Raw genomic sequence first — 115,370 nt, forward strand, 5'->3', positions numbered from 1 at the left:
TGTGGGTATTTGTAACGCGCTGTAATGAAACTTCTCTTTTAATGAAATTCTTGTTTTTCATTCATACTTGAGCTGTTCTTCCTTTGTCATGGGTGAAGTACTGAGACTGCTTTCTTCGTAATTTTATCCAACTAAATTTTGTTTTGCTTTTCCCGAGCTGGACTGACCATATTCGTGAGCTCTTGCTTTTAATCGATGAGCTGAGCTCCGGACTCACTTAGCCAACTGAGCTTTCGGTTAACTTTTTTCGAACTAGACTATCCGACCTGTGAGCTCTGTCTTTACTCGATGAGTTGGGCTTTGAGTCTCCTTAGCCAACTGAGCTCTCAAGTTATGTTTCCCAGGTTGGACTAATCGACCTGTGAGCTTTGTCTTTTATTCATGAGTTGGACTCTGAGCCCTCAGCTCTGTACAATTCCGGAGTGCCCTCATCGCTTCTTTCCGATCTCGTAGCCTTTGTAACGATAAGTCAAATCTTATAACTTTTTAAGTGGTGAGCAGGTCTGACCTTTATCATGCTCCTATCTGCTTGTATTTTTGAGCCTTTTCATGACTTTCCCCCTTTATTTCCTCGGTATTTACCATAGGGGTGGTGAAGTGGTAAATTTTTGTAAGTTAAGTTGCACTAACTGGGAAATCCGGGTAGAGCCCTGTCTTTAAGGTTCGGACGAGTTGGGCTTGTATTATGTAAACGGCGAATGGGCTTTTGAATGATGGGCTGTCATCGTGGACCTGGCTCTTGATGGATGTGGATAAGCCCAGCGATCATCTTTTTGCCCCTTTACCTTCTCACCGGTTATTATCTAACCGTTGAGAGGGGAAACTTCGAGAGTAATTAATGATCGCACCGTTCCAAGACAAAACTGTTCAGATCAACGTTCCGTCTCATTATTGCCTTTCATTTCGACTTCTTTCTGTCTTCTGAAGAAACTAGCTCTCTTCTGCTTTCTGTTGTCCTGCAACTCCTTCTGCTTTTTCACCCTATTGCATTTTCAGGTACGCTTTTTTGTTCTTCCATGGAAGGTCCAAAGCTCCCCGATGTCGTTACTCTTAGGTCGCATATTACTTCTTCCAACATAACTAAGCACATTTCCCAGAGGCTCTTAGATACTCCTCTGTATCTTATTCGAGCGCCTTTTCAAAATGAAAGGATAGTCCTTCCTAACCCTCCTCCTCCTGGTTTGATGGATCCCCAAAGAGGTCGCTGTATAGTGTTCTTTCTCAAACAGAGGGATTTCGGTCTACCGTTTCCTTTTACCCCTTTCTTTATTGAGGTTTTCGAGTACTTCGGTGTAACCCCTCGGATGTTATCCCCAAATTCTATTTTGTTTCTGTCCTGTTTTGAGCCTATCTGCCTGAGTTGGGGTTTTACCCCCACAGCGTGTCTGTTTGTCACTTTTTTCCGTCTGGTTAGGGCGGTTCAGAATTTTTATTACTTTTCCCCCCGTAGTGGGTTGTCTCTTTTCACGGGCTACAAGGATTCCATAAAGGGATGGGTAGAGAATTTCCTTGTGGCGGAGCTGAAATTAGAGTCCGCCCGATCGTGGGAGGTGGATCTAAGTTGGGAAGAGGTCCATCCGGGTTGCAACGAGCTGCCCCAATTGAGCCTTATTGAGCAGGTGGGGTTGCTTTGACTGACTTCCGTTGAAAGGAAGTATGACGTCGAGAAGTGTATGTTCGTGTCCAATCTTAGGGATATCCGGGACACGGGTATATTGCTTTGTCTAGCGATTCTGTTTCTTCTTTGTTCATGATATCGGAAAGTATGCTGACTCTTTATAATTTCGTGTGTTTTGCAGCTTCTGAGGTTAAAATGGATGAAATCAAGTTCCCCAAGAACTTTGTCCTGTCTCGGGATAATATGCACGCAGTTTTCGACGCTTTTTCGGCTGGGCGTTCGGTGTCTGAGGCTGCGGCGGAGGTGGTTCAAGCTGTTTCCTCCAAAAAGGTTAGCCAACCTCCTACCAAAACTTCTTCTCGTGCTTCTAAACCAAGCTCTCGTGGCACCAAATCATGTCGGCCATCTAGCCGTGGTGGATCGAGCTCAACTCTTAAGCCCGCTGAAGGGTCTAAATCTACTCCAGCTTCCTCGGAGGGCGCGAGGGAAACCTCCCTAGCCATTGTGGAGCAGACCCAAGTCGTTGAACAAGTGGAGTCGGGTCTTGTCCATTCTTCTGAAGGGGTGTCAGGGGGAAAATCTAAGTCCCCTGCTACTGAAGACAAGGAGGCCTCTGGGACAGGGATGGAGATCATCCTCATAGAAGACCAAATCCCAGATGTTCCTACCCAAGATGCCCCTGCCTCTGTGGGGACTGGGCCTGAGGGGTCTGAAGGCATTCCACTAAAGACCGGGGATAAGCGCCCAGCCCCTTTTGGAACATCTTCCCCATCTCCTGCTCGGAAGAAATCCAGGGCCGCCACAGGATCTTCTCCAGCTCTTCCTCCCATTGGGAAGGAGAAAGGTGTTCCTGCTGTGCCTTTGTTGTCTTCTTCTGACAACGCTCTAAACGCGTCGGCCATTACCTCTGAATCTCCGGCCAGTGCTGTTGCCGAACTTCTTAGAGAGCGAATGTTCGGCGGAATTTCCGAGGCCTCAGATCCGCGTCTTCTTGCTCTGACTGGTCTCTTAGCCAGTTCTACCAGGGAACAGGCGTCCTTTCGGTCGCGCTCTCGTGAGGAGCTCGGATCGACGATTAGGGAGATGCTTCTGATGGTAAATTACTTTTCCACTTCTCTTTTAGTTTGCTTTATTTCTTTTTCTTGACGATTGTTATTCCATACTAGGTGACGGGCCTCTTTATGGAGGTGGATGTTCGTGATCGCTCCTTTCGGGAGTCTGTAGACCGTCAGATTGAAGAGGCACGTCTGGATGAAAATTTGTCTGCAACTAGTGACGCCAGGGGTAACCTTGCAGCAGCTCGGGAGCATACCCAGTCCCTCCAGGTAGAGTTGCACTCTACGCTGGAGGTCATTAAAAAGGCTGAGGAGAAGGCGGCTGAGACAGCAGAGCACACCAAGTCTTTAGAAGCAGAGCTGTCTCACACTCGCAAGGTTCTCAAGGAGTCTGATGAGAGAGCAGCTGCCGTGGAGGCTCATTGTGCAGAAGTTTTAAAGCAGCTGTCCTCTATGACGGGGGCCCTTCGAGAGAGAGATGAGGCTGTGAGCCAGAGAACTGAGGTCCAGCGTCAATATGAGGCCTTAAAGGCTGATTCTGAAGGACTGCAGGTTCACCTGAAGGAGGTGAAAGCTCAGAAGGAAGGGGCCCTAGCTCGGGTGGAGGTCCTTGAGCGGGAGTTGAGTACGAGCTCTGATCGTATCAAAGACCTGGCTTCGTCGGCTGAAGAGTTCAACCTTCGCCACCAATAGCTCAACCATGAAGTCAGGACCTTGGAACGTAAGTGTTCAGCCCTGCTCAAGGTAGTAAAACATGTTGAAGACAGGGCTCAGCTAGAGCGTGAGCAATGTATAGCGGAGTATCAGGAGTCTGATGAACTGAAGAGGAAGATCGAGCAGGCCTGTGAGGTTCACCTTCAGGACTATAAAGATTCTTCTGAATTGAAGGCGTTTGTAGCTGAGGCTTGTGAAGCACATCTTGATGAATATAAAGCTTCCGCTGAGATGGGGTCGGCTATTTTTAAGAAAGCCTTCCGTATGTACGTAACCGGTTACAATCGTGGTTTAAGGGAAGCTAGACACGCTCCTGATATTCCTTTGGAAAAGCTTCGTAAGCCCGAAGTGGACTCGGATGGCGAGCCGGTGTTATATGGGGAAGATGATTTCCCTATGCCCAGAGGGGATTGTCGCGTTGCAGGCCGGCCATCTGTGTCTTCTTCAGAAGAATCCGAGCCGGAGGGGGAGGACGAGGAAGTTCCTGGGTCAGAGGGAGATGACCCTAATTCTAAGAAGGAGGACCCCCACCTAGGGTCAGAGATTGCCCCTGTTGTTAATGTTGAGAGGCCTGATCCAAAGGAGGCCGTGCTTCCTCCATATGTAGTTGTAAATAAAGATAGTGTAGGCGAGGATGTTCTCACAGATGTGAGTCCTTTAAGGACTATTTTTCCTTCTACTTCGTCCGAAAAATAGATTGTAACAGCTATTTTAATGAAGCTTTGATTCTTTTTTCCTTGAGCTATTCTTGTTCTTCATATTTATCTCTGCTTTTCACACTTGTAATATTTACACTACGTATTCTCATTCATAAGCTTTTTCCCCACTGAATCAGTCTTAAGTTGTGAGCTCAGTTCTTAGCTAATTGTCTGAGAGATCAAGTCTCATATCTTTTAATAGCGACTAAAATGTCTGTTTTTCTGTTTTTAACCCTTTCTTCTTGGTTGTGACTTCGGATGTCTGTTCCAGACAAGGATTTCTTCATTTATGAGCCTTTTTATAGAGGGAGCTCGGCCTTTATACTTTGAGCGTTAGGGTACAGGACTATCCGAACTGGGAGCTCGGCCTTTTCTTCTTACCCAGGCTTTAAATATTAGCAGCCATTTCGAGGTCGGCGTTTTTTAGCTGTTATGCCCCGAACCTCTTCAGGAGGTCGGAACCTCTTCGGGAGGTCAGAATCTGATTTTTCCTTGATAGCCTTGAGCCCCCTTTTTTTTTTTTTTTTTTTTTTTTTTTGTGAGGTTGGAACAGTATTTTTGTAAGTTGTCCCTGCATATGATATGAGAAATTTTCACTTCGGGAGGTTTTTGGGACCTTCACCGACCGTTCTTGTTTTGTTTTTCCGGGAGTTCTTAGGGGGTCCTGGCCTTGTTTGGTTACCTGGGAGTTCTCAGGGGATCCCGGTCTTCATGCTCCGGGAGGTCCTTTAAGGTCCTCACCGGCAATTTTTGTTCCGGGGTGACCTCGGGGCCCCGCCGGCTGCTTTTTGCTTCAGGAGATCTTACGGGATCCTGGTCGTTTTTATTCCGGGGTGACCTCGGGGCCCCGCCGGCTGTTTTTTGCTTCAGGAGATCTTACGGGATCCTGATCGTTTTTGTTCCGGGGTGACCTCGAGGCCCTGCCGGCTGCTTTTTTGCTTCAGGAGATCTTACGGGATCCTGATCGTTTTTGTTCCGGGGTGACCTCGGGGCCCCGCCGACTACTTTTTTGCTTCAGGAGATCTTACGGGATCCTGATCGTTTTTGTTCCGGGGTGACCTCGGGGCCCCGCCGGCTGCTTTTTTGCTTCAGGAGATCTTACGGGATCCTGATCGTTTTTGTTCCGGGGTGACCTCGGGGCCCCGCCGGCTGCTTTTTTGCTTCAAGAGATCTTATGGGATCCTGATCGTTTTTGTTCCGGGGTGACCTCGGGGCCCCGCCGGCTGCTTTTTTGCTTCAGGAGATCTTACGGGATCCTGGTCGTTTTTGTTCCGGGGTGACCTCGGGGCCCCGCCGGCTGCTTTTTTGCTTCAGGAGATCTTACGGGATCCTGATCGTTTTTGTTCCGGGGTGACCTCGGGGCCCCGCCGGCTGCTTTTTTGCTTCAGGAGATCTTACGGGATCCTGATCGTTTTTGTTCCGGGGTGACCTCGGGGCCCCGCCGGCTGCTTTTTTGCTTCAGGAGATCTTACGGGATCCTGGTCGTTTTTGTTCCGGGGTGACCTCGGGGCCCCGCCGGCTGCTTTTTGCTTCAGGAGATCTTACGGGATCCTGATCGTTTTTGTACCTCCTTGAGGTTTTGCACAATATTCAGGCACATTGGCCTTACTGTCGCTTCGTCATCTCAGCTGGTTTTGTGTCTAACTGAGGTCTTGTTTTTCAAGGGGCCTCTCTGAGCCCTGTTTGTTCTTTTTCACGGAGGAGTATTATTCACAAAGATAATCACATTATATAAACAATTTTATTCACTCATGTGTGTCAGAATACAATATTTTTTCTTTACAAATATATTAAGGGAAATACCTCTTTAAGTGCTGGATGTTCCAAGCGTGGGGCTCAGGGTTTCCTTGCATATCTTCGATCCGGTATACCCCTGGCTTGACCACTTTTGTCACCCTGAATGGACCCTCCCAGGTCGGTGCTAACTTGCCCACGGCCGCTCTTTTCCCTGTAGCTTCTAGGTTTCTTAAGGCCAGGTCTCCCACTTTCAAGCTTCTCTCTCTAACCTTTTGGTTGTAATATCGTGCTGCCCGTTGTTGATAAGCAGCAGTTCGGATTTGGGCTTCTTCTCTAAATTCTTCAAGAGCATCTAGGTTGCTTCTTAACTTGTCCCCATTAGTGTTCTCACTAATGAATTGGACTCGGTGAGTGGGAATCTGCAACTCAACTGGGACTACGGCCTCTGTGCCATAAGCAAGTGCAAAGGGTGTTTCTTTAGTGGGTGCTCTGGGAGTGGTTCGGAGTGCCCACAGGATACTGTTGAGTTCTTCAGCCCAATTCTCCTTTGCGCCATCTAGCCGTTTCTTTAACCCTTGGAGGATAGCTCTGTTAGTGACTTCTGTTTGGCCATTAGTTTGAGGATGGTCCACAGAGGAGAATTTGTGCCATATGCCCATGTTCGTCGTGAAGGCTCTGAAGTTACTGCAGTCAAATTGTCTGCCATTGTCTGAGATAAGCACTCTAGGTATGCCGAATCTACAGATGATATGCCCCCACACGAAATCTATCATCTTGCGAGCTGTGATTGTGGCTATTGCTTCTGCCTCTGGCCATTTTGAAAAGTATTCTACAGCCACCACTACGAATTTCCTTTGCCCCGTAGTCTTGGGGAACGGTCCCAGGATATCGATTCCCCATTGTGAGAAAGGCCATGGACTGGATATGCTTGCTTGAGGAGTGGCAGGGGTTCTGATGGTATTAGCAAATCTCTGACATACGTCGCACTTCTGGACAAACTCTTCTGCTTCTTTTTTGACAGTGGGCCAATAGTATCCTTGCCTGAATACTTTGTTGGCTAATGTTCCTGCTCCCTCGTGGGCTCCACATAGGCCTCTATGTATCTCTTCCATTACCTTTGTAGCCTCTTCCGGGCTCACACATCGGAGCCATGGGCTGGATTTTCCTTTTCTGTATAAGGTCCCCCTTATTGCTTGGTAGTTGGCGGCACGAGCTGCTATCTTTCTGGCTTCATCTTTATCTTCGGGGAGCTCGCCCTTTTCCAAGTATCTCAGGTATGGGGTCATCCAAGTTGGGTTTTATTCTACCTGCAGTATCGTGTTAGTTTTATTAAAAGCAGGTGTATGGACCTGTTGTATGTACACTTCATCGGGAAGCTGTTCCAGTTCTTCTTTGGATAATCGGCTGAGCAGATCTGCTTCCTCATTTTCCTCTCGGGGTATTCTTTGAAACCTGATGGTTACTCCTCGACTTGTGAGCTCGGCTTCTAAGGTTTTTACTTTAGCCAGGTAACTTTGCATAAGGGGATCTCTAGCCTGATACATCCCTGTTACTTGGTTGATCACCAGCTGAGAGTCGCTGTTTATCTCGAGATCGGTTACTCCCGTTTCCAGTGCCACTAACATCCCATTTATCAGGGCTTCATATTCTGCCACATTGTTCGAGGCTTTGAACTCTAGACGTAGGGCGTAACACACCTTAAAATCCTCTGGCCCCTTAAGCATTATTCCGGCACCATTGCCCTCAGTGCTTGATGCTCCGTCTACATACAGCTTCCAGTTAAATTCTGGATGAGGCTCTCCCTCACATTGCTGTCTTGCTATCCCTGAGGATGATCCTCCCCGCTCCTCGTTGAATGAGCACTCTGCTATGAAGTCAGTCAAAGCTTGAGATTTTATAGCTGTCCTGGGTCGATATTCGAGACAGTAAGGGCTGATCTCTACGGACCAAGCCAACATCCGACCTGAAGTTTCCGGCCTGCGTAGAATCTTCTTTAAGGGTTGGTCTGTCATCACAACTCCTTGGTGGCCCTCCAAGTAAACTTTGAATTTCCGAACTGCTAGCAATAGGGCGTAAGCCATTTTTTCAATGTTCGAGTATCTGACTTTGGTATCTCTGAGTACCTTGCTGATGTAAAAGACGGGTTTCTGCTCCCCCTCTTCCACCCTTACTAACACTGCGCTGACTGCTTGTTCTGAGGCCGCCAAGTATATCAGAAGTTCCTCTCCTTTTACACGGCTACTGAGTACATGGGGCGAGCTAAGATATTTCTTAAGCTCTGTGAAGGCTTTTTTGCAGTCTTCCATCCATTCGAAGTTTGGTACCTTCCTCAACTTTTTGAAGAATGGCAAGCACTTTTCTGCCGATCTTGACATGAATCGGTTGAGCGCCACTACTCTCCCAGTTAGTCTCTGGACGTCCCTTACACAGGTCGGCTCTGGCATATTCAATATGGCTTCCACCTTCTCCGGATTAGGCTCGATGCCTTTTCCGCTCACCATGAATCCCAAGAATTTTCCTCCTCGAATAAAGAAAGCACACTTTGCTGGGTTCAACTTCATTCTGTACTGGTTTAATACCCCGAATACTTCCCTCAAGTCTGCTATGTGCTGCTGGAAGTTTGAGCTTTTGACCACCATATCATCTACATAAACTTCTACATTCCTGCCAATCTGATTTTTGAAGATTTTATTCATCAGTCTTTGGTACGTTGCCCCGGCATTCCTCAATCCGAATGGCATAGCTCTATAGCAATAAGTCCCATCTTCAGTTATAAACGAGGTCTTTTCCTCATCCGACCTTTCCATTGGGATTTGATGATAACCAGACATAGCATCCAAAGAAGACATATAATCAAAACCGGCCGTAGAGTCGACCATTTTATTAATATCAGGCAGTGGATAACAATCTTTAGGGCAGGCCTTGTTTAGGTCAGTAAAATCTATGCACATCCTATATTTGCCATTGGCTTTTTTGACTAATGCAGGATTTGCTAACCACTGTGGGTACATAACTTCCCTAATAAAGCCTGCCTCCTCAAGTTTCTGCACCTCTTCCCTGGTGGCCTGCTGCTTCTCTCTTCCTACTACTCTCTTCTTCTGTTTTACTGGCTTGGCTTCGGGGAGTACATTCAGCTTGTGTGTCATTACCGTGAGGTCAATTCCAGGCATGTCGGAGGGCTTCCAGGCGAAACTAGACGCATGACCTCGGATCAGGGCCATGACTTCAGCTTTTTGTTCTTTAGTGAGGCCGGTGTTGAGACTAAAGACCTTTTCTACTTCTGCTTCTGATAAAGGGAAGGTCTCCAGCTCCCCCACCGGTTCTGTCCTGGCCTCTGTTTTCTCATCCCGAACCTCTAGTGTAATACCCGGCTAGGCTCCGGTATCGGAATTCCTACCGTCCGGTGGAATCTCGGATGTCGGAAGCCTCTAGTAGGGTAGAAACATGTTTTCATAAAATGTTTTAAAGTATTTCATGGTTTTAAATATGAAAATTTAATGAGTTTTTGCATGAAAAGTCTTTGGAGGAAAACCCAGGTTCGGCCGCCGAAAGTCAGGTTCGGCCGCCGAACATGCATGCATTTTGGAGGCACGTTAGGCCCCCGAAAGCATGAGTGAGGGCAGTCCAGGTTCGGCCGCCGAAGGTCAAGTTCGGCCGCCGAACATTGTATGGATGCGGAGGCAAGTTCGGCCCCCGAACGTGGCCTGGTCAGCCACCTATAAAAGGGGCACTTAGCCGAAATGGGTGAGTTTTCTCCCATTTCCGGCCACAGCAAGCTTCCGACCTTCTCTTTGCAAATCCAGTGTTCTTCCTCCAAATCCCCACCATTTTTCTTGAGTTTTAAGCTTGCATTGAAGGTTTTGAACTTTTGAAGCAAGTTTTGGAGCTTTGGGAACTCAGGAGCTCATTTTCGTGGATCTCCAAGTTTAGGTCGTCTCCCTCTCGATCTTCAAGAGGTAAGAGCCGATCTTAAGCTCAATGCATGTTTTAAGGAAGTTTTAAGTAATTTTATGGGGTAGAATGGCATGTATGGGGTTGTATGAGTTTTTAAGCAAATGTAGGGTTTTATGTGATTTATGAACAATGTGGCATGTTTGAAGTGTTGTAGTTGGGGTATTTGATGTTTTGAGGCCCCTAGGATCTTGTATACATGTTCTAAGTGAGGTATATGCATGATTGATGAGTTTGGAGGCAAAAATGCACAAAGGAACCGAGTTTCTGCCCTTTTGCAGAAACCAGGTTCGGCAGCCGAAGGAGCTTTCGGCCGCCGAACATGGCTGGGGAGGCAGGCCTTTCGGCTGCCGAAGTTGCCCCCGAAAAGAGACTTTCGTCTCTGTCTGGGACTTTCGGCCGCCGAAGGTGCCGCCGAACCTACCTGAGTTTCGTCTCTGTCCAGGACTTTCGGCCGCTGAAGGTGCCGCCGAAAGTGCCCTGTTCAGCCACTTCATGCATATCTCTATGTGATATTTTCAGGATGTTTTAGGGGGTTTTTGGGGAATATATTAGAGTTATGTTTATGTGTGTTGGTCCCTCATTGGAGTCCACCTGTGTAGGTTCGGACCCGAGGAACCAAGGACCCCAGCAGTGAGCCAGCTGCTACAGAGTTTGTCAGAGTCAGCCAGAGGTGAGTGGAACTAAACTTAACCTTTTAAATTAAGAAATGAAATGCTTTTATCATGCTTCATGCATCATGATCATATTATAGGTTGTTTGCATTAGAATTCACGACTATGCCGCATTGTATTGTTGTGATAGATGACAGTGGATGGACATTAGGATGATTCATTAGCCTTCTGAATACGAAGTCCTGTGGTGCCCATAATAGGGCCGGGCAATAACTCCGAGTACGAAGTCCTGTGGTGCCCATAATAGGGCCGGGCAATACGAAGTCCTGTGGTGCCCATAATAGGGCTGGGCATGGAGTTGAGGGATTTTTGAATCAGTCCATCCGTGGTGTGATTTGTTTGTGCAGTGACGCATTTCATGATAGCATGTTTTAAATATTCTTTTTATAGTTCTACTCACTGGGCATCTAGCTCACCCCTCTCCCCTAAACCCCAGGTTTGCAGGTACGGGATAGATAGAGAAGAGAAAAGAAAAATCATAAGTATGTAATAGTTAGTTTGTGGACATGACAATTGTATTATGATGAAATGTAAAAATATTCAGGATGTTATGTAATGAGGTTATTGAGGATAGAGTTGTGCTTGACCATAGTATATTGTTAATCCCTTTTGTATATACATGATCTTATGTTATGATGTTTATGTAAACTAACTCAACACAAGTTGTTTTGCCTTTAAGGCTTGATGAGATCTCACAGAGGGACTATGTTATGTATATGATCAGAGTATGCACAGGTTGAGTTAGTTGATGACAGTATGTATGAAGAAAAGTTTTAAATTTTATGCATGTTATTGATCATGTATGGGATTATACAGGTTTACAGGTTATATGTTAGGCTTGCTACGGGTCCCGGCGGCCTTAAGTCGACCCGGATCCTAGCGCCGGTAGCGGTCCGGATTTCCAGGGCGTTACATAATGGTATCAGAGCCCTAGGTTCATATGGTCGGACCTAGAGTGTCAGGCTCATAGCTGTTATAGAAGGTCAAGCACAATAGGAAGGTCATGTCCACTAGGATAGGATGTTGAGTCCTGTCTTATATGATGATGTGAAATGCCATGATAATATACATGTGCATTAATGCTATGATTTGAATGATGTATATGTGATGAGGGTTCATGTGTGCCCACATGAACCATATGATGCTAATGTTTGTATGTTGTGTACTGTTTTTCAGAAAACAGGATGAGGGGAACTCGTCGATCAGCACGATTGACTGGAGTGCCACCTGAGGATGAGGGCACGAGCGCCCGTCCTCCTACATTGCTTAGGGCAATGTCTTGTAGAGCCAACAGAGAGAGAGTGTCAAGGGACCCTAGAAGGTCTTTTGATGCTAGCAGAAGAGGGACAGATAGAGGAGGAAGTTCTTCAGATGTGAGGGAGGTTATGGAAGAGGATCAGAGGAGGGATGGGAACCTGGATGTGAGCATGCAGGAAGAAGGGACAGGGGAGTCTCAAGGAGGCGTTCAGGCCTCGGGGTATGGTTTTCCACCCCATTATCCACCCTTTCCACAGGGTTCAGGGTATCCGATGGGAAGTACATCGGATTACTCCAGCTTTAACCCCTACCCTACCTACATGCCTTATCCACCTTTCTATCCACCCTACACACAGTACCCAGCTTATCCACCCTCACCCTTCTATCCAAACCCGGCACACCCCACCTCGGGGAATGCTGCACCTCCACCTCCACCACCTACAGAACCAGCAGCCCCAGTTACTCAACCTTCTAGACCTAGCTCAGTCGATGGGAGCAAGGTAAAGATGACAGACTACCTTAAGCAGTAAAGACAATAACTGATGAGCTAGGGGCAAGTGACAGCAGAGCCATTCAGATGGCAGGGTTCACTTTAAAGTGCAAGAAGGCACGGGAATGGTTCAAGTGTTATGTGGACCCGAGAATAGACGGTATGACATGGGAAGAATTTGCGAATGAGTTCGCTGGATGGGCTTTTCCAGACAGTTCCAGAGAACTGAAGATGATTGAGTTTGAGCAACTGAGGCAGTCAGAGCACATGGGTGTAGAGGAGTTCACGGATAAATTCTTGGAGCTATTGCCTTTTTCAGGGCAAGCTCTAGATTCAGATACGAAGAAAGCCAAGAAATATGTTATGAAGCTGCATTCCAGGTACTCCTCGTTGGTTCAGTCAGCTGAGAGAGAAAGTTTCCACACTGTGGTGGATATGGCTCGAAGAATGGAGGCAAGTGCTATAGTTGAGGGGTCAGTGAAGCAGTCAGTGACCCAGTCTTCAGGGGTTAAGACCCCAAGCAGAGGAGGACCAGGTTTCTCTTCTCAGAGCTCAGGTAAGAAGAGGTGGGATAACGCCACCAAGAAGCCGAAGAAGAATAAGTTTTGGAACAAGTTGAAATCCGGTCTGGGATTTGGCGGTGGCTCGAGCTCAGGCTCAGATGGTACTGAATGCCAGAGATGTGGAAGACCGCACAGGGGAGTGTGTCGAGCTGGGACTAATGCATGTTTCAGATGTGGACAGGAGGGACACATAGCTCGGGATTGTCCTAGAGCGCCTTTTATGGGCCAGCCCCAGCAGACAGCTTCTGGTAGTGTGGCACAGCCAGCAGTTCCAGCCACAACTCAGGGCAGTGGCAGAGGTAGAGGGAGAGGGGCAGCCTCTTCTTCGGGTTCCCGAGGTGAAGGTCCATCAGCTCCAGCCAGGATCTTCACCATGACACAGCAGGAGGCTAACACATCCAACACCGTGGTGTCAGGTAATCTCGTCATTGGGTGTTCTGATGTGTATGCATTAATGGACCCGGGTGCATCTCATTCATTTATTGCTCCGAGAGCCGTTGAGAGGTTAGGTCTGATAGTCTCTGGGTTAGAGTGTCCCCTATGGGTCAGTGGACCCAAGTGTGACCCGTCAGTGGCAGTGTCAGTCTGCCAGTACAGTCCAGTTTTTATTGAGGGAAGATGCCTCTCCGCCGACCTTGTGGTTCTAGATTTGACAGACTTTGACGTCATTCTAGGGATGGATTGGCTATCTACCCATGGTGCTACCTTGGACTGCAGGGACAAGGTAGTCAGGTTCAGAGATCAGAACGGGTCAGAGGTCGTCTTCAGAGGAGACAAGAGGGGCACACCTAGAGGTCTGATATCAGCTCTTCAGGCTCGTAGGTTGCTTAGGAAGGGATGTCAGGGGTACTTAGCTCATGTGAGAGAGCTAGACAGTCAGGTCAGGGAGCCGGCCTCGGTGCCAGTTGTCAGAGAGTTTCGGGATGTCTTTCCTGATGAGCTTCCAGGTTTACCACCTGCTAGGGAGATAGAGTTCGAGATAGAGTTGGTACCTAGAGCTAGACCGATCTCTATCCCTCCCTACAGGATGGCCCCAGCAGAGTTAAAGGAGTTGAAAGAGCAATTGCAAGAGCTGGTAGAAAAGGGTTTCATCCGACAGAGTACCTCACCTTGGGGTGCTCCGGTCTTGTTTGTGAGGAAGAAGGATGGATCCCTTAGACTTTGTATCGACTACAGGCAGTTGAACAAAGTCACTACCAAGAATAGGTACCCTCTGCCAAGGATCGATGATCTATTTGACCAGCTAGCAGGAGCGGGTTGTTTCTCCAAAATAGATCTGAGATCGGGGTACCATCAGCTAAGGATAAGGGATGAAGACGTGCCGAAGACAGCCTTCAGGACCAGATATGGGCATTTTGAGTTCCTTGTAATGCCGTTCGGGTTAACCAACGCCCCTGCAGCATTCATGGATCTCATGAACAGAGTATTTAGCCAGTACCTGGATCACTTTGTTATTGTCTTCATAGATGATATCTTGGTGTATTCCAGGAATGCAGAGGAGCATGCCCATCATCTGCGGTTGGTCTTGCAGACTTTGAGGGAACATGGCTTGTATGCCAAGTTCTCTAAATGTGAGTTCTGGCTGAGGAGCATTTCGTTCTTGGGGCATGTAGTGTCAGAGAATGGTATAGAGGTAGACCCCAAGAAGACAGAAACTGTGGCTAACTGGCCAAGACCCACTTCAGTGACGGAGATCAGGAGTTTCTTGGGTTTGGCAGGTTACTACAGGAGGTTCGTTCAGGACTTCTCAAAGATAGCAGCTCCTCTGACCAGGTTGACCAGGAAGAATCAGAAGTTTCTATGGACCGACCAGTGCGAAGAGAGTTTTGAAGAGCTTAAGAAGAGGTTGACTTCAGCACCAGTGTTAGCTCTGCCATCTAGTGGAGAGGACTTTACAGTCTTTTGTGATGCGTCCCGTGTGGGACTGGGTTGTGTGCTTATGCAGAATGAGAGGGTGATTGCTTATGCTTCTAGGCAGCTAAAGAAGCATGAGTTGAATTACCCCACACATGACCTTGAGATGGCAGCAGTAATCTTTGCACTCAAGATGTGGAGGCACTACCTCTATGGGGTAAAATGTGAGATCTTCACAGATCATAAAAGCTTGCAGTACATCTTGAGTCAGAGGGATCTGAATCTGAGGCAGAGGAGATGGGTAGAGCTGCTGAGTGACTATGATTGCAAGATTCAGTACCATCCGGGTAAGGCGAATGTTGTGGCAGACGCCTTAAGCCGGAAATCACTCGGTAGTTTATCCCACATATCGGCAGAGAGGAGACCAGTGGTGAAGGAGTTTTACAAGCTCATTGAGGAAGGTCTACAGATGGAGTTGTCTGGTACAGGTGCCTTGATGGCCCAGATGAGAGTGGCACCCGTGTTTCTGGAGCAGGTGGCTCAGAAACAGCATGAGGACCCAGAGTTAGTGAAGATTGCCCGGACTGTTCAGTCAGGCAAGGGCAGTGAGTTCAGATTTGACAATAAGGGGATCCTTCGCTATGAGAGTCGATTATGTGTACCAGATGACATAGGGCTAAAAGGAGACATTATGAGAGAGGCTCATAATGCAAGATACAACATTCACTCCGGAGCCACCAAGATGTATCAAGATCTGAAGAAAGTTTACTGGTGGCCAGCTATGAAGAGAGAAGTGGCACAGTTTGTGTCAGCCTGCGAAGTATGTCAGAGGGTGAAGCTGGAACATCAGAAGCCGGCTGGAATGCTTAACCCGCTACCTATTCCAGAGTGGAAATGGGAGAATATAGCTATGGACTTCGTAGTGGGGTTACCGGCGGCGTCTAATAGAGTGGACTCCATCTGGGTGATTGTGGACAGACTCACCAAATCTGCTCACTTCATTCCTGTCAGGAGTGGCTACTCTGTGGACAAGTTGGCGCAGGTATATGTGGATGAGATCGTCAGGCTGCATGGGGTTCCTGTTTCGATAGTGTCAGATAGAGGGCCCCAGTTCACCTCCAGATTTTGGCGGAGCCTGCAGAATGCCATGGGTACTAGGTTGGACTTCAGTACTGCCTTCCACCCCCAGACTGATGGACAGTCAGAAAGGACCATCCAAACTATCGAGGATATGCTCAGAATGTGTGTGCTAGACTTTGGCGGTTCTTGGAGGCAACATCTACCTCTGGTGGAGTTTGCCTACAATAACAGTCATCATGCTAGCATCGGGATGGCCCCATATGAAGCTTTATATGGAAGGAAGTGCAGATCACCTGTTTGCTGGGAGGAGGTAGGAGAGAGGTCCTTAACAGGACCCGAGCTAGTAGAGATCACCAGCAGGGTGGTGCCCATGATCAGAGAAAGAATCAAGACAGCTGCAAGCAGACAGAAGAGTTATGCAGACATCCGCAGACGGCAAGTGGAGTTTCAGGAGGGGGATCTGGTATTACTTAAAGTGTCTCCAATGAGAGGAGTGGTTCGCTTTGGGAAGAAAGGTAAACTAGCCCCACGATACATCGGACCCTTTGAAATCTTGCAAAAGATTGGGAATGTGTCGTACAAGCTGGATTTACCTGCTTCAATGGAAAGAATCCATCCGGTTTTCCATGTTTCAATGTTGAGGAAGTTTGTGTCAGATCCAAGCAAGGTTCTTAGTGAGCCTGATGTGGAGGTCCAAGAGGATCTCACCTATGTTGAACAGCCAGTACGGATCATAGACACCCAGATCAGAAAGTTAAGAAACAAGGAAATCCCGATGGTGAAAGTCCTGTGGAACCACCACAATTTAGAGGAATGCACTTGGGAGACACGGGAGTCTATGCTCCAGCAGTACCCTCATCTCTTTTAAGGTCAGATCCCTATGTGTTTATGTGCCTTGTATGTGTGTTATGTTCTTTGCCATGCTACGTGTGCTAGTTGAGGTACATTCGGGGACGAATGTTCTTAAGGGGGGGAGAATGTAATACCCGGCTAGGCTCCGGTATCGGAATTCCTACCGTCCGGTGGAATCTCGGATGTCGGAAGCCTCTAGTAGGGTAGAAACATGTTTTCATAAAATGTTTTAAAGTATTTCATGGTTTTAAATATGAAAATTTAATGAGTTTTTGCATGAAAAGTCTTTGGAGGAAAATCCAGGTTCGGCCGCCGAAAGTCAGGTTCGGCCGCCGAACATGCATGCATTTTGGAGGCACGTTAGGCCCCCGAAAGCATGAGTGAGGGCAGTCCAGGTTCGGCCGCCGAAGGTCAAGTTCGGCCGCCGAACATTGTATGGATGCAGAGGCAAGTTCGGCCCCCGAACGTGGCCTGGCCAGCCACCTATAAAAGGGGCACTTAGCCGAAATGGGTGAGTTTTCTCCCATTTCCGGCCACAGCAAGCTTCCGACCTTCTCTTTGCAAATCCAGTGTTCTTCCTCCAAATCCCCACCATTTTTCTTGAGTTTTAAGCTTGCATTGAAGGTTTTGAACTTTTGAAGCAAGTTTTGGAGCTTTGGGAACTCAGGAGCTCATTTTCGTGGATCTCCAAGTTTAGGTCGTCTCCCTCTCGATCTTCAAGAGGTAAGAGCCGATCTTAAGCTCAATGCATGTTTTAAGGAAGTTTTAAGTAATTTTATGGGGTAGAATGGCATGTATGGGGTTGTATGAGTTTTTAAGCAAATGTAGGGTTTTATGTGATTTATGAACAATGTGGCATGTTTGAGTATGTTTGAAGTGTTGTAGTTGGGGTATTTGATGTTTTGAGGCCCCTAGGATCTTGTATACATGTTTTAAGTGAGGTATATGCATGATTGATGAGTTTGGAGGCAAAAATGCACAAAGGAACCGAGTTTCTGCCCTTTTGCAGAAACCAGGTTCGGCAGCCGAAGGAGCTTTCGGCCGCCGAACATGGCTGGGGAGGCAGGCCTTTCGGCTGCCGAAGTTGCCCCCGAAAAGAGACTTTCGTCTCTGTCTGGGACTTTCGGCCGCCGAAGGTGCCGCCGAACCTACCTGAGTTTCGTCTCTGTCCAGGACTTTCGGCCGCCGAAGGTGCCGCCAAAAGTGCCCTGTTCAGCCACTTCATGCATATCTCTATGTGATATTTTCAGGATGTTTTAGGGGGTTTTTGGGGAATATATTAGAGTTATGTTTATGTGTGTTGGTCCCTCATTGGAGTCCACCTGTGTAGGTTCGGACCCGAGGAACCAAGGACCCCAGCAGTGAGCCAGCTGCTACAGAGTTTGTCAGAGTCAGCCAGAGGTGAGTGGAACTAAACTTAACCTTTTAAATTAAGAAATGAAATGCTTTTATCATGCTTCATGCATCATGATCATATTATAGGTTGTTTGCATTAGAATTCACGACTATGCCGCATTGTATTGTTGTGATAGATGACAGTGGATGGACATTAGGATGATTCATTAGCCTTCTGAATACGAAGTCCTGTGGTGCCCATAATAGGGCCGGGCAATAACTCCGAGTACGAAGTCCTGTGGTGCCCATAATAGGGCCGGGCAATACGAAGTCCTGTGGTGCCCATAATAGGGCCGGGCATGGAGTTGAGGGATTTTTGAATCAGTCCATCCGTGGTGTGATTTGTTTGTGCAGTGACGCATTTCATGATAGCATGTTTTAAATATTCTTTTTATAGTTCTACTCACTGGGCATCTAGCTCACCCCTCTCCCCTAAACCCCAGGTTTGCAGGTACGGGATAGATAGAGAAGAGAAAAGAAAAATCATAAGTATGTAATAGTTAGTTTGTGGACATGACAATTGTATTATGATGAAATGTAAAAATATTCAGGATGTTATGTAATGAGGTTATTGAGGATAGAGTTGTGCTTGACCATAGTATATTGTTAATCCCTTTTGTATATACATGATCTTATGTTATCATGTTTATGTAAACTAACTCAACACAAGTTGTTTTGCCTTTAAGGCTTGATGAGATCCCACAGAGGGACTATGTTATGTATATGATCAGAGTATGCACAGGTTGAGTTAGTTGATGACAGTATGTATGAAGAAAAGTTTTAAATTTTATGCATGTTGTTGATCATGTATGGGATTATACAGGTTTACAGGTTATATGTCAGGCTTGCTACGGGTCCCGGCGGCCTTAAGTCGACCCGGATCCTAGCGCCGGTAGCGGTCCGGATTTCCGGGGCGTTACATCTAGGACTTCCAAGTCAAGAGCCTCTCCAATGGAGCTTGGTTCTGCTACTGTGGCTAAGTATACTGCTCTTGCCTCTTCCTGGCTGCCCCGGACTATTCCCACTCCTTCTTCTGTTGGAAATTTAAGCGCCAAATACCTGATACTGGTGACGGCTTCGAAATTGAACAGCGCAGGCCTCCCCAGGATCACATTATAGCTTAACGGAAGTTTGACCACTAAGAATACCTCGTGGTGAGTGCGAGTCCTAGGTGCTTCACCTAAGGTGAGAGCCAGCTTCACCTTCCCTTCCACGAGCACCGGTACTCCTCCGATCCCCTTGATTGGTGCTTGGTCTCGGACCAACTGTTCTTCCGGAATTCTCATCTACTGAAAAACCCGGTATGGTAGCAAGTTGACTTTGCTTCCATCATCCACTAAGACCTTCTTTACCCGATAATTGTGAATGACGGCTTCAATGACGAGCGCGTCATCATGGGGCATCTGAATACCCTGAGCATCTTCTGAAGAGAAGGTGATTGTCATGGGAGAGTGGTCAAGGATCTGCATGACCTCGGTGCTGCTGGTCTCTCCCTCCCTATTTCTCTTCTTCCCTCGGCGGCCCATCCGTCCTCCCGTTCCTCCTACAATCATATTGATGGTCCCACTGGATCCATCGTTCACTGGTCCCGCTCCTGTTCTCCTCGGTAATACCCGGCTAGAGACCGGCATCGGACTTCTACTTTTCGGTGGAGTTCGGGATGTCAGAAGTCTCTAGACGGGTAGGATTTATGTTTTCCTACAGTGTTATGATGTATTGTAAGGTTGTGAGTTGAATTGATTTGAGTTGGTTTGAGGTTGGAAGAGAAAAGGCTATGGAGACTTTTGCCAAGTTCGGCCGAAAGTGCCCAATGTTCGGCTTCCGCAGGTCAGGTTCGGCCCCCGAATGTTGCATGGTTTTGCATGCGATTCGGCAGCCGAAGCTGAGTTGGCTAGCCACCAATTGAGCCTTCCTTAGTCAGCATTTTGGATAGGTGTTGGCTCCAAACCCTGTCCAGAAGCTTGGCCACGTCTCCTATGTTGTACAGCTCCTGCATCAGTGGGTTGTTTTGTTGGTTTTCACAAGGTGGTGAAGGGTTGAAGCAAAAAGCTTAGGTGTGAGAGTTTATGAGTTTGAAGAGAAGGTGATCCATTTTCTTGGTTCAGATCGTTCATCTTCGTGTTTGCAGGAGGTAAGTGAAGATCTTGAACATGTTTTACTGTTTTACAGAAGTTTTATGAAGGTTTGAGTAGAGTGGCATGCTTAGGTGACAAAGGGTGTGTTTGTTGATGGTATAGCTTGTAAGCATGACTATGTGTTATGTTTGATGTGTTTTGTTGGGGTTTTTAGGTAGTTTTGGACCCCTTTGTACATATACATGAGTATATGTGTGTTGAGGAGTTGAAGTGTGCATGTTTTGAGAGATTGAAGGGTTGGAGGCGCTTGTTTGCCGTCGGGGCTGAGTTCTGGATGAATTCAGGTTCGGCAGCCGAAGGTTTATTCGGCCGCCGAACCTCTTGCATGGTGGCTTAGGCTGCCACAGCTTGCCCCCGCGAGTTTTGCATGTTCGGCTCTGTTTGGGGGATTCGGCCGCCGAAGGTGCCGCCGAAGGTTAGAGACTTTCGTCTCTGGAGTGCCTTTTGGCCCCCGAAACTTGCCCCCGAAAGGGTTCGGCCGCCGAAGCTTAAGATTCGGCCGCCGAAGGTGCTTGAGTTTCGTCTCTAGAGAGGACTTTTGGCCACCGAACCTGCCGCCGAAAGTGTTCTGTCCAGCTTTCTTTTGCATGCTTTGCATGGATGTTAGAGTGAGGTTAAGGGGATGCTTGGGGAGTTTAATAGAGGTATTCATAAGCTTGTTTGGTCCCTCATTTGAGTCCATCTGTATAGGTACAGATCAGAGGAACTAGAGAGAGCAGCAGTGAGTACTGCTCCAGAGTTTCAGAGCCTGCAGAGTCAGTCAGTCCAGATAGCCGGAGGTGAGTGGAACTAAACTTAATGCTTTTAATTGACTAATGGAATGTTTTAGCATATCTCATGCATCATGATTATGCCTTAGGTTGATTGCATTAGTAGCCACGAATCTGTTGCATTGCATTGTTATTTGTTGATGTGGGTAAATGCTGAATGATCCCATAGTCACAGACAGGAAGTCCAGGAGCCTTTGACTACGCCCTGGCAGGTATAGCAAGTCCAGGAGCCTTTGACTACGCCCTGGCAGGTATAGCAAAGACCAGGAGCCTTTGACTACGCCTTGGCAATGGTAAGTACAGAGGTGTTATATACACATATACATATATGACAGGAAGACCAGGTGCTCGATTCTACGCCCTGGCACAGAGCTACTGGGACTATGTGGTGACAGGTTTACTCTTGATGTGGCTTGTCTGTGTTATGACGCATTCCATGAGATCAGAGTTTACTGAGATATTTTACTGTTCTACTCACTGGGCTACAGAGCTCATCCCACTCCCTTCACCCCAGTTTTGCAGGTTCTATAGACAGTGTACAGGGACAGTCCAGCAGGATACAGAAAGAGGAAAGAGATGTGTAATAGTGTAGAGTGGACATGTTAAAGAGATGTAATAGTTATGTTTTCAGTTACAGATGTGCTTGACTTAGTAGTTTGTGATGTGTTTTGTCCATGATCTGTATATGTATATGTTTTACAGAGTATGTGAAAAACCAGGCTTAACAGGTATGAGTTAACCCATCTAGAGCAAGCTCTAGCCAGGGGTACAGAGTACAGAGTACAGAGTACAGAGTACAGAGATAGTGCATGCACAGGTTAAGCCTTGGTTCAGAAAAGAGTTTTTATTTTCACAGAAAATGTATGACATGTATGAAGTTTACAGGTACATAGAGAGTATAGCAGGCTTGCTACGGGTTCTGGCGGCCTTAAGCCGACCTGAGTCCTAGCGCCGGTGACGGTCCATTTTGGGGTCGTTACAGCGCCTGAATCGCCGGCCTTGATTGAGGCCTTTGTCCCTCTGATTTCTTTACAAAATTCTTTAGGTGCCCCCTCTTTATCAACCTCTCGATCTCTGCTATCAACTGGAAGCAGTTGTTGGTATCGTGGCCATGCGTCCGATGATATTGACAGTATTTGTCAGGATTCCGATGATCTGCTTCCGACTTCATAGGTTTGGGCCACTGAAGAAAATCCTTATCCTGGACAGCCATGAGCACCTCGGCTCTGGACGCATTTAATGGAGTCGGCTTTTCAGGGACCCAAGGGGGAGGCAACCTTGGCTCAAGGGCCCGTGGAGGGGGAGGCCTTTGATCCCTTCGCTCCCAGGCCTGCTTGTACGGCTCGGGCCTCTTGCCGTGTTTCCTTTCATGTTTCTCCGGCCTCCTTTCTTCTGGGGCCTTTTCTTTTCCTGTCATCCTTTTGGCAAATCAGCTTGTTACTAGGGCGTCATCCTGCCTTATATACTTCTCCGTTCTCTGCATCAGCTCGGCCAGGGAGGTCGGAGGCTTCCTGCTTAAGGAACCGAAGAATTCAGCAGAGGTCGTTCCCTTTTGCATTGCCTCTACCGCCCTTCCTTCATCAAGATCGGGAATCTGCAGGGCCTCCGTATTGAAACGAGCGACATACTCTCTGAGTGATTCACCCTCTCTCTGCCTTATTGTCTCCAAGTAGCTCGTCTTCCTCTCCGCTGGCACCCCGGCTATGAATCGACTGATGAAACGAATGGCTAGGTCTCCGAAACTCCTGATACTTCCGGCCTCAAGGCTGTTGAACCACGCCCGCACTGGTCCCGAGAGCGTCGTTGGGAATACTTTACACATTAAGGCATCAGATAGAGTTTGCAACTCCATGAAGGTCTTATAGTTCATGACGTGCTCCCTCGGGTTACCAGTTCCATCATAAGCTGCCATTGATGGCATCATAAACTTCTTAGGGACAGTCTCTTGCTGCACCCACTTTGAGAAAGGGGAAGAAGTAGGCAAAGAGGTTTGGCTTTGGTCTTTCTTACCTAGCTCGGCAAGGAGCTGTTCTCTCAATTTCTTCAACTTTTGGTCCACCTTCTCGTCTTCTGGGCTGAGTTTTTTCTCCAGGTGGTACTCCTCCTCCTCTGCTTCAGTTCCCGTCCACCCGGTTATTTCGGCGGAATAGTTATCCACCTCCTCATTTTCTATCATCTCCCTCGCCCTCCTCCCATGGATTCGGGCCTCCGGTCCTTCCTCTTCGCTGGCTCTTCTTCCTCTTTCTTCAGTATCGCGGCTGCTGGTTTGAAGACGGTCAGGTGCAGGTCGGGGGTCATTGGTCTGAGGTTCCTCTACAACCGGGAGTGTATTTGCTGGGGTGTTGAGGCCTCTCTGTTGCATTATCTGCCCCAACCAGTGGGTTGTATTCTGTAACTGGAAAGCCATGTTTTGAAGATCTTGGTTAGACAAAGTGACAGCGGGAGTGTTCCCTGCCAAACTTGGCGAGGGATTAAGAGGAACAGGTGTTTGGTTGTTTAATACCGTAGGACTAGAAAAGGAGAATTGTTGCCCCTCTTGGGCAGAGCTTAGGTCATTTGGGACGTTAAGGTTACTTTCTTGGTGATTAGCCATCGTGGATCTCAGTGGGTTTCTTTAAGAGTGAAAACTCCGGTGATGAAAAGATCTCCGTCGTTTCCCACAGACGGCGCCAATTGATGATCTGAGATCCAATAGAATAGGGTTTTACAAGGGTTTTGGTATTGAAGAATAAAGCTTGGTCCATCTCTCTAGAGGGGTATCCCTTTTATACTTTCTGTCTACTTGCTGATGACGTACTACGGCTCTCCTATGATAGGGCCACGCGTCTCTGCCATACAGATATGGGCGTACAAGGATATCAGGCGCCTGCTCCATGCGTAACGGCCTCTGATTCTCCCCCATGCGTACGCTCGAGCGGATCTGCCAGGCTGTATGACGAGTCTCGTTCTGGATCCTGGGCTGGGCCGAGAGCTGGGCTGGACGCGGAACCCAGGAGGAGAAAGAATCCGTAGGGAGGTTATACAGGCTGGGCCGATCTCGAGTAGGAAGAATCTGGTGGAGTCCGGCCTCAGGGGTCTGAAGATCCAGGTCTGTTTTACTTGAGGGAGCCTGCGGGCCTTCCTTTCATGGGCCATGGCCTTAATCTAGACCTAGGATTGGGGATAGGGAAATCCAGTGGTCATCAATGATATTGGCAATTAAGATAAATTTTATTGAATTTAAGATCGTGTTTAAATATTAAATATATATAATTGGGTTGGCTTTAACCACTTTGAGATGTTATTCTATTAATAAAATAATACAAACATTAAACTAATTAATTAATATATAATTTCAAAAAATAATGGGCCCACCTCGCTTAATAATTTCTCAATTCTCATGCATGGGGTGGGCCATTTCCCTGTCTGGTATCAAACAGGTTCAGACAAAAATTCAAAGAAATTTCCATCTGAACTGCTTTCTATTTCTAATTGCGGAAATCTTTGAATTTTTTTTATTCAAGTGTTGCATGCATTTGTTTATTTGTTCAAAAATTAATTGATTCCATGTGATTGCTGAAATATTAAAAGGCTAAGAGATAACTTTCCAAATTGTGAAAACTTCTATTTAAAGGGAAAAGAAATACTGAAGGATGCCAACCAACAATATGTTTTTTTTTTTTTTACTGATATATTTTCTCAAGAATTGTTTTATTTGTTAATTTATTTATTGTAACAAAGTCAATAATGGGTGTGAGATGGCATGTATGTGACAAAAATAGGTAGAATATTACTATTCATCTTTATATTGTAAATTTAAAAAAAATATATTTGCAGAAAATATTAATGTTTGTCCTTAGCAGATCTCAAATTCGAATATTATAAATGCATGATGTTATATACTCCAAACATAAGAAGTGAAAACTTCATATGACATTTCAGTATATTTTTTGATAAAACATGTGTGATTTAAAATAATAATAAAAAAATTCATTTACTATAAGAGAAAGAAATCTTGAAATAGTACTAAATATTTTAATTTTTTTTAGAGATTAAAAGAAAATATATTAATATAAATTGGAAGCAGAGGAGATATGGAGGATAAAATTAAGGTAAGCTAAACTTAACTTGTGGGTGTTGGATCCATCATATAATAATTAGCGTAAAGTGTGTACGCTTTACTAAACAGCTCATTAGTAGCAGTTAATTATATCAGTCTCACATTATTCCATTCCACCCAATCTTATTATATATCATTATCCCTTTGTAACTAATCTTCTCCAAACATTTCAAATTTCACCACAATGCATCATCTTCTTGAAGGAAAAGTAAAAATTATTAATATTTTAATTATATGATCAAAACACTAAATTCTAGGTTGATGAACAGGGCCTTGGAAAGATCATGGATATACATTTTGTGATTAAACAGGAGAATTCATCAGCCTCCACACAAGACACTATCCGATGAGATATGAAGATTCCATTGGCCGGCAAACTGTTTGGATTATATGTAGGATTATTTTATTAATGGATATATTAGTTTACATATTGTGAAGTTGTACACAGTGAATTAATAAAAGTTATGTCTTCTACTAAGAAAGTGACTCTGAACTCAGGCTTATGGCCGCTATTGGACTTCTGACGACGCGTTTACCCTCAACATCAACCCAGCTAAGGTAGCCAAAAACTACACTTTCTTCGAGCTGGCTTGGACCTTCAATGACCAATTTGTAGTTTAGCTTCTCGTTCTTGGATTTAAAATCCAACTTCTCTGGCATGACACTGACCTTTAACCCTTTCATGGGCGTTATGTTTGCAGTGTAAGTTGACATTGCCTCACCTACATTGGTCACTGTCCGGTGAAATTCTCGGACGGTGGTCGAACTCATTTCCGATGAGTTAGAGTTGAAGAAGGCCACAAAAGCAGGATAGTTAATATCCAAGGATGGGACGGAACAATCGTTAGAAGGTGACTTTGTAATGGCTTTGATTTGATTTTCTGTGAAGTTTAATGCGCAGAGGAGTTTCACGTAATCAGTTGAACTCAAGTCATAAATGAGGCCGGGGTCTAGTGCCTTGCTGGGATTCACCTGGCCAGCTCCCATGTCTAAAGAAGTGGCTGGCTTGTTGTCATTCCCAATATCTTTGATAGGCCCATGAGTGTGATCCATGGTGTCGGCTGTGGTCATCATGGCCGACCGGATAGCTGCAGGGCTCCAATCGGGATGTGCCTTCCTCAAGAGTGCTGCCACACCTGCTGCATGGGGGCAAGCCATGGATGTCCCAGATAAGATATTGAAGTTGCTGAATAGTGGCTTAGAATTGATCCTCACCACTTCAATATTTTGTGGCCATGCAGCTAAGATTAAAGAACCAGGAGCCATTATGTCGGGCTTCAAAACAAATGGGCAACTTGGGGATGGTCCTCTAGAGCTGTAGCTTGTTAGACTTGGAGCTGTTTCAATCCCGAGCTTTGTTTCCTGAAACTCCAAGCTTGCCTGCGGCTTGCTGCTACTCTTGATGAAATCCTTAATAGTTTCGCCATCTTTTGGATTCACAAATATTGCTGGAAAATCGGTTTCAATTAAAAATTCAAGGTCTGTGAAGTTTGTTATGAAGATACCTCCGGTGACATTCGCTTGTCTGACGTTATTAAATTGGCTGCCTAAGGAAGAATTCTTGTCTTCGCAGACAACGATTTTTCGCTCAACAGTATTCAACTGTTTACTGAGACATGCATCCAAGAAAACAATTGGAACTTCGGTTTCTGTATAATTCCCAGGATATAGAGATAAGCCAGTGACTGAAACTCCATTGCCAAGTCTCAAAACTCCATCATATTCACGATCTATCGTACCAGCTGCAACAGTTAGCACCCAGGGAATGCCGTTGTGTAGCGTCCCAAGGAAAGGCCCTTGGTTTCCTGCAGAAGTTGAAACGAAGATGTTCTTTTCTAAGGCTGCGAATGAGGCCAAAGCAATGGGATCTTCATACAAAGGAACCCCGTCCAGGCCCAGTGATATCGACAGTACATCAACTCCATCAATAATTGCTTGATCAATTGCAGCAATTATATCAGAAGTAGTAGCACCTTCGTCCCAGAGAGCTTTATACATAGCAACGTGGGCCCTGGGAGCCACTCCACTAGCAGTTCCCGGTGCGTAGCCAAAGAAAGAAGCACCCTCCACAAAATTCCCGGCCGCCGTACTCGAGGTGTGGGTCCCATGGCCGTCGGTGTCACGAGTTGAATTCATGGAAATGGTGATGTTCCTGGCAATTAGACCTTTGTTGAAAGATCGAGCTCCAATTAGCTTCTTGTTACATAATGAAGAGTTGAACATGGTTCCACTCTCACACTCTCCTTTCCATCTTTTTGGAATTTCATAAATTCCATTGTCGTTATAGCTCTCACTTTCCGGCCAAATACCAGTATCCACCACCCCGATAATAACATCCTCCCCATAATTCGTCGCCTGCCATGCTCCAGAATTGCCAGTGAGGCCTAGAAATTGCGGTGAATGAGTTGTATCGAGTTTAACAGGCAGGTCTTTAAAGGAAGAAATATAACCTGGAGAATTTTTCAAAGCCTCAAGCTCAGAAGGAGAGAGATGAGCACTAAAGCCATTCATAGCATGAGTATAAGTATAGATAAGCTTAGAAGAGGTGGATGTGGTGGAAGCAATGGTGCTTCTGCTTGCAGACACTGCAAAAGCCGAAGAAAGAGTCGCCAAATACCAGCTATGCTGGCTAGAGAAGGCTTTGGGCATGGCCGACAAGTCCATGTGAACTATATAATTGTCTTTTTGTGCTCTTGTGGGGATGAAAATTGAGATAGCGGCAAAGAAAAAACATGCACAAGAGATAATACTGTAATGCATTGCCATGATGAAGAAAGAGAATGAATATTTTAGTACAATACTCTGAAGGGCTGTGTGTTTATATAGGAAACTGAACCTTCAGATTCTGCTAAAAAAATTATTTTTCTAATTTTTTTTTTTTTTTTCAAAATCCAACTTGTCCCTTACGTTGGCCATATACAATAGTGTACAAAAATGAAGCTCTGTGATTCCAGGCCAGCTTGATAATTAGCTCTTGACTTGGTCTCGCCTATATCCATAAAATTTGCCATATTGCTTAACTGAGGTCGATACTTCTCAGCATTCACAACCAAATTTGAAGCTTAGAAGTCATGTTGGCCGTCAGCAATCTGGTTTCCTTGTTTGAAATTGCGGGTTTTGAATTGAATTATAGGAGATCTTCAATTTTGATTTTAATTTGATTCTCAAAAAATAATTTAATTTCAAATTCAGTCAATTTAATATTAAATTAAGAAAAATTATTATTTGATTTTATAATATAAAAACTCATTAATTAATCTCTCATTTTTTAAAATTATATTAAAATATTTTTAAAATTTTATTAATTAATTTTTTAAATATTAAAAAAATTAAATTAATTAGTAACTTACGTGGGGAGAGCTAAGATAGTGGAGAGATTTCAGAAGAGATCTGATGGATTTATTTGGGTGCATTAATTGTAAACCTTCGCGTGCAAAAAAGGTTTCAAAGTATTTTGTTGCTCATGAAGATTTTCATTTAATTGAAGTAACAACCCAATATAAATATCTATACCACTTGAGCAAGATATAAAATATTTTTTTAAAAAATAAAAACTAATCTAAACATTTCTAACGTTATCAAATTCTCATGGGCATCCATGGCTCTAAAATTTCCCACTTTTTTTTTAAACAAATTAGTTTAAAATATTATGCATACTTTAAGTCGGAGTTTCCACATTTATTTAATTTTTAAAATTTATTATTTATAGTAAGAAAAATATTTTAATACTTGATGTATCTATTAACCTAATAGAGAAGCCCATGTGTACAATTAAATAAAAAAGAAAATGGAAAAGGAAAACTCGGTTTCCGGGAAAAATGATGAGAAGATTGGAGAGAGGAAGATTGAGTTAGAGCCCACCATGTGTGGCAGAGGAAGTGTCCAAAATACATATGACTAACAAGTCACAATGATAAAGACTTGAGAAACGTGGAAGTAGCTGTTGGGCAGCCATGTGGGCAGTGCAAATTGATAAAAACTTAGTACTAAGGAACACGGCGGGCTACCCATCACTGTTGAAATGAATGAGATCCAGAATACAATTCTCACAAATTTTTATTGAGTCGATTTTGTGCGAAAAAAAAAAAAGTTAGAGATAAACATGAGAATAAAAATTCAATTCTCATAATGAACCGATTTCATATAAAAAAATGGTTATTTGAATGAATAATTTAATTTCTTTTCGATTCTTATAAAATTTAATCAGCTAATTCAATACAAATAATATTTACAATTACATACTATAAAAGGAAAAGGACATGGACTACTTTTCCTTTTTTTTTGTCAGGATATTAACTTCACACCAAAATCATTCATAAGAAACTTACTACTTGTATAGATAGATGATCAGTTACTTTGAAGAAAGATTACCAGCAAACATTAAGTAAGTTTCGAAAGAGAAGGAACAATCATAAGTACCCAAAACAGAAGCAAAAGAACAAACATGTCATCCTCGTACGTAAGAGTTTAACATTGTAATTAAGAATTGGTATTGTGTGCAGTGATGAATAATTTAAGTGGGTTGTTTGGTCGCATGTCAGCTTCAGTTGTTTCTGGTTTAAGCTGTAATTAACATTTACAAGAAAACACAAAGTTGATGGGTTCATATTATGACAGCTGAAAATCAGAGAATATTATGTAAGTTTCCTTTTTGCCCTACCTTGTTTTCTAAGGAAGAATTGGTTGAAGTTAATCATCTTTTTCATTTTTGTAAATAATTAATTTAATAAAATATATATTTTATGGATTAAATAATTTCTCGTATTGAATAGTCTCCCTATCTGTGAGCCTATTACTTATAGCTAGTGGCATGGGGCATTGCCTACTTTGTTGTTAGCTGGAAGTGGAGGACCAGGGTTCCTAGATAGCGACACATATTTACATAAGGGTATGAACTAAAATGACTTTTTTAACCTTTTTAATTTTATTTATTTTTTTTTTAATTTTACTTTTGAATGATTAGTGAGTAACAACTTAAAGACAAAATTACATCACATGATTTATTTGTTTCTACCAAAGTTGACAAAAAAATTTTACTTAAGGGATAGAAAATGGAATTATTATGACCTGGACTCATTGATTGCAATTAATGGTAACATTGAGGCAAAGAGCAATGATTGGTATCTGAGAAAATTATAAAGCAAAGAAAAGGAAAGAAAAAAAAAGAGTTAAGAGAGAATGAGTGGCTAAGCATTGTGAAGGCTTTTATGAAATTTCTTTTCATTAACAACCCATTTCAGCATACAGTTCTTCTGTTAATATTACTTTTCATCCCAATCCATCTCTGCAACCACTTGATAACTAATGAAACTAACACTTCTAACTAACAACTGATTTTAACTAACTTTTGACTTTCTTGTTCTTTACATCACCCACCCGTCAAGGAAGTATTATGGAAATTGAGCATCTAAAAAACTAATTAAAATCCTCCCAAGTGGCATTATCAGGGCTAAAGATGAACACACCGTATGCAATTTCAGCAGAACAGAGTTGCCTGTTTCCCAACTTAATTTTAAATTAAATTATTAAAATAAAATAATAAATAATATGAACAGCATTTTAAAAATAAGATAAAATTAAATAGAATTATAATATTTAATTTATTATTATTATAATGTAAACAAAATAATTTTAAAATAATAAATAAAATTATGAAAAAAATATAATTTAAGACACATTTGATGATATAGGAATAATAAGCTATAATGATTACAATTAGATGGCCAAAATTTAAATTTTAATTAATAAAATTTTATAAATTATATTTTTATCTAACAATAAATAACATTATTTTTTATAAATAATATATTTTATTATTTTAAATAATAAAAAATAAGAATTAATAAAAAAAAATTGATATCACATCTAAGTAAATCACTTTGATACATACAACCTAAAAGCTAAATTATTAATTTAAAGTTAATAGAAAGATACAAAAAGTTTTATTTTCCTCTTCAATTCTAATATTTTTTAATTTTCTTTTTTATCTTTATTTTTTAATATTTTTATTTATAAAGTATTATAGGTAGATAATTACACTTTATATAATTTAATCATTTTTTTTTTATTTTTCTTCACTTCCAGAAGTTTTTAGCATATTAAAATCTTAATTTCATAAATTTATTTTAGAGCTAATATTTATAATATATTTAAATTTGTAAAAGAATTGGGATCCAAAGGCTAATTTTTATGCCCCTAACTAGAATTTTTTTAACATAATAATATCTGAATTTGATAAAATTTATTATTATTATTTTTTTAATAAAAAGGTTAGGGAAAGAGGCCAAGCTATATGTGTCTGCCTCTGATTTAATTCCATCAGTCAAGACAAAATTTCCTAATTTTTTATTGAGAAAAAAATTTCCTCAAATTAATTTCCGATTTTAATAACTTTTACTAATTAAAAAAAAAACCTGACTGCTAAATTCAAATTATTGATTTAACATAAGAAAAAATAAAAACTGTAACTTGGCCAATTTATTATTACATATAATTTGATTTTTACTTTTTGATTTTTTTTTTTGAAATTATCTGATAGAATTTGATATTCAATGCATTTTGTTGTAATTCTTTCTTAATTGAGATACTCTGACTGAACAAGTTCATAGTTTAAAAAAGGTAAGAGATCATAAATGAACAAATATTATTTAGTGTAAAAAACTATTTTGAGCTAAGTGCTTTTAGCTGAGACGAAACCAACCTTACTAATTAAGAAATGTATACATTACAATACCCAACAAAAGAAATAAGGTATATTATGGAAATTCACTTCATGTTTCTATGCCAAAAACTGCCATGAATCACCAGCAAATCTGAGTAGTTGATGTACTTGAATTGAACCCTTTGTATTAATTCCAAAGTCCACCACGCTGGATAATCTTGCAGAGTCAGGAAAAAATAATTATCTAATATTTAAAATCATTACGCCATTAATTCAAATTTGCATTATATAATCTCAATAATCGCTGTAAATTACTTTTTTTTTTTTTAAATTTAAAGATATTTAATCGAGTTTCAAATTAGTATCGAAAATAAAATTGGGTAAAAGTGTTAAATTTACTTTATGACTATACAAGAAAAGGTAAAAACTATTAAATTTAATTTTTCATTTAAATTTATTCATAAATCATTATTAAAAAATAAATAAATTTAAATAATGTTAAATGGACGGAAGACTACATAACTCATCTTCTTAGACCTTGTTTGTTTCAAATGTATTATTACGTGGAATTCACCGCCTAAAAAGTAACTTAACTAGATTGGAATAAATTATTTCCCTCCACTAAAAAAAAAAATTCTTTGACTTTCCATGAAGTAAAAAGAAAGCCAACCAGATAAAACTAATTTTACACTTTTTGAAAATTTCAAGTTCACTAATCAAGTTACTCCAATCAAACAATGTCTTAAATAATGACAAGTGCTCATCAATTTAAATGATATTTTTTTAGATTTATTTAACGTTTTAATAATAATTTAAAAGTAAATTTATATTAAAAAATTAAATTAATATTTTTAATAACAACTATATAATTTAGAGGTAATGATAAAAAAATCCATTTTTTTTTATGTTTACAATTACTTCTATCCTTTTATAATTCGCCAATTAAATTTCATATTTTTATATTTATATTTATTCTAATTATACTATACTGTTAAATTTTCTATTAAAAACTAATGAAAGTGTTATGTCATCTGAAATGTCATTATCATGTCATTGCCACCTCAGCAAAGTTTACGGTACAATTGATTACAACTTAAAAAATCAGAATTTAATAGATAAATTTTTAAAATTTAGAGTGCAATTAATTTTTTTTTTTAAATCAGAATTTTTTTAATTTTTCTCCAAAAATTAAAATTTAGAATATTAAAAAAATTTTACATTATTATTATTATTATTATTATTTTTTAATTTTATCAATGATTTAATATATTAATTTTATTTTAATTTAATTTTAAATTAAGCTACAATAATTATTATTGTAATTTTAAAAAATATATAATTAACCATATAATTGAAATTAAAAAAAATTATATTTGAAAAATTATATTAAAAAATAATTATAACTATTTTATTATTTATATTTTTAAAAATAAATTATGCAAAATATAATTTTAAATTAATTTTATATTTCACACTAAAATTACATTTACACTCTTTTCTAATATATTGACTTCAATCGGAATGACTGTCTCGACTGTCTCATATTTCCTGTATGTAAGTCTAGGACTATACAGTTATGTATTTCGATCATATAAATTATGAAATATAATTAATATATATTATTAATCATATATTTTTTTAAATTACTATGATAATTAGTATGGATTAAAAAAAATTAAGATATAAATTAATTGGATTAAATTAAAATAAATTAATATACTAAATTATTGATAAAATTAAAAAATTTATAATAATAATACAATTATTTTTTAATATTATAAATCTTAATTTTAAGAAAAATAACAAAAAAAACTTAAATTTTAAAAATTTTTTTAATTAAACTCTAAATTTTAAAAATTTATCAATTAAATCTTAATTTTTTATATAAATTTTACTCATGTGATAAAGTGACGTGACAATTACGTGTTAAATAATATGGTACTTCTATTAAGATAGAGTGTAATTAAAATAAATATAAAAATGTGGAGTTTAATTGACGATCGATAAAATAATAAAAGAATAGGATATAATTATAAAAATGAAAAAAATATAAAATTTTTTTATCATTAACTCTATAATTTATCAGCAAATTATAGCTTTTTAAGTAAAAATTGAGAGTATAAGTTGTTGTTTATAGTAATTAAGTAGTAGCAGAAGGCACATACAAATTACGATGTAAAGGAGGTTTGAATTAGAGATCATTGCCTTTGGCACTTCCTTTGATGGGAGTAAAGACACTGAACAAGATTCAGGAAAATATGGGTTGGCATTTGAGGGAACTATCATATCATATCATACCTCTCTGGGAGCGTTTTCATTTCATCAATGATGTCAATCTCTTTTTCTAGGAAAAAAAAAATGCTAATAGCTTCCCCAATTGTATTCGATTTTTATATTTTTTTATAAAAATAAAAATTTTAATATAAATAACACATTTTAAAGCAACCTTACTAATTAAGACATGTACACATTACAATACCCAACAAACGAGATAAGGTATATTATGGAAATTCACATCATGTTTCTATGCCAAAAACTGCCGTGAATCACCAGCAAATCTGAGTAGTTGATGTACTTGAATTGAACCCTTTGTATTAATTACAAAGTCCACCACGCTGGCTAATCTTGCAGGGTAAAGAAAAATAATAATACCCACTTGTGAATACATGAGGAGCAGCTTGGTTTATATTAGGGGTGTAAATGAATCAAACTGTTCGTGAGCTATTCGAGGTTCGATTCGATAAAAGCTCGATCGAGTTTGACTCGATTTTTAAACGAGCCAAACTCGAGCTTAATTTTTAGGCTCGTTTGGTAAACGAGCCAAACTTGAACTCCATAGTATTTGGCTCGTTAAGGCTCGTGAGCTCGGTTCGTTTCTGAGTTCATGAGCAGGCTCGCGAATAGGCTCGTGAATAGTCTCGTTAAGCAAACTGAAATTACTATCATAGGAGAAATAAACTCAAACCATACATATACTTTAATGAGGCAAATCTAAATTTTTTAAAATTCAGCTCTATATAATTTAGTTACACTCTTAAACTTGCATATATTTGCATCATTGAGATTTAAAAACTCATCTTTATAAGTTTACATGCTAATTTGTAGATATACTTATTTAACTAAAATTATTTTAGTTTTAAACTTATTAGTTTTAAACTAAAACTCATTATACATGTAAATAAATTAAATTACTCGTGAACTATTCGAGATTCAGCTCAATTAAAGCTCGACTCAGCTCGATAAAAACTCGACTCGTCTAAGCTCGTTTGCTAAACGAGTCAAATTTGAGCTTCTTAATACTCGGCTCGAGTTCGATATGAGTAAAGCTTGAATTCGGCTCGAGTTCGAAAAAATTTTAACGAACTAAGTTTGAATTCTAAAAAGTTCGGCTCGGCTCGGTTCATTTACAGTCCTAGTTTATACCCTGAAGAAGGGGAATCAGTTTGTATGTTAATTTTAATTAAAATCAAATATTTATTTATTTTTAATTTAAATGATCTTTTATTATTAAGCTGATTAATTCGAATTTACCCAATAAAAATTGCAAAATACTTTCTCTCAACTTTAAAGGTGTTTTAACTAAGTTTTAAATTTAAAATCACTACTTGAGGGTGGAGAGTTCTATATTGTAATAATTCAGATTTTTTAATTTATTTTTCAATTAATCTAAAATAATTGATTAAATTATTAAAGTATATCAAATTTAATATTTTGATTCAAAATTTTTTTAACTATTATTAAAAGTTTAAATAAGTCAAATAACGCTGAGAAACGTATAACTTATATTCTTAAATTTTACAGATGTAAATGATATTTTTATAAATTTATTTAATTTTTAATAATAATTAAAAAATAAATTTAAATTGGAAGATTAAATTAATATTTTTGACACTTACGTATAATTTATAGGTAAATTTTACATTTTTAACCATAAAATAGAGAGTATAAGTGGCTGTTTATAGTAATTAATGGACATAGAAATTAAGATTTAAACGTGCTTTGAAGAAGAGATCATTGCCTTTGCCGTTTCTTCATATAGGATTGATTAGACTATAATGTTCAGGGATTAACATTATTTGGTTTAAATTAAAAAAATTAATCGCACGAAATTAATTTAAATTGAAATTTGATTTGATATTTTTTTAATTTTGGTTCAATTCAATTCAATTTTTAATTTTAAAATTTTTAATTATTTCAATTCGATTTCATTTTGATTAGAAAAAATTGAATCGAACTGATTAATAATAATAATATATTATTTTCAATAATATAGAGAGATTAAATCATATTAAAATTAAAATATTTTAATTAAATTTTAAAATACTAAAAATAAAGAGTAAAAAATAAAAAAATTTATTAAAAATTCAAATTTATCAAACTGATTCAAAATTGAAAAAATCGAACCGAACTGATTAGCGATAATAATATATTATTTTCAATACTATAGAGAAGTTAGATCATGTTAAAATTAAAATATTTCAATTAAATTTTAAAATATTAAAAATAAAGAGTAAAAAATAAAAAATTTATTAAAAATTCAAATTTATCAAACCGAACTGAATCGAATAAATCAGACCGATTCAGTTCGATTCGATTTTTAATCAAAATCGATTCAGTTTGTATAAATACTAAAATTTCGATTTTTGATTTATTCAGTGATTCAATTTTGAACCGGATCGACCGAATGCTCACCCTTAATAATGTTTGGCTAAGACGAAATAATAAAAACGAGAGATTAAAAATCGAAAAGTCTTATTAAAATTCTTGAAAGATTGAAAAGTGAGTTTTAAATAAGTAAGAAAAACCTATTTATAATAGAAAAAAATCGATTATAGAAAATTATAAAAATATCTAAAAAATAATTAAAATATAAAATTAGTTTTCTAAATGATAGAATTTTCATTTTGAACTTTATATCTAGATTTTCGATTCTAATCACACTTTTAAAAGTTGTGTTCTTAAAATTTTTTTTTAAAAAACTTATCGTGAGTCTCCATTAAAAATATAAAAGTTAAATTTGATTCAAATATGCTATAAAGCTTAAAATTAATCGCTTGTAAAAGACACTGAACAAGATTCAGGAAAATATGGGTTGGCATTTGAGGGAAATATCATATCATGCCTCTCTGGGAGCGTTTACATTTTCATCAATTAGTCTACACTATGTCAATTTCTTCTTCTAGGAAACAAAATGCTAATATTAATTGAGAAACTAAAAAAAAGAAAAAATCAATATATAAATAGAGCAATTTGGTTGGGATTTTGGGAATCTCATTTTATTGGTGTCATAAGAATAAAGGGCAATTAATTAATTAGTCAGAAAATATAAAAGGAAAGACAAAATGAAAAAGGAAGTTCTTGATTGGGATTCGGCCAAGCTTTTCTTTAATTTCTTTCCTTTCTATAGAGGGAAATAAAAAATTGATTTTCTATAAAATAAATTTAATAAAACTTTTCTATAAAATAAATTAGATATTATTATAACCATAAAAAATTTAAAATGCTAATAAAAAGTTGCATATTCAGTCTTATTTCACCTGATAAGTAGATAACGTTTAAAAAAAAATTCTTTCATACATTTAAATATATACACTTAATTCAATATAATTTTAATATAATAATTTTAAAAAAATAAATAAAAATTATAGAATAAAGGAAGTAATATATTATAAAAAAATATTAATGTGACCTTGATCAGTAGCCCCTTCTCTAAAATATGTTATGTAATTATTTTTAGTAATAAAAGTTTATTAACATTTGAAAAATATGAAATTAGAGATTTTTATTAATTAGCATGTAAATCGATATTTGCGTTCGCCCCAGAATAATTGCTTCACCCACGGTGGGAAAAATGAATTTCGCTTCTGTAGTTACTATTAATATTCCAATGTTCATCAACCCTGCTAAAGTCTTCTTACCCGTGACCCAAAGAATGAGGTTCTCCAATCTCATTTCAGACCATTTTTTGTCTTGGCTGCTGCTGTTATTGCTGCTGGAAAGCAGCAATGCAGTTTCGAGAAAAGAAGAGCTGCAGACATATATCATCCACATGGACAGCTTTCACAAGCCTGTCTCCTTCTCAACCCATGAGTCATGGCATCGGTCCATCCTAAAATCATTGCCCAGTTATGTTGATGACGAAGAAATGTTGTTGTATTCGTATAACAATGTTATGCATGGCTTTAGTGCCAGGCTCACACAATCACAACTCTCTGAACTTGAGAAATCTCCTGCTCATCTTGCCACATATAAGGAGTCGTTTGGCAAGCCATTCACCACCTACAGCCCTAAGTTTCTTGGACTAAGCCATAACTATGGCTTGTGGCCAACTGCAGCATTTGGGGAAGGTGTGATTATAGGAATCATTGATTCAGGAATTTGGCCAGAGAGTGAGAGTTTTAATGACAAGGGAATGCCCCCTGCGCCAAAGAAATGGAAAGGCCAGTGTGAGAATGGCACTGCATTTAGCCCTTCTAATTGCAACAGCAAGCTCATTGGAGCTCGATCATTCAGCAAAGGACTCATAGCAGCACATAGAAATATTTCCACTAAGATTGATTATAACTCACCAAGAGACTTCTTTGGCCACGGGACCCATACTTCATCCACAGCTGCAGGGAACCATGTTCCTGGAGTTAGTCACTTTGGATATGCAAGAGGCACAGCCACAGGTGTAGCTCCACGAGCACATATTTCCATGTACAAGGTCATCTTCGCAACAGATACAGCAGAGACTGCAGCCAGTGATGTGCTCGCTGGTATGGACCAAGCAATTGCTGATGGGGTGGACATCATGTCCTTGTCTCTTGGTTTCAATCAGACTCATTACTTCAATGATGTTATTGCCATAGCTTCTCTTTCAGCAATAGAGAAAGGGATTGTCGTCGTATGTGCAGTCGGCAATGATGGAGATTTCAACTCAACACATAATGGAGCACCTTGGATCACAACAGTAGGAGCAGGCACACTTGATCGGAGTTTCACTGCAAAAGTGACTCTGGAAAATGGGTTAACAGTGGAAGGAACATCGTACTTCCCAAAGAGCATTTACATAACTGATGCTCCTTTATACTATGGCAAAGATAATGACAGCAAAGCATATTGCCACCATGATGCATTGGTTCCTGCTGAGGTCCATGGCAAGGTAGTCTTTTGTGACACTGACACAAAAACTAATGTTTTGAAACAAAAGAAAGAGCTCGAAAGGGTAGGTGCATATGCTGGAATTCTGATAACAAATACATCAGTACTGGGTTCGTTTGCGTTCAACATTCCCTTCCTGAAAATATCAACCGCTTCTGGGGCCTTGGTTAGGGACTATGTGACTCGGGTGCCCACGCCGAAGGTAAGAACCATGGAATTCATATTCACCAAGTTGGGTACAAAAATGGCACCTCAAGTGGCCTTCTTCTCATCCAGAGGACCTGATCCGATCAGTCCAAATGTTCTAAAGCCAGATATTCTGGCTCCGGGAGTAGACGTGCTTGCAGCAATTGTACCAAACCAGCCGTACATGAAAATGGACGGATACCAAATTGTGACGGATTATGCATTATTATCAGGTACATCGATGGCAGCACCCCATGTTGCTGGAGTGGCAGCTTTGCTTAAGTGTGTCCATCCTGAGTGGAGCCCAGCAGCAATTCGATCGGCTATTATGACCACTGCATATGTCACAGACCAGAGTGGAACAATTTTGAAAGATCAACGGACAGGCCTTACAGCCACACCATTGGATTTTGGAGCTGGGCATCTCAACCCAAACAAAGCCATAGATCCTGGACTCATCTACGACATGTACTTGCAAGATTATATTGACTTCCTCTGCGGTCTTGGCTACACTGAAAAGCAGCTGAGAGCTATCATCAGGCGAAGCCAATGGAATTGCAGCCAAGAACTGGGCGAGCTAAACTATCCTTCATTCATCAGCATATTCACCAAAGAAAACTCTCCAATGGTGAAGAAATTTAGCAGGGTGGTAACAAATGTGGGAGATAACACAGCTGTTTACAATGCAACTCTAGTGATTCCTCCTGGAATGAGAGTCACTGTGGAGCCTAGTAGTTTGTCCTTCACTCAAAAATTTCAGAATCAAGGCTTTTCTGTGAGTTTGGAGATTGATACAGATTCTCCAGCTGTGGTCTATGGCTATCTTAAATGGAGTGATCAACACAATCATGTGGTTTCAAGCCCTATAGTGGCTGTTAAACTCTAATTGATCTTTTAATTAGGCCATGGATCTTCTTGGAAGATTATTCTGTTAATATTTTCATATCAATAATTCAAGATTGAATGTTTGTTTTCTGATGTATGAAATTAAGTACTCAAACTTTGACAATCTTCTTCTTCTCTCTGTCTCTCTTTTGTTAAGATATGGAGCCTATTAGGTAAACTGTGTTAATTTCTTTTCATGCTTATTTTTTTAAATTGTGTGATTATTGATTCTCAGCATCTTTCTTTCTTAATTCGAAAATGCTTTGCATTACAAGGCTTTGTGAGCATATAAGCTAGTTATAATGGATTGGATTGCAAATAAACTGCAATTTTGCAAGACAATATGCAGCTTTATAAGCTGCTTTTCTGACGAAAGGGAAGGATGAAATTTCTGAAAACTGGGCTTCTTGGTGCTTAATTGCCATAGCAGAAGCTTGAATCTTCCAAGTCACAACAATTATTGCTACCTGAATCTGTAATCGCCGAATGCAGAATAGAAGAGCTAGTCTTGACCACAATATTACTAATACCCATTCCGATTTCAATGCTTCCAACAGGGCCTTCGCTTCCCCAGCCAGCGGAGTAGGAGCCGCAACATTGCTCTCAAGACCATTCAATCATCTTCCCTGCATAATTGCGAACTACCACACTACGAAGGCTTTGGAGCTGCCCTGCTTCCTAGTGACATTACAGTCGAGTTTAAGAAAATCCAGAGGGGACGGACATCATGATTCAGGAATATCAGCACAGGAAGGCCTCCACGATGCTTCCATTCTCTCCAACAGGGCTTGGACTTTGTTCAGAGCCTTACAATCTCCTTTTCTTTTTAAAAGAAGTACTATTTTGTTGGAACAGATGTTGCTTCCGCTTCCTTAAAAAGTCATTATCACTGTTTGCTTTCGATCCGACAATGCATGCCCCAGTTTCAGTCAAAGTTGTTCTCCCCTTGAAATCTAGAAACTGCTAATGAGTCATTGTATTGTTCTTTCTCCATGTTGCTTCACTTAGTTCGTATGGTTGCTTTGGGCTACTGTAGGAGAAACTTTTTGGCCGCCGATAAAAATGGTGGTATTTGTTCTAGTCAAGGATTGGCGCTTTTGAGTTTTCATCCGGGTTGGTTGGATCAAAAATGGGTTGGGTCTTTAGGGCTTGTTTATATTCTTCAAGGGCTTTTATTAGGCCTAAAAATTCTTAGTCTATTCGTGTTTAGGGCTGGAGCCTTATCCTTACATCTTTGAGAGAAGGATAAAAAATGGATCTTGGGGCCTCAATTTTTGCTAATTTTAGCATTAGACCAAGATTCCATTGTCTAACTTCCGCCTTGAATTTAACAAATAGGACAAGCATTCAGCTCATGCCTGAGACTTTTGAGCTGTGGCCCATATTGGGTAGACTGGAAGACCACCAACAATTTCATGGATTTAAGGCCACTATACATAGAGACTCTTTTCTTTTTCTCCTTTTTCCCGAGAAAACTTGGGGAGTTCAGTCAATAAAGCGACAATGAATAAACTTAAGACCACCAAAAGTGGATATGCGGAATGTTACAATAGGTCTTAAGACAGAAGAAAGCCGAATATAGAAACAGAAGACAAAGGTTTCCACACCTTCTATATCCTTTAAGACCAGAATCAACAACACTCAACACATTGGAGGGACCCAAAGATACATATCCCTTGTTCACATCTAGCTGTTTAGGTTTCTTTTGTCATAAATGGGCCCTCGCAGCCTTAAAAAAAAAAAAAATAAAGGTAATCACAATAATTAGAGAATAATTACTAAATTAAATAAAAACAAAAGCTCACAAGGGAATGCAATAGTGCCGCATGTGAATGGTAGGACCCAAGTTTTCATAATCATCGGCAACTTAATAATATTTTATAATTAGAATTTATGTTAAAAATTCAAAGTTAAGACTTAGTTATTCTGCTTTTATGGTTCATGAACTAAACGGACCAATTATATTTGCACCCTTTTTTCGGGGGTTGACCGCCGGATACCTGCAAGTAGTTCTTTGTCGGTGAGTAAAAAAAAAAAATTGTACTTAGATTTTGCAGACGCACTGAAGTATCCTGTACTCTAACCTCCATCAAACACTCCCCCACCTCCACCACGTGAAAAATTTTACTACTGTGGTATTTAATCTGGAAATTCCTTCAGCACCAACCGACTCGGTGTACATACATATACTCAAGGAGTAATTTCTTTACATAAGGTGAGATTTCAAGAACATCAGCAACTATATGTTAAGTATACAACATATAAGAATCAAACTACGTTTTCAAGTGTATACTGTATACACTCGACCAATCCATAAATGCCATATATGCTAAAATCATGATAGGTCCTACCTCTGTGAAAATGCATACTGACAGCTTGCTATTTGCCTGAGTGTATAAATACCTTAGTGCGAGTAAGAATCTTTCTCAGGGGCTCCGAATAAGCTGAACATGAACAAAATAAGGTGAATCTGATAATCTTGTACATGAGTTCAACAAAATCTACTTACTGTTCTTCAGGCTCTTGTTTTCTCCACAATGATATATTGGTTTGAGCACCACTTTCGTAACCGCTACTGTCACCAGATTCAATTACCCGCTTATCTGTTTTCTCACCATCAAAATGAGCTCGCCCATTTTCCTTTACAGTTCTGCGGTCCTGAACCAAGAACAGCAGGCCAATAATGGATAAGGGTTTACATGGGGAATCACCCCATAGCATAAATGCTTCAAAGCTTATATTGATTTGTCTTGCATTGTCTAGAAATGAAATCCTTAATGCAATATTTCAAATAGTCAAGGATTCAAAACTAATCATAAAGAGCTATGGGCATCTGTACAGCAGCAATCATAACAAACACAAAGATATATGAAAAATGATTGAAAGGGGTAGCTTAACAATTAAGCTTGAAGACAGAAAAGCCTATAAATGAAAAATGATTAGTTGCCTAACACCAATATGAACTTACATCTCGGAAGGGAAACTCATCAGCTTCGAGCATATGTATCACATGCCCCATCTTTGGCCTTTTTTGTGCATTTGGATCCACACAGCGTAAAGCTACTAAAAGGGCACGCTTCAGTGCCCTTGAAGAAGGCTTCTCTGGCAATCTAGGATCCAAAACTCCTTCTGCATTCCGATTTGTAACCATTGTTTTAAGCCATTCAACTAGATTCACCTGAAAGTTAGATTCACAAATAAAAATCAATTAAAAGAACCTTAAGAAGATTATGTTGAACTGGTTGAGATTCATCACAAGTGGATTAGGATAAAAACCTCTCCAGGAGGGCGGCTGTAATCAACTGGGTTTCTTCCAGAAATAATTTCCATAAGAAGTATCCCAAAGCTGTATACATCACTTCTTTCATTCAGCATGCCAGTACCAGCATATTCTGGAGCCACATATCTATGGAACAGAAGGAAAAAAAAAAAAGGTTATTCCGGTTTGCTGGAACAAGATCATGGGATTGCCTATTAATTAGACGAAAAAAACACACACCCAAATGTTCCCATTACACGAGTGGTCACATAACTCCGCTCTGAGCCTAAGAGTTTCGCAAGGCCAAAATCAGATACTTTAGCATTCCACTGCTTATCAAGTAAAATGTTGCTTGATTTTATATCACGATGAACAACCTTGGGTTCAAGTCCTTCATGCAGGTAAGTCAACCTAGAATTTTTCGACATTAGTCACAACAAACACTCAGAAGGAGAAACATCAAAGAATTGAAGCTCTTGTTGTTAACCATGCTCAACACAAATCAGTACCCTTTTGCTGTTCCAAGTACTATATTCATGCGAATCTCCCATGTGAGAGGGCTGCAAGGTCCAACATCTCCATGAAGCCACTGTTCTAAGTTACCATTGTCAACATACTCGTATACAAGCATCCTAAAACAGCAGTGAAATTTCTTTAGCATGTAATACAAGACAATGAAATAAAAGGCTACAAAAACAGGTACCTCAAGAATTCTGAAATCTAACTTGCAATACTGAAAATGAAATATCAATAGTCTAAAGCAGAAAATCTAAGTACCTATGAGCTCCTTCAGCACAATAACCAAGCAACCTCGCCAAATTCTTGTGCCGCACCCGTCCTATTGCTTCAACTTCTACTTTAAACTCCTTCTCAGCTTGTCCCCTATATCAAATTCAAGAACAACAAGCTTTTAAGCCCAATCCAATCTCTGCGGCAAGATTCCTTAATAAATAACAAAACATTATCTCAAGTTATACCTGTTGTTAAGCAAGTTTTTAATGGCAACTTTAGAATTGTCCTCCATAACACCCCGGTAAACAATCCCATACCCACCTTCGCCAATCACATTCTCGTCAGCAAAACCATTAGTAGAGAACTCAAGCTCCCTGAGGGTGTACCAGTGGCCCCATCCCAAATGTGACACCTCTGGCACTGTTATTACCGTACCGCCCTGATCACCGGAACGAGGACCAGACCGGGTCTCTCCGCTTCCATAACCCGACCCATAAGATATTCTGTGGTCCTTCCTAATCTCTATGTGAATTCTGTTTCGCCCACCGACAGGACTAGTATTCTCTTCATTCTGTAGAAGCAGGACAGGATCCGATTCCGGCACTGGTTCCGGGCTCATCGGCTTAGCATCAGGGGTCGGGTGTGAAGGGTCTACACTTATCTCCTGGATTTCCTTCGAGACGCTGGGAATTGTGGGGTTGTTGAGAGACGACATGAATTTATAGTGAGCAGCATTTTTATTAGTCTTGTTGCGTTTAGAAGTGAACCAGAGAGAAATAAGGAAAAGGACAAGAACAATGGCAGCTCCTACACAGACACCAAGAACTACCCATAAACGTAAACCGAAGATTGAGGTTCTCTTGGAGAGCTGATCGTTCAAGAAAGAGTACTTAGACATTTATGGCTCTTCTTTCTTCTTCTTCCTCAACTCACAGTTGCTGTCGGTTTCCTGTGGCAGCCTATACAGAAACGTTTGTCACGTAAACAGAGAAGAACAGATAAAAAGAAAGAGATGCAGAGCAATGAGAAGAAGTTGAGAAACCCAAAAAGAAATAGAGAGTGGAGAGTACAGTGTAGGTGGGGTTAGAGACAGAGCAGGGAAGGAGCTGGCAATGATGGGACCTTGTAGAAATGGAGGAATCCCCAAATGTTTCTGTTAGTGATTGCAATTTAAGGCTAAATTATGAAGGACGCCATTAAAATAGTGGAATGGGAAGGGAAGTGTCTACCATCTACAGAGACTAGAGTCTGATTGCATTTAATTTTATTGGATTTTGTTTTTGGCGTTGGTGGGATTTTGGATGCTTCCTAACCATGAGCAGATAGTAATATTTTATTTATTCCGGTCTATATATTTATAATTATTTTATATAAATTAAAAAATTTTAATTAGTTAATATGAATAACTACGTATTTAGAAAGATAAAATAAAATATATTTTATTTAACATTTCGTTTATTTATAAAAAATAATTTATAGAAAAGAAATTTTTTCAAATAATTTAATTTTCATTGTTTAAATTTAATTTAAAAAATAAAATATATTTAATACTTTTATATAGTATGTGGGGAAGTTAGCTTTTGACTTTGCTTAACACTTTGTGCTCTCTTATTTAGGGCAAATACTATTTGGATCAAATCGAAAAATTGATCAAACTAAATTAATTTAAAAATTTAATTTGATTTTCATTTAATTCGGTTCAGTTCAGTTTTAAATTTTAGAAATTTTAGTTATTTTGGTTCGACTTGATTTTAATCAGAAAAACATTAAAAAAATTAAATCGAACTAATTAGTGATAATAATATGTTATTTTTAATAATATAGAAAAATTAAATTATATTAAAATTAAAATATTTTAATTAAATTTTAAAAAACTAAAAATAAGGTAAAAAAATAAAAAATTTATTAAAAATCGAAATCGATTAAACCAAATCGAATCGAACTGAATCAGATCGATTTAATTCGATTCAATTTTCGACCAAAATCAATTTGATTCGATTTTATTAAATACTAAAATTTTAATTTTTAATTTATTTGATTCGGTTCGACGACCAAATGTTCAGCCCTACTCTTATTAATGCAATCTTGACCCATACATTAAATTATGATTTTCACTTGACGGAGTATATTTTTAAAAAACTATTTTTTATAAAAAATAAAAAGAAAATTACATGTGGTTGCGTTGTGTTTTTCTCTATTTTTTAGCTAAAATGATTTCTGAAATTGCCTTGTGTTGGTCCTCATCTGATTTTAACCAATAAAAATAATAATAAAAAATAAATAACAGCATAATATTAAAAATTCTATAATTTAATATAAAAGCATATGATAAATAAGAGAAAATTAACAAAATTACATTAATATAGTTAAAGAAATCAAAGCAAAATATTACCATATCAAAACATTAAGTGAAAAATATATGGCGCAATTAATAAATTTAATGAAGTATGAAAGTAAACATTAAACATTAAACTGATAGTTACATCTTAGGGTGGATAATTTCTTCTAGCTTCTAAGCAATATGACCCTTTTTTTCCTTGGTAGTTGTTAAAGGGAAGACATTTTCTCTTTAATATTGGACCCACCTGACTAGATTTCATGAGTATGGCAACCTGCACCGGAGCAAATTCACTAGCAGCTAGCACTGGTCTTAAACAAGGGTCTTTCTCAAAAAAAGTACATAAAGAAGATGTTCCCTCAAGAATCAAGATAATTTATTATTCTGCAAGGTAAAGTGAAATTTTTTTTTTTTATCTAAATCACATCTATATAATTTATAACATGAAATGAGAGAATATTTATGTTGATTATTACCGAACTTTTTATATTTTGAATGAGGTTGAGTTTAAAAAAAATATAAGTCTAAAATCTATCAAGTCATTCTCAAATAAATCGATCTATTATTATAAATTTTAATCTGGACACATGAAGCAGGTCGGATAGTTTATGGGCGCGGACCCAATAAAAAATGATTCAATTCGATGATATGACGTGAAAAATAATAATTAGTTCAGTCAATTTGCAACTTCAACAACCATGCATCGAGAGAAATTAAATAAGCGCCTGATATAGAAGGTTATTTTGATATGTCTATATATATAATTGAGTAATAAAAATAAATATTCATGTAACAAAGAGACGATTAAATGTGATTAGCCGATAAAAATCGTTACAAAGACAATAAAAGACAAAATAAAAAGGAAGAAATCAAAATCTTCTCCGGCTAAGTTTATCAACATAATGTATATTTATATTGTACAATAATTTTTTTTTAATAAAGAAAATACTTTTCCAACTACATATTTAGCCACGTATGGTCCCACCAACTAGATATTTGCTTCAAAGCCATGAATTTATTGTATTAGTTAGAGCTAAAGTATTTATTGCCCGTTTTAATAGTACATAATTATTTTTATAATAATTTTTTTTAAATAAAAAATAAATATAAAAAAATAAAATTTAAAACCTTTTAAATTTATCATTTATTATTTATTATCAAACTAAATTTATGAATATAGTAATTAATTAAATATTATAAAATAAATTTATTTAATTTACTTTCTTTTATCTTTTCCTTAAATTATTTTTCAAAGTTAAAATATTAAACATTTTCATGTTTTTCAAATTCAGCCTGATGTTACCTTGTGCTAATGTTTCGTATCACGCCTATAAATTTGGATGGTACTAACTATTGACTAATTAAACAGATTTAATTAAAATTAAAATTTAATTTTGTTTTATTTAATTATTTAATTTTAAACTTTTTAAAAAATTCCATTTAAATTTATATGAACCGACCGTATAAGACAAACTGAAAGTCTGGCTGAATAATAAAAATAATAATAACGAGGAGCATTATCTTGATTTGAACTGAAAAAACAATTTTTATGCTAATAAACAAGTGAACAAAATTAATACATTGCAATTGTTTCCCATAATAAAAATTCTATAAAAGAATTAACAATCACTAATTTATTTTTATTAATATATTAACTTATTAATTTATTTTTAAAATTTTCTTTTTTACAAAAATAAAAATCATAAAAATATATACAATAATTTTTATCCATTTTATTTTTTCATACCTATTAAAAAATATAATTTTGTTATTAACTTTTTGATTATATATATTTTAAAAAATATTAAATTTTATTAAATACTAAGAGATATTTTGAGCAATTTTTTAAAAATAAAACAACATTCAATAAAATTATAATAGTTAATTTATATATTATTATAATTTAAAAAATAAATAATAATTTTAGAACAATTTTAAAAATAATAAATAAAAATTATGAGATAATGAAAATATAATTTTAACATCAATATATATTTTTATTGATATGAATAAATTTATTAAGTTTTTCAATATAAATAATTAAAAATATTGTCATGTAAAATTTTCAATTTTTAAAAATATTTAAATGTTAAATTTAACTAAATTTATTTTCATATTTATATATGCAATGATTAACTACAATACATATTTAAAATAAATATAAGAGTGAGTAATATTTGATTCAAATTAAAATAATTAATTGAATTAAATAAATTTAGAAATGCAATTCGATTTTATAAATTATTAAGTTCGGTTTAATTTTAATTTTAAAAAATTTAATTATATCAATTTGATTTGATTTTAATCAGAAAAAATTAAAAAAAAAATCAAACTAACTACTTATTAATACTATGTATTTTTTATATGTAATATAGAAAAATTAGATTTTAGACTTTAAATAAAATTCAAATAATTTAATTAAATCATATAATATTTAAAATAAAATATAAAAATAAAAATTTAACTAATAAAATTAAATCAAATCAAATTAATTTAATTTAAATCAATTTTTTATTAATTTAGTTTTATTTTTATAAATATTTAAATTTAAAATTTTAATTTATTCAATTTTTATAGAAACAACCAAAATGGTAATCTCTAATAACATATCACTTAAATATTTTTTTTTATTATTATTATACGATAGTTGCATTAAAAGAAAGGGCATAGAAGCCCAATGCCCAAGCCCATTGCATAAGAAGAGCCTAACCTGATTTAACAAACTCTAGCTTGCCTAGAGATGGGTATACTCTAGACTCGCCACATGGAGGATACTAGCACGGTCGTCAGAGTAGAAGAACCATTACCAACCGAAGCACAAAATGACCAAATAACTAGAATTCCCTCCTAAGGAGGAGCCACAAAAGTTGAACAAAAAGGGAGCATAGCAACAAAAAACTTTGTTCGCACCAAAGGAAGGAGATGCAAGGTGAGAGGTGAGAGAAAAGGAAACTCTTCAGGGAAGGAAAAAACCCATCTTTCCTTCCAAGCTCGCACAATTCAATGAAGAAAATTTTCTAATGACGCCCAAAACCAACCTTGCAAGCAAGAAAATCCAATAACACACTAAATAAAGAAGAAAAACAACAAATCAAGGAAGATCCCTCACATAAGAGTATAAATTTATACCAAAAAATATATTTATTTATTTATAATTCTACCAAAAGGTGTAGAGGAAAAAATTATTAATCATCTTCCATCTAGAATAAAAAAGGAATGACCATAATGAAATGATAAAAAATTAAAAAAAAATAAAAGAGGAAAGAGAAGATCAAGAGTTAAAAAAAAAAAAAACACCAGGATCTTATTTGAAAATCATATGCCTTAGTATAATTTACTTAAACCTTAGACTCTATAACCTCTTTATTTTGTAATCCATGTCTGAAAACGTTATGTGATATTCAAAATTTCAACTCTTTTAACTCGGTTATTAAAGAAATTCAAATATCATTATTTTATTGTATTATTAGTTTAGCACTAAATATTATTGAAAGTAAATTTAAGTAAGCCCATGTCCATAGATTAATTAATCAGCAAAGGATTCAACACACCAACTGGATTTGTTTAGAAGATAATTGAACTTCTATAGATTCTCTGATCTCTCATGCATATATTGTATGTATACACTTGATTTAATTTCTTTATGCATTTTTTCTACACACTCATGGCTCAAGTATATGTATGCAACAAGTTTATTAGATCATATTCTCTGGATGAACATAAACTATTCAACCTCCAAGTAGAGCAAGGTAATCTATTTGTTCATGTCTTCAGCAAGAGTCACCCCTTCTGCAGAAAAGGCAGATGCCTAGAGGGAAGTGATTCTTTTCAGTCGGCCGCCCGGAATCAACATGACAATAGCCATAAGTTCATCTCTCCTGCTGCTAGCTTGAATGTATCTTCCACTGACAATGCCTCTGGATACTGACCAGAACCCCAACCAGCCTGATCATTGGAGCCTCAGAGTGTCAAAAGCATTTCCATTTCAAAAGAAAACTAAAGAGATATATGGAAGTCATTTATGGGCATACAAAAGAAAGTCAATGATATGGATTGCTTAATTAGTAGCCCCCATGCCAAACAAAGAGGAAAATAAAAACTTAAGGAACCAGCAAGATTCTCACATAAGTACATCGATACTCACATGAACATGGATCATGTAAATGCTGCGAAATTGGTCTGAGGAAATATGAGCTGATACAACATCCAATTTATGCTTCTCTAGTATATAGATGATGCTGGTAAGAAATCCAGGCCTCCTGAGTGAACACACACTAATCTGTGCATCATTACCACTTATGTTCATCACAACATTTGGCGAAAACCATGTCCGGAAGCAAGATGGAGAAAGAGAGACAGGACATGAATGAGGCATATTTGTAGCCATAGAGGAACCTTTTGATGGTCCCTGAATAGCCAAAAAGGCTTCCCTGGATTCAAATACTTCTTTATGTGATGTGATAACTGATGGTTCACTCTCATCAATTGTTGCTCCATGGAGCTTTTCTTCCTTTTGTTTCTCTAGCGTTTGGAGAGTTTCTTGGAGGATCTTAATGTATTTTACTGCTTCATCAATAATGCTGGACTTGTCTGCCTGTACGAGAGCAAAATATAGATTAAGATTTTGAACTTTGAAGTTCAGAAAGTTTAACTTCTCCCATTGATATAGAAAGTAACCTGTCTATTAATTTATGAAGCAATAATGGATCCAATTCTAGTTCCATCAAAAGCTAAATAGCATGTATGTAATTGGGATGGAATAATTACATTTGAATCACGAAAACCCTAAAGTCTAAAAGCGAAGTGATGTCCTCCGGCGGCCAAAAATTCCAAAATCCAAATCAAGATTTCAAGGAATGAAAGCTACCAAGCTTTATGACCTAGATATAAAAAGAATTAACTTGGAACCCATTAATTGCATGCAAAGGAATAAACTCAGTCCTATGAAATTGACTTCCTTCCCACATCCCAACAAAAAGGAAGAAGACTCGATCGCATCATAGGAAAGCTGAGTACGCTTGCCAAAAGACTCAAACTCGGTCATATGCTTGATTTTCAAATTGGGTGGAATCGATTAAAGGAATAGACACTGGAATGGCAACGCTAGCTTAGAGAAATCAATAAAAAATTTTAAGTTTGATGGCGTTCATCAAGGCACCCAATATTGCATATGACATGATCATCAAGGAAAATGGTACTTCGTTGAGCCTATATCTTTTACAAATCATTAACAAACATTTTAACAAATACGAACAACACCTTAGCAGGGAGTTCAGGAAGCAAAGCATGAAGATTAGAGAACATGTTCCTCATCTTCTTCCTCCTTTCTCTCTCAGTCAAGATATGTACATCATGCTCTGATTCAGCAGCACTACCAGACTTAACAGTCTCTCCATTTTTTGCAACCCCTTTTCTATTTCTCTTCTGACCCACCTGAGCAACTGCTGTGATCTCCATATGGGTTAGGCTATTGAAGCTTGAATTATATGCCTCGAAGCTCAATTTGTTTCCACTGTGATAAGAGAAACTATCAGAATCGGGAAGGAGCTTGAAGGGTTTGGTTTATGGGTTTTATTTGCAGACATGGTTAGATTGCAGAGAAGAGTGCAGGGAAGAGGAGAAGGAAGAGGATTTGAGAGTTGCAAAAGAAGAGAAGAAACCAAAATATAATCATGAGACAATGCCGTTATTTAGTTTCCAAACAAGAAACGGAAGCTAAGCGCGTCATATAAAGATTTTCCAACCCGGACCCGGGTCCACTTACTGTACACTCGGTCCCCCCTCAAATTTGGATGAAACTATTTTTTCCGGTTAAATTTATCTCTAAATAATATAAATTTTCATTTTTTAATTTAAATTTAATTTTAAATTATTATTAAAAAATCGAATAAATTTAATATGAGATATATTCTATTTTTTAAATTATAAATTAATTTGTTATATAGTTTGATTGGTTCAGAAATGGGTGAAGTATGTTATATAGTTTTTTTTTGCATTTTTTTTAAAATTATAAATTCACATAATTTTTTACAAGAAAATAAATTTATTATTATTGGAATTAAAAGGGCTCTATGATTTTCATGGGATAATTGTTAAAATAATATTGTTTAAAAAAATTATTTATCAATCTAATGTAAAATCAAAATAATTTACAATTATAATGTTTGCTTTAAAAAATACTGATACTTTTCAATTTAGTATAATTACATTTCAAAAAATTATAATTAATTTTATATAACTATATAAAATTAATTTTTAAATACCGTTTCAATTTAATACGATACCGATTGAATAATTATAATTAATTTTACATAATTATATAAAATTAATTTTCAATATCATTCTAGTTTAGTTTGGAAAACTATATTAATATTATATAATTTTATGAAATTAATTTTTTTATACAATTCTAATTTAGTATATTATAGTTTGAAGAACTAACATTAATTTTATATAATTATATAAAATTAATTTTTAATACCATTCCAGTTTAGTACAATTACCGTTGGGAGAACTACATTAATTTTATATAATTTTATAAAATTAATTTTTTAGTATGATTTTAATTTAGTATAATTACAGTTTGAAGAAGTAGAATTAATTTTATATAATCATATAAAATTAATTTTTTATCTCATTATGATTAGTTTTACATAATTTTATATAATTTTATAAAATTAATTTTACATATCATTTCAGTACCATTACAGTTCAGAAATTACAATAACGAAAGAATTCAATTTTATAAAATACGAGAAATTTTGATTGAAGTTTAAAAAAATAAGGAGTATTTAAATCATTTTAATAATATATAAAAATTTAATGATAATTTTTTTTTTATAAAACCATTTTTCACGGAGCAGCTGACATTACTGCCATTTTCAGTGCCATTGAAAACGCCATTGAAGTTGGTATTTTTATAATGTTTCTAAAAAAACGCTAATTAAGTTAGCATTTTTTAGAACAAATATTACAGGCGTAAATTATTTTGATTTCACATTAAATTGATAAATAATTTTTTAAAAAAATATTATTTTAATAATTATCCCGATCTTCATACCAGTGCGCTTGAAGTTTAAACACACTAACAATGGTTGATATGGACAATTGACGTAGAAAAAAAAAATTAATTAATTTTTACCTTTTAAATTATCTAAAACTCTTCTTCCTTTTAAATCCCTAAATTCCAAAATCAGCACAAGTTATTTTTGTTTACAATCTAATCGAGCGTTGCCCAAATTCAACAGGTGGTATCCCGTGTGTTTGGCACTATGACTTGTTTTTCTTCCAAAAGGATTTTTAATTTTTAATAATTAATGTGAAAATAACAAGAGTATTTTTTATGAAAACAAAAAAAAATACTTATACCATAAAAATTGATAAAAAGAGAAGTTAATATAAAATGTTTCTAATATAGTGTAAAATTTTAAAAATATATATCTTCAGTAAATTGATAATTTAATATAATGATTTAACTGTTAATCTTATATTTATTTCTATTGTATAATTAATTAATTAATTAATTCTTATTTCCACAACGTGGCTTCACCACTGAACAAAACTTATCTTTCCTTTTGAAGATTCTCTAAGGATTGGCTGGAATAGCAATTAGTAAAGTTGGAATTTTTGTTTTTATCTGAGGACAATAATCATTATGTAACCAACTGCCTTTTTATAAAATGTGGTAAAGCTACAAAGACTATGAACTCATATAAAAATTAGTTTCACTATCATTAGATTTTTTTTTAAAAAAAAAATAAAGATATCCATCTATGAAAGAAATGGCCCAAGGTATGGGAAATATCATAGGCTGAGAAAGGATATAAATAGGCTAAGTCAAGGCCCATGACCAGAAACCCTAAGCTAATCGAGATCTAACATATGTCACCGTCGTTGCCTTCAACAAGGAAAACATGCATACTGAAGAATAAGGCCATAAGGACATATCGAAAATCCCAGATCCAATATAGACCTCCAGTAACCAAAATAAACCACAGCCAGAAGGGTCGTCAAGGCTAAGAGAGGGGGCGCATCACAGAATTCATCAACATCACTTATACACCATAAGGGTTGCCGCCAGGAGGAGACGAGAGAATTCCTTGAGATGTCGAGCGTCACTTAATTAGAAAAAAACCTCCATAAAACACAAAAATGATTCCTCTCACAAAATGCATTGGATTTTCTAGAATTCTTTGTGCGAACTAAAATGTAAAGGTGGATTGGGATTCAAAGATCTACAAAGTTTTAGTATAATATTGATTGCTAAATAAGGATGGTGAATTTTTCAGTATCCAAATTCTTTGCTAACGCATGTGTTAAAGGAAAATATTTTCACTCTATCTCTTTTCTCCGAGTTTAAGCTTGCAGTTCTTCATCATGGGGATGGCAAAACATTCTATGGGGAAGGAAAATTCTACTCGAGGGCGTTAGATGGAAAGTGATTCGGAAATTCTATTCTTGGCAAAGAAAATACTTGGATTCTGAAGTCATAACCCAGCACAGCATAACCTAAAAGCAAACATGATTCGTCCATTTGCCTTAACTATCAATTAATCAATCATTCTCAATATGTTTGAAACAAGCAAATCTTGGAGGCTAATTTTACACATGATGATATCCAACACATTCTTACTATCCGTATTCTGATGGCTCCGCAGGAGGATAACATTTTATTTTACTACAATAGGCAAGGTAAGTATACCGTTAAATCAGGTTATTTTTTGGCTTGCAAAAATCCTTTGCGTGTCTTCTTCTTGCAGGGACTTGGGATCTAGTTCCTCTATCGATATGGATGCTTTTTTGGAAAAAAAATATGCAAAATTCATTTACCAAGAAAACTTTCTATTTTCCTCTGGATGGTGCTAAAAAATCGTCTACCTTGCAATGATCTCTTACACGCTAATTTAAACCATGTTGATCCTTACTAAAATTGGTGTGGCGACCGGGAAACTCTTATGCATTTGCTATTCCATTGCCCAAGATTGGCTACTGTTTGGATTAATTCCTTTTTAAGATTCAGATCAGCTTGCTTCAACTCCTCTTCCATCCTACATTGTTGATTTTCTCTGCTTAATTATTTGGAAAAACAGAATAATTGGGTTTAATTTGCCGAACAATTAAACTTATTTGATTTTTAAATAAAAATATAATAATTAAACTTATATCCAAAGCAAAAATGCCTTAATTTTCAGGAATTTAAGCCAAGAATATAATGAGATCCTTAGGGCTGCTATCACGCATTTTGATGAATTCTTGGGTGCATTTGAGGTTAATACTAGCGATTCCTCCCATACAAATCGAGTAGAAAATGAGTTGGTCTCTTGGTTACCTCCCCTTCCACCATTTATCAAGGTCAATTTTGATGGAGCTGTTCACAAACATTGTGGAAAAGTTCCCTTGAAAAAGGAAAAACAAGAAAAGAACAAAAAACTCCTGTAAGAGAAGAATGCAAAGAAAAGAAGAGAGAGGGAGACAGAAAGAGGCGTTGAAGAGAAAGGATATTGAGATGAGATGAGAGAATACAATACAGTGTAGGAGAGAGAGATTAAAAGAGGACAGTAATCGTTAATTTACAAAATAACCTTTATTTTCATTGATTAAAAAATAATTATTATTAGTATCTTACTGATAATAACTTTATTATTTAAAATAATTTAAAATTAATAAATTATTGCGCTATAAATTGTTTTAGATATGCATATTTATTTTTTTAAGTTTAATTAATTTTATTTGGTAATTTATTAATATTTAAATATATTTTAATTACTCTTATCTTAAAATTCTAATATTCTCATATTTTTCTACATCCAAAATTTACACATTAAAAATTAATAGTTTCGATAATATTTAAATTTTAATAAATTAAAAAATAATTTTTTGAGATAAGATTATTAAAATAATAAATTTAAATATTGATTAAAATTTTTAAAATAGTAAAATAATTATCAAAATATTAAATTATTAAATAATAAGTTCAAATTTAAAGATAGAAATTATAAGATATACAAAATAATTTTCAACATATTAATAATTAAAAAAAAACTAATAGTAAAGCGATTATCATCATTTTAAAAACTATCATAATTTGAAGTCTTACTAATTTTAAGATTATTTAAATATTTTTAAAAATTAAAAAACACTAATGTGTTACTTTACGAAAATGTTTTATTCAATGAATTAACTACAGAATAATAAATTATATAATTTTTTAGAATTATTTCAAATATTATATATTTTAAATTTATCTTTATAGCATTTTATGTAATAGCTCTAAATGTGAAAATTTAATTCAATTTAGAAAAATTAATGATAAATTACAATATAATTAATAATATATGATTTAATTAATAAAATAATTCATTAATTTAAATTTTTTTATATATTTTAAAATAAATTTTCTAAGTGGAGAGGGATGGAATGTCAGATACTTCTACATGACAAAATTTTTGTATCTGCCACTAAGTGGAGAGGAATGGGGGCGCAAGAATGCCCTTCTTTCGTAAAGAGATTGCAAGCTAGACCAATTGGCAAGAGGATTCCTTCGGCCCAATCAACGACAATTATTGGGCCTTCATTGTACGGTATGTTTCCAGTTTCTACTTTCCGTTGCAGTCTGAATCAGACGTTTTCAGGCAGATTTTCGTTTACCCTTTTGAAAATTCTTGGCTATTAGCTTTCGACATGTAATTAATTTATCCTCTAAATACTGATGAATGTTAGAATAAATCGTTCCACACTCTTTCTCTTGAATGAAGTCGATGATTCATTTTTATAGATAAATATTCGTTAAAAACATTTTCTCTCTCAATAAATAAACATAATTGAAATTTCGTTCTAAAGTGTTTTTTTTATATGAAAAAATCATTAATTAACTTGTGCGACACTGTCAAATGTGTACTTCACTCGTACTAGAAGAGAAGCTAATTCATTACCACATGTTTAGCTAAAGTTGATTGTCTAAATTACGAGATCTTATATTAGTTTTCAATAATTGTTTATTCTTATTGATCATCCTTTTTTTTTTCAGTTTTAAGCTGTCGCATGTTATTTTATTCACTTCAATATTGGGAAGGCTTGCTAACAGTGATGTAGCAAATATCAGTATGCAAAATCTTTTGCTGTTGTTTTAATTCTTTGTTAGTAAAGAAAAAAAATACTAATTAAATAACAAACAGCTAAATAATGATCTCCTGTTCTAACAACCAAGTGCAGCAAAATATTGCAGGACATCATTATTCATGGTTGAAGTAGTGATGACGTATATGAAAAGGTGACATAAATGGTGCAGATAATCATACCAAGCTTAGTTTTATTATATCTACTTATAAAGTTGCTTACATTTTAAACGTGCATTGCATGGAATTGATTTGATGGTATTACTATATGCATCTCATGATAAATTTCATTTTAAAAGAAATAAAAATCTTATATAATTTTATAAAAATTTTCTTGCAAAATGAATTATACCAAACAAGTTGTTAAAATTCAAAACACAGAATTTTACTGCTATACTGGTGCATGTTGATTATATAATTCTAGCAAGGAGTGATAGTTTGGTTTTTCCTTTGAAGTTGAGTGTCGTGCTTTAGCTTCTGTGACTTGTGAAATCCATTGGCTTACGTATCTGCCTAATAATCTCCATGTTCTTTTCGAGCAACTAGCTGATTTACTTCATTGTGACAATTAATCAGCTTTGTGTATGAACTTGATTGCCACATTGTTTGCGAGAAAGTTCAATAGAGTTTGATCGGTTTGCTGCCCATTTTGTACTCCTGCCAATAATAGTTGACATTTAACGAAATCACTGTTCAACAACTGTGGTGTGGCTTATACTACGGCAAGAGAGATCCACTTTATTTACTTATGACTAAAGTCTAAGTATATAAAATATCAATTTGAGTGCTATTTGAGATTTTTGTAGTAGTGTGGCTAGCCATTCTTTCATTTTTTTCAAAGCAATTTATCTTAGATCGTTACTCAATTTGGTAAGAGTTTTATAGGAGGCAAAGAAGTTAGCTAATGGTAAATTTTAGAGTTAAGAGTTAATGAGCTGGAGTAACTTATCAAGGTCCAAATAATTCATGGAACATTAGCAGTGCACTCTAATTAAGGGAGGAATGTGGAAGCTCCAATTTGGATAAAATTGGTAATAATGTTATACGTAGCTTTGTTTGATTCCAAAAATAAAGAAAAATAGTAATAATAGCAATTGGAGCTTTGGGTTTCAAATTTAGGTTAGGCACATTTCCCTCCAAAACGCAGCGGCAAGGCTGATGGGTAGCCCCACCACAGCACTAGTTGGTAACTTTCCTTGGAAAATGCATGTCAATCACTCTCAAAAAGAAAATTTTATGTCCGCTGTTAGTTGATACGTTGCTTTATCAAAGTCTTCCATGCAGGGCATGTTTTTGTCATATTTTTTTCTTGGTATCGGTGGAAGAAGAAGACACCATCCGTTTCCCATTTGAAACTTGAAATCTCAAGGACGTATGCTTAACATTAAGAATTGTAGCTGCGTGGACTTCAGTGTCCATAGGCTACTTCCCCTTTTTTTTAAACCTAAAAGCTTTGCCTTCACAAGTTTCTCTGTTAGTCAAAGCCCAGAGGAATCGCACAACACACAGACATCCCCACACCCACCACAGATCGAATAAAGAGTGAGGTCCAAGTCAGAAATGGAGTACAAAGAGACATCTTTCTTGCCTTTCTTTTTTTTCTCGAAACAAAGCAAGAAATAAAGAAAGAAAAGCACATTAAGCAGATCATCATCACAAATGAAACAAAGTTGATGAATTAGAAATTTATCAAAACCCCTTCATCTGCCTTCCGGGTGTAATGGGAAAAGCTCCAGAGTTCTATCTCCTTCCTCTCTACATGACCTGCTTTCTTCTAATTCCAGGCACTCAAATGCCAAACTTCTGCACTTTCTCTTGTATGGACTGTCTTCATCTCTCTCAACTTCTTCCTGTGTAACATTTACACACATCTCAATCAACACCAGATTCTGTTTTCAAAGAAATATAGCACAATTTATTCGCATAACACATACCCTCGTATCCAAAGATATAGGGGTGATGGGGCCTGGGGTTCTCGGACTATGGCTTCGCCCAAGACTGTTGCGTTTCTGCTTTTGCCTTTCGCGGGCCTTGTGGTTTTGGAACCAGTAAAATACGTTCTTTCCTTCAATCTTGCCGTATCTGCCTAGCTGTGCAGTGATTTGTTCTATTTGCTGGGCATTTGGAGTTCTCATTCCGCCTCTATACAGCATCTCCAGTATCCCTATTTGTTCTTGGGTCGGATTCCATCGGGTCCCTCCTGCGTGTGTCTCCACCTACATCAATTACGGTTCATCATCAGCAACATGCAGGCCATAAGTAATATTTAGACCTAGTTCTTCTCGAATAAGACAGTAATATTCAGTCTCATTTGCTCAAATTTTATAAGTTTCTTTCTAAACTAGTCTTATAACTTGCTGTCCCTTTAGTATCTTGAAATGGGTATGTGTTTGGAGTAAAGGACATGAAAATAATAATATAGAGACAAAGGAAGTATGGGAAGTACGCAGACATATTTAGTTAAGAATGATCATCACCTGAGGTGAATCTTTCTTCTCGTCAGAGGATCCAAGTTTTCTAGGGCCACTTTCAGGTCTGATGAAGCTCTTGAGATCAAAAGAGGTGATACTATCTGTGTTGGCAAGTTTGGGAGCAAGAGGGCGAAGACGCTTGCAACCAAGCGTGAGAGAGGGTTCATGCTCCCAGAATCCACGTGACAACTGATGCACCTTCATGCTTCCCATGGTGAAGGATTGAAAGAAAGAGATCGGTAATTATATAGAGGGTGTTAAAGAAAGTGGGATATGTGGTGGTGCTTACAAGAACCCAAGACCAAATCATGAGGCGAGGTTGACTTGGGATTTCCATTTTTTAAAAAGCAAACAAAAAGACAAACTAGATCACAGTGACACAGAGAGTGAGAAAACGAGAGAAAGCAAAAAAAGAGAGATGGGAATTAAGGAGAATAGCTGTGCGAGCGTGTGGGTGTGTGAGTGAGTGAGTGAATGTGTGGGTTGGCCCGTCTCGTCGAGTCCTTTAATTTTTTTTTTTCTTGCTTTCATGATAAGGTGAGTTTGCTTTTCGGTGGCCTCTCTCAAGCTTTTTTCTCCCCCAAAAAGAAAAGTAGAGGGAAGAAGAAGAAGAAGAGTGAAGAATGAAAAAAGATTCCTCCAATCCCAAAACTTCAAAATGGAACCTGTTTTGCTTTTCAAGATACGGATATTTGTGGTGAGTGAGAAGAACAAGTAATGAATGCCGTCGTCTTTTTCATGTGGGTAGAGAATTTTTTGAAAAAACAATCAATAAAAAATCAAATATTTTCTTAGTGCTTGCCATATCCAATCCCTCTCCTTTAGGAACTGTAGCTCCAATTTCCCAAATAGTATAAACTATTTAAAACCCGAACCTTGTGTGTTTTAATGGGAAAATTACTACCCAAACCTTGTGTCTTTCAATCAAAAAATTATTATTTAATTTTTATATCATAAGAAATTTTTTAAAAAATATATTAAAATATTTTTAATATTTTAAAAATTTTATTAATTAATTTCTTTATTAATTTTAATTATTAAATATTTTAATATTTAATTTAAAAACTTATTAGTTCATCTTTCAGTTTATAAAAAATCTATTAATTATTTTTTCTGTATTAATATTATTTTAAATTTTTATATAATATTTAATAATTAAAATTAAAAAATAATTAATTAAAAATTTTTTTAAAATATTAAATATATTTTAATATATTTTTTAAAATCGAGAACTGAATTAATTGATTTTTTCAAAATATAAGAATTAAACAGCAATTTTTTCGTTTTTAAAAGACTGTGTTTGGTTCTCGGCCTCGGCCTCTTGGGTCTGGCTGGCCAACGCCATAGGCACTTATTAGCTGATAATAAGCAAGTATTATAACAGAAGGGGTGAATAATAATTCTGCTTCCTTGTAAATATATGATGAGTTATGTTGTGAAACCAGCATTGCAGAGAAGCATCTGGACTGTCTGACCTTGATGACTTCAATCACGGACAAATTTTTGGAGATTGTCAAGTGATTTCTTCTTCTGTTGCACGTGTGAGAGAGCATATAATCAAGGGAGAAGTGAAACATGTTCGATTTAGAATCATTGCCACGAGTTCTTTGTCATCAATACTCTCGTTTTAAGGCTAACTCTTTCATCATGGTTATGTTCTAACTCCGACAATTTCGCTTCTGAAACTGAACAAATAGAAACACTTCTCTGCTTTTCTTTTCTCAGTATGGAATATCTGTTTCGTTGGTGCCTTAGTAGACGGTGAAAGACCAGTCTGGTTTTGTTTTTTAAAATTATAATTATTTGGCTTCTGTAATTTTAAAGTTATAACTTTTTAATTCATGTAATTTCAAAATAATAACTATTTAGTTCCTGTAATTCAGAAAAGATAATAAACTCTTATTGATTTTTTCCTTCACACTTACTGATTTGAAAAGATAAATACTAATGTATTTTTAAAATGTAATTTTTCCAATTGCATTTTATATTTACTTGCGTTAAAGGATAATGGTTGGAATTCATGTCTGGAAGCAGTTGTAAGAATCTTGACTTAATGTCGTATGCTATATACATTCTTGCACTAAATTTCGACGGTAATAACAGGCGATGTTTTAAAATAATATATATTCTTTTTACTTGGTTTTGCGGTGGGTTTATCCATCTAAATCTGCACTGATTTTGTGGGGATGATTGTGGAATTCAGCCGAAAGGGTTGCGTTTTTTCTCACAAAACCACCTGTTTTCTAGAGGTAGTTAGAGCCTAGAAAAACATACCATCTTCACAAAGACTAATGAATTAAAGTCGTCATTTTTCCTCTTATAGCAGCTGCTATGAAAAACATTCTGGTTCCCATGTGAAACCAACAAAAATTCTTCATGCCATGAATTTAGTATAACCTTAAGGTTTTTTTACTCACCGATTTATCCCATGCTCTGTCCATTGCATGGTAAGAGAAAGATATGTTTATGTCTTCATAGTTTCCAGCAAATTAAACAAGTTTTTCAAAAGTATGAAGATTTGGTTGCCGGTTCGATGGTGACCCTTTCTCCTTGTCTCCCTCCACCTCATACTTGCCAACGCATATGCAGTACAGGACAATCCGTATATGTTTGACAAATTAAATTTGCGTGAGATTATTTGGAGTTGCTCTCAAATTTGCTTAACAGCTCATTATGCATTTTCACCTTTTCATTACATATGAAACCTGTTAAATCAATTATTTTAGATTTACAGACAGACTTAAAATTATTTCGTACTAGAATTTAAGTTGAAACTATTGATTATAGGAGAATGAACTCCTGTCATTCCATCTCACACGACATGATATTATGGTTAGAATGGCAAAAAAATAGAGGATGCAAAATGTGAAAACTATGGGCAGGTCCTTTTAGGAATTAGCCCAAGAAGCTAGCCAGAGTAGAATACGCAGTTATATTGTACTATAGAAAAGATTGATTGTGAAATGAATAAGTTGAATAGCTAAAACCCTAATCCTGTTTATTACATATAATGCTCCAAATTAGGAAGATCTTTACTTCAAAAAGAGATTTCATTTAGGTTAAATCCTATTGGCCAGGTGTCATTCCAACTTGACTACAATCCTTAGGTTAATTATATCAAATGTTGACAATATGATCACACTATATATGAGGTTGAGCCCATGTGTTTTCTTATATAATATATATATATATATATATATAATTCAAAAATTAAAAAAAACCCTAAAAAATTAATAAATCCTTCTTTTTCTTTCACATCATTGTATTTACGTATCAAATTTAAATGACTTGTTATATAGAACGATAATATTTTATAATATTTTCTTGATGATATTTTATAATATTTTTATATATATAACACTGATTATTCACGACCCATCACTCCTTCAATCACGACATCAACCTAATAAAAAAATAAATATATATATATTTTTAATTTCTCTTAAATTTCTGCCTACCAAATGGGATATGATCATAGGGAGACTATCATATACTAATGTACCTAACCTTAACTACGTGTCTAATTAAGCAGCTCTAGTTATTCCACAGCCATTCAATTCTGTTCACATAATAATTACATTTCCTTTCTTTAAAAAGAAAATTTATATATATAAATAAAAGATTTGCTTTCTAGAAAGCAAAGAGTTTTGAAACCGCAAAGCTTCTCTCAATCTTATTGGAATACATACTTTCTTCAAAAGTAATGATTCAAAAGTTAAATAATTAAAGATCAAATTTTGGAATTGATATGCATAGATCCACAAGATATCATTAATTTCATTGTGTCAGACTATGCTTAATAATCTTTCTTTAATTATAAATTAAGAAAAACCCATTAATTGAAAATGATTAGATTGTCAATTAACCTTACTATAATTATCAATTATGTATAAATAAAATACACGGTCCTAATCAAAATCTAAAAGATGTAAGAAAATATAAAAACAGATATTATACAAAGAAGTTAATTTATTTATGTTAATAGAAATTTATAATTAAAATTTTAAATTTTAATTATAAAATATTTATAAATTTAGTCTGTTGAAAAATGTATTTTGAGAGAATTCGGTTCTACATTTTAATTTTATTTAAAAAAAAAATTAATTATAAAAACCAAGAGAGTGTATAGAAATGAAGAAGAAATTGAATAAGTTAGATATAAATAAATAAAATGGGTTGGTCAAAGATAAAGAGAAGAGAAGAAATGGGTCCCACACAGTGGAAGAAACGGTGGGAATCCATCATTAGGGAAGACATTGCCATCATTTGCACGTGTTTATGGGCCACCACCCCCCTCCCCAATTTATCATCATAAAATTGCATCAACTTTCAACTACCTGGATTTTACTATCAAAAAACTAATTTTTATTTAAATAAATAAACAAACAATTTCACATTCAAAATAAAAAAAAGATATATATATGATAAACCTTTTAATTAATGGTAAAATAAATATTTATTTTTAATTACCAATTATTATATAATTTTATATATAAAGCATTTCATAGGTTTAGATATTTACCAAAGTGAATTTTTTTTTTACTATATATTTTTTATGTGAGCAAACATGTGGGTGTGTTGAAGGCAAGTGGGATGGAAAAATTAATAAAAAAGAAAATTACAAGCAGAAAAGAAAAGAAAAGAAAAGGGTCATCTTCACCCACTTTTGTTAATAACTTTAAATTTCTATACTCTTAGTTTTGGTTTTGGTTGGAAGCCTTTTCAGCTTGGAAATTGATAGAAAGGGATTGGTGTTGTTGTTGTTACTGATGAGCATACTGCTTTTTAACTTTAATGCATGGTGCCAAATAAAGTGAATGTGGGCAGTCATCATTGTTTGCATTGAAATATATTCCCAACTACATTTTTATTTACACTGACCTCACCAACTTTATAGCTCTACAGTTTAATTCTCTTTGCCTTTTTCTTTTTTCTCGAGAAAATTTAGAGAGAAACTTGGGGGATATAGATGAGGAACATGATCGCTTAGTGAGAAAATTGTCATGTCGTGTATGGAAAAGTGGGTGCATATGTGCAGGCAAAGGGATTTTGTTTTTGAGTAAATGGATGACAGTCCAAACGCAATTACTTCAATTTAATTAAGCTCATTCCACATAAAGATCCTTACTATACCAACTTTTCTTTCTTTATTTTTTTTTATCACCAACCCCTTTTCTTTTTAAATCAAATATGATTATTCTTAATCAATTAAATTCAAACTAATTTTATTTACAGCGAATCGATTTATTAAAAATTAAAATATTTTCAATAGATATTATTTTTATATATATAATTTGAACACTAAATCTTCACTTGTAAAATAAGAATAACAAACTAATTTTTCTTATTCGATTAAATTTAATTTATATTGAATCTATGCATTAAAAAGAAAAGCAAATTCATATCTTAATTAATCAAGTTAGAAGTGACTCATATTATCGATTTTTTTAAAATATTTTCTTTTCTTTTTAAATTTTTTCTTTGTATATCTTCTTGACTCAACCCTCTTGCGGTGCAACGTTTTGCACAGATTCGTAGGGTTAAAAATTGACTCCTCTTACATATTAAAAAGAAAGTCTACTAGTAGTCTCTTTCTCACCCACCCAACTCAACATCAAGTGTGTGAAAACTCATCTCCAATGACACACACCCAAGTGCTACATTACCCACTTCACCATTTTATTATATAATAACATCTTAAATATTAACTTCTTGATATGTCAACTGCTCATAATTAGTGATAAGAACATCACGTTTGATATATAATAACTCATTTCAAACTTAATTGAATATTAATAAATTTAAGTTTAGATAGTAAAAGCTTTTATTTGGTGAAATTTTAAACGATTCACATAAAAGATAGGTTACGGCGGCGGTTGTTATCGAAATCGTTAAAAATAAATATATTACTAATCAATAAATAAAGATAGTAGATATTGGTAATATGGTCGAATCCACATAAATTTGATACTAAGAACTTTTCTAACAATAATTTGGACAAATAAAAGTAAAATAAGGGGTTGTTTTTTATGATGATAAACTAAGATTAATACTAAAGTAATAAGGAAAGCAATGATTAAAAAATGAGTAAATCAATAATAAAAAGACTCTAGTTGAAGTATAGGATTTATTTCAGTTTGGAATTGATCATTGATACTTTGATTTTTCTATTTATTTCAATAAATTAATTTAGGTTATGGAAGACGTTCCAAACAACCAAATTCATTCTTAAGTTTAGTTTGATTAAGAAACGTTTGTTAATCAAACACTAGTTAACAAGTTGCCAAAAAACGTTCTCGGAGTTCTTTACTCTTCAAAAGAAACTGTTTTAAGAAATAGAAAAACCTAATTCTAACTTTGTCAACCGCGTGGTTTAATTAGATCATGCAACTAATTGTCACTTATGTTTAAATAATCTAAGCAATTGCAGACCTAAATTATTCAAACTTACAATATATTACTTCGTGATTAAAAGCAACGGGCCTTATTGATTCTAATAGCAAGGCAATAATAGCATGAAGAACAAGTTGTATAAATACTGAAAAAATAGAAGTTTGATAATGGAGTTTCAGATTTTTCAATTCATAACAAAATTGAAATTTCCTCCACTTCAACTAGAAGAATATGTGTTTAGTCACTTATGGTGGGCAAAAAATACATAAAGAGAAAAGAAAGAAGAAAAGAAGAAGATGTAGTGCTGCTGAAACTCTCTGCCGAAAATTGAATATTTTGCTACTGCTGTTTGCTGCCCTTTTATAGGTGAGAAACCTTAGATCAGTCCTTTATGAGTTGAAATTTCAATTTGACTTGGTCTTTGATTCTCTATTTGCTTGTATTTCATCAGGGATAGACCTCTTTGGGCGAAAGAATTCTTTTTGCATGGTATTGGAGGTGTTTTGGATGAGTCTTGGTGTATTTGAGATAGGATGAAACTCTTAAAATTTGAATTTCTACAATTCCTGTGCTTCTGCACTTTTCTGTTGGCGACAGTCGATTTGGGCAAACTGTTTGCCCCAATTGTTTTCTGCAAAACACTTCCAGATTTCAATTGTTACTGGCTTCTGGCGATTTGGCCAGTGATCCAAGCAAATTGACTTGGGCATATCAAGATTTGAGTTTTGACTTCTTCTTCCTTCCACTTATGCAGCTTTCTTAGTTATTTTCTAAGGCTGATTTGACCAAATCACTTCGACCAAATTAACTTTTCAACATTTTAAGCCATTTTTCACCAAGTTTTTATTTTTTGTATTTTCCACAAAAAAATATTATAAAAACATAAATTAACCTAGAAAAATACATAATGTTAATAATAATAGTAAAAATGAGATTAAATTATGTTTGTTCCGTAAGTTTATTTATTAATTGTATTGAATTTTTAAATTTAAATTTAAATAATTTTTAGTAAATGAATTTGTAAAGGTTAACAAGCTGAACATTAACGAGCTTAAAGTTTGACTCACTAATTTAATACATGATTGTAAAATTTAAATTTAAATTTAGATTTGACTTTTTAAAAAGAAATCAAAACAAAATCTGAGTTTTATTAAATAAATTATGAATAGCTTGCTTTATTTATAGTTCTACGGCTAACTCTTAATTTCATGCATGAACAAGAATAACAAAACTCAATCCACCAATACTTCATCGTTTTCGTGCTGTTTCTTTGAGAAATTAAACAAAGTTAAATATGGGCTAAAGGGAATGATCATATGAGCAATTTTCCATGTAAGTCCAAAAATTATTCAACACCTAATGATAGCAAATAAATAAAGTAGCACCATAAAAAGCCAAAAAAAAAAGTTAAAATTTTGGGATTAGATTTATATAGTGCTTGGATTTTTTTATTAATCAACACTCTATCATGATCCCTTAGAAAATAATGCCATACAACACATTCACAATCCCAGGACCAAGGGGAAAACAACATGGTCCATTCACAATCCTTGATGCAACTTATCAAATTATTAATTTGCTATAAAAAGAAAAAAAAATCAAATTATTTGCTATAAAAAGAAAAAAAAAACTGTTTCTGTAAAGATCATGTGCCACCAAAATTTCACATTTCGGGAATCACATATTTAATAATTTCTAAGTGTTAATTAAGCTTTTAGCTATGGTTTAAGCTCACGTTTAATTTTGACCCCATTTGGATCCAAAGGACAAACACAAATGGGAGGAGAAAAAAAAAAGTTTGACCCCCCAATCGAATCATTTTGTTTATTTTTCCTATTCATTAAAGTTTTTTTAAATGATATATTCATCTTTGATCTTTGATTTCATTTTGAATACATTACATTTTTTAAATAATAGATATTTAAATTAAATATTATATTATATAATTATATCATTTTTATATTCAAAATATAAATATTTTAAACTTTTATAATTTTATCATGAATTTTAATAAATTACATAAATTTCTCATATAATATTTGTAAATTTTAAAGGATATATATATTGAAATATAGAGTGTAAATTGTATATCATATTTCACGGTCGTATATGGGTATTTTATTGTATTTTATTTTAAAGATTATTTTATTATATATATATAAATATATAATATTTTATATTATTAGAAAATTCACACTGAAATGAAAAAAAGTATCTTTCTACATTTTTGATATATTAATTACATAGGGAGTTGATGAGCTTTACAATTTAAATTTATCTGACAACAAAAATGATTAAACACTGAAATTTTTAGTTGGTCATGAGAAAATATGAGCAATATGTGATTGAATCATCCACCTGAAGATCTGAAGAAGATGCTCTAAATAGTGAGTCCATTTATAGCTATAGGTGTATCAATGAAGAAAGTGATAAGAAACTAAAATGAGCCAAAATTAAGCATGGAAACCTCAAGTCACATACCTATAGTATCATAAGTCTAGATTTTTTAGACACTTATTTGTATTTGTGCGACGCTTGATTTGAATGTTTTCAAACTAAATCAACAATGACAATTACTTAATGAACTATGGAAGCATACAATTATGTTAGCATGAGATTTTACAAGTCAATAAGAAAGCTCACAAGCAGCATGTATCTATAAGTCTCACAATAGTTATAAGAATGAGAAATAATTAAATATGAATATTCATGAACAAACTATTTCTTTTATTTATAAAGTATAATTGATACAATCGATTAAAGATATCTATATATTTGTAGATAGGGGGAACCCACAAGAAGGATCAAGACATCAATTTATAGTACCTGTTAGCTGCCTATAATAGTTATCCATCGGTAGCTAACTAGTTATTTCCCTTAAAAAGTCTTATGGAGACTTCAAAATATCTAAAGTGACATACCTTCTAAAATTAATAAATAAATAAAAATTATAAATAATCATTGTGATATTCAACTTTCTATTATTTAGTACTAGGAATTCTTCATATGGTCTCTAAAAAATTATAATTTAATTCTTGAAGTTCTAGACTCTTAATATTCTCCCCCACTCAAACGTTTGACATTTTCGTCGACTGAGCTTTTCCTGAGGTCTCCATATTCTCGCGCCACTTTCATCTCGGTTTGACCTATGACTTATTTTCTCTGTTTAATTATGTAGCTAAAACTGGACTTGAGTCTAGAAAAAATATATTATTCTCCATTTTCCTTTCAAAGTAAGCTATCCGCTATTATATTATTAAGATCAATTAGTATAAATTTGTTGAATCAATCACAAGGAGGAATATGATTCATTAGAATATAAAGATATCCAAAAATAGTTAATATGAAGAAACACAGTATGAAATTCAAGAGACGCTATACCATCTTGATTCAAATTCGTTATTGAAGGACTCGATTCCTAATTGCCACATTAGAAGTATTCTATAGTGTCATTGTAAAATTTATCTTTCTTTCCATGGTTCACTTGATAATACTTCAACAATCACTTTTGCAACATCCTATTGCTTCTTAGTATTGACAATTTTTATTTTCTTCACATTCACCTTTATTTTGAGAATAAATTTTGAAAAGCATCTATTCTGTAGTCTCACACTATTTTGTTCTTTCTCGAGGAAATACATTTGGTTGCACTTGTCTCTAGTACCAATTCTTCCACTATTCTCCTCAAATAGCCCTCAAAACATTTAAAGCACCTTTGTGTGCCGAGTCCATTACTTGATGTGGCTCTTCACACAGAAACACTTCTTTATACTATGTTGTCACTATTAGATTGTTTGAATTCTCACGTGCTCCCATTGTTTTCTCTTAAACCCATTGTTGGAGTAGTCATTCAAACTTTTGGCTACTGCTAAGGCTGTACTGTATTCCTTTACATTTCTCCTCAATAATCTGTTCCTCACCCAAGATATCAATCATAGTCTCATATTGAACTCATTACTCGAGCTTGCTTAGCTTCTATTATAAGTTAAATCCATATTCTTAAAATAAAATTGGGCCTTTAGTTCCTTTTCAAAATTTTCCAGGTAGGAATAATTAGGCACTATTCATCTATTGTCTCTTCAACTTTAGTTTTTCCTCATAATTAGCATTGTTAGTCAAATACATAGGTGTTATCTTTAACTTGTCTACACTAGAGTAACTTTTAATACATTAAAAAATAAATTCATATCATAGAGAAAATTATTTATCTCTGTTGCATCACTTACATAACATAAAGATTTTTACTTTTAGGATTTCAACCTTGTTTACATCATAGGCATTCACATTGAAATTGGCTAGCAATTCACCATTGATTCGTAGTTCTCTAATTCACTCTTTAAGTAATGCTCATAGCCTTTTTCACATCATGCTCAGTGTTACTCATAATTACTGCAAAATAATTGAGACACACAATAATATCCTTCATATAGAAGGCCAATGCCTCATTCTCATATGTGTTATTCTTAAAGTTTCCTAAGATATTCTCTATAATCTTGAGATTTTTGGATGGCCCCAAACTCTATTGGCTCACCCTCAAACTTATATTATGCCACATAGACATTACTTTCTCTCTAAAAAATCTAGTCATTATTCTCTCTTTAAAAGACACATTAATGGAGTGTGCAAAACTAGGTCGCTACCCTTTCTCCAAAGAGTGTACCTTATGAAGCATGTAACACCCCTAATCAACTTGGCTACCACAACCCAAATGCTCATAGTTTTCCAAGTGTCTCAATTTGCTTACCTTATTATTCTAGCGTAAAATGGACCGACTCTTTGATTTCATGTCAGCCTTTTTCAAGTAGAATATTTACCAACCCGAGCATAAAGCTTCTCAACTATTTTCTCCAGGGCTTCATATCTTATAGTAGATTTCATCATATCCTCTACATTGCGCACTAATCATAATTCGCTCTAATACCAACCGTCACGAGCCAAATTTTAGGCACTCATTTGCACTCGTATGACACTTGATTTGAATATTTTCAAGCCAAGTCTACTATGAGAATCACGGGATGATTTATGAAAATAGATAATTATTTAAACATAAGGTTTCACAAGCCAATAAGGAATCCAACAAACAACATACATTGACAAGTCTCACAATAGTCACAAGAATGAGAACAAATGAATATAAAGAGTTTTGGACAAGCTACTTTTCTTTTTAATAAAGTGTAATTGATAATCGAGAAGGAAACCTTTAAGAAGTAGCAAGACTTCGGCTTATAGTGCCTGCCGGCTAGCTATAATGGTTGTCCATCGCTGATCAACTAATCACTCTCTAAAATGGGGTATGACAAGATGAGACATCAATATTAGAGGTAAGTAATCAGTCAGTTCGGTTCAAAACTGAAAAAATCAAAAATCAATTTTTAAAAGATATAAAAACTGAATTTAACCAAAATGATGAACAAAACCAAATCAAATTAAATTGATTTTTTAGTTCAAAATCAGTTCTCTTTTTTAGTTCCGAAATTTTTCATCACTTTTCAGAAAATCCCTTATTCTCTTCCACTTTCTCTCTAGCGAAACAAGATAAATTTATTCTTTTTATCTCATTCTCTTACATATTTATGCCAAATACCAATTAAAAGGGGAAAAACAAGATTTGCACAAAGAAATATAATCAACACAATACAGATATAAACATATGCAAGATTAAAGTAACACAATACAAAAAACTACAAATATCACCACACAATGATCTATGAAATTGAAGATGAACACACAACACGATCATGCTAGAGCAATGTCATTGTGATGTTGGGTCTGTACTATTGCATCTTGGAGACCGTTGCATCTGTGTTGTTAAGCTGTTGCGACGGCCGACTGCTGGATTTATACTGTTGTGTCGTTAATGCTGGGACTGTGTTAATGTTCGCTGCGACGCCTGGATTCATTTGGTTGTTGTCCGGACTGCCAACTATTGGATTTGTACTGATGTGTAGCCAACGATGGAGCTGTGCTGATGTTCGTTGCGACGCTTGCATTTATTTTGTTGCCTTCCGTAGGCCGCTTGCTGTCTTGCTGCTACTGCGACGATGGAGGCCACCTGGAGTCAAGCTGGTACTGCGATGCTAGGGCTGCACCACCTATGACGCTTAGCTATGGTGTTGTACTCCAACGATAAATTTTTTCTTAAATCATGTATTTGATTTCAACAATGGAGGAAGAGAAAGGGTATGGAAGTAGGCGGCGGCGACAGAGAATAAGATGAACTAGAATTTCTCATCCTAATAAAATAAATATAAACATAGAAATTAACTATTGAGATTTATTAAAAATGGGTGATTAGGATTAAAAGTAGAAAAAAAAAAAAAGGAAAAGAATTAAAAATTGTAAATAGCAAAGCTCAATGCCTTAACCGCATAATATCATAAAAGTGCCTTACCATTGAGACACAAAGGAGGATTATGTTGTACTTTGCTACAAATAGATTAATATGGTTCGCTTCAATTTCACCAAAATTTTAATTCTAAAAATTAAACTGAACCGATTAAATCAAGAATTTTAAAATTTAAAATCAAACCGAATAGATTTTGATGTTCTGAGATCTAGAGAATAAGGTTTTACAGTGTGTGTAAGCTTAGCCGGAGAAAAGGGCATTCCTCCCCTTTTATTTCTTTTTCTCTTACGGCTAGTGACGCCTAACGGCCTCTATGCTATAGTGTCACTTGTCTCTATGATACAGGTCTGTACATACGGAAGCGTCAGACTCTCTCTCCGCTCCAAGCAGTCATTTAATTCCTCCCGGCCCGCATGCGGACATGGCTGCGAGATGACTGGGCCTGATATCCTTCCTCATGTCACGTCACCGGGCTGAGTTTCTTCCCGAGGGACCTGGGCTCCTGAGTGATCCGGTCCGCTTCATGGGTCTAAACCAGGACTGAAGATATTGGACCGGTCCGCTAGGAAGGTTATATGAGTTTTGGGCGAGTGTTGCCTTAATGGGCCCGACCTCAATCTGGGACGCGTGAAGCCCGGCGGTCATCAGATTTATTAAATAAATGAACCAAATTACCGAACTAAATTAGTTCGGTCGATTTTTTCGATTTTAAATCAAATGGTGCTAAGTTTTAATCAATATATCTGAGATAATACACTCCTAAAATTAATATAAAAAAAAATACAAATAACTATTGTGATAGTACTACCATTTAATACTACTAATTCTCCATATAATATCTAAAAAATTACAATTTAATTCTTAAAATTCTAGACCTCTAACACTTAGTACATGACTGATACAACCATTACAATCCCAAAGTATATAGAGTTTGAGGTATCAATATAATTCTGACATGTAATTTAAAATTAAAAAAAGTTTATTTAAAATATAGTGAGATCTATGTATTAATATAAAACTTTAATTTTTCATTGATTTTAGTGTACAAACCAACTTCTATACTCAGGTGCATGCAAGAATTTTCCATGTGGTTGAGGAAATTCACACGCCAATAGTTATTGATCAGTTCCAAAATTCTAGCTGAACTCAGATTCCACAAAGACTGAATTCGAGTGCACAATGCCTATATCCGATTCTCCTTCCCGACAAACGTATTACCATATCTCTTATAATGTGCCCTGTGGGCTCTTCTGCAACATAATTGCAAATAAAAAAAATAAAAAAATAAAAAAACCACCACATTGTGCCACAGTTCGAATTAGAGGGGCACGAAGGAACTCATGAATGGTCCACCAGCCACCACTCAAGATCTGCCAAAACCAAGTCTGGAATCTCATCCATGTTAACCCCTACCCCCCGCTGCTTCCTTATCTTTAAATGAAGAATTAGCCACAACAGACGAATCTTTCTCTCAACACTTGGCCTATCCTTCCATAGCAGACTAGAGATCTTGTCTCCTTCCATGGTACTAAAACACAACTCTTTTGAAACTCATGAGACCATGCTCACGGCCATGGGCTTAAGAGTAAGTTTTCTTGGGCTCACTCAAAATTCTTTTTTCATCCTTCAATGTATTGGGCTGGAAAGTCGACATCACCAGTGAGTAGAGAGAACCCAAATACAAAAAGAAGATTCTACATTCGGCCATTTCGAGTCCCTCCTGTGAGCTCTAATCATGCTCTTTGTTGATGTTGTTCCATAGTTGCAAGTCAAATCTTGTTTTATAGTAATATTAATACGTGTGGGCGCAAGGAGTAGATGACAATGGAAGTGGCGATTCATCAGTATGTTGTTTTCTTAATGGATGGGTGTCATGTCATCATCTTACTGTGGTTTTTCTTTATTGGTTGACTATTTGGAAGGCTAATAGCCCCTGCAAGTATTGTCTATTCATCACTTGTCTTTCACATTAATGACGGATATGCTCTCGAATTCTTTGGAATTTTGGCTTGTAGGAATTCACATTTTAAACCCAGTATTTTTAAGAGCATTGATCAAAGTGTCACTACCGGGGCGGATCCAGAATTTAATTTAACTTTGGAACTACGCCAGCGAGAATGAGATTTTACGGCAGATACAAATGACGGTAACCTCTGTTTTCATATGTCCATACAGAAACCCATTAACGGTTTTCATATTCGGAAGGATTCTTCTTGTTGAAAACACATGGCAAGTAATGTAATCAAGAAGCATTTGTGTTGTGATTTTGAGTTATTATTAAAATTCATTATAATTTTAAACTAATAAAATATATAATTTTAATATACTTTATAAAATATATATTAATTAGCATATTTATTTTTTTAATACCATAATTTTTAAAAATTCTTTATTTTTAAAATTAATATACATATATCATTCATCGTATTTAACAGATATTCATGTATTTAACATATTATTATTGATATCTGATAAAATAAATATAAATTTATAATTTAAAGTTTATATTCAATAAATTTTAAATATTTTTATTTTTTAATTATTATAAATTAATATACTTTAATATCTAATCATAAAAAAAATTTAAATATCCAAAATTACAACAAAAAGACTTCCTCATTATACTTCAACCAAAAAAATTTCTTTTGGTCTTTTTAAGTCGTAAACTTAAAGGCGAAATCATTGGCATACGTTTGCTTAAAGATGTGAATATACAAAGGAAGTTGCATTGTAACCGAATGGGATTTTGGGGTTGCTTGGAATTTAGGTAGATGGAGCTGTAGCATCTTGAGCTGGCCATGACAACCTGGTTACAATGAAAGACAACCTGGTTACAATGAAAGACAACCTGGTTATGTTGTCTTCATAATTCAATATTAAATCATTATTTTTCTTATTTCTCTGAAAAACAGGAGGATTCCGTTAGCCCTGCTACAGCTTTCTTTCTATTTGTTTTACAACTATTTTAACACAAGAAACTCCCTTAACATTCCAACAAATCTATTCGATTAATTTTCTAATTTCTTTCTGTAAAAGAAAAAAAAAAAAACAAAATCAAAAGCTTGTTTTATACTCTTTTCTATTGTTTTTGTCTCCTTTTCAATTTTTATCATATATTTTCTATTTTTATTAATATAATATTTTACACTCTTCATTTCTTTTTTTTTTTTTTTTGAAGTATCGTTTTCCACTTATATTTATAATAAAAATAGTAACTTCAAATCTCAAAATTTAATCTAAACATAATAATAAATTTATTATTTTAATTGAAAATAATTTTTTTTATTTTTATTTAATGTAACCTCATACCTTTACAACAATTATTAGATTGTAATAAATAATACTCTTTCTAATTATGATTTGTGTTCATGATTCCACTGACTCGAATAAATATTACGATTTGACTTATTCGAGTAAAAAGCAATCTTGATAAAAACCGAATAGGTCGAGCATTATCTAATCGGACTAGAGAATAAATATAAATTTTTAATAATGGTCGACTCCATGAATTATCGCTAAGATCATAAATATAATCAAATCGATATGACGCAAACGAATAGACAAATTATGGGTTAATCAAAATATAGTCGATTATTCATTATTAATAAATCGGCTAATACACCTATTAAAAGGGCATTCAGTACAGTGAGACGTAAAGCGTTGATTATCATATGTTTCTGAATTGCTTCTGAATTAATCTGAATTGGACATAATCTACATAGCAATTTAATTAATAATCTAGCTAGTATATATCAGTATTATTAAATATCCTCTGATAAACCCTAATAACCTCAAAATAGACATTTACATAGAAAAAAGCAATAAACATATATATATATATATATATATATATAAGAGCAATACAATAGTTATGTTTTCAAATAAATGATCATAACACATGAATCCTACTAGTGTTGAGACAGTGAAACACGTGATGAAAAAATAAAAATAATCAGAAGCCCTCTGTTTAGATTATTCTTTTTCAGACAGCCCCTAAATATTCCAAACCTTTGGGATTAATTACACAAAAATATTTTACTAAAAGTGCTTTAAAATTCTAATTTACAATAAAGTATACTATTTAAGTGGATTCAACCTGCCTTCTGCTTTTTGAATGGAGTAAAATCCCAGATCATTTAAAGCACAGTGATAACATTAGTTTAGGGGAAAAAAAAAATATTATGTTGTCTTGCGATATACTGAAATTAATTAATTAGTCGTTATATTTTAGAAAATATAATAAATAATTTTTATAATTTTAAAAATCTCAATTAAAAAATTCATTGGATTAAATTTTAATACTATTATTGTTAGCTTCTCTTTCATCTTTTTACTATTTTCATTAAAATTTAACGGAATGATTTATTTTTACATTTTCAAAATCATAAAAATTATTTAATAATTAATTAATTAATTAATTTTATTATATTATAAATAGATATTAACATTTAATCGGTTTAATTTCAAATTAAACTAAATTTATAAAAATTAAACTCAATTAAAAAAAATATATATCTGAATCAAATAACTCTGATTCGATTCGATTATATTTTTTAATAAATTTTTAAATTTTTTATATTTTACTTTAAGCATTCAATAATTCAATTAAAATATTTTAATTTTAATTAGTTTCTAATCTATCTGTATTATTAAAATGATATTATATTAAAAATTAATTGGTATATTTTGATTTTTTTTATTAAAATAATTAATATAATTAAATTATTTTAAATTAATTAAAATCAAATCGAATTAAAAAAATTATAATATTTAATTAATTTTTTAAATTAATTTAATTTAGTTACCGCGAAATAAATTATAATTTTTTCAGACTTTAAGGACTTTGCCTTGTGTGGTGACAGAAGAGACCCACTGGATAACCTTGGCGGATGTTCATTAGATGTGGTCAATCATGTCTTTAATGTGAATATTATTAAATTATTGAGTTTTTAATTCATTTGAAGATGAGTTATTAATTAGAATTTATTATTTCTTAATAAAAGGCATTGTGTGGGAATGATGGTGGACAGATGGCAGTGGAATACACCTTGGAAAGTAAGTGGCTACACCTGTTTTATTGTCCAATCATCTTTGGTTTCAAAAATATCATGGTCAAGCCTAGGGTTCTAACTCCACCCTTATACTCGTGGACCACCCACTTAGATAAATCCTAATCTGTAACCCTTTTTTTCCAATAAGATTTTAGGGTTTATGCTGATTTGGAGGTTTAGAGAAGGTTGGAAAGACAAGAATACTGGCTGATTGTGTGAGCATAATTCGATTTAAATTGAAATAATCAATCGATTTAAGTTGCATAATGGTCCCCTTACAGATCATGGGCTCTATAAATATTTTGCAATTTACGACATAATACATGCTTAATCCTTCAAACTAAAACAAAATAAATAAACAAAAATAAACAAAAACCCACTCAGTCACCACCCACCTTTCATCACCCATCAACTCCCACCGAACAACCTTTCGTAAGCTTTCCACCATCTCATGACGGTGACAACCTCCCTGATTGAGGACCACTTGCCTTCTCTCTCGCTTATTGTCATTTGTGTTTTGTGGTGTCCACAGGCACGTCACAAGCGCCACTTCTGGTTCCCAACCCCAACTTCTTCCTCATCTTCTTATCTACTTTGTTTCCCTTGCCAACTCCCAAGCTAACCAGTTTCTCGTCGTATTTTTGAAATAGATATCTATAATGGTAGGCCATGTCTGTTTCTTCATATTCTTGCAGTTAAAAAATATTCCATCCCCATTTCTTCTCCCTCTTAATCATACACTTTCAATACCATATTATTGGAATCGTACAAAGAGAATCAACCACACACTAATCCTACACTGCTACTAGACAAAAATAAAATAATAAAAAAACCTATTTTCCACCGTTAACCCACTTCTGTTGCAAACTGATGAGAAGAGAGACGATTCTCTTGTTTAGTTACAGAGATTGAATCCTTCTCATATATCTATTTCTCTTTTCAAGTCTTAATTTTCCTGTGTCTGAACTTTTCTCAGGCACACATGGAGACTGCTGGCAAGCTATAACCCAAAAAAGATTAAAGAAAACGAAAGTAAATGATTACAAGGAGTTGTTAATTACTAATTTAATCAACGATCTTCTGCTACTCTTCATCGGAACTTTCTGGGGTCGGATACTGGTTCAAGTCCGGTTTCTCCGGAACTACACGGTTGGGGTTCTTTTCTGATGCATGGAGAGCCGTTTGTTGCAGAGCATCCACCTGAGCTCCAACTTCAGTAGCTTTCTTTCGTATAGAAGCAGCAGACATATCACGTAGGTTGTCTTCATGGTATATCAAATCAGGGAAATTAAGCCTGGCAGAAGGGCCACGAAGGTAGAAAACAGCGGTGTCGTAGGCACGGGCAGCGGCGATGGGTGTTGAGTAGGAGCCAAGCCAAATCCTAGAACGCTTATTGGGTTCTCTAATCTCAGCAACCCACTTGCCCCACTTCCTCATCCTTATACCTCTATAAGGCTTGTCTTGCTGTTGCCTGGGCTTCCGCTTCTCGGCGGTTGTGGTGGCGGAAGCTGAGCTAGAACTTGAACAACACTCCCCTTCCATGTTTTGTTCAAGTTGTGAGAATTAAAAAGGGAGAGATTGTTATGCTGTTTCAATGGCAGAAAGCTAAACCGGTTGATTTGGAAGACATGGTTCGTTTATATATAATATAAGAGAGAGAGAGAGAACATGCGAGTTTCTTACTTGGCTGCTAGTCTGTCGTTTGGGCACGGCCGCCACGTTGATCTTCCTATTAGATAAATCCAAATTTGGCCGACATACTCCATCACCTCTTCCATCTCTCTCATATCTATAATCTATCCACATTTTTATTATTAACACTATTTTTATTAAGTTTTAGCAAATATAATAAATATAAATTTAAATTTTTTAAATTTTATAATTGTTAAGTATAATTAGCAATTATAAATTTAAATGTGGCTATTTTTAATTTTTGAAAAATGTATTTAGAAAAAAAAATCAGAGGTTGCACAATATTGTTATACATTTATTTCTTGTGTCATTGTCTCCTCCAGTGAGAAATGTTGCAGATAGTTCATAATATCTAATATTTAATGTATTAATAAAAATTTTAATAATTAATTAATAAAAATATAATAAATATTTTTTACCAAAAAATGCTAAAAATAATGTAAGGCTGTTTATTTCCGCTCCCTCCTTATCCGAAGCGAATTAATGAAGCCCTATTCTTTCGCTGGTTCTCTCTCCGAATATTATAACCTTATCATCATTGTTTGATCTATTTCAAATCTAATATATCGTTTTTATAATATTTTGCTATTCTATTAGACAAATCACATATTTATATTTATATAAATCCCATTTCTATTATTGAGTTTTGAAGAATGTAAATTTATTTTGTCAAAATTTTCTTTTAATTATTATATTTTTATTTTTAATAAATTTTTTATAATTATTAATATATAATTACTTGCATTTCAAAATATTGAATTTCTAATTTTATTGGATCGATCCCAGCAACAAGTTTTAGGATGGGTGCAAAATCTTATTTAAGCTAAAATTCAATTCTGATTTGCTTTTCCATGCAGGCAGCGTTACTCTCCTTCAGTCGATTTTTTAAACTCTTTCTATTTTTCAATACCTGAAAATTTTTTATAACAAGTTGAATGCTCAATTTTTTAGATTTTGGTGGGTGACAATGCTAAACACAAAAAAATTAGTTGGTTTGCTTGGGATCGTTTGTGCTGTTCTAAGTTTTGGAGTGGTTTTGGTTTTAAGGATTTCTAGAAATTTAACCTAGTATGCTTGGCTAAACAGAGTTGGTGGCTAGTGACACAAGCCTCTAGTCTTTGGGCAAGGATTCTTTAAGGGACTGTATTTTCCTCTATCTTCATTTTAGGTAGTTTATCGTCATTTATTCTCATAGTCCTTGAATTTGGCAAGATTTGTTGGCTAGCTGTAACTTGTTGAATAAGGGAGTATGTATTAACATCAGCGACGAATGCCATACTTTGCTTTGGAATGATTCTTGAGTGCCAAGAGTGGTGGGCTTTAAACTATCTTAGCCTCCTGCTTGTCCTCTCCATGTTAATTTAATGGCAGATCTTATTGATAATTCAAGTCGCTAGTGGAATTGCTCTTTTGTTCTAGGTGTTCTTTCTCCTGCTCATTGCGAGGGTTGTTCTAGCTGTTCTTTTTGCTCCAGTTAGTACTCTTGATTCTCTTTTTTGGCATTATGAAAAACATGACTCCTATTATGTGCATTTGTGTTATCAATTACTAGTTCATCTTTTGCAATCCGTCAACCCTTTTGCTACCTTGTCTCAAGTCGCCGATACTATATATCTCCTGCTTATTAGAAATCTACTTAGTTTTTGCTAATTCTCTCTAAAGTTAAATACTTTAGCGATTTTTACACAATGTGCTACCTGTTCTGGGTAATTTGGCGCACAAGGGTATGCTTCTCTCCTCTCAATGTCCATTGTGTCATAACAGTTCAGAATCGCTTGAGCATGTTTTAACTACTTGGTTTCTTAGCCTTTATGGATATAAGCTGAATGCAATTAGTTTTCTAGACTTCCCTCATTGGTGGGCTCAACTTTGAAATTATTTTTGGTCATGAACATGCTAAAAATTATGTTATGTCTTTGACATCTTTCACATTTTGGCATATTTAGAAATCTTGTAATTAAGTGTATTTTTGATGGCCTACCACCTTATCCTGCTTGCACAATTAGGCGACTTTCTCCTCTTAGCTTTTAAAAGCTTAATTGTGATGTGTCGTGGAGGAATTACTGATTCCACACTTTGGTATGTTTTTTTTAAATACGTAGGCATCAATTTGTGCTATCAATTTACTGGTTCCACACTTTCGTTTTGGAAGGTCCTTCGTGTTGCTAATCTTTTGTCTGATGAGTGATCAAAATGTTATTTATGTTTTTTTTTTATTTTTGCGCTTTCCAAAGACCTATCTAATCAGCCTTTATTCAAATTTGGCAGTTCAAAAACAAAAAATAAAAAAAAAAATGATTTCCTCGTTCGTCGACCTTTGGATAATTTAATGGAACAACTAGACAAATTTTTTTCTCTATTTGGATAATCACCTGGCATCTGACTTTTCTTTTTTTGTTTTTCTTCCCAATTTAGCCGTATTTGATAATTGCACAGATCATCGCATATTCTAATTTTTCAAGGCTCCGACTTTTTCTTTTCTTTTTCTTTAAAAAAAAAATATTTGAACTCGTAAAACAACTCACAAAATAAACTATCTAATAATAATAATAATATTTTTATTTGTAACTCACTTAATAATTAAAATTTTAAAAAATTGAATCAAATTAAAATAAAAATATTAATTATTTATTTATTATAGCATAATCACCCTAAAAAATAATTATATGTATTTTATGTTTATTCACTGGTAATTGAATGTTAAAAGATACATTTATAATTGTTTTTAATTATGAAAAATAATGAATATGATTTTTTTTTCTTAATAAATGAACAACTAGAAATTAAAGATCAATATGCTTTTTAGGTGTATATTTATATCGTGTCTGGTCTAGAATCAGACCAAACCGGTCGGCAGGTGAAAAATTGGGACCAGAGTCAGATCTGAAGTTATAATCACAAAGACTGAAACCAATCTTAGACAATTAAAATAAAAATACTGATTCCAGAAACAGAATCCGCCCTTGACCGGCACTAGATGGTTCGATCCAATTTCTTATCTGTTTGGTCCAAAATTGCGGGTGAACTCAGTTCTCATCTCATCATTAATTTGAAGACTCCTATTGTCAGTGAATTAATTTTATTATTAAAATTTTAATAAAGTTTAATTAAAAACTCACCGTCCTAATTGACAAAATCTATATCTCATTACTCTAATCGCCAACTTTAGACTTCAATCTTTAATTACTCATCACCTCCTTTTCTTCTCTTGCTTTATCGTTTTTTTAGTTTTTATTCTTATTTTTCATTTATTTATTCACCTTCAAAAGAATAATATTATTTCTCATTAATTATATTTAAATATTTTAAAAGCTAATTAAATACTTTTAATACAAATAATCTTAAATGAAATTATTTCTTATACAATTTTAATAATTTTTTAAAAAATTATTTTTAATTTAAAATAATTCTCTAAACTCTTACGCAAAAATTTAATAAAAAATAGAATTTTTTTTTAAAATTAGCTGTTAAAGTTATCGGGGATAAGTATCTGATGCGAGGCGTGCGGCGTGGGATAGGGCCAAGTGCAGTGCCAACGGACGGAGATTGCTGAATGTGCCTTAAATAAGAAGGAAAGAAGAGGCCGAAATGCTGAAAGTGCAAACAAAATGGTTGCTTGTGAGAATGACTTTGGACTTTTCTGAATTGTTTAAGTAGAAAAATATGGGAGTTTGCGTAATTTACCAAAACTTGGAGCTTCAGTCGGCAGCCACACCATTTTATTATTAAATTTTTATTATTATAGCATACAGGTATATGATAAGCTGCACTTCATGCATGAATTATACATGTTACTATCACCATTCCCACTCTCAAATTAATTCTTTTTTAAAATTTATTGATTTAATTAATATAAAATTTACATATGATAAATTGAAGTAACACATTTTCTTTTTATATTTTAAAAATATTTTGTAATCAAAATTCAAACAAAATTTATTTTTATGATCCATGATGATTAACCCACTAGCTTAATTATTAAATTAATTTTATATGCTAGCTCAATTTAGTGATTGAATTTATTACACCATTGAAAAAAACATATTTTTTATTTTTAAAAATATTAATCTATCTATTTTGCCTTTGGATATAATGAGGTGAATCAAACCATGAGTAAGAGTTGACCATGGCTTTTTATTATTATTATTTTAGTGATTCAGAGATGTACTTTGAAACAATTCATGTTATTAAAAATGATTTCAGTCTCAGCAGCTCATCGCATCACTGGACTTTTATCATACATATACGTTCATCTCAACCCATTGGATGGAACCAACTTACTTTCTCAAGAAAATATTTTTAATGGAGATGCCGCCGACAGGTAGACGAGGATGGAAATAGCAACATCAACATCGCTGTATGATGTTAACCTGACCCAAGATAGAATATAACCATGGATCAGACATTCGATACAAGCAAGCTTTACCTGCATTAAGTTGTGTACTAAAGATCAAGGTGCTATTTCTCCTGGGTTGTAAAGTTTTCAGTTATATGACTCTGGAAGTTCGAGGGAGTTCACATTAATGATGGGAAGTCATCAAAGACTAAAGCATTCATGACAGTAGCACAGAAACTCAAGCTGCCATAATCACTCTTTAAAGGAGTCAAGGATCACATCTCAATTGCATTTGCAATTCTTATCTTCATTGGAAAGTTGTCTATTATTGCTCAGGCAGCATATAAGGGAACAAAGTTCATCAACTTAACACATATAATCATTTCAATTTTCAATGGAAAAATGAAAAAGACAATGCAGAACATTGAAATTGTACCATAGCAATCATATAATCATGCTTTTCCCTCCAAGAAAATCAAGATGTGCAATCAATTGTGATCTTAAATGCCCTATAGGCAAAATGTGCCAAATTAAATAATTCACTGTCTCCTTACTCCACCCTCTATGTCTAATCTCATGCTATTCATCCTGACACATTCTTCCTGTACAAGCAAAACTTGAAGATACCTGTAGAAGTTAAAAGACTATTTATTTTAGCTAGCTTAATTAAAGTTTTAGAAGGATCGAGAAGAAGATTAGCGGGCAAGAATTAGTTAGATTGTTAATAAACTGATATAACCAAAAGGAGTTGATTGATTGAGCTGAGCAGCAATTATCTCAGCGGTGTATAAACAGTAACAATCAAACAATAAAAATACATCTTCTTCTTCTTCCATTTTAATTATCGATTAATTCTTGGTTATTCTCTAAAAATACTTTTTTGTTCATGGTATTAAAGCCTGGAGCATGATCAATGAAAGCAGCCGCAAGTTCTAGAACTGAAAGTCAGATAATAGTAAATGCTACGAATGATCCCAATCTCTCAAATGATCCTCTACAATTGCAGATTCAGATCATCCATTAACTGCTTCTTTAACCGGTGACAACTACCTTTCATGGAGTAGAGCTATAATCCTAGCCCTAAAAGCCAAGAATAAATTTGGTTTCATAACCGGCAAGGTTGAAATACCTTCTGTTGACTCACCTACGTTTGAAAAATAGGAAAGAGTCGACAGTATAGTAACATCGTGAATCTTCAATTCCATTTTCAAAGAAATTGTTGAAACTTTCATTTACACAACCTATGCTAAGGATCTGTGGGAAGAACTGAAACAACATTTTGGACAGAGCAACGGCCGATTATTGTTTCAGATCAAAAGGAATATCTGTTGTTTTACTCTAGGAAATATGTCCTTGATTGTTTACTTCACAAAACTAAAGAAAATGTGAGATGAAATGTCTAATTTACGTTCATTTCCTGTTTGCAATTGTGGAGCATCTAAATTTGCAGCGCCTTGGAGAATGATGAAAAACTCATACAGTTCCTTGGGACTGAATGAGGGATATGAACATGTCAAAGATCAAATTCTGTTAATGGATCCATTTTCAAATATTAATAAACCCTACTCAATGATGAAAAACTCATACAGTTACTTATGGGACTGAATGAGGGATATGAACATGTCAAAGATCAAATTCTGTTAATGGATCCATTTTCAAATGTTAATAAAGCCTACTCAATGGCATTAAGAGTAGAAAAACAAAGGGAAATCCAAAATGTGATGGTCGAATCAAGTGAAACAACTGCTGTAATGCTTGCCAAATCTCAAAACTTCAAGAGAGACAATGGAACCAGTAATTTAAAGTTTGGATTCAAGAAAAAAGATTTCAAGAAGGAAGAAAGATTTTGCACATACTACAGTACAGGACATGTCAGAGAATCTTGCTTCAAGCTGGTTGGGTATTCTGATGGCTACAACAAATTTAAACAAAAAAAAGGTAAACAACAAGCAAATCTAGCCTGAACCTATATCCATAATCCAGGACCTATCTTTATCTAACATGCTAACAAGGCAAAGAGATGATGACTGACCTGCAAAATATGTTGTGTTTGCATTAGACGTCTCTGTCATAGGTGTCTTTCCCTTCATTGGCTTCATGACTTCTTGCTGAACCAGATTAGGTAGATTGCTTGCCCAATCATCATATGAATTGCTTGAGGTAAGATCCAGAGGTGAATCAGCAACTTCAGGCATTCAACTTACAGCATTTGCTTGTTGTTTGCCTTTTTTTTGTTTAAACTGAGAATCTTGCTTCAAGTTGGTTGGGTATCCTGATCGCTACAAAGAGTTTAAACAAAAAAAGGCAAACAATAAGCAAATGTTGCAAGTTAAATGCCTGAAGCTGCCGATTCACCTTTGGATCTTACCTCAAGCAATTCATATGATGATTGGGCAACCAATCTACCTAATTTGGTTCTGGATCTTACCTCAAGCAATTCATATGATGATTGGGCAAGCAATCTACCTAATCTAGTTCAACGAGAAATCATGACGCTAATGAAAGGAAAGGCACCTATGACAGAGATGTCTAATGCCTTTTTTTTGTTTACCCCATAGGAAGGCATCCTTCTTAAGCAAGTCTCTTAGGGGTTTGCAGATGGAGCCATAATGATGAATGAACTTTCTATAATAGCCTGTGAGGCCAAAAAAACTCCTTAGCTCTTTGATAGATTGCGGAACAGGCCATGAAGTCATTGCATCAACCTTCTTAGAATATGTAGCCACTCCCTTCCCTGAGAAGATGTGCCCCAAATATTCAACCTCAGCTTGGGCAAAGGAACATTTGGATATCGTAGCAAATAATTGTTGTGCCTGCGGTACTTGAAAGATTGATTCCAAGTGTTTCAGATGTTCTTCCATGTTAGGGTTGTATACTAATATGTCATCAAAGAAGACTAGGACAAATTTCCTTAGGTAAGCTTGAAAAATGTGATTCATGAGTGCTTGGAATGTAACTATAGCATTCGTTAATTCAAATGGCATCACCTTAAATTCAAAGTGGCCATGGTGTGTTCTAAATGTTGTTTTTGAAATGTCCTCTGGCTGCACTCTTATTTGATTATAACCACCCCTCCAAGTCAATCTTGGAAAATACAGCAACCCCATTTAGCTCATCCAGTAGGTCATCGATGATTAGGAAATTTGTCCTTGATTGTGAAATCATTCAGCCTCCTATGATCTACACAGAACCTCCAAGTGCCATCCTTTTTCTTCACTAAAAGCACTGGGTTTGAGTAGGAGTTAGTGCTTGGTTGAATTACAGAATTCTCAAGCTTTTCAGCAACCAGTTTTTCTATCTCGGTCTTCTGAAAGTGAGGGTATCTGTAAGGCTTTATGCTGATTGATTGAGCTGCTGGTTGTAGAGGAATTGAGTGATTATGAGTTCTGAAAAGAGGCAGTGCTTTAGGTTCTTCAAATACTCCTTTATACTTCTCAAGGAGTTTCTTTTATACTTCTCAAGGAGTTTCCTTTATACTTCTCAAGGAGTTTCTTCAATTCATCAGGCATATCTTCTTGTTGAGAAATAGCAAATAATTGTTCTTCTTCTGTTTGTGGTGCAAATACTTCAATGCAGAAGTGTGGAGTTTGAAAATCACTCCCATTCTTATGCATTAGTTGTTGGAAATCTACACAAGGCATCATCTTGTATTCCTTTGCAGCGTCAGTCATTCCTTGCAACCGAATTATCTTTCCATCCCTCTTGAACACAATTCTGGATGCTTCAAAATCAAAGAGTACTGGATTGAAACTCTTCATCCAGTCCACTCCCAAAATTACATCAAAGCTGCCCAAGTCCAACACTCTGAAATTAAAGGAGAATGTCTGTTGTTGAGTCTTCCATGAGAATTTGCTACAGTATTTGAGATCAGTTTCCTCCCATCTGCAATTGAAACTGTAATTGTTGGCACCTTTATTAATGCCAATTTTAATTCCTCAGCTACTTTAGCACCAATAAAGCTGTGAGTGCTGCCACTGTCAACCAGCATCAACAGTTCTCTACATTTGTGTTGGCCCAAAATTCTTATTGTCTCATTGCCATGACCACCTTCTATAGCATTGACTGATATTGTGACTTCTTGTTGCTCTTCTTGTACCTTGTTGCCACAATAGGTCTCTTCTTCTTCACAGGCCCTTCTTGAATCCCCTCAATCATTTCTTCATTGTCATTCCCTCAATGCTAATAGCCATCACTGTCTTCTGATGTTAACAAGTATTCCCGAGGAAATACTTATCCCCACACCTGTAGCAAGATCTGTTCTGCCTGGTATTCTGGTTGGAAGAAATAGAACTTTGTGACTTAGAACAACCACTGCTTGGTTTATAAGGCGGCTCAGTAGATAAATATAAGGCCAGGTTAGTGACCAAAGGATATAACCAACTTTTGGGATTGGATTACACAGGAAGCTTCATGTCAAGCTTAAGTCTGAATGAGATCGATCCTAAGCTTAACCAGGCCAAACATCACTTATTTTGTTCAGCAGCTAAGTCAACACATGCAAGCTCCATGTCAAGCACATCTAGATGCAGCACTCCATGTCCTCAAATACCTTAAAGGTTGCCATTCCAAAGGACTTTTCTTTCCAGCAAGAAATTCAATACAGCATATAGTGCAGATTGGGCCGCATGCCCAACCACAAAAAGATCATTGACAGGTTACTGCATCTGTCTTGGCTCCTCACTGATTTCTTGGAAGTCAAAAAAACAACCAACTGTGAGTCGATCCTCAGCAAAAGCCAAGTATAGGAGCATGGCAAGTATTGTGTGTGAATTGCAATGGATCTCTTACATACTTAAAGATTGTCAGTTAAAAATTTTGCTACCTATTCCCCTCAAATGTGATAATCAAGCTGCTTTACACATGGCAGCCAATCCAGTCTTTCACGGACGTACAAAACACATAACTATAGATTGTCATATTGTCAGAAACAAACTTACTGTTGGCTTTATCTCAACCTCACATGTTTCTTCTAAACTCCAGTCAGATCCACTAAGCCCCTATCTCAACATGTTTTCTCATTCCTATTATCCAAGATGGGTTGGTTGATTTCTCTCCAACTCCATCTTGAGGGGGTGTAGAAGTTAAAGACTATTTATTTTAGCTAGCTGAATTAAAGTTCTAGGAGACTCCAGAAGAAGATTAGCCAGCAAGAATTAATTAAATTGTTAGTAAACTATTATAACCAAAAGAAGCTGATTAGTTGAGCTGAGCAGCAGTTATCTCAGCTGTGTATAAATAGTAGCAATCAAGCAATAAGAATACATCTTCTTCTTCTTCTTCTTCAATTTTAATTCTCGATTAATTCTTGATTATTCTCTAGAAACACTTGTTTGTTCAATACCCTTCGTATAACAACAAAGTAAGCCTTCAACCATAAATTCATTGCTTAATGAGCCATACCAGGTCCAACACGTTTATCCTCAAAACCAAATTCCATGATCTTCTCTATGTTCAAACTTCAGCTCTGCGGCTATCCAGTTGCAATTAACTGACAATTCATTGGTTCAGCTTTATTGAGATCAATCATAAACAATACGGTGCTTTCTTAAAAAAATAAACCTCTCTTTTTTTTGGGATTCAATTTAAGGCAAAGGCATATCTAGCAAAGAAAGTATATACTACCTTTAACAATCCATCCTCCCTCGCCCCTCAGCAGGCTTTAAGAGAAAACAACTAAGCATTCTTATAAAATTTTCTTGCCATTTATCCATATTAACAACAAGGGACTAGGCAGAAATGTCACGTAAACAAGAAATAAATTACGAATCTGGTAAGAGAAACTTTAGAATAGCTACACAGACTAACATGTTGCTCAGCAAGTTTAATATTAAGCATGAAAATACAGTTGATTTCAATGTCACCAAATTGGTTATGTGGATGAATTCCAACAGCACTTGTCAAATCTATGTCAGAAAATAAAAGGTAAACATAAAATGAAAATGTTGACATGCATGAGCCCATGCACAGGGAATTTGGAGGAAGACATGTACCAATTTGCAAAATTTGATGTCATTAGCATCAGCCTCCATATGCAGCTTGGAAAAAATAACGCAGATAGCCATGCGTATACTTTTGTTGTCTTTTCATGCTTCTTCAAACAGCTACTACTACTACTACTTACAAACTCAATCTATACTCATCATTCTCAAAATGTGATTCTTTTTTTCCTGAACAAAAATAATCAGATTCACGAAACAAATCCCATGCCAGCCTTTACCTAACTACATTTACAAAAAATCCCCATCTTCCTCTTCAATATCCTCATCCTCACTGTCCCACAACAAGTAATCCTGGTCCTCTTCTTCATCCACTTCTGAAAACACTGAAATCTTCACACCACTGCAATCAGACCTTGCTCCTGCAAGTTCATTAAGGAAGTTATCCATATCACTCTGTAAACAAGCCATATTCCCTTCAAAATGTGTCACTGAAAAGACCCCATCATTCTCTTCCCAATCCTCACTTCTATTTGTACTCTTGGGCACCAAATCGTTTTCTGTAATCTCTCCATTCTCAACCCCAAGCCAGGGTACCCACAAATCCGCATGCCTTCCCAACGCCCTATCCCTGTCCCCCACCACCACCGTCCCCAAATTCGCCTCCCTTGCCCTCTTCAAAATGTCGCAGAAGTCTGAATCATCCGATACCAGAAACAACCAATCAACCCCTCTATTCATTGAATGCTCAATCTGCCTCTTCAATGCCCAATCCGCCGCTTGTGGCTTATCCTCCACCGTCTTCACATAAACCCCTGCTCTCCTCAGCTCCGATGCCAACCCATACCCAATTTTTGGGGTTAACAATCTCCTGGCCTCCTCATTATACTTGTGATTTCCAGAAATGAATCTCTCCTTGAAACGCTGCCGCTTCTTCCCCTTGAGCGACTTCATTCTGTTCAGTTTCTTTTGTCTCTCGCGCTCATGAAGCTGCCTAAAATGCTTTTTGAGATCCAAATTAGTCTTACACTTTCGGCCGCAGACTCCACAGATATAGAGCTCAGAAGGAGTGACAAGCCCTTTCCTTTCAAGAACGTCCAACTGTTTCCTCTCGCGACGTTCCTCGAGGACCCAATTGGGAAGATGGACAAAAGCATGACGATTGGCATAAGCTGACATCTCTATAATATCCCCGAACCTTTGAGCAAGCTGCTTAAGAGCCATTGCAGCCGGATACGGTGGGCCACGCGGCGGCTTGTTATCTAGGTCCCATAAAACGACAACCCTATTCTTTTTGGAAGTGTAGACCCCTTGCCTGTTCCTAACCATGTCGATCTCAGATGTTGCGGCGGAAGAAACGACATGATCAGCTGCACAGGCGACATGTAGGCAGCGGGTACAGTGGAAGGGGTTAATAAAGGAGAGTTTAGAAGGGAAAGTGAATTTGTTTTTGAGATTAATGGGGCTAGCGAGAGATTGAGGGAAATGGAGAAGTGGGAGTTTTCGCAGAGATGTGTCGATGGGGTTGCAGAGTGAAAGTGAAACCATCGATTCTTGCCACTCAGATATTTGGCGATAACAAAGCGATGAAGATATTGTCAGAAGAGAAAGAGAAGGATATTGTCTGAAGAAAATAGGCCAGTGGTCCATTTGGAAAAATGGGCTTTCGGTCGATCCAATTTCTTGATATTCATATACATATATGGAAAAAAAAAATTATTATTTAAGCTAAATTTGTTTTACCGAAAATATTATTCAGAAAATTATTTTTTATATTTTATATTATTTAAAAATTAAAAAAATTAATTAATAAAAAATGTTTTCATAGTTAAAGAAAACATCAAGTATTTTTTACAATTTGAAAATTTTATTTTTAAATTAAAATTAAATAATAGAAAATAAGATTTTTTGTTAAAAAATATTTTTTAAGAAAATAAAAAAAATTATGGAAAATATTTCATAAATATAAATTTATTTATTTATAAAAAATAATTTGTATTTGGCTTTTAGGTGGAAAATAGAAAACGTTTTCTAACAAAAAAAACTTATTTTTTATTATTTAATTTAATTTAAAAATAAAATATATTAAAATATTTATATTTAAAAATATTAATAAAATTCTTAAAATATAGAAAAATAACTTATTTTTTAAAAAAAATTATCATCTTTAAAATCAATTAAATTTTCTTATAAAATATTTTTAAATAACTAATTTTTCTTGAATAGTTCAAATATTAGATAATATGTAAAAAATGTTTAGTAGAATAAATGAAATTTTAGTCTATACAACATAAAAAAAATTCATTAATTAGTTACTTGAATTTAAAAAGTATATTAAAATATTTTTAATATTTTTAAAATATGTTAATATATTTTAAAAAATAAAGAAAATAATTAATGAATTTTTTTATAATATTTGAAGTACAAAATAATTTTTTATATAAAGGGCGGATGTGCAATTTCAACGTGTGTGGAGATGTGAAAAACTTTGATTAGTATTAATGGGCATTTGCTTTACAAAAAATACTTTTTTTCATAGCCATACTTAACCTTTTCCATGTTATTACTAAAGAAGTTATATTAAATATATATACTGTAATGTAACATCCAAATTTAATTTGGCTTTTGCCTGAATTATGGCAATTATCTTCCCGATTATAATAGAATATATTATTATAAAAATAAATTTTTTTTTAAAATAAAATTTTATTGAATAAAAAGAGATATTATCCCAAATAGAGAGATGATAATATTCTCTAACTAAAATACGAATAGTTAGAGTGGCATGATGATAAACTCATCTAGCATAAATATTAGTTTTAGAGTCTAACAAATATTTACAATGCAGTCATTAAAAAGCACCTACAAACGGTTCATAAGAATGAAGTCATTAAAAAGTAAAAATTCTGTCACAAAGAGCAAACAGTGATGGAAAGCTAAAATTTCAGTAATTACCGGCATACTATTACTAACCAGAAACACAATATTAAAATAAATCTTAAACTTGAAACAAAACTTCATCAGTCAACTGAAATTGTCCAAGTTTAGAGATGACGCACAGATTTAGAGAGGAATGTTTTCAGAATCATGAGTAGGGTTTGAGAAATAAAACAAGTTTCTACCCTGATATAAAGTAGCAGTGGTATTTCCATACAAAGTAGCAGTGGTATTTTCATACAAAATACTTTTAAAGTCTGAGATATGATACATGACCTTTTCCATAAGGTGAATTGCTGAATTTTACACCTGATTCCATAATAATGAGTTTTTTATTGACTATAATCATCCACAGAGCATTACAAAAATTTTTTAAATTTTATATTGAAACTTCAAAATTTATAATAAAAAATTAAAATATTATCATTAGACTGCAAATCTCTCAAAATAAATTAACGATTACTATTTCATATACTTAAATTATAAGTAACAATTTAAAAATTATTATATTCTTCTCTAATATTATAAAATAAAATAATGTTTAATCTTTTGGCAATAAATAATGGGTGCAGTTAAAATTATAATATTATTAAATATAAAATAAATTATTTATTAAAATATTATTATTATTATTATTATTATTATATTTATATAGTGAAAATTTAAATTTTTTTAATAATTTTAATTTTTTATTAATATATTATTATAATAATATTAAAACAATAATTTTATAATTTTGACTGCTATATAAACTCTAAAATCGTAATAATATGTTTTGTTTTTTCCTCCTACTACTTCCAAACAGGATGATTACTTACTAAATGATGGTTGCCTTTATTATTATTGTTTTTTAATGAATGAATTGGAGGAGTTGAAATGATAAGTAATTAAGTATTCTATGGATAAGTTGAATATTGCTTTAATATTCAGTTGGTGACAGTCACCAAATAAATATTATACAACTCAACACTCTTAATTTTATTTCTTTAAGCCAAATTAAAAATTTCCATTCCCTCTCCTGTCAATTTTCTCCCCACCCAAACAGAAATCATTATCACATCCTCAGTTTTAATGTACAACTTTTTTTAATTCTAACGGTATGTAAACTTCGTTGCAATTATATTTAAATTTAAATTTTGAATTGAAAATAATTTATTTACGTGAATTATTTTATTTTATTCGTATATCATACATATAAATATTATAAATATAAAAAATATTGTATAATTTAAGTTAAAATTTTAAAATTTAATATAATTCAATTCAAAATTTCTAAATTTATACTATTTCATTACTAAACTTTTAAAATTTTATTATTATATTTCATTTTCATCAGATTAGTATAAAAAAAAATTATAACAAAATTTCTTTCTATTTTCTAGTTATAAATTTTTTTAATTCTTTTGGCTTTTAATTAATACAATATTTGTGTCTGTAATTATACTGACTTACACTATTAAGTAATAATAAAATATTAATAGCACTATAGAAAGTATATTATAATTTTTATTTTTTATTGAAATAATTGTTTATAATGAGTATAATAAAATTTATTGTGATGGATACTAAATTAAAAAATTAATAAATATGAGATATGTTGTAATTTCTGTTGAAATTAGTGTCAAATAGAAAAAGTTTAAGTTATAATTTTTTGCACTAAGCTAATCGGATGAAAAAAAATTTAGAGGTTTTAGTTAAATTATATCAATTTTTAAAAGATTTAAATTAAATTACAGAATAATAAAAAATTTTAAATTTTTTATATCAATATTATTTATCTACGTGACATATTAATATAATAAAATAATACACGCTATGTTGTTACATCAGAATACATATTTTTATGGATTCAAATTTTAAGTTTAGATATAATTGTAATAAAATTTATAATTTAGACAATTTTATTAATTTTTAAAATTTTAAATTAAATTATGAAATAGCAAAAATTTTTAAATTTTTCATATAAATAAACTAAACTTTTAATAAAGTCAGTTATTATACTTTGTCAAATAAAAAAATTAAAGTCAGTTATTTGTTAATAGGGGATTTAGATAAAAAAATCAATCCAATCAATTTAATTTCATAATTTAGTTTGATTTATATAATAAATGGATTGATTTATTTTTATTTTTTTAATTTTTAATTTAATTGATCGAATTTAATTTTAAAAATTAAAATTTTGATAAAAATAATCCAATTGAAGCTTTGAATATGAAACTTTGATCAAGTATAACCTTTACTCACACAAAAAAAAAAAGTATAACTTTTACTCTGTTTTGATGGTTAACTCATTGAAATAAAATGCAAGAGGTCTAAGAATCCAATCTCAGCATCCTTAATTTTTTTCTTTTTAAAATATTTTTCTTATTTTCAAATCAAACTATTCGCTCTTAATAAATTTAAGCAGTTGATTTTATATATATTTGATTTTATTCTTTTAGTCATATCAATTTGATTCGATTTTTATATTTTTAAAATTTAATTTTTAATTTTTTCTTAATTTAATTAAATGGATTAATCAGCTTATTGTGAAAAATAATTGGAGTAATAAAATTAATAAATAAAAATTATTATTTAATCTCTACTATAATGAGAAAATTAACTATTTAATTTTAATTTTTAAAAATATAATAATATATATATAATTTTAAAAAATTTATCAAAAATTTTTTCCATAAATTTAAGGAATAAAAAATAAAAAAATATCTAAAATATTCTCACTTTTTAGTGTTTAAAGTAATTTTAAAAATATAATTTTAGAATAAAAAGTTTTTGTCTCACCTTTTAGCAATAAGAGTAACGGTATCAATGTTTCAAAATGACTACATAGATGTTTTTAATAGACTTTTCAAAGTCATGGTAGTAAAAATATTTTAATATATTTCTTAAAATTAATTAATTAATTTTCTAATATTATGAATAGACTCTTAATTCTGATTTAACCGGATTAAAATATAAGATGATGCAAATATCAGTAATTTAAAATTAATTTTTTTAAATTTTATTTATAAAAACATTAAAATAATATAACAGTTTCCCTTAAAATATCTCTTTAACATTTAAAATGATAAATTTTTTTTCCTGAAAATTAAAATTTCCTCATAAATTGCAGTAGCAAACAAGAAGTTAGGGTAATCTCCAAAGCTTATATAGGGCGTAGTCGCGTAGAAGCGGCAAAACACAAAACCAGGGGGGACCCCTCCTTGAATGAAGCTTCTTCATTCACGGGTCTTTTGCAATTCCTTGAATTAGACTAAAATAATTCTGCACAAACAGATTTAGAATCGTGATACGTACGTATAAATAAATATAAGAGATAGTTATATTCTATTCTTTCGATTTTCAATTTTCATTTAAAAATAAAAATTTTTAAATTTATATATAATAAAAAAATTATTTATTTATCTGATTTATTTCTTAAATTTATTTTTTAAATAATAATTTACTAAAAAATATTTTAAATAAGTAATATGTCTTTAATTACTATACTAAATCAGGCTATGCATTTTTAGAAAAAAAAAATTCTTTATTACAAAGAGTCAAAGGCCTAATTGATTTTTAAGTTTAAATAAAGGAAAAAACTTTATAGTTTAATTCAAAATATATGTTAAAAAATATAATTTTAATTAAAATACCTATAATTAAATTATATATATATATATATATATATATATTGAATGATTGATTAAATAAAATAGCTAATTATTATATCTTAATTTTTTATAGTATGAGAATATATCAGTTTTCTATAATTAATGAATTAATTTTTAAAATAAAAATATTTATTGAAGTTTATTATTGTAATTTTTATTAAAATATATAAAATTACTAATTTTACTAATAATTAGTAAAACAATTATATAACATGTATTTATATCTATTAAATAATATACTAATTAATTTTGATTTGATAATCTTTTCAAATATTTGATTTTCTCTCTCTATTGATTAAAAGATTATATTGAAATTAAAAACATTTCTAAAAATAATAAAAAATTTAAGTGTACGTTTCCATATATAAACAATGAAATTATTGAAAATTTTAAGTTAACATTTAATTACTCAATCTTTTAAAAATTTAATTATTTAATTTATACACTTTCCTTCAGTTATAGAAGCTATTATTTTCTGTTATACTTTTATAAAGTTTAGGAATTTAATAGTTATATTTTATAAAAATTAATTAATTATTATTTTTATCCCATAATATTTATTATTTAAAATTTATATATTTAAGTTAATAAAATTAATTAATAATCTTAATTTTAAAAAATTATTATTAATAGCTTACATTAATTTTCAAATTTCACAAAACAAAAATATAAATGCGTTTGTTTAAATCTACTTAAATCTCTCTTAATTCCATAATGAATCGGTCCACCAAAAAATTTATCCAAATTCTGTTTTAAGAAGGAAGACTGTCGTTCTCGGTAATTAATTTAACGTTGGACGTGGTTAATGTCCATCTCTTGGAAATTGTCACCTTCTTTACTTTGTTTTACTGTTTGCTTATACACCACCTTCCTGCCTTTCTTGAACCAGTCTTAGTCCACGCCACGCCTCCTTATAAGCCTCTTACGTCTTCCGTCTCCATCTCCTTTCTTTCTTTCTAACAAAACAAACACGCCTGATCAATCACATAACACAAACGCAAGGCACCGGAGAAGGCTTTGATTTCTGCAGAGAAGAATGCTTGAATGGGAACATCTTCTGCTGGTGGCTCTCTCTGTTATAGCTCTTTCTGTTATCTTTATTGTGTTGTTCCGGAGATGTTCTTGTTTACGACGAGGTAAAGGCGTTGTTGACGTGACGACGACGACTAGAACGGAAACCTTGCAAGATGGGATTGCAAAGCTTCATCAAGGGAGTCTTCATCGTCAGCTTGAATTAGACGGCAAAAGAAGAGGAAATTATTATGTTTTCCGACGTGGGGTTTCAGCTAGACCTTTGTTCAATTGGGCTGATCATCCATCGCTTATTACTGACGCAGTTGAAAACGGATGGTCGAGATTTGGTTTTACTGGGTATATGTCGTCTCCATCCACGAGATCATCCCTGTTAGGTTTCTGTGCAGTCGGTGATAATGGAAACGAAGGGGAGACAGAGATAAGCTGGGAAGTGTGTCAAGGATCAGCTGATTTCATGCAAAAGATAAGATTAAATTCAGGGTTAAAGAAGATTAACGTAAGTAATCCTTCTACGTTTGCAGCTTCTGTGATTAGAACTGCTCTGCCTTTACCAGGGCCTCCATTGGGGAACTCAGCTTTTCCTCAAGAAGCTTACTTTGAGATCACAGTTCTGTATTCTCATGGTGATGATCATGATGAATCTATCACCAAGAGCAAGGAAGGGGAGAAGATTAAACTTATCCAGGAAAATTCTAACCCGAAGCTGAATTCAGAATCTTTAGCACATGTTAGTAGCAGCCGTGGATTCAACAAGATTGAAGAATTGAAGATTGCTGGTAAAGATGATGATAAAAGTGAAGCAGTTATGTTATCTTTAGGACTTACTACAGGAGGCTCTCTTCCTCTGAAACATCCTGGAAGCTATCCTGGATCCATAGGATTCAACTCTAATGGCTCTGTCTACCTTGAAGGTAAGCTTCCTCTTTTTTTTCTTTAGCCTAGTTCCCAAGTTTCTATGTTATGAATCAAGTTCTTGCAATGAAGAACATATAGCTTCTTGTAAATTTGTGAAATGTAGCTCCAGAGATTAATTTGCTTCTGTGAAGAGGCACTAGAAAGTGGACAACACACTAATAAATAATTCTCCAACCTAAGTTATCTCCACTACCAGTGAAAGGCTAATGAATATGTGGTCCACTACCTAATCTAAATCATTACCTATGGAGTGGAGAAGTATTGTTTGTTTAAACGGTAAATCAAATGCTTACACTATGCTAAAAATTTAATCCAAAAATAATGGTTGGAAGGAATCTGAGCATGATGCTGACCCATTTGGTCAATATAAATTCGAACCCATTAATGGTGGCATGCTACATTGTTTCTTGGAGTAGTTATCAGGCGTTGACCGAACCAATTATGTGGGTTGATTCAAAAAAACAGAATCATCTAACTAGCAAGCCAAATTATAGCAGTTTAATACAATTATAATATATTTTCCTCAACTTTCAAGTAATTATACACATGGGTATTTGTGTTACAGGGACGAAATTGGTGTTTGAATCAGAGAAAGGAGAATGGGCAAGGAGAGATAAAGTGATTGGTTGTGGATTTGATCCAAGGCAAAAGAAAGTATTTTTCACAGTAGATGCAGAGCTTGTACATGTAATTCATTGCAAGTCAGAGGAATTTGGGACACCATTATACCCAACAATTGCAGCCAACAATGACATAATAGTTCTTGTCAATTTCGGACAAAGTTCTTTCAGTTATGCACTTGCAAATGCTCAACGAACACCGAATCCTTGCTTCATTGGCCCTCTTGTAAATTCCTCTGCTTTGGGATATGAAGATAGCAAAGAACTTTTCTCAATGGGAAGGATAGATTCACAGTGGCTTAATAGAAGTGGAACTAGAGGTACCCACAATGGCAATGGTGCTAATAATAATAACAACAGAGCTGTTGAGTTCGATGAAGAATCTGAGGCTGATTTGTTTGAAATTGTCTTGGATGGTTCTGCAACTGGAAGATCTCCAAACACAGTGGCATATCACTAACAATTCTCTGCATTGAGTGTTCACTGTTTGTGTTTGCTGAGTGCCATGGATTTGTCTCTTTGCTACATAGTTAACATCGGAGAAATACAAGAAGATAGAAACAGGTTTTGTTGAGGACCATTCTTTACTCATACATTTGTTCAAGCTCTTGTACAGAAAATGCTAATGTTTTTTTTTTCTGTTCGGCAATACTGGCTGTTTCAGTAGCTTCTCGCTTTTGTAAGTAGCCGTTAGCTAAGAGCATACAAACAAAAATGATTCACAAAGATGGGAAGCTTTTTTTTTTTTTTTTCTTTTCTTTTTTCTCTTTTGGCTTTTGGGTTGGATTAAAAATGAGGCTGCCTGTTCTCTCATGGAAACAGCAATTACTTGTAAGTCTAAAAATATGTTTTCAGCTGGAAAAGGTCAGATGGGTGCACGACATAGGATACTCTTGACTAGAATTATAGTTTAGTCCAAGATTAAGAAGGAGATTAATTCCAATTTCCAATTTTTATATTTGTTGCGTGAAAGGAAAAGTAACGCCAACAATTTTATACTCTGTTTGGGAAGAAAGAAATTAAAAAAGGAAAATAATTAAAAAAATCTTTTTTTTTTTGTGAAAATTTCCCCATTATGTCCTTTTACATTTTCTTTATTCTCCTATTTGGCTTGAATCCAAACAGGTGCTTGAAAGCAAAGCGCAATTGGTGAAGTCATGCCATCGTCAACAAATATATTCCTGAAGCACAACGCCATTTACACACACCTGACGCCTGGCGCAGGCTTTTCTCTTTATAGTTTCCTTCTAGAAAAGAGACACCAGAATTTTCATCCTTTTCATATTTATAAATTAGGTCCTCAAAAAGGAACAATTCATTCCACAAGTAACAAATAATTTAATGATAAAAAATCCTTTTTCTGGGCAAAAAAAAATAGAGAATAGAAACAAGAAAAAACCTTGATGAAAAAAATATCTTTCAAACCAAATATCTATTAAAAAATTAAATTTCGTCAACTTTAATTGGAAGACAACGTCAAGGAAAAGAATCATTCCTTGATGAAGACATTAAAAACGAAAAAAAAAAGAAAGAAAAATATGTATGTACCCTCCAGCGAAGGTCTAACGACCCTTTCCTGAGGTGGTTTGGTTTTGGGGTGTGGTGCAGTGAATCAGCTTTTTGTTTGTAGGTAGCTGTGTGAGAATAATATAATTGCGGGGTTTGACCTACACAAATTGTATTAGTGGTGGACACATTACTTAGAGATTTGGCAAATCTTTTATTCCAAGGATGTTTTATATATTTTTCTCCTAATAATTACTTATTGGATAACTTACATTTTAATTTTTAATTTTTAAATTTTAATTTTATATTTTTAAAATTAAATATTTAAATTTTTTTATCATTAATACATTCAAATTAAATATATCTCCATATTTTAATCATCTATTTTTACCATTAAAATGTGAAAATATCTCTATTACACTTTTTAAATAAATAAACTACACTTAATCTTTAAGTTTTAACACAATTAATAGATTAATTCTTATAATTTTAAAATTATATACTCAAATCCCTGATGAGTCTGTCCTCATTTATTATAAATTAAACATTTTAATCTTTTATGTTTTATTCAAAAACACACTTAAATCTCTATTAATTTTTATTTATAATATCTCATTTAATTAATTTTTAATATTTTTTATTTTTTTTATTTTCATTATTAAAATACTCCAATACTTATCATTTCAAAATTTTCAGAAAATACTTATAATTTTAATTATTTTTAAGTAATACTAAATAACTTTTAAATATGTCATAAATTTTTATTAAGAGTATTTTAGAAAAAAATTATACTTTCAAGAGAAATTTGACCATTCATTGATTTTGAACTAATATATCTAATAGATAGAAGAACTCTAATTTTAAATTGAGAGATTTAAAATTTTAATTTTAAAAATATAAGAATTGATCCGTCAATTATACTAAAATTTGAGAATTAAAATATAATTTATATAATATAAAATTTTCACCTATATTAAAAAAAATTTAAGTATTCATGAAAGTATTTTAGATATTTAAAATATTTACTATTTTTTTAAAGAAATTATGAGTAAAAAATTTTTTAATTTAGATAAAATAATTATATATAAATTTAAGTATTTAATTTAAAAAATATAAAAATTTACTCATTAATTATATTAAAATTTAAAAATTAAAATATAATTCATCATATTTAATCCCTTCTTCATAGATTTTCGTGCTGTGTCAAATGTCTACCAAACTTTTAGTTTTGATTTACTTTTTAATGTTTTTTTTTAAAAAAATATATAAACCTTAATTATAACGAAGTTTGTTGACTTAAAAAAATAATAATTTTGTAATTTTTTATATTTATTGTTTAAATTTTTAATTTTAAATTAAAAAATCTTAACTTTTAAATTTATTATAATTATACTAACTTTATAAATTAATTTTAATCAGATTTAAATTAATTTATGCTCTTTTATCTCATAAATAATTTGATTAATTGAAATTAAATCTTAATTAAAATTTTAAAATTTTAATTATATAAAATTTTAATTTTTTCAAGATGAGGATTCTTTTATACTCTAGTGAAGATTGTATGTGGTTTTAGTTGTCGGATCTTCTTAATCTGTATTTGGTGGCTAGAGATTCATGAAGGAGCCGACACTCAAATTGCTGATGGGTTTGTTTGTTTGTTTATGGGTCTGGCGGTTCTCTTTTGCTACTACATGTGCCTCTTGGTGTCAACAAATTGTGTTTTGAGCTATGGGTTTTTTGGCTTTTGGATTGTTTTTTTTGGCAGCCATGCAAAGTTTTCTGTTGTTTCGCTCTATTTATCCCATTAAAGCTTCTATTCTTGTAGTTGGCAGTACCTCCTGCTTTGGCAGTGCGTTGCACTAGCCAGATGGGCTGGAGCTATTCTTGTGGAATTGGGCTTCTGCGCTTTGTGGTTAGGACAACTTTCCTTTAGACTTTTAGTTTATATTATTAATATTAATTAATATTTGAAGATATAAAATAATTATAAAAAATTATAAAGTAATTTTTCATGATATGATCTAAGAAGAAAACCTAATTGCTAGTTGGAAACTTTTTGCTAAAATTAGAAAAGAAATTATTATTATTATTATTATTACGCGTTCTAGAAGGGAACTGGATTTTGTTCAACGAGGAAAGGATCTGATCCAAATTCAGGATTTGCTCATCGTCCCTGGAAAGAACAGCCCATTCCCTTCATACATTGTCCAGGATATTGCGTAGAGTTATAATTTGAGTAGTATTTGTTTGGAATTATTTATTTTATAAAAAGAATTGAAATAAATTCTCGTTAAATTTAATTCTTTAAAATATTTTTTTTAAATTAAAAGAATTAAAATTTTACATTTTAACTAAAAAAATAAATAAAATCAACACAGATAATAATGTGCGTCAAAATTCAGGAGCTGCAACTTGTGCGGGTTCCTTTCGAGACAGTTATGGTAAATGGTTACTTGATTTTCGTTGTGTGTTGGGAGTTTGTGATGTGGTTGAGGCAGAATTATGGGTCATATATCATGTTTTGAATGTGGCTTGGAGTAGGGGATGGCGGAAAATTATTATCCAAACTGATTCTCAAGTTGCTATTCAGCTTCTTCAAGGTCAAGACAGTGGTATTTATAAACTGCAGTATTTAGTTATTAATTACAGAACTCTTATCCGACGGGAATGGGAGGTTAAGGTCGTGAAAATATATAGGGAAGCTAATATGGTAGCGGATTATCTTGCGAATAGTGTGCATGGTGGAGTTTTTGGTATGAGTCTTATTGATTTCCCTTCATCTAGTATTAAGCTCCTCTTGGATGCTGACTGTATGAATGTTTTTCATGATCGTATAATAAATTAAAAGGTTTTATCCCTCCTTTTTAAAAAAAAAAAATAAATAAAAAAATAAATTAAATTAAATAATTGTAAAATAAAAATAAATTTTTAAATAATGGAATTCAAATATTATCTTTTAAGTTTTATTCCTATATTTAGTCTTGTTTGTGTTGTGCCCTAATTTATAAATGAGGCGGTCTGTAAGGATTGATTTGAGTTTTTTTTTTTTTTTTTTTCTTCATAATTGTAAACATAAACAGATAACCATTAAGCTTAAATTAAAAATTAAATCATGGACATGAAAAATGCAAGAAAGGAAGAAGAGGGCCCTAATGTTGATTGGATTGGAACTGGTGGAAGGGAGAATAAGAAGCAGCTGCCACCCAAAAAAGCACTGAATCCTAATCTTTACGCAATGACCCAAACACATGATGATCACTATCAACCTCGCACATGTTGTGTCTCTTCTCTTACAATCCATAGCTTTCAACTTTGGAGCCTATGGCTTAAAAAGATAGTATGGACTATACGCAGCTTTTTATAGTATCACAGAACCAATGCCTTAGCCAAGAAAATACGCAACGTTCAGAAGCCAAAAGACAAGCTAAAGAAGCAAACACAGATTAGATTCTACGTTGTTTGAGTTTGACAAGAGGGCCATAGCTGTATCATAATTATATGTACACCATATTTTGGAACCATATGCATATCTTCTCTACGCATCAAACCCTTATGAGATTTATATATACGTTAAAATTGTACTTGAAAAAAATGAGTGGCCTGATTAGTAGAAGTGCGTGATTAGACTGCGAGGATTGTGCAAGTTAGATAATAATAATGGTAAGAAGAATGAATAAAGACAGAAAGATGAGAATATGTCATGAGAGGCGAATGAAATTTCGAATTCAAGTCTTATTATTTATTCAGAGATATTTATTTTTATGAGATTATTTATCACTATTATCTGTATTAAAAAAAAAAAGCATTTAGCAATAATGTTGTGGTGTAAAGGTGGGTGGGATCATGTGATGCTAAAGTTGAAGTCTCCACATGGGGCACAAAAGCACTGTGAATTTGAAGAGAGGATATGACGACTGCAGCTTTCGTTTATTCGTTATCTGCAAAATGGTAGAAAGAAGGCATTGTTAATTGGTTAGGAGATCACTTTGATTGAGACGCATCATATCTGCCTTACCAAACCAACTTGATTACCAAGAAGACTAACTCATCTGAATCAAAATAAAATAATTTAGTTCGATTTAGTTCATTTGATGAAATAAAACAAAATTTTTTTAATTTTGACTCATTTTATCCACATTAAACTATTAAACTTTATCATGTACTAATTTCAGAGTTGAATACAAATTATCAATATCATTAATGACTTGTCAGAAAAAATAATAAATAGTCTCTTTTATTATTGATTATAAAAAAAATACTTATTCTAAATAAAATTAATTATTGTGATTAAATTAATTACTTATTATTATAATAATATGTATAAATAAGTATGAAAAGGTAGGAATATTCTATTTAAAATGTTGAGAAAATTACATTTTAATTATTTATATTTTTGCGCTTTTACATTTTAGAAATTAAAATAATTTTTATTGTTTCAGAATCTGAACTTTCAGACTGTTAGCAATTTAAGAATTCAGTGGCTAATGACATTAAATATGCTGATATGACATGCTGATATTATCGTCATGTCATCAATCTTTTCCTTTATAATTTAAGTATAAAAGTTTAAAAGTATAAGTTTTTAAATAACAAATAAAATAAAATTTTAATCATTAATAATAAAAGTGTATAACTTTCAAAATATAAAAAAAGAAAAAGAAAATAGGAAATAGAGTGAGTGAGGGAGAGAAGAGAGAGTAGTGAGATAGAGGGGGAATGGGACAAAAACAAAAAATTCTCTCTATCTCTCACTCTCTCTCTATTTTCTCTTATGCCTCTCTATCTTACTTTATTTCTCTTCTAATTTTTTTTCTCACTACTTGATAGTATGTCTATTCAACTCTCTTCTCCTAAAATTTATCCATAGGAGTAAAAGAGAAATTTTGACAGAAAAGCAAAGTGAGATAGAGAGGTACAAGAGAAGAGAGAAATATTTTCTCTTACAATTGTCTCTTTCTTCCTCTCTATCTCACTATCTCTCTCTTCTCTCCCTCTCTTCTCTCACTCTTTTCCTTATTTTTTTATTCATTTTGAAAGTTATATGCTTTTACTGTTAAGGGTTGAAACTTTATTTTATTTATAATTTAAGGATTTGTATTTTTAAATTTTTGCACTCAGATAATGTTAACATAAAATGATGGACCCATTGAAATTGCGACGCATGTACAAAAAAAGAAAGGGACCATACCAGCCCGTCCGATCCGACCATCTTACGGGAGGACCACCCGTCATAGAATGCAAGTCCGACCTCATACATCTCCAACCTCACCCATGCAAGGAGTGCGCAAGCCGACCTCATTAAAGCATACAGATTCCCAATAGGGTCATCATTGCACGTGGTGGTAAAACTGACAGATAAGACGCAAGTGATGGACATAGCATAGCGAAAACGACTCATCATTTATTAGCTGATTACCCACCATAAATGAGCTGCTTGACTTTTTTGTCACAACACTCCACCATCATGTCCGATAGGACGATCCATTAGAATGCACCAGAGCAATCAGGGTATTAATAATCCTGAACCAATTATACAAAGAGACGGATTTTTTAGTAAAGCTCAGATCTTAGTAGCTTTGGACACTCGAAGAAAAAAAGAATTCTCAACATCCTTAACCCCAAAAAATCATTCTGATCCCCTATCCACTCTTAACCACCCAGTCAGATCCATTAACTTCTCCATGAATCAAACTCTCACTTATGTGTCATCATCTCCTTGACCAACCGGATCTCAGCCTTATCAATTGGCACTGTCTGTGGAAAATGAAGAAGGATTATCTAATCAATCGGAGTTTTTCAAACATAAACCCATTGAGATCCACCATGGCAAATCAAGAAAACAACCCATCAAAATCCATTAGAGACGAAAATCCAACCCTCGAAACCCTAAATCCTTAAAGCTTTCCTATGACGATGTTTCCATTTCCTCCCATCCAAACATTACCAAACACACCTTCCACCAGCAACCCCCTTATGCAAACACATATATCTAACCAGGATCTGCAAGCGATATTCGTGTAACTGCAACAAATGATGATGTGGATGAATCAAATAATGCAGCAAAGGGGTCTCACCTCGCCTATGCCCACAAATTTAACACCCATCACAGCCCCCAATCAAACACCTACGCCAACTTTTATTCCAGAAACCGAAAATTATGACCGAACTACCATGATACACTTGACCCAGAAGAGAAGAGAAGGCAAGTCTGCCAGGGAACCTCCAGTCAAGTCTAGAAGTCGTACGGTAAGAAATCAAATAGAGAAAGATACAGATAGGCTGGAGAGGTACGAAGTAGAAAGCAAGGACAAGGGCACCAGTTCGAAAGCTCCCGTGTTTAGTGAAAAACCAGCATAAAAGATGAGGGAGTAGCGGAGATGCTAGAAAAGCATAAGAATTATTGGCGGAGTTAAAGAACCAAGTAGGAGCCCCCACAGGCCTAAGAACGACCTCTCCATTTGTAGCACGTATCCGGGAAGAGACTATTTCTAAGAAGTTTCAAATGCCAACCATGGGTTCATATAACAGCATGGGCAACCCCAAGGACCATGTAATCAACTATAAAATTTTTATGGAGTTACAGACTCACTCTGATGCCTTGCTTTGCAAATTATTCCCCACTATCATCACCGGTGCGGCTTTAACTTGGTTCAATAACCTAGAGGCAGAAAGTATCAAGACTTTTTCTGACATGGCTAACTTGTTTATGGAGAAATTCATAGCCAGCGTCCCATCCCAAAGGAAAATAAGTTATTTGGAGACGGTGAGACAAAAGAAGGACGAGACCCTACAGGAATATGTTGTCCGTTTCAACACAGAAGCCCTCCAGATCCCTAACCTGGATGAACCTCGAGCAGTGGAAGCCATGCAGAAGGAGACTACCTCGATGGAGTTCTTTGGGTTCCTAAGCAGAAAACCACCATCCACATTAGCCAAGCTCATGCAGAGAGCAAAAAAGCACATCAGGTAGGATGATGCCCTCATGACCAGTTGGTTTGCTAGAGAATCCCAAGAAAGGGATTAGATGAAAAGCCGGCTGAAAGATCGAAGGAAAGAGCAGGTAGATCGAAGGAAAGAGCAGGTATATCGAAGGCTTGATCGAAGTACCGGGGCCTTAAATAGATATCGAGACAGTAGAGAAGCTGATCGTCGATCTAGGCCCCCTCTCCATCGAGACATTACCCCCTTTGAATGTCTCCATGGCAGAAGTATTGGTCGCTGTGCAAGATAAGAACCTGATCACATGTCAACAACCTTTGCAGTCGGACCCCAAAACCAAAGACCCCAACCAGTGTTACTAGTTCCACAAAACTAATGGTCACGATACGAATAACTACTACCAGTTAAAGAATAAAATATAAAAGCTAATTAAAAGAGGCCATTTGAAGAATTTTGTGAAAAAAGGGGCATCACCCAAAAACAGGCTAGAGGAGAGAAGGGAGCCCATCAGGGAAAGGGCAATAAGACTCGTTAATGATGGATCCAGTGGGACCACAAATCTAATAGTGAGGGAAGAGACAGGACAACCCCTCTAATCTAACAGAAAAAGAAGACGAGGTGGCAAGCTAAAAGAAGTGGAAGTCCTATAAGTCATTGAGCATATTCCAGGGGTAGTGAGTTTTTCAGCAGTCGACGGAGAAGTGGTCGAGATTCCACATGATGATACTCTAGTAGTAGAAGCCATTATCCACAATTTTAGGGTCTAAAAGATTTTGGTGAACGACAGAAGCAAGGGAAATCTCCTTCCGCATCAAGTTTTTAAAACCATGAAGATAGTAGACGAAAACATGGTCAAAGACTAGACACTAGTGAAAGGCATAAGCGGAGTGCTCGTACCCGTAGAAGGAAAAATTAAGCTACTAATGACTCTGGGAACACCACTGACCACTCAGACCCAGTATGTCTAGTTTCTCATAGTCAAATTGCCGCTGGCATACAATGTCATCCTGGGCCGACCGGTTTTGTATGATTTTGAGGTATCCACAAGCATCAAGTACTTGTGCATGAAGTTCCCCACTATAGCTGGGGTGGCTACTGTAAGGGAAAGGCAAGAGGAATCTCGATTGGTGTACCTGGCAACTATGACAAAAGAAGAAAATGAGGATGTGCACATGGAGGTTATGGTGGTCAGGATAAAGAAAAAGAGCAAAGAACCCAACCCACTGGAAAGGTTGAAAGTTTTGCCTTAAATGAAGAGGAACCAAAAAAAATTTTCAACATGAATGCGAACTTGACACGAGAGCAGAAAATGACCATGAAAGCCCTAGTCTGAGGTCATGCTAACATCTTTGCTTGGAAACCGGTCGACATGTCAGGTATCGACCCCCAGGTCATGTCCCACCAACTGAATGTGCAATCAGATGCAAGACCCGTGAGATAGAAAAAGAGAATATATGGAGCAGAAAAAAGAAAAGTTATGAGGACGGAGGTAAAGAAGTTAGTAGAGGCTAATTTTGTAAGGGAAGTGGCTTATCTTGAATGGTTAGCTAACCTCATCCTTGTAAAAAAATTCAATGGGAAATACTGCATGTGTATAGATTTTACTGACATGAATAAGGCTTGTCTAAAGTATTATTATCCTTTGCCTGACATTAATAAATTGGTCGATGCTATGGCTGGATTTGAGTATTTGTCTTCTCTAGATGCAATGTCAGGATATCACCAAATTCTCATGCATAAAACAGACAAGGAGAAGACTTCCTTTATTACCGAGGATGGGACCTACTGCTACCGGGAAATGCCTTTTGGGCTGAAAAATACGGGAGCAACCTATTAGAGGTTGATGAATAGAATTTTCAAAGACCAGATAGGCTAGATTGTAGAAGTGTATGTAGACAATGTCATAATCAAAAGTCGCTCCTTCAAAGAACACGTGGAAAACCTGAAAATTTTTTTTGCGGTCCTTAATCAATATTAGATGAAACTCAATCCGGCCAAGTGTGCATTTTTTTATTAAAGGCAGTAAGTTCCTGGGTTACATGGTCAGTGCACGAGAAATAGAACTGAACTTGGAGAAGGTCAAAGCCATTCTTGAAATGCTCGAACTAAGCTACATCAGGGATGTTCAGAAATTAACAGGAAGGGTCATAGCTCTAAATCGATTTATGTCAAAGTCAGTAGAAAAATGCCTACCGTTCTTCAAAAAATTGAGAAAATGCCCCTATTTTGAATGGACAGAGGAGTGTCGATGAGCGTTTACAGAATTAAAAAGCTACCTTAGCTCCCCAAAAGTGGCCAAGAAGACTTTTATATCTACCTAGCTACTTCTGACCAAGCGGTCAGTGCGATCCAGGTACGAGAAGAACATGGGGTCCAAAAATCAATCTTCTATCTGAGTAAAATTTTGAAGAAAGCAGAAATCTGATACCTCAATATTGATGTCTGGTCGAATGTTAGCCTGGTCGGTGGAAATGAGACCCTACTGTTTGAAATACAAACCACGAACGATAATAAAAAGCGCAGGCATTAGTTGATTTTATAGCCGCTCATTCAATGGGGGAAGCTCGAAAATGAAGGAAGGAGGGGAACAGAACAAAGAAGTCAGTGAAAACAACCACACTTACCTCTGGACCCTATATGTAGACAGGGCAGCTAGGCCCAATCAAAGTGGAGCAAGAGCAATACTAAGGGGCCAGACGGACTAGTTATTTCGAATTCCCTGCGTTTTAATTTTCCCATCACCAACAATATGGCTGACTATGAGGCCTTGATTAATGGAATGCAACTCGCCTTGGAAATCAGAGTGAATGACCTAAATGTACTCATCGATTCGTAGTTGGTGGTTAACCGTGTCTGAGGAATATATGAAGCCCGTGATGAAACAATGAAGCGATACTTAACCCTGGTGCAAAAGTTGCAAACCGAGTTCAAAGCAAAAAACATCCCACTTCAAGTAGATCTTATCCCGCATGAACAGAATGAAGAGGCTGACCTGCTAAGCCGATTAACTTTGAAGGAAATAGAGCAGTTGCTCCAGGAGGTACTCATGAAGACCATCTCGCAGCCCAATTTTGAGAAACTAGTGCTAGTCATGAATGTTCACTCCGAGTCGAGCTGGATGGATCCGTTTATCAAATATCTTGACCAAGGAAAACTACCCGCAGACAAAAATGAGGCAAAGAAAATCTCAGCCAAAGCATAAAATTACCTATAAGAAAACGATGTGCTATTCAAAAGAGAGAAGTCTACACTATGGCCCAAGTGTGTAGGGCAGAAGGAGGCCCAAGTCATCATCGAAGAAATCCATTAAGGCATGTGTGGCACCCATGAGGGGCATCCACTCTAGTCAACAAAATTTTCAGATAGGGATACTACTAGCCAACCCTAAAAGCAAATGTGAAAAAAATCATAAAAAAGTGTGATGTTTACCAGCGGTATGGTAGGGGCATCAACACCCCCCACAACAAAGCAAATCGGAATTGCAGCGCCATGGCCTTTCTCTCAGTGGAAAATTGACATCCTCAGCCCTTTCCCTCAAACTACCAATAAGCGAAAATACGTGATAGTCGTCGTAGAGTATTTCTCGAAATGGCCAAAAGCCAAAGCCGTCAGAAGCATCACATCCCAACAGATGATTGACTTTATTTGGCGTAACATCGTGTGTCGATTCGGCATACCCCGCACCCTCATATCAGATAAGACGCGAGTGATGGACAGGGTATAGCGAAATGGCTCAGCATTTATTAGCTGATTACCCATTATAAATGAGTCACTTGACATTTCTGCCACAATACTCTACCGTCATGTCCGATAGGACGATATGTTAGAACGCACCAAAGTGATCAGGGTATTAATAACCCTGAACCAATTACACAAAGGAACTTATTTTTTAGTAAAGCTCAAATCATAGTAGCTTTGGACCCTCGAAGAAAAAAAGAATTCTCAACATCCTTAAACCTCGAAAAATCAGTCTGATCCCCTATCCACTCTTAACCACCCAGTCAGATTCATTAACTTCCCCGTGAATCAAATCCTCACTTACGTGTCATCATCTCCTTGACCAACCGGATCTCAGACTTATCAGATCATAAAAGGAAGGTTGATGACGTGACGATAACGTCAATATGCCACGTCAGATATGACATTGATGTCAATATGGCACATCAGAATATCTAACACCGTTAGCCATTGAATTCTCAAATTATTAATGGTCTGAAAGTTTAGATCCTAAAATGTAACGAAAATTACTTTAGTCCCTAAAATTTAAAAGCGCAAAAATACAAGTAATTAAAGTATACTTTTTCCTAAAATGTTTAATAGTATTGCATGTTTGTATAATTAAAGTATACTTTTTCCTAAAATGTTTAATAGTACTGCATGTTTGTATAATGATGTGGGTTATCTCAAGTTCTAATGAGAGGTTTGTGGAAAAATCAAGTGCTTATCTTCGGTATAAAATGCATGCATTGTACGGCAGAAAGCTAAAATTTGAGCTATGTGTATTGGCTAAAGAAAGAGAACTTTCATCTGTGAAGCATTGGGCTAAAAAAGAAAAAAGCAGGCAAAATCCAGGAGTAAATTGGAAAAGGGGAGATGAAATTAATAATTATTTTCTTTTGTTGATAGGAAACGTACAATGGTAAAAGAAAAAACATGGCTCAGTTTTTGTCCTTGCTAATATTATATTGCTGGTTGACGAGAGATGGGCGTGTCATTTCCCCACACCAAGTTGGGGAACATAACGTCATAACCTGGAAAAATTATAATATACATAATTTGATATATAAATAAAAATTATTATTTAAAAAAATGTTTGATATATATTTTTTCTTTTCAGTATTCACTTTTCTTAATTTTAGAGTATATTTTAATACAATTATTCAAATTTTATTGGGTGTCACTCTAAATTAACTGAATTTCATGATCTTTTAGATGTTCTCAAGAATAAGTAAAATAAAATTTTCAGTGAAATGGAAGAATAAGATGATGGGTATATTTATTTAATATATACAAGCGGTCAATAAATAAGTATTATTTTAATTAAATTTATATTTTTTTCGTTTTATAATTTTTACTTATTTTTTATTTTTTATTATTTTAAAATTATTATAATTATAAAAAATAATTAATATATCTTATCAAATGGGTGTATAAATTCCTAGTATACCTAAGAAATTTTCAATCTCACATTCTAGGTGGCATAGTATTAAAATATGCACCGACTTGTTTGGCATGCAAATAAAGGAAAGCAAGCAAAACAGTCGGAATACAAAACCCAAAAATTAATGACATAAACCAACAAAACTGAGCCAATTCCATCAACCCTACAGCCAAAATGTCATCATTGATCCTTTGAAATGGCAGATTAATGTCATTTTAAACTCTTTTTTCAGGTTGGTAAGATTGGCACAAAAGCTGAAAACTATAATAATTAGATTTTGTTTGTTTCAAATTCTATATTTTCCGGAAAATAAACACTGTATTTTAAATTTCTGAAACTTTTAAACAAAATAACATACAAACAAATTGAATCAATTTCATGTAAAGTTGAAGTTCATGAGTTAACTTACCCAACCAAATAAAGTCTAGAAACTAATTCTCTACAAGTGGGGCTCCACCTAGATGTGTGCTGCTGTTATGTGGTCGGCATCGGAGCCAACGGTCAGAAAGGGAGAAAATCCAATGAATAGAGAGGTAGGTTGGAGGAAAAGGAAACTTGTGTTTGGATCTCACCATCAGCTTTCTCTATTTTCTTCTTTGAGAATAAAACAGTCCCAGACAAATTGATATCTGGACAGGTTTTGCTTAACTTGCAGGCTACCGCAGGGCTAGAAATTGCAAAAGAATATGTTTTTATCTTTTTTTTTTTTCTGGGTTTTTGTCATTTTCTTGAATTAATGCAATTTCTAGGTGCATTGACAAATGAAGATTTTTTATTGTTAAAGTTTTGTTGAGGATTTGGTGGTATTAGTTTTTGCTCCTTGTCCTGCAGGAAAGGAAACATTGAAATGATGGTTCAGCTGCGGCCCACTTGAAAAGGCCAGGCACGCTCTATGATATGGGTGAGCGAATCCATCATCCTCCTATAAACATCTACATTTAATTTTAATAGATTGTATAGTATTTTTATTTTTTAAGTATATACATTCATCTAATTTAAATTCGTGTGGACAGAAAAAAAAATTTGTTCTCTTAAATTTTAATTATTTTTTTAATTTTAAAATTATTTTATATTTAAAAATTAAATTCAAAATATTTAGTTAAGGAAAATGTGACCTATGCATTCTAATTTACGTTTTGCAAGTGGATTATATGATATTTAGTACGAAATCGATAAATTCAGTTTAAAATTAAATTGAATTGAATAAATTAAAAATTAAAAATTAGTATTTATAAAAATCAAATAAAACTGAATCAGAAAAAAATTAATTTAAATCTAATTGATCTGATTTGATTCGATTAAATTAATTAAGCTTTTAATGAGTATTTTATTTTTATATTTTATTTTTAATATTTTATAATTCAATTGAAATATTTAAATTTTAATTAGAGTTTGATCTCTTTTCATTATTAAAAAATATAGAAATATAGTATTGATAATTAATTTATTCAATTTAATTTTATGAAATTTTTTTAAATTAAATTAAATTAAAATAACTACATGTTTTAAAAAATAAATTCAAATTGAATAAAAAAATTTTTAAAAAAATAAAAATTTTAAATTAATCGATTTAATTACTTACTTCAATTAGATAAAGGGCAGAGATCATGATGATTATAAATGGAATGCTAATATGATTTTGGAGCTTCAACGAGAAAGTTGAGTATGGGTTTTAATGAAAACGAAATGACATGTACGTAAGAGAGAAAGATGCCATATGGGTCCACAGCTTCAAAAAGAAAAATTTTCATTGCCTTTGCCATTGATTGAACTACTTCATCTACTTTCAGCACTTTATTTGCAAACTCTCTTTATTCACGATTCAATGTGTGAACCGACCCACCAATTCTTGGCAGGTTAATGTTTATGGCTAATTGGCTAGGGTTGCTAAAAAGCCTTCCTATACATTTTTAATGAAGACTGATTTAATTTTAAATTTATTATTTATTTATTAATCAGATATTTATACACAAATGCTTGCATGAATTTATCCTGATTTTACCTGCAAAGGATGAGCTGGTCTGGGAAGGCTTGGACACAAGGATTATCTTTAAAAGCTAGAAAATTAGAAACGGAAAATAAAAATAAAAAATAAAAACATGGGACCATAGGAGCTTGTGAGTTCTGAGTTCTGAGATGAGACCATTAGGGGGGGGTCCACCCATGGATTATGTAGAATAGAAAGAGCATGTGAGGGGAGGAGACCACCAGCTGGCTCTGCCAAATTTGTGGGTCTCTCTTTCCGTCCCTTCACTTTCCATCTAGCCTTCGTATGCTTCATGAAGAAAACCTCAATTACGTATTAATTTTAATATTTATGCCGGTGATTAAAAAAGATAATTTTTTTATTTTTATTTTTTAATTATATTATAAATAACATATATATATATCTTAATTTTAAAAATAAATAAATAAATCTTTTGATAACTAAATATTATGAAAATATATCAATTTAATCTATCATATTTGCCGTAAAAGTTACCTAATATGTTCACTTTCAATTGCTTTATTAAATTAACCTCTCACATTTACTTCATCACTTAATTTCTTCACTTTTAATACTTAAATTTATAAAAATAAAATATTAAATCCCTAAAATCACAGTCAACAAAAGCATTAATGTACATTGCGTAAGGCAATTAAAGATGACATAACGTTATTGTTATTTTATTTATTATATAATTAAAAAATTATATTGAAAAAAATATTTTGATAGTAAAAGTATTTTGATAATTTCTCAAATAATTACATAAAAAAATTTAATATGCATGAGCCTCATTTATAGGCAAAGGATAAAGGTAAATAAATAATTAATTTTAAGTAATTCTTTTTAAAAAAAAAATTGAAGAATTCACCTTAAAAGAAAAAACCCTAGGCTAATATAATACTTTAGCGAAATGGAATGGAAATGCAGGTACTCCCTCCTTGACCTTGTGCCTCAAACTTCACTAAAATCGCAAATATGATTCCACATCACGTGGCTTAGGTGCTGTGACGGGGCTTTCGGCTTTCTTCTTTTTTTTTTTTTCTTTTTTTTTCTCCACCACATTCCATAGACAATCATGAATCATAATACGCGGTGTTACCTTCACTTTCATACGTACATACATATATACCAA

The 115,370-nt window shown here is 34.6% G+C and overlaps 8 protein-coding genes across 13 annotated transcripts; 2 read left to right on the top strand and 6 right to left on the bottom strand.

Moving 5' to 3' along the window:
- Positions 1 to 25,144: 25,144 nt before the first annotated feature.
- LOC110615754 (subtilisin-like protease SBT3) lies at positions 25,145 to 27,732 on the bottom strand. Its single transcript, XM_021757841.2, has one exon. It carries the CDS (start codon positions 27,706 to 27,708, stop codon positions 25,417 to 25,419), a length of 2,292 nt encoding a protein of 763 aa, XP_021613533.1. The 5' UTR covers positions 27,709 to 27,732; the 3' UTR covers positions 25,145 to 25,416.
- Positions 27,733 to 37,454: 9,722 nt separating this feature from the next.
- LOC110615431 (subtilisin-like protease SBT3) lies at positions 37,455 to 39,939 on the top strand. Its single transcript, XM_021757270.1, has one exon. The coding sequence runs from the start codon at positions 37,455 to 37,457 to the stop codon at positions 39,816 to 39,818; it is 2,364 nt and encodes a 787-aa protein (XP_021612962.1). The 3' UTR covers positions 39,819 to 39,939.
- Positions 39,940 to 40,111: 172 nt separating this feature from the next.
- LOC110614473 (probable serine/threonine-protein kinase At1g01540) lies at positions 40,112 to 45,042 on the bottom strand. 3 transcript variants are annotated; one of them, XR_006350840.1, is made up of 9 exons: positions 44,054 to 45,042; positions 43,854 to 43,958; positions 43,586 to 43,708; positions 43,317 to 43,487; positions 43,094 to 43,223; positions 42,786 to 42,995; positions 42,327 to 42,475; positions 42,169 to 42,261; positions 40,112 to 41,546 (listed from the first exon to the last, which is right to left on the bottom strand). XR_006350840.1 is itself a non-coding variant. In XM_021756015.2 (9 exons), exons 2-9 carry the CDS (start codon positions 44,704 to 44,706, stop codon positions 42,222 to 42,224), a joined length of 1,581 nt encoding a protein of 526 aa, XP_021611707.1. In that variant the 5' UTR covers positions 44,707 to 44,767; positions 44,879 to 45,042; the 3' UTR covers positions 41,933 to 42,221. The 3 variants fall into 3 exon arrangements, 2 of the variants coding, with proteins under 2 accessions (XP_021611707.1, XP_021611706.1); XM_021756015.2 differs by lacking the exon at positions 40,112 to 41,546 and having other exon boundaries at positions 41,933 to 42,261; positions 44,054 to 44,767; positions 44,879 to 45,042; XM_021756014.2 differs by lacking the exon at positions 40,112 to 41,546 and having other exon boundaries at positions 41,933 to 42,261.
- Positions 45,043 to 49,705: 4,663 nt separating this feature from the next.
- On the bottom strand, positions 49,706 to 51,827 carry LOC110614814 (transcription factor bHLH95). The gene is made up of 3 exons (XM_021756480.2): positions 51,406 to 51,827; positions 50,291 to 50,740; positions 49,706 to 50,091 (listed from the first exon to the last, which is right to left on the bottom strand). The coding sequence occupies exons 1-3, from the start codon at positions 51,601 to 51,603 to the stop codon at positions 49,993 to 49,995; spliced, it is 747 nt and encodes a 248-aa protein (XP_021612172.1). The 5' UTR covers positions 51,604 to 51,827; the 3' UTR covers positions 49,706 to 49,992.
- A 6,753-nt stretch (positions 51,828 to 58,580) lies between these two features.
- Positions 58,581 to 59,976, bottom strand: LOC110614815 (WUSCHEL-related homeobox 4). Its single transcript, XM_021756482.2, has 3 exons — positions 59,738 to 59,976; positions 59,195 to 59,476; positions 58,581 to 59,110 (listed from the first exon to the last, which is right to left on the bottom strand). The coding sequence occupies exons 1-3, from the start codon at positions 59,942 to 59,944 to the stop codon at positions 58,961 to 58,963; spliced, it is 639 nt and encodes a 212-aa protein (XP_021612174.1). The 5' UTR covers positions 59,945 to 59,976; the 3' UTR covers positions 58,581 to 58,960.
- Positions 59,977 to 77,779: 17,803 nt separating this feature from the next.
- Positions 77,780 to 79,225, bottom strand: LOC110614306 (ethylene-responsive transcription factor ERF011). Its single transcript, XM_021755813.2, has one exon. It carries the CDS (start codon positions 79,061 to 79,063, stop codon positions 78,605 to 78,607), a length of 459 nt encoding a protein of 152 aa, XP_021611505.1. The 5' UTR covers positions 79,064 to 79,225; the 3' UTR covers positions 77,780 to 78,604.
- A 6,110-nt stretch (positions 79,226 to 85,335) lies between these two features.
- Positions 85,336 to 91,140, bottom strand: LOC110615495. 4 transcript variants are annotated; one of them, XM_021757353.2, is made up of 3 exons: positions 89,540 to 91,140; positions 85,582 to 85,828; positions 85,336 to 85,461 (listed from the first exon to the last, which is right to left on the bottom strand). In XM_021757353.2, exon 1 carries the CDS (start codon positions 91,133 to 91,135, stop codon positions 89,777 to 89,779), a length of 1,359 nt encoding a protein of 452 aa, XP_021613045.1. In that variant the 5' UTR covers positions 91,136 to 91,140; the 3' UTR covers positions 85,336 to 85,461; positions 85,582 to 85,828; positions 89,540 to 89,776. The 4 variants fall into 4 exon arrangements, with proteins under 4 accessions (XP_021613045.1, XP_021613044.1, XP_021613046.1 ...); XM_021757352.2 differs by having other exon boundaries at positions 85,336 to 85,828; XM_021757354.2 differs by lacking the exons at positions 85,336 to 85,461; positions 85,582 to 85,828 and adding an exon at positions 86,713 to 88,229.
- A 5,643-nt stretch (positions 91,141 to 96,783) lies between these two features.
- LOC110614819 lies at positions 96,784 to 99,315 on the top strand. The gene is made up of 2 exons (XM_021756491.2): positions 96,784 to 98,021; positions 98,591 to 99,315. Exons 1-2 carry the CDS (start codon positions 97,112 to 97,114, stop codon positions 99,103 to 99,105), a joined length of 1,425 nt encoding a protein of 474 aa, XP_021612183.1. The 5' UTR covers positions 96,784 to 97,111; the 3' UTR covers positions 99,106 to 99,315.
- The last annotated feature ends 16,055 nt before the right edge of the window (positions 99,316 to 115,370 follow it).

Source organism: Manihot esculenta, chromosome 5 (assembly GCF_001659605.2).
Source record: "Manihot esculenta cultivar AM560-2 chromosome 5, M.esculenta_v8, whole genome shotgun sequence".
Taxonomy (NCBI): domain Eukaryota; kingdom Viridiplantae; phylum Streptophyta; class Magnoliopsida; order Malpighiales; family Euphorbiaceae; genus Manihot; species Manihot esculenta.

Coding starts and splice junctions, on each gene's coding strand:
- LOC110615431 (XM_021757270.1), top strand. CDS start 37,455: ATGAATTTCGCTTCTGTAGTTACTATTAATATTCCAATGTTCATCAAC.
- LOC110614473 (XM_021756015.2), bottom strand. CDS start 44,706: ATGTCTAAGTACTCTTTCTTGAACGATCAGCTCTCCAAGAGAACCTCA. Junction 42,996..43,093: donor ACAGCCGCCCTCCTGGAGAG/GTTTTTATCCTA, acceptor TCTAACTTTCAG/GTGAATCTAGTTGAATGGCT. Junction 42,476..42,785: donor ATGAGTTTCCCTTCCGAGAT/GTAAGTTCATAT, acceptor TTCTTGGTTCAG/GACCGCAGAACTGTAAAGGA.
- LOC110614306 (XM_021755813.2), bottom strand. CDS start 79,063: ATGGAAGGGGAGTGTTGTTCAAGTTCTAGCTCAGCTTCCGCCACCACA.
- LOC110615754 (XM_021757841.2), bottom strand. CDS start 27,708: ATGGCAATGCATTACAGTATTATCTCTTGTGCATGTTTTTTCTTTGCC.
- LOC110614819 (XM_021756491.2), top strand. CDS start 97,112: ATGCTTGAATGGGAACATCTTCTGCTGGTGGCTCTCTCTGTTATAGCT. Junction 98,022..98,590: donor TGGCTCTGTCTACCTTGAAG/GTAAGCTTCCTC, acceptor TTTGTGTTACAG/GGACGAAATTGGTGTTTGAA.
- LOC110614814 (XM_021756480.2), bottom strand. CDS start 51,603: ATGGAGATCACAGCAGTTGCTCAGGTGGGTCAGAAGAGAAATAGAAAA. Junction 50,741..51,405: donor TTCCTGAACTCCCTGCTAAG/GTGTTGTTCGTA, acceptor GCTCTCGTACAG/GCAGACAAGTCCAGCATTAT. Junction 50,092..50,290: donor TTTACATGATCCATGTTCAT/GTGAGTATCGAT, acceptor TCCAATGATCAG/GCTGGTTGGGGTTCTGGTCA.
- LOC110614815 (XM_021756482.2), bottom strand. CDS start 59,944: ATGGGAAGCATGAAGGTGCATCAGTTGTCACGTGGATTCTGGGAGCAT. Junction 59,477..59,737: donor AGAAGAAAGATTCACCTCAG/GTGATGATCATT, acceptor TAATTGATGTAG/GTGGAGACACACGCAGGAGG. Junction 59,111..59,194: donor CTATATCTTTGGATACGAGG/GTATGTGTTATG, acceptor AATGTTACACAG/GAAGAAGTTGAGAGAGATGA.
- LOC110615495 (XM_021757353.2), bottom strand. CDS start 91,135: ATGGACCACTGGCCTATTTTCTTCAGACAATATCCTTCTCTTTCTCTT.